Genomic DNA, 114,535 nt, shown 5'->3' with positions numbered 1-114,535 from the left:
ATATTCCATCGTAGCTCTATGTTGATATTCTGGCCTTTCTGATTTGTCACTGCAGTAGTCTTTGTAGTCTTTGCTCTCTTACAACAGAAAGTCCATAGATACTGCTTGCTTGTTAGGATGGAACACATACTGAACAAATCTTCCATTAAGTTGACAGCATTGCAAAGCCAAGTTGAGCAGTGACAGTGTCCTTTGACTCCCATGTAGAGCAAGCTGGTTGGCTGTGAGAGAATTTTCGGCTATTAGTCTTTCCAGCATGCTTCAGAAGGTTCGAACATAAAATAAACTTGATCCTAACACGTATTGAAGTAGTATACTTTTCTGGAGAAACTTCATTGAATAGAATAGAAACTGTTACATGAGGCAAATTAGTGGGGCCCACGTGCCACGTTTATTTCACAACCTCCAAATGCGTCACGTTGCTGGCCATTTGCAGTTTACAAATACAAAGCGAACCTTTTGTGTTTTAGCCCGCATATAGTTTCCGGCCCTACTCAGGTACATTAAGGACTGGGACCAGCAATTATTGCTGATTCAGCGGAAACGAAGCTCCGCCCACGATTTTTACTATCAATTGTGCAGTAAAAATGGAGTTTTGCTGCTCTAATCTTTAGCTCAAATTCCGGAGCGTAAAACCTTAGTTAAAGTGTTTACTTTTTAGTGCAGTAGTTAGTTCAAAGCTATATGCAGGCACTACCGTTAGCGCCTAACAGTGGGATCATGGGATCAATGAAAAGTAAGTTATTAGCCTTTACATGCAAAATATTAAGCTGAAAAAGTACTTTATTTAGAAAATCTCACCTTTAGCTGATCCCACTGTTAAGCGCTAACGGTAGTGCCTGTATATAACTTTGAACTAACTACTGCACTAAAAAGTAAACACTTTAACTAAGGTTTTACGCTCCGGAATTTGAGCTAAAGATTAGAGCAGCAAAACTCCATTTTTACTGCACAATTGATAGTAAAAATCGTGGGCAGAGCTTCGTTTCCGCTGAATCAGCAATAATTGCTGGTCCCAGTCCTTAATGTAGAGTAATCAATCGAATATCGGGCGGCACCTATTTCCGGACACGGCCACGCCTAACTAGAGAACAGCTGTGATCATTTATTGCCAGCAGTACATAGCAGGGGCCCCTACTAACCTGGACACAAAATTTCGAGTCGTATCATTAGTCGTAGTAGAAGCAAGAGCTCTTGAAACGCAAAATACGGACATACGCATGATCATCCAATCTGTTGTATTCTCGTTTAGCCACTGCAGAGACCTCTTGTAAAGAGCAAACAGAACGATAAGTATACCTAAAGAAAGATAGACTACTGTGCTATACAAACAGCATCTAAACAAAACTCTTGGTGCTATACAAATTACACAGTTCAAGTAATCGTTGTAGTGAAGGTTAAAGTGCGGACATCTTCTCTTTCATTGCTGCCTCCCTGATCACACTACCTCAGCAGATCAATTTCAAACACGTGGATGGATTAAAGTTAGCTGATGAACGTGTGCATGTGAAGGGCTCTGTACTGGACCTTTAGCTTGCTTTGAAATTTGTGAGTTACACTTACTTGGTTGTAATGTTTTTGTACACAGTGTGTAGACTCTACCAATCATACCAAACATCACATGACTAATGAAAAACACATGACTAATGAAAAATTATAAAACTAATGAACAGTTATATAACACAATACTGCAAAATGATTCACAAAAAAATAGATCTAACAGCATTCAAAACGGATTTCTTTGGCATTTTCTATAACAATTCCCACACATTCACAGTGATACCATTGCCCACAATTGTCACACTTCACCCAATCACCACTATCAGCATTAGTGCACCTACGGCTGATGCACAGACCTACACAAGAAACATTAACTTTAATGACAATGGGTGCATACAAGTGTGAAGGGAATACCTTGACTGCTCACAACACCAGTTTTAGTAACCTTCTGCGAGACTGAAATATGGAGCAATATCAAGTTTCTAATATATACGTTACTTTCTCACAACTTACTAGTCTTCCTTGGACGCCCAACATTGTGCTTGTTGATAGCCACAGACTCTGAGAGAAAATGATTTGTATAACTGTAGAGCTCAATGTCATGAGTGTGTGTGTGTGTAATACCTCGAGTGTTCATAGGACAAAGTGGAGAAACCCTCCGCAGCACTAATTTTAAGAAAACAAATATAAAGGTGTATACATGTAAAACTTATAAGTAAGTGTGTACTACTATTCTAAATTAACTGTAGCTTACCAGTTCTCGTTGCATGACCAGCAGTACTACAGTGTGTAACTGACACAGGCTCTGCAAAGATCATAAATTTACATTATGTACAATAACCAGACAGTAAGCACATGACGTGAGGCTAGGTGCAGACAGTGTGGTGCATATTTACCTCCATTATTGAGACAAAAATGGAACAGTGTATACAACTTACTGGTTTACCTTCAACTTCCTGTGATCTTGACCCACTATTCTCAGCTCCTAAATAATTATTAATTAGACGTTAATTTTCAAAGCCACAATGTCTGCATGTATTTTTTAAACACCTTGACTATTCCCGGTTACTGTAACGGGTGGAGTAACCTTCCGGGAGACTAAAGAGAAGCAAAATGAAAAGTTATAAGTTTGTCCCCTCACAGCATATTTATACAACATACCCGTTTTCTTCGGGCGGCCAACAGGGCCTTTCTTGCTGTCTGGACCTTGACTGATGAGCCTGCCATTTTTCTTCGCAGTAGCTGACACAGGCTCTGTGACAATTAACGCATTTATAATTAACTACTACATGTCTGTAGGTTGGATCATGCTACACCAAGTAGCGATCATGAACCATTTAGTGCCTAATGATGGTATAATATACCTTCAACTTCCTGTGATCCAGTATTCTCAGCTCCTAAATAAATAAACGAGACACCTTAATAATTATTTCCAAAGCCACAATGTCTGCATGTATTTTTAAACACCTTGACTGTTCACAGTTGCTGTAACAGGTAGAGTAACCTTCCGGGAGACTAAAAAGAAGCAAAATGAAAGTTTATAAGTTTGTCCCACATGCTTACAGCATAATTATACAACATACCAGTTTTCCTTGGGCACCTAACAGGACGTTTCTTGCTGTCTTGACTGATGAGACTGCCATTTTTCTTCGCAGCAGCTCAATTATAAAACATGAAGGTCACCTACATGTATGCATTTAATTGGATCGCACAGTGTAATAATAACGTTAACTATTGGATCGTAATAATAACGCAACCATTAGATCGTAATAATAACGCAACCATTGGATTGTAATAATAACGTATAAACTATTGTATCATAATAAAGTTATTAATATGCAAATAGTTATTATTATGATCCAGTAAAGGTTACTATTATGATCCAATAGTTAACATTATTATTACACTATACGATCCATATACACGTACATGTAGCTAGTACATGTGATCATGCTATACAAGTACATGTAGCGATTATGTACCATTAAATTTTAGTGCCTAATGGTTACATGTAAGTACAAATCAAATGTACATATACCCTCAACTCTTGACCCACTATTCTCAGCTCGTAAATAAATTAATTAGACGTTAATTTTCAAAGCCACAACGTCTGCATGTATTTTTTAAACACCTTGACTATTTACAGTTATTTTAATGGGTGGAGTAACCTTCTGGGAGACTACGCAAAAATGAAATTTATAAGTTTGTCCCCTCACAGTAAAATTATACAAAACATACTGTACCAGTTTTCCGTGGGCGCCCAAGAGGGGGAAGCTTCTTGTTGGACACAGACTCTGTACTGTTCACAGGACCAGGTGGTGAAACTTTCTGCGAGACTAAAATGGCGCAAAATGAACTTTCCAAAAACTACCCAATAATTTACCAGTTTATATTTACAGCTCTTTACTGATAACGGATCTGTGTGAATCATGTTGGCTTATCATGTATGCAACTGTACCTGTATATGGTACATGTATGCACACTCATTCACATATTCATGTGTGAGATATACCTTGACTGTTCCCAGGAACAGGTGGAGTAACTTCCTGTGAGCCTGAAATAAAAAAGTTTCTAATAAACATACTGTATAAATTAATTATGTAACTTTGTACAATTATAGTACAGCAAACATTTACATTGTAGCTCACCAGCTCTCGGCAGACAACTGCCAGTAGTATCAGGCACAGACTCTGTTTCACGATCTGAACAAAGCAGCATGTTATTATAGGGTACACAACTGTATTACAGAGTGAAAATCAAACACGCTGTATCATGAGTACATATTATATTCTTTACCTGGTCCAATAGATTCATCTCCTGAATAGCACCAACTATCAAAAAGGGCATCCACAATAGGATCACAATAATCATCTACAGTAATAAAAAAAACCAGTCATTATTGTGTTCGCAAATATCCAATACAGCACATATAATATGTACATGTACCTGGTCCGAACGATCTTCTACCTTCTGAATCATCAGCATCTTCAAAAGCAGGAAACAAATATTACGTAAAGTGTATAATGAAGTGTATTGTACATGTAAGTACCTGGTTGAGGAGACACTTCTAAATCCGACTCACGCTCGTCAGTTTGTTTGTTACAGGTACCACCAGCTACATGTATGAAACAAAAATGTGTGTACACGTACTGTACACTCTAGAGAACGAATGTAACGTTCCACATGTAACACACAAAACCCACCTTGTGGATGATACATTTCAAGCCATAGTTTATACCTTCCCTTTGGTGCAAGATCATAGCCTTCAAGCAGCCTCGTTTCAAAACGGTCCCACTCGTTGTCGGTGAAGACAACATCACTCTCAGGAACAGCTGCATAAATAATTATAAGCTATAATTATACGACCAAACATAACAGTACTTTGACTCACAGTTAGTCGATTCTTTGGGCAACCTTGCGGGTGTGAGAGTTTGCTTCTGTTTCTGTTTCTTTGCTTCTTGCTTCTGAAGTCTCTTCTGCTGAGCTTGTTTCTTCTTAAGTTCCTTCTCAAGCTTCATTTGTTCCTTTTGGTTAATAATCTTCAGATTTTCAGAACTTGTTAGCACCCGTCCACTGCCAACTGGCTTAGCTTGTTGGGTGTGCAACTCAGGCACCGTCACTGCAGAAAGACATTTCGTAACAGCAGTCTGTCGTAGAACACAGCTGTTTTTAGCAGGACTCTTAGCAGGGGAGTCACCATCAGAAGAGTCTGTTTCTTCAACACTTGCATCATTTAGATGTATAGATCTTGATGGACTGCAGTTGTAGAGTGGTATGAAATTAAGGCCTGTTTCCTGTGCCAAGCTTGAAACCCGATCCTTAAAATCAGCAACAGGTAGCCTAATTGCCTCTCGATTAAAAGGGACTATGCCTGTGCATCGAAATCCACTTATGGCATTAGCTGGGGGGGTCATTGATGCAAACCATGCTTTGTTGAACAGCCGAGAAAACTCGTATCGGGTCACCATTTTTCCACCACTTTGTGCCATATAACTATGACATTCCTTCCTCCAGTCCTTCCTCCAGGCACGCTTCAGTGGCCCAAAACAGCCCTTATCAAGGGGTTGTGTTAAATGCGTTGTATTCGGCGGGAGACAGAAGAGTATTACCTGCTCCGAAGCTGCAAGTCTCACAGTACTCGGCTGGTAATGGGTAGAATGGCCATCCATTATTAACAACACAGGACGCACTGGAGATGCATTAGGCAAAAATTGGCACTTAAACCAGTCTTCAAACAACACACTATCAATCCATCCATTTTTTGATGTTCCATACCTAGTTCCTGGTACTTCTCCATAAGTCCAAGCTGTTTTAATGTTCATTCTGTCAAATATAATCATAGGAGGAATGATTTGACCTGTTGCACTGACAGCTGAAACACATGTAAGCTGTGCTTTATTTCCGGTTGAGATTTTTATTGGGTGTTTTACACCTCTGACAGTGATGATTTTTGGAGGTGCAGGGTCGAGGGGCATGCCTGTTTCGTCCATGTTGTAGATTTGGGATGGGCAATCGAGTAAATCATTCTCTGTCAGCGTCTGCTCCAACAAGTCATAATAGCAAGAAAGTACTTGGGGAGAACTTGCTACAGCCCTTGAGTATGATAATGGCTCTGCAGCACGTACAGCTAGTTCACCATGCCTCTTCTTAAACGAGGTCCACCACCCATCAGTGACTACGGCAGTTCGAAGTCCTTTTGTTTGAACAATGTTACGAACCAGTGCCAAAACTTCCTGTTTGGATTTTGCATAGCCCATTGATGCACAACCAACCACAGAGAAAACTAACAAGTTCATTCTCTTCCTCATCAGTGAGGAGCTTTGGTGGGCCACTTCTCGCCCCAAACTGAGAGCCCATCTTCAATATGTGCTAAGTATACTTTATAGAGGGTACTTTCAGTCCATGACTTGTAAGAGGTTGACTATCGCGGTGGCGAGAGAGTAAAAGTTCTTCGTGCGACAAACACACGGTCATTCAAGCTGAGCTGAGCCATCAAACAACTGCAAACAACAAAAATATGCATATTAAAAACCAAAGGAATACTTTGTATCCTGTGCCTTATACCCACAACAGCAGGTTCTTGCAATTAGCCTACCACAGGTAAAGTGGCTGGGCATGAGACTGTGTACGTTTAAATGTATGTGCAGAATAGCTAGCACTATATTTCTATTCAAGGGGCATACTTTTACACACGTGCCTGGCCTTAGGTGTGCTGGCATGCCAATCACATGCCCCTTTACAGGCTAAACTACACATATGGCCTATTACAAAGCTCTAGGCTTGAATTTGAAATTATATTCTCCGTTCCAATGCCTAAGAGCTCTGGTAGCTCAGTAGTAAGAGCATCTGACTATTATTCAGAAAGTCTCAGGTTCATGTAACAGTTTAATCATACACACTGTGTACAAAAACATTACAACCAAGTAAGTGTAACTCACAAATTTCAAAGCAAGCTAAAGGTCCAGTACAGAGCCCTTCACATGCACACGTTCATCAGCTAACTTTAATCCATCCACGTGTTTGAAATCGATCTGCTGAGGTAGTGTGATCAGGGAGGCAGCAATGGAAGAGAAGATGTCCGCACTTTAACCTTCACTACAACGATTACTTGAACTGTGTAATTTGTATAGCACCAAGAGTTTTGTTTAGATGCTGTTTGTATAGCACAGTAGTCTATCTTTCTTTAGGTATACTTATCGTTCTGTTTGCTCTTTACAAGAGGTCTCTGCAGTGGCTAAACGAGAATACAACAGATTGGATGATCATGCGTATGTCCGTATTTTGCGTTTCAAGAGCTCTTGCTTCTACTACGACTAATGATACGACTCGAAATTTTGTGTCCAGGTTAGTAGGGGCCCCTGCTATGTACTGCTGGCAATAAATGATCACAGCTGTTCTCTAGTTAGGCGTGGCCGTGTCCGGAAATAGGTGCCGCCCGATATTCGATTGATTACTCTACCTGAGTAAAACCATTAAACATTAACTTGGTATGGCCTAATATCAAAATCAAGTAGAGCTAGGATTAGGTCTAGAGACTGTAATGTGATTTTTAACCCAATGAAATGCAAGTATTGCCTCTGTGGAATTTGTTAAGTCAAATGACTTAATTTAAATTTAGGCAGGAAATCTACCGTCTCGGGGCTACGAAGAAACTCCAAAGAAGAAGATGGCTGGACTCTTCAGCGCCATAGGGGTAAACACAACTTAGCTAGTGTTCTATCACTAGATATGCTCGTACTGTACTGGTAAATAAAACGAGTGGGCATGGAGCAGTGTGTTGCTTCGCTCACAAAGTGTTAGGTGCCTAATTAAGAACCTCGTGCTTATAATAACCACCACTCATTATTTCCTTCATAGAATTATCCAGGAATTCGATTTCGAGTGCCATCATACCAATTCTCCCTTCGGCCAGCACTTTATCAAAGTCGCCATTTAGTACGTCATTTAGTACGTCAGCATTAAAACATTTGATTGACAGAAATGTCCAACCCCCCCCTACACTCTACTGTTTGGATGCCTTGGATGACGGCTTGAAGGTATCTGTGAATCTTACAAGCGAAACTAGAGCTGGTGATTACATATCAAAAGCTTTGAAAGTCAAAGTTCTAGTGGGCAAAGCTTTGAAACTATTGCCAGACATCAACGCAATGCCGGTTAAAACCCGAAGATTTCCGGACGTAACAATTAAAGATGAAACTGGAGCAACATTTTTTATATGCGAGGTCGAATCATACAAGGACACTACTCTAAAGCTAGCCATTCACTTAGCACAAATGCTGTCATCACTGAGAAACCGGTGTATCCAAGAAAAATCCCTTCAAGGGTTTTACTTTCCGTATGGGAGTATTCAATGCGTTCTCTTGGTCACGGTGACATGGAATTATCATCATATGAAATTCATCGAGGATCATGTCCCTTGTGACCTTCATGCCTCTCTCAAACGCGTCTATTTAAAGAATAAAACTCTTTGGGACAAGAGATGGGATGAATCAAAACGTTTCCTCTTTGCTTACCCAGTATGCCCAAACAACATCACTGGGACATTTGGGGCTGGAGCAAAACAAATCATGTCTGGCCAGAGTGTCGTCATCGTGAATTCAACTCAGCAGCTGGTCAGGCGGAGGTATCGAGATTGTTCGTTCTGTTAAATGAAGGGTGGAGATCCAAGTCAATCGGGTTTCCCATTTCCTGTGGAACTAACCCGTTTACCTACTTCAGGTACCAAATGTACTTACCACCGCTCGTGCCTAACGAAATAAAAAAAAAAGTGTATTGGTACTTAGAAGTTTTAGTGCAAATCATCGAAGAGCTTCATCAACTAAACATGTTTGTGTGGCAGTGGATTGGACCACTTTGGTTCTAATAGACTTAGACAGAAGCATTCGTGCGGACACAGGTGCACTGATCATATCAAGCGAGTTCTGTAGTGACACCTCGAACGAACCTGAAAATGAAATGTACCGCTTGCCTAGATTTGTATCAAATCAGTGGACTGCTAAAAATTTAGATTGGAAGCAGGTTGGGCTCCTCTTTCATCGGTTATTTAAAGATGACACTGACCACAGGGACTACAAGATTTGTATGCCCTTTTTTGAAAAGCACTGGTAAGAAATGATTATACACTTATACAAATGATAATTTTATTACTCATTCCCATTCTTAGGTGAGTTCGATGAACTGGTACTTCAAGATATTATATCAAAGAGAGATTGATAAACCGGTACTTCAAAGACAGTTTAATTAGCAAGAAATTATCTTGTTGTATAATGTCTTTTGCACCTTTGTCTGTATAATGTCTTTTGTCTTTTTCTTTTTATTATTGCAAAATTCCACACTGTGCGCTCTATAAAAAAATTATACTTGTATACTTTGCATTCGGTATAATTATAGACATCCCTTAATTAATTGGCATGGTTTGAGTGAGGTCCATGCATGCACAGCACTACTTCTCCTTCAGTTTTTGCAACTTTCAAGTCTATAAATAACCAGCACCAACACGAACACTCCATTGGTGTATGAGCCGCTCAGCTCTACTTCCTCCTATTTTTTCACACAATGTTTTTTGCACTTGTTTGTACACTTTTTGTGGTACACTAGCTTAATCGAATATCTGCAGTAAAAACAGCAACTTGCTACATGAATTTATTTACACTGATTGCATTTTTTTTGGTATCAGTCTGTTATAACAATCATGCAGTTCTTGTACTAGTATTAGTATAGCAATAATTATTATACAGCTCAGAATAAAAATTTCAGAATAAAATTTCAATATACATACTCGGTGTATGTAAAAAGTACTAGGACTGCTATATAGATTTCTCCAAAAATTACAGACTAAGACTACTATTTACGTTCTAATTAGGTAATTACACTGTTTAGTCTCAGTAGGAAGTTCTTCAGCATTCTAATAAAGGAATAGGACAATGTGACAAAATATAGAGCTAGACTATTATAGCATACTTTTGAGCATGTTATTAATATAGGCATGTTGAACTAACCGATGAATGATGAGTGGTCCGCCTAAAGTGGCCTTGATATTTCCAGCACTACAACATAAACAATATCATTCAATAACAAGCTAGGTGAGAATTTACAAATGCACTGATTTTCACAGATAAGGTACGATAGGGTCACCTGAAAAATTAAAGCGCTGATACCTCGATGGAGGTGCCAAAGCTACATAACATAAAGCTAGCTTTTATACATTATGATGAACATTTTTAATTTTGCAGCACAAAGAGTGGGTAATGATCACGATTAGATGCCAAAAGTTCAAGCCTAATATTATGGCTGCAAGTCAGCAGGCATAACTCGAGAACAAAGCTTTACTTTGCAAATCCACAAATACGAATCCAAGAAAACATGACTAGAAGCCTATAGAAACTCTTACTTGCACTTCATTGATCCTTGAGCAGCTGTAACAGTCTACACACACAGACACAGCAGCTGTAACAGTCTACACACACACACACACACACAAACACACTACCGTATACCTCTGCGCACCGAGGCATAACTAGCTCAACCTACGCTTGTATTGCTTGTGGCTAAGCAATGTGGTTAACTTACAAGCTGTGAGTATTAGTATCTGTTGACATGAGTGCATGCATGACTGTACAAGTCCAGGACACACTAAGCTTGTACAACAAGTGGGAATTGCTGATAATAATTATTATGTGTAAAACGAACACAGGGAATTTGCATGTAATCTAATTAGTGTACGTAGTATTAGCCATCATTCAGTCTAAATTTCACTTACCACAATGACCATCAGAACAGACAAAACCAAAACAGACAAAACAAAGAGCGTTGACAACGTTATCACTGGTATAGGTCTGTCATTGTTGGGTCTGCACCAAGAGATCGAGCTGCACAAAAACATTATTAGGCTTGTCCCCATTTGAGTGATTGTGACTCACTTGATATGATATAAATGTCGTTCGTGTTTCTCGGTGCAGACACCTGACCACACCTAGAAACAACCCTCACTTCTGCTGTAAGGTGGTCATTACCTGACAGGGTGAGGTTCATATCAACGTAATTTTCAGTTACGTTGAACCTCACCACTGTCATTTGGTTAATTGTCACACTACCAAGGACACCACCTAGGTACCAATTTTGGACTAATATGGAAAACAGCCCCACCAGTGTATGTCATGGTGGCATTAACCACAGGGGGTGGGTGTTGCTGCAAACATAAAGAAACAAATAGTATAGTTTGGGGGGAATACATGTAGGAATAATGTGTAGGAATAATGACACTACAACTTGCATGTAGTTTTACTAAGCCACACTGGTACTCACATGATCGTGTCAGTTGTATAGATTTGGATACCAGTGTTGAGCATGTGATATTGACAGTGTCAATGCCTCTCAATACCAACTCTGATGCCAGAGGGTTATTGCTGATGAGGGATATGGAAATATCCCCATCAGCAAATGTGTTGGTGGCTGGCGGTGAGTCCTGCAAACACAGGTTGGTTAAGTCCGTTTCATAAATATGGGTGCATTGCAATCCATTCATTGTTGTTGTGTAATGGTTTCATTGTGTACCTTTATATATTTGGCATTCATATTATATACGTAAAATGGATCAGGATGATAACATCATTGCCATGATTACCACCTTGTTGCGTATGTTAACTTGTTAAACAATCACTTTCATGGTACAATCTTAGTATTAAAAGAAATACAGTACAGATATTTAGGGCTGCTATCACGTATTTTGTATACAGTAGGCATACAAATTATAAATTTTCACGTTTTCTGAGCATTTTTTTCAACAAAGTTGATGTAATCAGAGCTAAAATGAGTTTATACCAAATATCCACCTTGTTTCTAGTAGATCTCACTAAGAGCTTTCTTTTGATACCAATATGGCTTCGGTATTGGAGGCAGCATATTCAAAACTATTGGTTAAGGTAAGTCGTATTTGGTCACAGTTAACGCACAAGATAGTAACCATGGTAATAATGTTATCGGTATTCATGTTTACAATACATTTTGGAAAAAATAATGTGTAATTGACGAGATTTTTTATAGTACACTTTTTCTTCAATTTCAAGAAAAAACGGCCTTAACCTACCTGAGTCTGATACCCTACAGCGGCATCTAAAAACGGTGAGGCCTGCCAAAAGATTGCAGGCCCACTAACCCGGCATGTCGTAGCATCACCGTCACAATAGCTGGTTGGTGACGGTGACACCAGGTCCACGATTTGCCCTGTACAGAAACAGATACACTGACCAATCAGAGCACCATTAATTAACCCAAGGTGCGTAGGATCTCCTGGAAGCTAAATCACTGCTATTTACAACACAACAACAACACAATAAGTTGAATAAGTTGAATACAAGAGAGCATAAACTAACTTGTACACTGGCTCTTACGTAGATCATTATTTCAACACTAATCATGCGATGCAGCCAGGGGCAGATCCAGTAATTTTATAGCGGGGGAATCACAAAATAAAAAAGATCAACTGTTTTCCAATGCTCTAGTTTTGGATCTATTTTGTGTTTCTTACCTTTCACACAACTTGCCGTCAGTAAGATGGCTGCGATCTGCACCACAAAACGAAAATGAACAATGTGTTGTGAGAAACATTTTAATGAATTCAACGTATACATGTACATGTAGTAAAGTAAATAAATATTATGTGACGCAGTTAGACACTGTTTTGGAGGTATCTATGGGATTTAGAAGCCCTTTAGTATCCCGAGGGAACTACAAAGTGCCTGAGGGCTTCTAAATCACATGGACACTGACAAAATGGTGTCTTACCCATCTAGATATTAGTGCGCATGCAAAAAACCTTGCCTTTGAGGATATAACTTTTCAGGTTGGTTGACAGAAGTTAAAAGTTGAAGTGCAGTCAGCCATGACAACTAATTGCATTAGTAGGACACTGCGTGGTCATGGGTTGAGTGCACTTCAACTTTTAACTTCTGCCAACCAACCTGAAATCCCTCTTTACTAGAAATTCTAAGTAAGTTGTAGGTTAGCCTTGATTCCAGGCCAACGGCCTGGTATACACTGTCTGTACATGCGTCATTTGCCCCAAGATTCTTGATCGAGATATCTTAGTAAACTTCTCGAGTTGAACGAATTTTTTACCCCACGAAACTTACCCGCTATACGGTACTCAGGGTTGGTACCATAAATAATGAAGTGCCTTTAAGGGCCTTATTCCTTAGTCTCGCAAGCAGACGTGGGAGGGAGGGAACGTCTGGTCACTATTGCAGCAGCACTGAGGAATGTAGTCACGTGCAAGATATTTGTTAATTAACCAAATTCACATGTAGACAAATATTTTCCTTCGCAGCTAGCTAGCTCTTGCTTGGTCTGAGGTCCTTGTAACCGAGTTCCTTCGCAGCCAGGTATGGTTCAACACTAAAATTAGCCTTTGCTAGAGTCAATAATCCTTCTTTTCACGTTCATTTTATGCGGAAAATATACGGGGTGTTACCGCCCCACTATGACGTGGACAAACCTGATTGGCACTGCCAACATTCTGGCAGGGGTCCACGGAATTGCTGCAATAGTGACCAGACGTTCCCTCCCTCCCATCCCTCCCATGTCTGCACCTTATTCTGGATCTAATGCGCATGCGCGCTAATCACCACGTGTCCATTTAAACCCCACCCAGCACCTAGCAGAATCAATCTTCTTTGTTGCTTCCTAGATTCTTGAGGTCCTGGTAAGCCACAAAACACAACAATGATACTATATACAATAGATAACGTGTGTCTACATAAGTCAGTTTTAGATAGAAGCGCTTTTTAACAAGGAATCCATTAGTACAGGGTTTTGCAGAATCTTTGAAATAGAGCGTTCCTTATATGGATATCTAATGTTTACACATTGTGGTGTCATTACATAATTTATTGTGGTGAAATGCCTGATTGGGAAACAAAATTCAAAAAGATCAAGGCATTATTTGGGATACAAGATGGAGAATAGTGACATGCTGACTAAGATCTACAACTTTCTGGTTGATAACAGGTAACCATATAAGATAACCATATAAGGAACGCTTCAATGCACAACGCTTTTTTGTAGATATTGCAAAGATTCTGCAAAACCCTGTATATGAAACATTCAATTTCAGTGAAGTATGAAAACTTTATGAAGGTCGAACTCAACACAAATAGTTCCTATTTAGTCTCATATGAATCAGCCGCTCCCTAGAGGTGCACTTTAGTCTTAGTCCAGAGGTCATTGCACAATGGATGCCATTACATCAGTGTCAAAACCAAAAGAATTCGATTATTTCCAACGCATGTAAAAGGTCAACCGCAAACGCTTGACTTAGCAGCTATGAATTTTTGTTTAGCTTGCTCCAAGAACGTTGCTAAAAACAAGAAAAGGTTGCACTACGGTGGCCCTGAGTGCTACTCCTAGTTGGGAGTTGGCAATTGGCAGTTGGCAATTGGTAGTTCGTGACCTTTAAACTTCGCAACAAACTAATGCCAGGAATTAATCTGTTTCTCTAAGCCTTCATTGATGGGGACAAGCCCTACTTAATGTACATTGTATAGTGGACACACGTTAGTAAAGACTACATCTTCTACGCCAGTTAGCAAATGTTGTATATATTATCAAGAGTTCATTAGGAAGAGTACGCAACTCCAATAGACTGTGCATAAAAAGCATTCCTCACTTCCTACGTCACAGATACTGGCTGTTGTAACCGCAACAAGTAGGAAAGGCAATGAATAAAATTAGTAACTCATTGCCTTTCCTACTGGCAGTTGTAAATGACATCATCAACAAAAAGCACAGCATTCCATTTTGGTTGAATATTATCAGCGTCAGTAGTGATAATTATCACATACATAAATATGTTATTCATTGCATATTTGATTTTACAGTTTATACAACAGCATGTGGTTATAGGCCGGTTGTGACGAGGGTTGAAGAAACGCCTATTATGGTTTTAAGTGGAGTTGCGTACTCTTCCTAATGAACTCTTGATATTATAGATCTTTGCACAGCCTCTAATCTTTTAACCATAACCTCAACCTCAATAGAATCTAAGATTTATAAAAAGTGCCATGCAAAACCTGTTTCTATATTCCCCCCCCTCCCTCCCTACTGTACATATATGATTAATATTGCCGTTTTAGACCAGCTAGATATCTATTGGTGTCAGTATCAATTTTAACTTACATAAAAGCAGGCTAATTATTGTTGCAAAGTTTAAAGGTTATACAAACTGCCAACTCCCAACTCCCAACTGCCAACTACGCGTTTAAACTATCAAGTAGCAACTACCAACTATGCATTTGAACTATCAACTAGGAGTAGCACTCAGGGCTGTCTATTGCACAGCACTAGTGCAGTCAACTCAACTTACTATAGCTCCTTGACTGGCTAACAGTAGCCCAGCGCTAGCTATAAATGTGTCCTACTGTATAAAACGCATATAGTATACGCTTTTTATCATTCCTTTAATTTATGTCAATCTTTGATCTGATTGGTCCGACCTGGCCAAAAAATTTAGACTAAAGTGCAGACAGTCTCTCTAGGGAGCGGCTGATTCATGAGACTAATTCCTATTCATGTCCTTTGTTCTTGTTTTAACTCCTCCAAAACATCACCACTGTTTTCAAATGATTTTCCTTGTACATGCAGGAACACCCTTTGTATCTACTAAGATCGAGTTGCGGTGGTGCTCTGCATCCGTTTTGTTTGTGGGGTATAGATTACAAGAAAACATGAGTGTGTAACCCGGCAAAAAAAGGTACGACAAGAGCACGCTGACTCTTTGTATACGGCATGAACAATGACGAACAATCACTCTCCACGGCCTCCTGTGTTTGTGTAATTTTACCTACATTTGAGCAGCAATATACCTGAATGTTTTTGCAGTAAAATTTATGTATTTTATGATCTTCATAATCCTTCATAATTGTAATTGTTTTCATATTTGACTTGTTATCCAGTCTACTTATGTACAGACAACCTCTGCTGTGTTGAGAGCAAGAGTTTATGATAGAGAGAGAGTATCGAGTAGGCATACTGCATGTGTATCAGATGTATGCGGAGAGTAACGTGACTTCCTGTATCTGTCACAAGCTTGGAATTTGCACACTGACCAATCCAAGCGTGGGTGATGTAATCTATCAACCCATCCAAGTGTGGGTGATGTAATCTACTTTCTTGATAATGACATCACCCACACTTGGATTGGTCAGTGTGCAAATTCCAGGGTTGTGACAGATACAGGAAGTCACGTTACTCTCCGCATACAATTATGCCTACGTTCGATACTCTCTCCTCTATCATATACTCTTGGTGCTAGTGATAGCTTTGTGGACGTAACATAAATATAATTATGTGACAGGCTCTGGGAAAAGGGACATATTGGAGCAGGCTCTGATAGAACAAAGAAATACTTACGCATTAATGTTTAGTCATAGATAGTAGAGGACCATAATACTGAGTCATGCGGTCAAATTCTAGTGACTTCGTTTTAAAGTCAGCAAAGTCAAGCAGGCTCATCACATCTAAATGTTTGTTTCTTGTACAACAGCCAAGTGCCCAACAGCCAAGTGCCTAAGTTTATTACTATTACTAAGTTAACCCAGAGATAAAGGCCAAGCACCTCCGTTGGATGAGGCTAGTTGAGTAAAAAGGAGCGTGTAATGAGCAAAAAGGGGTGTCCCCTCTACTATCTTGGTTTAGATAAAACAGCACAGTTGAGAAACGCCCACTCAAAATTGCTAAATTGGTGGATATGGATGCATGCTTAGACAAAGCGCTTCGGTACAGTAGAAAGAGTGGATTCAAAGCTCCAGATTTTACAGAGAGGTAGTAGGACTGTAGAAAACTATAAGCTAGGAAGGAGGACAGGAACCAAGCCTATGTACCTGAGATTGCAGTATTTTTCAAGTGGATTGATCACACCCACTTAATTTTACCACGTGTAAATTTTGCACACGAGCAACTTTGCACAGGAGCAACACCCACTTTAATACGGCTAGAATGAATAATATCAAGAGTTTATGATAGAGAGAGTATCGAACGTAGGCATACTGTGAGTAACGTGACTTCCTGTATCTGTCACAAGCTTGGAATTTGACCTGACCAATCCAAGCGTGGGTGATGTAATCTATCAACCGTGATGTAATCTACTTTCTTGATAGATGACATCACCCACACTTGGATTGGTCAGTGTGCAAATTCCAAGCTTGTGACAGATACAGGAAGTCACGTTACTCTCCGCATACATCTGATGTACAGTATGCCTACGTTCGATACTCTCTCTCTATCATAAACTCTTGATAATATTCATGATGCTATTGCGTAACAGGCCAGAACAAAACTGTGGACAGGCTTGATTCCCGACCTCCCTTACAGAGGGAGGCGACGCCCGACTACATAATAGGCTGAATTTGGGGCAGTGCTCAAAAGCATAATAGGGGGCAGAATTATTTCTACCTACTCAGATATACTCGAGGTTTTGCAGTTTGGAAATCTAGGCACCGCGGGAGAATAATAATACGGACAATAATTATTTTTTGTATAGGATTTGATTTCCTAAAGAGCAACATGTACATGTAGGTGGACATGTACCTACATGTACAATGTAGCTGTCAAGGAGGGCCCCGGGCTGGCCAATATCGTCTCGAGTGATCCCTGTGGCTAGCCGTCAGTCGTCACCAGGAGCTGGGGGGGAGGAGGATATAGCTCTGATAGCAGTGATAAACTGTACCCCCCCCCCACACACACACAGGCACAGGCTCATAGCTAAGGCCACTCCAAATGAGACTGTAGTTTCCCGTCCAACTCGCGCTTCTTGCTTTAGCAACCTCATTGATAGTCATTATGATACATCCGCTTATAATTTACTAGAGTCTCTGACGGGAAACTACAGTCTCATTTGGAGTGGCCTAATGTACTGTACACAACTTCCCCCCCTACAAGTGGATAGGCCTGGAAGGGGACAGAAGCTTCAATAACCATGCAGCCTTGGCCAGCCCAAAAGTACCAAATTATTTTCAGGCTCTAAATCTGAAACGCTCTGCTCAAGGCCCTCCTGCAATTAATTATAATACGTGAGTAAGCTTAATGGATAGATATACAGCTCTCTTCAAATTGCAAGTAATTTTTTTCCACCTGTACAGTGGAAGACAAACAAAAGGACTTTATATATCAGCTAGAGCAGTTACAGCACATGCATAATTATAATAAATTTATTTGTCTAGTTCACATATAATCATCTCACTTAATAAGCCATAATTATAGCTAGCTAGCTTACTGCTTGTGTCTTGGTACCATGGTGTCAGTAGTTTGAATTAATTTCTATTTAAAGCACTAGCGCTGCGGCTTTAAATCAACTGACCGCGGCCACTATAAAGGAACAATTCGCCGCTAGCTGCACAATTTAGATGGCCACCTTTACCTGCATTTTTGTAAAGATCGTCAGTAAGAAGAAGAGTTAGGAGTTCAGGAACAACGCATTTGTGCTCTCCTTGGTGAGTAGATTCAGATTCACTGTTTTTTTTTTATGTTTGAAAGAAATGCCATGCCTTATGGATGGCTAGTCTTGGACGATATTATTATGCAGCTACAGTAAGATGTTACTGAAACTGAAAGTGCCCTGATGGAGTTTACAATGGCTCTGAGCCGTGAGAGAGATGCTTTCTAAAATATATCAAGCCTACATGATGTTATTAAGCAGCAGCAAGCATGAGCCTACTGCGGGAAACTCGCAAAAAGAATTTCAGTCCATTCAAGAGAGTAACGGTAGATATGCTGAAACCTGAGATATGAGCCTACTGTGGGAAACTCGCAAAAAGAATTTCAGTCCATTCAAGAGAGTAACGGTAAGTACTTAAGTATGAATGGAACGTTTTGTGCACTGTGCCGGCCGTGTAAATTGTGTGTGTTTCATTAATAGCTTTTTATTTTCTAGACTTGGTTTGTGGGAGAAGTAGGGAAAGATACGTGTGGTGTATACGTGTGGTGTGACCAGTTTCATATTCAGGATGAACACTACAAACGTATTGGTATTCTCGTTGGGATGTCCTTGGTTCAAGGTGGTTCAGGTTACCCTCATTACTGGAAAAGAAGAAATTGAGGTGAAGAATGCTGTGGAAAAGGTATTAACTATAGGTAATGTGTATGACATAGCTCACTGAGTGTCATGACAAACTGGTGGACGTGACGAAACCACTCTCGGTTGAAGATGTTCCGAATTTGGTCAAAAGCATTGCTCTCCATGTCAAAGCACTGGATCGATCCAGTTTATGGCTGGAATCTGGCACGGAGTACCCAATATTTTTCAAGTATTTCTTTGTGAAGTCGGAAACTACTTTCTTGGATGCAGGTAAGCTAAGGAGTTTTTTCACAAGCCACTTTGGTGCTTCAAATTTTCTTTTGGCATCCTTAGTACTAACTGAACGACATTGCAGTGATAGTAAAACTTCACCCAGTTAAAGGAAAACTAATTACTGTGTCATGCAGACATTCCATAGCTTATTGTGAAAAGGCCTATTAGTACACGTGTTGTAATTCGTTAGCCCATTAGCCCATAATCAAAGTAAGATTCAATACTCAATCTGCTTGAGTCGAAGTCATTTTCATCGGTTGGTAGCAGTGCCAATACAGAATACCTACATCTTTTGTAGGTCAAAGTTTATCGTTACATAATTATGTTAAAATGTTGTATTCAGACGTTACACTTCAAGATGTACTAGCGTTCTTCACAAGCTATACCATTTCTGAGCTTCTCAGAAATGGCATGTTTCACCGTATCCTACAGCATCTACTTGCAGTCTTTCCATTACCTTACCTACGAAGTACTCTGCCTTCCGTGAACACTTTTTGTATGCCTTTTTGTATGCTATGAAGCATCACGGTGGCTTTGGACTTTATTGATGTGTTTCACCACTTTAGAAACAATTGTATTGACTTTGTATTGACTGAGTATTGGTTTCAGTCATTAATTTTATCATGCGTGTTTCATCTGGAGCCATGCTGTCATCGAACTCGATGCTAGCAGATGAGCATATTTTCGAGGTTGACTTTAATTTCGAAGTGCATGCTTCAATTCCACATCAATTCCACATCCATGCTGTCTTTCAGCGTTAAACCACCATTCGCGTTAAATGTCCATCAAAAAACGACAAGGACTGTTGCACTGCTTAAGGGCTCGGCAATATCTTCAAAGTTTCTTCGATTGTAATTTTAGACTTGCCGATCTCCTATGCCCTGCCTTCCCCACGGGTGACGACGTGGCAAACTGCAAGGCTTAATTTTAAACTAGCCGATCTCCTATGCCCTGCCTTCCCCACGGGTCACGACCCAGCAGTGGCAAACTAGCAGGGGGTGTAACACCATGAAGTGTTGCCATGTCAGGTGTTGCCATGTCAGGTGTTCTCTGTAGGGATTTCAACGTTAATGATAATATTATTCATCACCAATGATGTCATAAGTACATATAAACCACCCGCTTCACATGTTATTTCCGGGCTATTAGGTACTAGTTGTTACCTGTTGTAATCAAGTATTACAGCTGGACTGGAAAACACAAAATATTGAAATACCCACGTGTACGTGTGGATTTGTGTAGCAACCATGGCAATTCCAAAGGCAAAGGTAGAGTTTTCAGAGGAGGAGAGATAGTTAAAGCATATGATGGTGGCATGGAGACTTCAAAAGATGTTTGGAAAAGAAGAAAGTGCAATTAAGGTTGGTATGTAACTACCGTACCTATGCAGATTGAACATTGAACATAACCTTAACCAGACTGAACACAATTTTAGAACTAAAAAAGCACCAACTGGTTGCTGTAATTAATTTGTTACGGTGCTTTTAATATACCAAGCACTTTACCTTTTACTAGAACATTATTACATGTATGTGGATGCATTATAACTGTCTAGATGCATACAGATACCAAAAATCAAACGTAGATCCACCTGCGTACTAAAAGCCTGCACTATAGACACTAATTTGAGGGGTTCTATAAACAGTGTACAACATTAATTACGGTATCTCACTGGAGAAAGATATACCCCACGTTGCTGTGCATTGATATAGAGTGGAGGTAACCGTGTGATGTTGCCCCCCCCCCATTCCTCTACCCTTAGTTCCTACATGTACTCGAAATAATTATATTTTGAACAATGCATGCATATGGCCCCATTATGGCCCCATTATAGAATTGGATAGGAAATAAGAGGAAGAGGTGCCAGAGCAATGACACAGAAAAACCCATGCCGAAAAAACCTCCACAGAAGCTGAGGTCTCCCAATTGTTACAATTATAATTGTAGGTACGTGTTACCTTTATAAATTTTTTCATGAAGATTCCGCTGGCCCCTCCATGGCTCATACATGTCTTAAACTGGTGTTACAAATATTTATACAGCAGGGGGCTCCAGGGGCTGGAGCCCCTCTTGCAGTGCTTGTCCCAATAAGTGAGACCCCCCCTAAAACATATTCCTACGCTATGCCTGCACGTTGTTAAAATTACAAGGGTGTAATAAAAGTCATACAGTCCCTTTCGTGTTATATTTTTATTACACGGTCGCATCGCCTCGCCTCAAGGCATGATTTGGTAAGGAGTCGTCATGATAATAATTATAACTACATCAGCCGAGGACGAGGGCGCGAGGCGGCCAATGATGGCATAAATTCGATAGTGGACAATACGTGGACAATACGTGTCATAATTATACCCATAATTATACCCACTGGAATAAACTATTGAAAACAAACAGCAAGCTTGTCCGTACAGCTTGTAGTTTGCCCCACCCTTCCTCCAGCCTTCCTGATGCCCGAAGGCCCACCCATCTATCCTACTCTTGCCAACAAGGGTCTAGCTTCTTTTTAGCTGTGTAGATGTAGTATAAAATCAGTGAGCATTCACCCACGCATTCGCTATTATGATACAGAATCTCATAAGGTCAACCCTATATATAGCTATTATAACATTTCACATGTCTTTTCCTTGCCGTTATAGTTTAGATACATCTTAAAGTTTACGTCCATGGCGAATTAATTGCTGTTGAAATTCCAACATGTGTATACTTCGGGTATTACACATAATTATATTTATACATGGATACATGGATAACCGTCTGGCTCAATTTTCCTCCAGTTAGATATATGCTACCAAGGGCGTATCTTGATGCTACTTATACACTGGGCTTTAAGTAGCTATAGTTAGCCAATGATTAATTATTATTGCTATCGTGCTTTGTGGTTTAGTACGGTGATATCATCACACTCACTTAATTGCAGGCACTCTCTGACCTGGGGTAGAAGAACCGCTTGGCTGCTGAAAAGTGGAAGCAGATGACTGGTGAAGAGAAAGGGAAGTGGGAAGTACAAACAAATGGCCGATGGTGGAGAATCCACACACTTTGGCACGAAACTCAAAGAATTTTGAGCAACCTGCAAGAATGTACATGTAAGATTGATCACTGTAACAATGGCTTACTTTTGCCTATGTACTGTGAGCGCATACATGTATATCCACAATTGATACGCGTATACATACGGTTGATACGTTATATATGGTTTCTGTTACATATTTATTTCAGAGACTACTACAAGTCCATTGTATATACTTGTTTTTGTTTTTGTTTTTGTGTGACTGTGACTGGGCTGATGTGACTGGGCTGAGAAGTTTGGAGTACACGTGACGTTCAATGACAGGTACTCAGAGTGGTTGTAAATTCTTGGAGACCAATCCCACATCCTCAACTAAACCAGGTGTGTTCCTGTTATTATATCAGTGCTAACCCCAGCCTTCAAGCATGAAAGAGTTGCGTTCAGTCGTGCCAAATATTGTGAGTTTTATGAGTTGTTTCCAAGCAGGTATATAATTATACTCATGATCATAATTATTTTTAATGCTGTTGGTGAATCTCAAACAAGAGTGCCATATAAGCTTCTCAAACCTGAACATGTGATTGGTCTCCCTCCTGGCATTACCCTGAGGCCAACATGTGTCACGATGGTTTCATTACAATGACTTTTAGTTCTGAGCATGCGCAATAAATTTTTAATTTTTGACTGGTATTTCCTGGGGGTAGCCCTAATTGAGTACGTGCAAATCATTCAGTATTGCTGATATCAGCACAAAAACATTGAACAACAACAAGACGAGAGGAGCTCTCTTCTTTGGTCCAAGTTTGACGCTCACCCTGTGAGCGGTTGAAAAGTTACGCTTTGGTAGGGTGGCAGTTTTCAAAAGACTGCACTGCGAGTTCAACAATTTTCTGGAGCAGAGAGGATGTTGTAAAGAGAAGAAGAAAGGCAGCTGCTGCGTTGAGTTTTATACATCATAGAATTTTGCTACCAGTGTGTGTGAGTGCCCAGTATACTATACCATGTACCAGTTGAAAGCTAGGGAACTTATAGTAGCTAGCTAGCTAAAGACTCAGCACAGTAAGACACTTTTCTGTTGAGAGGGTAGAGCTAGCACCTCAACTGTAATAATTATATAATAGCCGGCCGGCCATAGCCAAACATTTATGCCAGCACCCGCAATCCAACTCAAAGGCTCGAGAGAGTGATGAAAGAACATTATCTGAAGAACTGCCCTGAAAATTTCAGGGCTAGGATACCTACAATCAAGAGAAGGACAGATGTTGGCGTAGACTAGACTTGGGTGTGGATGGATTCTGCCCCTTGCTCTGAGTGGAAGCCTACTCCCACACCCCATCTCCTGATCCATGGCACTATGTTGTCCTCCAGCATATGAAGCTTGGGAGTGACTCTCTTATTAGCCATTCGGTAAGCCTTCATAAAGTCTTTAATGCTGTTCTCTTTAATGCTGTTCTCTGCAAAATGTCCCATAGTTGTTTCACGTATAATGTAAATGTGCATACCTAACTGTGACACTTCGCTCTCTTCTAATACAGTTGTGGCAATTTGCAAACAAATCTTTCTGCTATCACCTCAGAGTCGTCTGCTAATAGCGGACAGTGGATCATAGTTGTCTCGATGATGGATGATGTAATGAGGCCGATGTTGGGTTGCTATAATTATTATCACAACGTAAGTTACATATACCTTTAGACAAGTATGGACAACAAATGTCCCGGAATAATAGGCCTGTCGTTCGACACCTATGGTTTTAAGCACCTTCTCAATACCCCGATTGCATGGACTGTCTTGCTTGTCAAAGGGCACTTTGGTTTTTTGGCCATAAGTATAATTATAATTACTCATTACAAAGAAAATATAATATAGCTTACTAAATCTGCAGCTCTCCTTCTACAATCTCTTGCTTGCTCTCGCAGGGACTCAAGTTGATCACTGCTTCATGATCGAGAGTTGTCCAGATCGCAAGATCGTCGAAGAAGTCTGCTTCATCTTCCAGTTCGTCGGCCTCATGATACAGCGTATCCATTTCTCGGAGGTTGTCCATGCGGAGGTTGTCAATGTGCAGGTTGTCGATGTGCTTCTGGAAACCTATGCCTCCGGCATGACCATGTGAGCGTTGCTGAAGAGCTATCAGCACGTCCAAGTGATGGACATCCTCCTCAAACAAGGTGAAAAGCTTAAGAAAAACACCTAAACTGATGTGTAGGCTTGGTAGACACACCCTAATAAAGAATTTTCCATTGATAATCTCTATTTTGACAATTTAAGGTTTTGTTTACTTACCTGATCTAAATTACATTGTTGTACTCTTTCGCTTTCTTCAGGTTCCCACCACCCTTCTGAATAAACTTTGTGTGATCGATGTCTAGTGTACGAGGGGAGGGGAGCTCTGATTCCGCTTCGTTGGACTGGATGGTGATAGCTGCATCTCAGTGGATGTGACATGGCACCACAAGCAACAATGTCGACATGTAAGATCGAACTGAACACTTAAAGAACATTTGTGCTTAACTGACCAGCTGCCCCTGAAAGTCCGTATATTCTGCACTGGAACTCGTAGTCCCCAAACAAAAAAACACTGTCCCTGAAAAATCAATTGTACTTTGTTGGTTATCACCTTCATTGTGGTACTTACTGCCATGTCAATGCCATGAGGGCCTCGACTTGGGACTTGGTCTCTGTACCCATCGAGACTATCGTGAAGATTCGTGACAGAATCGTTAGCCTCAAAGCAGGCAAACACAAATGTGTTGTTGATTGAGTTAGGGTGAGCTACGTTTGCAAGCTGCAGGGACATCTTAAATGTCCCACCACCTTTGTCTCCTCCAACCTTAACCCAAACTTCATTCATCATCTGGGATCAATCCGTTGTGCCACGTCAGTCGAGTGCAACTAATTGTGAAATGTCAAGCTTGAAACGAGTACTAATTACCTCTGGTTGGAATCCAACAACCAAATCACTAACTTGCTGATGTCAGGGACTTGGGCATAAGCAGCACCACGAATCTCAAACCCTCCCCCTGTTCTGTTGAAAGTAAACATGGCCTCCTCAGCTAGGATGTCAACAGGTATGATATTCTTAATGAGTTTTCGCTGCTTGGCCTCACTTGATAGCCTTTTCCCCCAATGGCATATCCACCTTCATGTACGTACATACGTATAATTATTGTATTGTCTATTTGATTGGATTGTCTATTTGACTTACCGTTTAAGATGTCTTAGCTTATTCCATGGTATACTGAGAGATCAGCTTTCATAGCTAAAACCTCTTCAGGTGACACGGTGGTCTCAGTGATCTTGGCATTTCTGAGGATTTGCTGTCTAGCCTCTGGGGAAGTTCTACGAAATTCATCCTCCAGCTGTCTCTTAGCTGAAGAATCACCCATGACTCTGACTCTTTCCTAGAGTTCTGGTGCAGGTAGACAAGGAGTCTTTCCGAGGTTTACGAATCCGACTCAAGCAAATGGGCTAGGTACGTAAATTTTGGTGTGAAAATATAAGATACATTTCCCTTACCTGTCCCCCTGTTGGTAACTCGCTCTTGTGCAACAATCTTCGCGACGCAACTGCTTTTGTTGGGGTTCTGTCAAGTGGTGACTCGAGAATGGACTGGAGCGAGACCGGGTGAGAGGGGTTTCTGGACGGCCACCACTGGGTGTGACACTGGGTGTGGACTGGTTACTAGGACCGGGGGTGGACTGTGGAGACGGAGTTTGAATCATTAACACCTGTCTTGCCAGGGTTGGAGAGCATCTGGTCACATGGTCACGGAGACTAGTCAAAGGTACGACAGCCTTGCACTTGGGATGGTCACAGTGTAACCTAAAATTCTTGAAAGTGCCTCGGGAAAGGGTCGGGAAAGGGTCTGACATCCGATAGATTTAGAAATTTTCAGAGCACACTGGGCGTTTACATATACTGTGTCTACACTTTGTTTCCACAGGCTCGTCCAAAATGTTGTCACAAGATTGGCAGAGCTGGATTGGGGGTGGTGTGTCACTGAACCTCGACTGGGACGTTGAAAGTTGGGGCATTAATTTCATGGAGTGAATCGACTGGAGCATATGCCCATTAGTAATGCTGTCATGTTTCCCCCCCCTTCCGAACCTTAGGCTTTCTCCCCGCTCGGCAACTCTGTACAAATCTAGCACATGTCTCACATTGTTCGTTACTATGTTGTTTCCAAAATGTTACTCGTAAAGATGATTTTGTGCCATCTTGCTCAATTGCACTTGTAGCACCTGTTGCAAAACCGGGGAGCTGTTGTGTTCCAATTCCGGATCAATCTTTAAATTCTGCAATAGATTTCTTTCTTCGGTTATATTCTTAGAGCACACTCTACAAAGTTTTGCTAGACACTTGACATGCTCCTCCATTGCTAGTACTTATACTTCTTGACTGTGCAGCAGTGCAGCTGGAGCTAGCTAGCTAGCTTTGTGGTAATTGGGTAATTGGTCAAGTGGTGATACTTTGCAAATATGTTTTTCTCAAGAACCATTCAACGCAGCAAGAATATGAAGATTTATATCTATAGCTAAGACACTGTGCCTGATCTTGGAAAATTGCACTATCCACAGCATTTATGTGGTTCATTTACCTGAGCTGGCTGGGGCCTGGTGGTGCAAGGATCAGAACAAAGAACTATTCAGCTATTCAGGCTGTGATAATCTAAGGCTGAGGTGGCATGTAGCAGGTTTAAAGCCCACAACAGTGCCACTCTGTCGCTAGCATCTTGCCGCACCAAGAAATTGGGGTTGTGACGTCACGTAGCCGTGCAACGCAATAACTAAAATTCCAAGTGAAACTACCGTGGTGTAGGGAGGATCTGAAAGCTGTGTATGAACATCAAGTTCATTGGTAAGCTGCTTCTTCAATGAATATGTAGATATTATGTAGATATTACGTGTACATTGTATACCGTTCAATCAATCTACATGCATATAAGAGACGAGACATTCACTGAGACCTACTACATGCATCTACCATAATTATGCTTCGGTGCGGATGCGCAAGCGAGGTATACGGTAGTATGTTTGTGTCTGTGTAGACTGCTACAGCTGCTCAAGGATGAATCAAGTGCAAGTGCAAGTAAGAGTTTTCTTTTTCTTGGATTTTAATTCGTGTATTTGCAAAATAATGCTTCGTTCTCAAGTTATGCCTAGTTTTGCTTGCCATTCTTGTTTACCGAGTGTTAATACTACTCTACTTAGTAGTTAGCTCTGCACTAGAACGCTAGCTATTGGCAGCTGCAAGAGTGAGAAGAGAGTTGCAAGGCTCTGCTGATGGCAGCCGACTTGAACTTTTGGCATCGATCATTTTTAACAACAATCATGGCCGATCATTACCCACTCTTTGAGTTTGCGCAGTAAGCTATTAGTAGCTTTATGTTATGTAGCTTTGGCATCTCCACCGAGGCATCAGCACCTGCGGTGCTTTCATTTCGAATGCGAGGTTAACCCTTTCCCCGTTGAAGCCGTCATATGTGACAGGGCCTAGGAAAACAACCCTTATGGAGCAAACTAATTAATTGTATTTTATTGCTTAATTAAATAAAGCAGTGTTTAAGCTTCAAATTGATTACAATATCACTCACTTTGCACCTTCCTACCCCAAAATATTTTCGGGTGAAAGGGGGACAGTATTGACCTACCGTTTTGAGAAACTAATGTTCGAAGTTCTATCCGCATACAAGAACAGCATGAAAAAATTCAATGGCTGCCTTGTAACGGCTATACAAAAAAATGTTCGGATAAAAAATTTTTTTTTTAGTTAGAGGAGATATTGAAGTTCCTTCTTATGAAAGAAAACCAAAATCCTAAAATAGCTCTAAATATTTTACTTTGTAGTGTACTGAACATTATTAGTTTGCTCCATAAGGGTTGTTTTCCTAGGCCCTGTCACATATGACGGCCACTTTAGTGGTCATTTTCAAAAATTCGTTGTGCCCACTGTGTTGGAGCTATGCACACGCTCGCATTGAGCTGCTCTTTCACATGGTATCTTTAATATGCTGCCTCGAGGTACGAGTAATGTCGTACGAGTAATGTCGAAAGAAAAGTGACCGTTTGATAATGTTTCAAGATCTTCGTAGTACAAGTTCTAAAGTAGCTAGACAATGAGAATATCGATGCTTATAGAATATCGATGCTTATGGCCTTGTTGAGTGAGAGGGCTAGATAAAAAGCTACCTCAAACTAGAAAATATAGGCCTGATATATATCCTCTTGCGATGGAACAACTTCTTCTTGGATCTGGTAAGTCTACAGTAGCATCTGTAGTCTTGATAGCTTGGCTAGTTAGTACAGCAGTGGACATCATGAGCCACCATTGAACTTGTAAACCTGTGTGTAGGTGAAGAAAACATTTCCCGGGAAAAGGGCGTCTGCTGATACGACCTCGCAAAAAACTTTCTGCAGATCCTGATTCAACCATGTCACCATGAGAACACCACTTATTTAGTGTCTTTAGCCACTCTGTGCTTTCCACTTTGTGCTTTCATACAATATTATTTGTGTACATAGTTTGTAAACAATTGCTAATTAGTGGGGTCAGTTGCTAGGTAACGAAGATGGTGTCAAGATACCTTTGGGGTCTGCGCTACCTGTAGGAAATAGTTACAAGTCATTTCAATGTATGGTTCATGACATACACATTTTTAAAGAAAATTGTTATTTATTCTGTATTTTCTTAAAACGGGGAAAGGGTTTGCAGATGACACATTGATTGTGAATCACATCCACAATGGCATGGGCACAAACTATCACACTTAGTCCATTAATTATGTCTCAACTATATATGTGACGTGTTTTAGGGATATTTTGATAAATTGAGTTTCTAACACTTTTAAACACCTCATTACTTATAGAATATTGTGTATAGGAATATGGTGTAAAATAATTTAAACTTATATATGGATCGTTTATTGAGATACAAGCCCAAATATAACATCCTGTTTACATCCTGTACGACAGGAAGTTGTATAAAACATGGGAAAAACAGCTAAAAACAATACTGTTTCACATCAGTCACTTATTTGGGCAAGTCTTTATTTGGGCAAGTCTTTTTAGTGTGCCCTGGGTCTTTGCATACAGTACAAGTTCGTTTTCTCTTTCCGAGATTAGTACGATTACGAAAGAATTTTTCGGCAGTATCTTTTGATTTCCATGAGTCCGAGTCGTCAAGCCAACTTCAACAAAATGCTTATAATTATGCAAGTGTTCAAATCTCGTATGACTAACACAATGAAGGAACACAATGAAGGAACATAAACGTCAGACGCGCACTCCATGCACAAAGTACTTATAGCCATTGATTTTTCACTGACTTTCGAATTAGGCTGAGTATCCGTAGAGCAAGAATAACAAGATCCAATTCATGATCTATACTCTCATTCCTGAACTTCACAATGGTGTTTTTAGTTAAAAGTTTTGAGCACGGAGAGTTCTTAGGACCCATTTTACATCCACACGAGTTAGCGATGAATGTTTCTGTACTCTCAGCTTCTCAGCTTGACTAATGTCTTCAAGACTCCTATCTAGATCAACAGTAGTAGCACCTTCCTGTAGAGGAGTTGCAGGCTGAGCAGAGGAGCTACTTTGGCATTGGACTGCTTGTTACCGACATTGAAAAGCACACTTCTTTAAACTTAGTATTCAGATCATCATTAAGTGTAAATATCTATTTAAAGCCTATTTCTTGCTCTTTCATATGATGTAATTTCTATTCTCATGTGATGTACAGGAAAAAAAGGAAGTTTAGTTAAACTTTAAACCCATTTTACTGGAAACAAAGATATCTCCCCAATACACCCTTTTCCCGTGGACAGTCACATATTCTAAATTAACATACTAATACTTTGTCACGTGGAAGTTCAATCATGCTCACTTTTTGCGTGTCTTTCAATAGCTTTTAATAGCGATTTATGTAAACATTCGTAATAACGTCGCATTCGAAACCCAATATGTGTACATGTGCACCCCTACATGTACACCCCTACAATAATTATGTATCAAGCACACGTGCAACTAAAATTTGTCATCTAAATTGTATGTAAGACACATGCACACGCACGCACGTGCGCGCGCACATACACACAGTGTATTCAGTAAATTATTCAGTATTGGTAATTGCAATAATAATTGCAATAATAATATAATTATTGCAGGTGTAGGTGTACCCCCAAAGCACTAGTACTGCACTTGAGCATTCCTACTCAATGGAATCACGCAGGAGATACAGATCAATGGTCTGAAAGAGGTTGAGCTAGAGGAGTTTGGAGTTTGCATTTGAAGATCCAGCTAAGAAACTTTCTTGACTGAAATGGACTTGAAATATAATAATGTCAAACACAGAAGTGTCTCAAAAGCAAGTCTTCTCCTGCGAGTTACACCCGCATACCTCTTCGACAAAGGCTGTCCATTCAATGTGAAAGGAGCTATTCTTCCCCCTCTTTCTCACACCCTTCAACTTTGAGCTAACAGGTAATGACTCAAGGCCTTCTCTAGCCCTGGGAATCTGAAGAAGAGCTTCCTGGAAGGTCCTTTTTCAGAGAATCAGCAGAGAACAGATGCACAGAGTGTTTAGATGAGAATGCATGGCACTATGTACACTATGTTGGAAGCCATGAAAAACTAAGAACTTAGTCAAATTCTTTGGTTTTACAAGCTACCACATGGATCTGATACGATCTGCATGCGCATTGTTTGTATTTTTTCGGTTACTACTATACTAGTCCACGCATTGAAATTAAATACTGCGTGTGCAAGTGGTTAAATTATGTCAATACATAAAACCTTACATAAAACCTTTTCAAAAATGTGGCTACCATGCTGGCTTTGAAGTGTCTGTCTGGGCGCTCCCCCAAGGATACCCATAATTATTTATACCCTTCAGTTGATTTTTTGTAACATGTGCATAATCTTATACTGTGCACGTTTGCATGGCTTACGCAGAAAGGAACTCCGATGATACAGAGCCAGGAACAGCCAGCAGCTGTTCATTGTCGTTTGGAAACTCATGTCAGCTGTGTTTGGCTGTATGGCTGCTCAAAACCACTGCTACCAATCCCAAATCTGTAGAACAACACCACTGGATGTTGCCATCAAAAACGTTCCTAAACATTTCCCCACAGTCAAATTGCAGTCAAATTGGATCGTTAATGAGAGATCGTTAATGAGAGCAAGGCATCGGATGTGCTCACCACTGTAAAGTGATAAAACTGATTCAAATATGGGTGTCATACGTGTCATACAGGGGATACCCCCCCTGGCTCTGTCACTGACTCCTTGCTTTGCCCACGTTTTAGGAAAGTACTGATACGTTCTAGAGTTCTATATGCACTTGCCAACTTGACAGCCGTGCGCTTATGAAACTTTTTTCAACTTCTGTTCCCTTATACTTGAAGAGGAGATTTGTATGTTCCCATTTTTTTTGTCGTGCTTGTATGCTAACAGAATTGTGGGTAAAACATTTTCAGTTTTCCTATTTGTTGCTCGTAGACTAATACGTTTAGCCTGACTGAATAAACGCTCTTGGCCTTCAGCATTCACAGATGATAGTGACATCACTTCATACTGCAATGGCATGAACAACAATGGCATGTAGATAAACGGCATGTAGATATATTCCAAAAAAGGTTTGTATTTTTACAGTGGGAAAGAGATTCTTGCATAGCTCGTGGTGAAGCCATGTGCAATTGTATAGCATTTTGGGGCTGCGTCTTGATTCATTGATATTCTTACAATCGTATCCAAAAGAGAAAGAGTTACTACTGATGTATCTGCTGTAGAATTGAGCCGCGGTCATGATTTCATACGTAGTATACCGCCCACCGCGGAACCAAAATCTAATTAATTTTAAATTACTTTCATTTACTCTTGAGTGCCCAGTGAAATAGTCCAGGGCAACTGTCCTCATCACGTCATCATTAATTTTAGTGCTGCTGCTGCACGCTGTGCTCTGCACTTGCAGAATTTCTTTTCAACACTAGTAATTTTTTATTGTTGCGCATGGGGCTTCCCCGGAGAGGGTATTTCGTAAGTAGTAATCTGGCTATTAGTAATCTGGCTACCGAAAGATGCACGTTAGTTATCTCGCTCGCTTGAACTGTCCTAGACAGCTCTAAGAAAGGTGGAACTTCGCATCTGTGAAAAAAAACAGGTTTGCTGCACTGGTACTTTTTTGTCAATTTAATATTTACCGCGTGAAGGTCTGTTTTTATTGGCCCTCCTGTTCATCTTCCCCTACACAATATTCATAATTATTATTAAGTGCTACTAAATTTGTGTTTTGTACATCACTTTTGCATCACTTTAATTTTGTTGACATGTTTTAATTCCCTTCTTACCAGTTACAGCCATATCTGTAACTCAGCACTTCCTCTTTCGAATAGAACCTTCCACACACAACTCAAGGTGGAGCTCACAAGTCTACTGTGGTACTTTCATTGTGGTGATTGTGGTGATGATAGTGGTGATGATAGTGCAACCACAAAATGGATGCGCAAAACACAGCTGATCATGAATGTGCTGCACACACAAATGGTATCATTAACCCTTTCCCCGACGCATGGCTACTCATTGTGCACGCTGTTGAGCTGCTCTTCCACGTGGTATTTTTAATATTATGCTTTGAGGTACAGTTCGATCAGAATCGTCGAAAGAAAAGTGACAATTACTACAAGATCTTCGTAGTACAACCTCAGGGAGATTCTAGGGACCTTCTAGGGACCTTGTAGAGAGGGCTAGGTAGGAAGCTTAGGTCAAGCTAAAAAGAAATAGCCTGCACTATAGAGTAGCATTTGTAGTTATGACATTTGTAGCTTCACTATAACTATAAGTTGTTTTACGACATGAGCCACCATTGAACTTGTAAACCTGTGTGTTTGTAAACCAGACTCGCTTCGATGTTAGCATCTAAATGGGACCAATCATAATCATATAGCAGTACACTATGCTGGCTCCGTTGCCGACTTACCTTTTCCCTCCTTCGCTCATCGATCCGAGGGTCCAGATCGTCAAGTGGACACCCTGGGGCCATCGACCTGGTGATCTCGATCCTTTGTATGTCCTCTTTATTTTCTGTACCCTCCACCTTTCATTGTGTCTACATAGAAGCTGCTATTATTTGGAAAAAAAAAAAAAAAAAAAGATGAGTTGATGTGGATGGACGCGGTTTCGAAAGTAGTGTCAGTTGTGGTGGTGGGCAACAGAGCAACAGGTCATCTGAAAGTTTTATACAGAACAATTAATGATTACTTGGTGGATCACAATTATGTCTATAGTCTATAAAATGCATAATTTTGAATGTGTCAACCTCTGCTAATCATACGAAGTGGATATAATACCATGGATATAATACCACAATTACCACCATAATCACAATCCGATCCATTATACCGTCTATCTGCAACATAGACTTCTAATATAATGAAAGCATTAAAAGATGAAAGAATTGCTGGGTGAGAGTGGACAAACTGCTTTGGACTAATTAGACTTCACAGCCAACTGATTCTAACTGGGTTGCCTGTACAATGAAAAGTTTGTGTGTGTGTTACAATTACAGAAGGGTAACAGTTTTCGCTGTAGACAGCATGTGTGCGTGGATGTTGCGTGTGTGTGGATGTACTATAATAATGTATAATTATGTATGTACTATGTTGTGCAACTCTTGCATGGTGCGCCTCCTTTGTGTGAGTTCAGTTTCCTCATCAGAAGTGTCACTGGTAGACAAGGTTTCACCCATCAGCTTGGATTCCCTTTCACGTCTGAAAGAATAGATAAAATTAACATTTTCAGTTCAAATTCCAAGTTACCTCTGGCACAAGTTTACTAAAATCATAATAACTAATACTTGTTTTTACCTTCTTGTTGATGAAACTCTTTTATATGTAGATACACACACGCACAGACAGGGGGCACACACACTCACACGCACACACAGAAACATCACACACAAGGGCCACACGCGCACACACACACACACACAACACACACACACACACACGCACGCACACTCATGATCAGGGGGGACACACTCACACGCACACCACACTCACACGCACACAACAGAGGGGCACTCACACACACGCACAGACAGGGGGCACACACACACACGTGAACGCACGCACACACAGAAACATCACACACACGCACACACAGAAACATCACACACACAGCACACAGCACACACACACTCACAGGCACACAACACAGGGGCACTCACACACACGCACAGACAGGGGCACACACACGCGCACGCAATCACTCACACGCACAGAAACATTACACACAAGGGCCACACGTCACGCACACACACACCCACACAGCACTCACACGCACACAACACAGGGTCACATGCACGCACACACACACCACCACAGGGCCAGATAGGGTAGTGTACAAGTTGTGGACTATGATGTACACTAAAGTTTACATCATAATGTTGTACACTCTTAGTGTTTAGTCTTGTACACTATTGTAGATGAACAAACGCTGTAATCTTCAAGTATCAGTTATGTAAACTCCATTGTAGACTCACAAAAATGTGGAAACTCCCGTGTAAACTACATTGTAGATTCACAACTTTTGTGTAAACTCGCTTGTAAACTCATTGATAAATTAATTTTTTTAATGACATCATCCAATACTTTTTCACAACCATGCATGTGCACAATAATTATGTTCACAATGTTCATGTCACTAGACAGCTTGATCGCGAGCTTGAGCATTATCTGCAGTTGAATAATAAAGTTTGCATAATAAAAATTTGTAAGAGTGTTTGACTTACCATCTGGCGAGACGTTCTCTTTGTTGCGTGATGTACCTAGTTAAATAAATAGAATTACAACGTCATTTGTGCACTATACTCACTCTGAATAACATCGCTGTTGACAGCCCATTTAGGAGCATCATCCGGTGGTGTAGTATTGGAAGGTTCACCCAGCTTCCGTACTTTTTTAGCCACTAACCCTGGAGATGTAGGTTGCTTCTTGGCAATGCGTGAGTCTAGGGTGCTCATGAAAGTGGAAAGTCCTTTAAAACAATAAGCAGGGTGATGTGACGTATTGCCAACAAAAAAAACTTACTCTCAGAACGCCAGTCAAGTTTGTGTTTAATGATACCATTGGGGTTGTCTGGATCGTCACTCTCTTCCGTGACATAAGCCAGACTGAGCAATTTCCAATACTTATCCATCTCGTTCTTTGTTACCACAGATGACCGCCTTTGAAATTTCTATAATTAAATAGCAAATAAAATACTACTAGTTTATCATAAAAATTAATCTTTCACGCCGAGAACGATACTTTCTGCGTTTGGACTGTTGCTCAACGAGCTCTTCTTTTCCCGATTGTTGTTCAAGGAATGTCCGCCTTAGGTTTTCATAACATCTCCTTAAATACTAAAGACGGAAAAGTATGCAATACCTACGTCTTATATCTTTGTCACTAAATTTGCATTCAGGTTGATCTTGTATCTCTTGCACAATTGTTTCTTGAACACCTTTGTTGTGACTGGAAGAGAATCTATTGTTTACAAAGAAGAGTCTTTTAGGCATGGCAGTTAAAATGTAAACGTACACTTCAGATGTATCAAACAGAACATCCAGTTGCTTATGAACTGCATATACTTTGCACTGAGGGAGGGGAGAAATACAAAACGTGTTAGCTGTGTAGTCAATGGGCGGATAATGTGCGAGTGACCACACGTTTTCGTTTCCCATCAGAGCTGCTTGAGGGTGAGGAGTTCCTGTAAACTAGCCAGTTTGGTATCCATTACACTTTGACGTAATTCCATTGCTTGTTGTCCATCAAGTACTTTTTGAAGTTGAGCTTGCTGCTGTTGCATCATAGTCATAAGCTGATCAGCATGGGAAGGAGGGGCATCAGAGAGTGTATAAACTCGCTGATCAACGGTATGGAGGCGGGTCTACTACGTCTGGGTCATCCAAATCACCAAAGCGAAAGTCTTCATTGTCATTCATTGTCAGACATTTCCTCTCTGTCATTCATAACATCATCAACTAAGTCTTCCAAAGCCATTCTAGGCATGTAAGCTAGATCTGTCATGAGGTACAGGTAGTTGTGTCCTTTGGCTTTGGGAAACAGTAGATTTGGATCTTGATGGAGTTGTGGTAGAATAAAAACTGTGGTTGGTAGGTAGGCCATCGCACCGCTATAAGCAGAGGTACGTATAATAGACTTCTATAACAATGGCTGAACCACGTGTTCAATGACTTATAGTTCACGTGCTGATCAGTTATTAGGCCACACCCATCAATACATTTTGGGAAGAGGGCGAGGCTTGCTATACTGGTCTGAGATCCTCCCACATGATGTCACTGCAGCCCCGACCACATGGCTGAGGTACTACAACCACACACAAATACATATACAGTACAGTGTATACAATGGAAAAGCGAAGCGATTCCACTGAACATTGCAATGAAAAAATAAGCAAGACACTCTATAATTTATACTACCAGCACAAACAGCTGTATTATTCATCTGCTGCTAACAGTTGGACGTGTGATTTAACACCAGGACACGACATACATAGGGCTGAGCAAGAATTTAGCTTCTCGGACGATGAGATGGAGGAGACTTCATGTGAAGGAAATGAATCAACAGTTGACACCGCTTTGAATATTTAGATAAAAAAACATGCCATTTTTAGATTAATCACTGTTTTACAGAAACTGTCTATGAACAAGACAATATCATGAGTTCGAGTACAAGTGGTGAGGAGGACACTGACGATGATTTTGAAGTGGATGCTGACGTGAGTATTTCCTGGTGTATATAAAACACTTAATACCATGATTGTGCATACCCACCAAGAGCTTTGCGTACCGGCAAGAGTTTATGATAGAGAGAGAGTATCGAACGTAGGCATACTGTGTATCAGATGTATGCGGAGAGTAACGTGACTTCTTGTATCTGTCACAAGCTTGGAATTTGCACACTGACCAATCCAAGCGTGGGTGATGTAATCTATCAACCCATCCAAGTGTAGGTGATGTAATCTACTTTCTTGATAGATGACATCACCCACACTTGGATTGGTCAGTGTGCAAATTCCAAGCTTGTGACAGATACAAGAAGTCACGTTACTCTCCGCATACATCTGATGTACAGTATGCCTACGTTCGATACTCTCTCTGTATCATAAACTCTTGATACCGGTGTTTATCCCAGTATTCGTTAGTTCTGCCCTCGAAAAAAGCGCCCACAAAAATTTCCCCATTATACGGTATACATTTACATGTGGAGCTAGTTGTCTGTATATAATAATTCTTATTTTGTTTAGGATGATGACACGCAGTTAACAGAACTTTGGTTTGATGATGAAAATACTACTGTAAAAGGTTCTCAAGTAGAGTCAGCAGTCCTACGGATGGCAAGATTATACGCTGTATTCATTCTAATGTGGCAGACACTGTTCAAGGTGTCTAATTCAGGAATCAACATAATTTTCAGTTTTTTTGCAAAGCTGCTTTCTCTACTTGTTGTTTGAGTGCTTCTCTTAGAGAATTAGCACAGATAATTGAATTAGCACAGATAATCCCCAAAAACCTAGGGCAAGCAAAAACATTGATTGGACAAGAAAAGGATTCATTTTCCAAGTACGTCTCTTGTCCTAAATGTCATACCACATATGCTTTAAATGTATGCACTGTCACTCTACCTAATAAGACGAAAGAATCGAAACGTTGATCATATGTCAAGTATCCTCACCATCCCCACACTCGACAGAGAAATCCTTGCAATGAACAATTGATGAAAAAGATTCGAACATCAGCCGGAACTATTTCTTGGTACCCTCGTCAGACATACTGTTATCAAAGTGTTGTTGCTTCTTTAAAAACGTTCCTGCTTCGACCACACGTTTCGACCACACTTTCATCACTCATGTGAATTGTGGAGAAATATTGAAACTGATCCAGGCACTCTTCGCGACATATATGACGGGAAAGTTTGGAAAGATTTTTTGACCCCATCAGGTGCGCCATTTCTGTCTGTGCCTTACAATTATGCATTGACGATAAATATTGATTGGTTTCAACCCTTCAAGCATAGTCCCTATTCTGCTGGAGCAATTTATATCAATTTATATCGCCATTCAAAATCTTCCACGGCGTGTAAGATACTTAACTGAAAATGTTCTGCTTGTTGGCGTTATTCCCGGTCCTCATGAGCCAAAAGGAGATATTAATACCTATTTAAAACCTTTAGTTAATGAGTTAAAGGAACTGTGGACTGGAGTTGTCATGCCAACTGCTTCTGGTACACAAGTGTTGGTACGGGCCGCCCTAATTTGTGTATCCTGTGATATACCTGCAAGTAGGAAAGTGTCGGGATTTGTGGGGCACAACGCATACCGTGCCTGTTCGAGATGTTTAAAACCCTTCCCTACCAAAGTATTTGGACAGAAGGCTGATTTTACAGGCACTGACCGTAGTAATTGGACGTAGTAATTGGACTAAACGCTCCACAATCTCACATCGTGATCAGGCACAAGCTCATAAAGAAGCAATAACAAAAGCACAACAGAAGCTAATAGAAACAGAGCATGGATGTAGATACTCCGTTCTACTTGAATTACCATACTTTGACGTTGTTACGTTGTTAGGTTCTCAGTTATAGATCCGATGCACAATTTGTTGTTAGGCACAGCAAAGCATGTTCTATCTGTCTGGACGTCACTTGGTATACTAGACAAGACACATTATTTGAGTATACAAGAGAAGGTTGATAGATTTGTTACACCCCCTGAAATTGGCCGTATTCCTTCAAAGATTGCTTCGGGTTTTTAAAGTTTCACAGCCGATCAATGGCGAAATTGGACTCTTATCTATTCACTGTGCTCTTTGAAAGGAGTAATTCCTCACAAAGACTATGACTGTTGGTTGCTGTTTGTTAAAGCTGTTGACATAGTATGTCAACGCCAAATTACTCTACGTAACTTAGAGAAGGGTGATTCTTTGTTGATGGATTTTTGTAAACTATTTGAACAACTTTATGGACAAAGAAACTACACGATCAACATGCACCTCCACGCCCATCTGATGGAGTGTGTTTTAGACTTTGGCCCTGTTTATTCTTTTTGGCTATTCAGCTTTGAGCGTCTTAATGGGGTGCTAGGCTCATACCACACAAACTGTAAGAACATATCACTTCAGCTCATGCGACGTTTTATGTCAGGCCAATACTATGGTGCCGAAAATTGGCCAATTGAGTTCAGGGAAGAATTCTATCCACTACTAGTTCATCACACCTACGATAAAGGCTCCCTGCAAGCTTGTTCTTTGGAGCAAGCACAGGCTCAAACACAACATTCTCGATTCGATCGGTCACCATTAAACCGTTATTCCCTATTATCGAAAATGCATGGGAATCATATCAGAAAGATATGTTAGATCGTATTATAATGTCGGTAGCTGTAGGTCACAACAATTGCGCTCTTTTGTCCTTATATGAAAGCACAGCGAGTCTCACAATAGATGGATTCGTGCTTGGCTCTGCAAACAGTCGCTATGTCACAAAGTCTCATGTGATGGCTTGTCACCCTAGCTATCCAGATCAGCTTCATCTAGCAAGAATTGAACGTTTTTGCAAGATCAACATAAAAGCATATTCCGGTGCATCTCAATGTACAAGTTTCCAAGTTTTGTCTGAATGGATTGCTTACGTCACTTTTTACGATGAGCATAATTGCAAAGTCTGGTTTGGAGGTCCTACTCAAGTTTGGGCTAGATCATTGTCTACATCTGAATATGTTCGATTATCTAGTATAAAGAAAAGAGTGGCTTTTTGTGAAACAGACATTGACTTTGGTAGAGTAATAGGAACACAAAGGGTACTGGTAGTGTCACTATTGTCCAACTGAATTTTATTTTCACATGTATATATATATACGCACGGCACGTACATGCAATGGTGTAATTTTCTTTGCATCGTCCCATAATGAATTCATGGCATGGATCACTTGCAATTTTATTAATGAGTCATGTGCAAAAGGGTAAATATTAATCACAAAATTAATTATTAATCTAAGCTAAATATAACTTAAATCTTACAAATAACATCAATTCCATTTTGCGCAGTAGGCCTGAACAAATATCTTGGAGAACGACATTTGACTGAGAAGTCATCTATGGCTTTCCTTACATGTACATCACCTCTGAGCATTTTACTCTCTAGCATTCTGATGAGAATACCACCAACAGCATACATGTCACTCATTTTGGACTGTTTTGTTAGTCCTTCGACAACTTCAGGTGCAATATGGGAATAGCGACGGATATATTCGGCCTTTTCACTTTCAGAGAGGTGGTATCGTTTTCCTCGTTCTACTGTTGTTGCTTTCCCAAAGTCTATCACTACTAGCTGCATATACCTCCGACTTGATGAATCAGTTACCGGTGCCTCAGTAAGGCTCTCGCCAATCAAAATGTTGTTGCACTTGAGATCATTATGTAGGACGTGAACTTCATCATGCAAATACCGCACTGCTTCCATAAGTTGGGCACAAAGTGTTAAAACTGTTTCTTTAAGCTGTTCAATCATGGTAGAGAAAGCATCAGTCAGTGTCATCTACAATCCTGAGTGGCTTCGTAAGTAGTCCCAAACAAGAAAGGTAGATAAGGGTGAAAAAAGCGAGCTAAGATATTTGCTTCTTTGTTAAGATCGTCTAGTAATGAGTGGGGGAGCAGTTCTTTCACAGCCACTTTTACATTACGAAACAGCTGCATCTTAACAATACCAAATGATCCCCGACCAATATACATTTCAGTACTTTCTGTCACATCTGGTGGATCATGCAGCAAATCTTGATCGATTTCGTGTACATGTACATTTACCTCTCTCGTGACGCTTGAGCGTGTCCGATGCAATGCCCTCTCACGTGCCATACTCTCCTTTCTCTGTTGAAGCTCCCACTGCCACCTCTCCCAATATGATCTAGACATATTTCTATATAGCACCACATTCTTCTCCGCTTTATTCCTTAAAGCCAGGGCTTAAATGGGCCTCAACAGCTTTTATTCCTATTCTTGATTTCCTTCGCTTTTTTCTCTCGCTTCTCTTCTCTTCGAGGGTGTTAGATCGGCTATATCTGTTCATAGTAGCACTAGAATTTGGCAAAGGAGACTCAAGCTCTGCACTTGGACTTATTGCGACCGTAGCCATTTTTAATTCTAGCAAAATGAACTTTGAACCTAAAATAATATTCAAAAATCAACTTTGAACCTTCTGACCTTTAACACGAGGTACATATCATAACTAGCTGACCTTTATCTGTACTGCACTGTACTGTATTGTGGTGCTAGTGCAGAGGAGATACTTAGCTATTTAAACTATCTCTTTGCGAGGACAAAACTCTAGGAATGTGAATTGGCAGGCTAAACCAACCTACATGTACCCCATGGCCGACCCAACGATTGCTGATCCGGACAGGATCCACTGTGAAAATTGTGAGTGATTAATAATTATTACTACTATACTATTATACTATACAACAGTTGTTAAGGAAGGGCTGCAGTTAAGGAAGGGCTGCATTGAGGGGATGGAGAAGAGAGTAATTCACCCCCGCCCCCCTACGATCAGGCAGATTCATTAATAGGCACCTAAATTGCACCAGAATCGATCTAAGGCCCTCAAATTAAGCCCCCAGACCCTTCTAGTTTGGCTTTCACTGTGAAACGTACAGTTCGCGGATATCTTAGTTCGCCCCCCTTTCATTTGCCCCCCCCTGTCCTAAAATCCTCAAATGAAAGTCTTGGATGCAGCCCTGTATGCCAAACATTACAGCAGTCCGTTTTCTTTTTGTGTGTGTATGTCCTATCTTTTGGCAGTGCATATTGTCAAAATGTCTCATCTTTTGGCAATCTGTTAACGTTTGTGTGTGTGTGTGTGTGTGTGTGTTTAGTGTTTAATGTACTGCAAAGATGTCCCATCTTTTGGCAGTACATATTGTCAAGATGTCTCATCTTTTGGCAATCTGTTAACGTTTATGTGTGTGTGTTTTTAATGTACTGCAAAGATGTCCCATCTTTTGGCAGTACATATTGTCAAGATGCTTTTGGCAATCTGTTAACGTTTGTGTGTGTGTGTGTTTAATGTACTGCAAAGATGTCCCATCTTCTGGCAGTGCATATTGTCAAGATGTCTCATCTTTTGGCAATCTGTTAACGTTTGTGTGTGTGTGTGGGTGTGTTTAATGTACTGCAAAGATGTCCCATCTTTTGGCAGTACATATTGTCAAGATGTCTCATCTTTTGGCAATCTGTTAACGTTTGTGTGTGTGTGTGTGTGTGTTTTTAATGTACTGCAAAGATGTCCCATCTTCTGGCAGTGCATATTGTCAAGATGTCTCATCTTTTGGCAGTTTGTGTGTGTGTGTTTTGATATATACGATTCTTTTGTGAATGAATTACCAGCATGCAATTTTCGCCACACCCAGATTGGACTAAAAGATTGTGAATGCTACCTGCCACAAGCAACAAAAGTAGCTCTCATTATCTCAGTTAATTTTTATAATGTTAATCCATGTAGATCATTGATCATCTTTATCACAGGAAAAATATCTAAATTTCCTATACTTTCAGGATAGTACAACATTTCCTGTAGACTTTCCTATATGAATCGTACACATGTCCTGAACTTCTTCAGGAAAGGAAACGTTGCACTATCCTTTGTAAGTAGGTTGCAGGACACTTGCAGGACACCTGCCATTTTTCAGGAAATGCGCAGATCTTAAGGGCTGCACTGTAGCAGCACTGTAGCAGGAAATTTCAATATTTTCCCTGTGTATATACTTTTTGTCGTAAACAATTCATCAAGCGCAGACGCATACGTAACTATACACATAATTATAGATAAATGTAAAACACCCAGTGAAAGTCACCAATTCATTTGCATTGTAAACTTGCTGAAAACTTGCTGTAAACTAGATGTGCCCAGTTTACAATCATGTACATCAAATAACAAGTTTACTGTTTGGGAATCTACCTTGTAGTCTTCGTGCCACAGTTTACTTGCATGTAAACTAACCCTATTTGTATATCTCTGTAAACTATGATGTACATATCAAGTCTACAAAAATGTATATTGCTGTACACTACCCCACACACACACTTACACGGGGCACACAACACAGGGGGCACACACACGCACACACAGAAACATCACACACAAGGGCCGGGCCACACACACACCCACACAGCACACACACTCACACGCACACACGCACACCACACACACGCACACCACACACACACTTACACGGGTTACACGGGGCACAAACACAGGCACACAGAAACATCACACACAAGGGCCACACACACACCCACACAGCACACGCACACCACACACGCACTTACACGGGGCACACAACACAGGGTTTCACACACAAGGGCCACAGCCACACACACACACACACACACACACACGCACACTCGGGGGGGACACACTCACACGCACACAACACAGGGTCACATACACGCGCAAGCGCATGCACACACACACACGGGGCACACACAGAAACATCACACACACGCACACTCAGGGGGGACACACTCACACGCACACCACACACACACTTACACAGGGCACAAACACAGGCACACAGAAACATAGAAACATCACACACAAGGGCCACACACACACTCACACGCACACCACACACACTTACACGGGGCACAAACACAGGCACACCACAAACACAGGCACACAGAAACATCACACACAAGGGCCACACACACACCCACACAGCACACACACACACACGCACACTCAGGGGGGACACACGCACACCACACACGCACTTACACGGGGCACACAACACAGGGTTTCACACACAAGGGCCACACACACACACACACACACACACGCACACACACGCACACTCAGGGGGGACACACTCACACAACACAGGGTCACATACACGCGCAAGCGCATGCACACACACACACACACGGGGCACACAACACAGGGGGCACACACACCACACACACACACACGGGGCACACAACACAGGGGGCACACACACCACACACACACAGGGACACACACACACGCACGGCACACACACACACTCACACTCACACACACACCACACACGCACGGCACACACACACACTCACACTCACACGCACACACACGCACACACACAGGGACACACACACACACACACACACAGGGGCACACACACACACACCCGGCACACCTCACACTCACACACACACACCACGCACACACACACACACACAGGGGCACACACACACACACACACACACACCACACACACACACACACACACACACACACTCACACGCACACACACACAGGGACACGCACACGCACACACACACAGAGACACACACACACACACACAGAGGCACACACACGCACGGCACACACACACACACTTACACTCACACACTCACACGCACGTACACACACACACACACCACACACTCACACGCGCGCGCACGTACACACACACACACACCACACACTCACACGCGCGCGCACGCACACACACACACACACACACGCACGGCACATACACACACACATACACACACACACACATACACACACTCTCACACACACGCACTCACACTCACTCACACTCACACACACACCCACACTCACATGCGCGCGCACGCACACACACACACACGCACACACACACACACACAGACAGACACACACACACACACATGCACGGCACACACACAGGGGACACACACATACACACACTCACACACACGCACTCACACACGGCACACAACACAGGGGCACACACAACGCACACACTCACACACATGCAGACGGACAAACAGGGGGCACACGCACACTACACACAATTACCATAACACTTATGTTTGCTAGTAACTTTTCAACACCTAACATAACCCCCTACATATACCACAGCTTTTATAACGGTTAGGCAGGCCTGGTACTAGTTGTCTGCGCATGCGTCAACCAATTAGCCCAATTCTAGCTAGTAGTATATTCTCGTTTGTGTATGAACCGTTAGTATCCCGTTTATCATTATTGCTGAAGCTTATTCTGAAGACAGAAGAACAAGTGAAGAGCTTATTCAAGGTTAGATATTTTTGTGTGGTTCTATCAAGTCTATCAAGTCATTTCTTTATGTGGTGGATCAAGTGAAGAATGTGAGCTATCATCAGCTCGAACAGGATCATGACACTACAACCTGTTTAATACGATAAATTTAATATGTACACGTTAGAATGTCTACTTCTCTGCACAGGAGCAATGGTCCTTGTAACATTACACATTACCTGTAGTATTATTATTATTGTATCTTATCATGGATCAGGCACATGGCTTATCTTATGATTTGTGTTCCACTAAGAGATACAATACTTTACATGGTGTCAGAGATGGATCGTTCCAGAAATCTACAAGGCGACAACTGGCGCAAGTGGAAGCAACGGTTTGAACTATACATGGGCAAAAACAAAAAAACAGATGAAGTACAAACTGCTACTCTCCTACATCCATATGCCCTAGAGGTTTTCAACACGTTCAGTTTTGCAACCCCAGGCGACGACAAGAAGTTGGACGAAGTGCTGGAAAAAATCATTGCATACCAACATACCAACGTCACTTGGGATAGGCAACCAACAATCTGATGTGACCGACCTCAGAAAGACGTGCGAATTTGGAGTGCTCGCAGCCAGCCTAGCTGAGACGCACTCAGATCTGGTGACTACCCCTTTAACTACCATCACAGTATCATGTGGGTGTGGTTTGGTGTGGTTTAAAGTGGGTTTATGGTGACGTTTCAATCACGTTTCAATCAGACCCGTGAAGGAGCGTGGCTTATAAACCTCTTTCTGGTCGGCTTGTATTAAACGGCCATTACCCACTCCAATACCCACTCCAATAACGTAGCGCGGTTTGCTGACTACCACGTTTCAACTAACACAGGCCAGCTCATATTAATTTTGCAATGACTGTGTGTAGCTGTAGCTGAGTACAGTGTATTGTACAGATGGTGGGCATCTATTGTGGACAAGTTTGTGGAGAAGGAGAAGGAGAAGGTAATCTAACAGAGGTGAGAACCACATACACCTGCATGTAGAAAATGATGATTACAACACATCTGGGAACAAACAGCACGCAGAAATCTCCTGGAACTTGGACTCGTGTCCATGGCTACTGTTAGATCTGCTTGTCGTTCAAAGGTGTGTACTGTGGTAAATTGTTGCGTCTGCACTGTTTGGTTTTAACCAAGGGCATAGGACGAGCAAAAACTGCATTCAATCTATTCATAGCTCAGTTCATTTAGTCTAGAGAGTAGATTACCACAAATGTGTGAGTAGTTGTAAATATCTTTTAGTTGTAAATATCTTTTGATTGGAGCATTTCTAAGAAATGGTGGTGTTGATACCCGTGTGTAGATGAATGACAGAACTACAACATATCTAAAATTTTTTACATGGAAACATAATTAAGGTGGTGGTGATTAACCCTTTAACCGTCGGATTCTTAATTAACAGTGAAGTGAAATGTCTCTATCGGGTTTCCAGAGCAATAAAATGCCCAGCAACCATATACCAATAGAATGCCCATACAACAACGAATAAAATGGTAACAACCACGGTTATTACGCTCACCCGTTTTTATCATTTTAAATGCTCGGCCAGCGGTAAGATAAAATCCAAAAATTTTTTTTTGTGGATCAGCCTATCATATGGTATAAAGGCTTGATAAAGGCTTGACAAAGCTTGATTTTCACATCATATGAATGTAACAATACAGTGCTAAGATATATAATCAATTTGAAGTACAATACGTACTATATCGGTGAACGATCTATGAAATTTACAAGCTCACATAAAGACTGTTCATTACTGCTAATTCTATTTTAGCTATACTATACTTACACTACTGATATTCTAGCTATACTATACTACTTGCCAGAGTCACACAGTGAGCCCTCTCCTGGTCTTTCACCGTCCTGGTCCATAGTCTAGGTCCATGTCATGCATGTCCTCAGTCCCAGACAGTTCATCAGCGTCTGGCATAAAGCTGAGCCTTTGGGAGGTATCCTACTATGCCCTCTCCTTCATAGGCACTGTCATCACCAGAGGAGACATCGCCCATTGCTGTCCTCAAGCTGTTCAAGCACATCAGCACAAGTAAACAATCTAGCCATAGCTATAAACTTCGTGCGGTAAGATGCTAATGAAATTTAACATAGCAACGTGGCTTGGAAAATTCTAGACTAAATTGCACGTGATTCTACAGCTCTTCCCCTATACAGGGATGTGCGTAGTTCGAGCCTCTTCCTAAGTATCGCAGAATTAGAATTTCGCAAAAAAAGTCACTATTGCGGGCAACGATCGTGGCCCGTGACGGTTAAAGAATGACGGTTAAAGAACAACAGCAAATTGTCAAATTGTTATAGTGGGTAATCGGTTAGAGTAATAAAACACTAACCTTAAACAGCTAAGTTTTATCACACAATTCCTGGCCATCCCTTTATGGGTCTTACAAATGTTCACAATTCATGATTTACCGGTTTTTAGGTACACTTTTGGTTAGTATCTTCTTTCTGAAAATTTTATAGCTTAGCTTTAAAAGTAAGTTTAAAAATAAATGGGCTACATTTAAACTTCCGTTGTTGGAAAAATACATATTTTACTATTTTCTACCGTTTTGATGACATCACAAGCTGCTAACCACAAATCGATGACACTGTAAGTAACCACGTAAATGGGCGTAAAAATTGTACTACTGCTCTGACGTTGATGGAATGAATGTGTTCAATTGGTGATTTTGAAGTGTCGCACTACTGTTCGGGGACACGCAGTGAAAAGTCTGGCAGCCTTATATGTGCGTCTCTCACTGCGTCTCTCACTGTCATTGTGAAGTTGATTCTGTAAGTTTAATAACTACTGCGCAGTGAAAAGTCTGGCAGGTCAAGGAGCCTTATATGTGCGTCTCTTGAAGATCGTTGATTCTGTAAGTTTAATAACTTGTTGGCCATTACCTCTTGTATTCTAGGACAATCTATTCTAGGACAATCTGCTCACACTGGAAACACCCCGACTCCAGCTAGCTCTACCACATACTTACCACTCCAGTGCACTCTACTCTTCAACTATCCACATCTAGCATGAACCAGCATGAACCAGCAACAATGGAATGCACTGGATTTACGTTTCATTAGTGGGTGTATGTGTTGTGTGGATGTATGTGTTGTCTGGAGAAGACTAGTCCCACTCTTTCGGCATGTTGAAATGGTAAACGATCCGATCGCTTTGATGATTTACCACGGCAGAGAGTTATAGAGTGTAGTAGTCATATCTGACACATCTGCAAGTGAGTCTTGAGGACAGCCGGCGTGACGCGTCAAATTTACACTACAGTATTCCATGATTTCGCAAGCAACCAGATTACCACCTTTGCCCTGTGTGTTCAGTTGAAGCTCGAGGTTGCACACAGCTTGTTTCTGGTTGTATGTTTCTGGTTGTATGGAGGTTGTATGGAGGCTGACGCAAGTTTGTGTTGAAACAGGTCTGACAGATACTTTATCCTTTATCTTTGTATTTATCAAGTGCAAAGACTAGCGAGGAAATGGCAATTGTCACCCAGATGGACGTCACTCTGCAAGTGCTCAACGTTGTAGGATTTGGGATTTCGCAGCTGGTGACGGTATATTTGTGGTCTAAATTTTTCTAGCTGCTAAATATTGTTTTGTCAATACGCACCGATCAAAAACCAACATGTCATTAACTCTGGTGATTCGTCATTGTTTCTGATTGGTTTCTGATTGTCTCCAGCACCCCGTGTACGTGAGTTACAGCATGTACAATTCCTGACCAATGATCTCGTTTATTATGATCTCTTTAATAATTCCTTCATTTAATACTGATACTTTATTATACTCGGTCAGAAGCCGCGTCTACTAAATATTCTACTATAAATGTTCGCCCCAAGAGCACTCACGCTTCAAGAAAGAGATCCAAGGACACTAGTGGGGTTGGAGTATCTCCACACACACAACAAGTCAGACCAACAGCAAAGCGGCAGACTGTTGGAGCGTCTGGTAGGAGGCTCTGTTTCCGTGTCCAGGACGAGAGTAAGATAATATATTTGTTATCAGTACAGTGAAACATAGTGATTTCGATCATCATAGTGACTGATCGGAGTGGTGCAGTGGTGCGTCTTTGAGAGACATGAGCAACGTTCCTCCAGCTACTCGTGTTGAGAGTTCTCGCCAGACTGCCAATACTCAGCAACCCAATGGTATATCTGCAGAGTGTTTAGTGTTATAATTTTTAGTATACTCGGTAATCCCTTTGGGTCATGTAAATTAAGGCTGGGATTCAAGGGTGGGACTCATATTCACTTATACGTAGAGTTAAAAAATGTCCTGTATCACAATGAGAATTTTTTGTTTATAGCTGGAATGCAGTGCACTCCCCAGAGTACCAATACCACTGCTACTGACATGAAGTCAGTCAAGGTACACGCACGTACATGTAGTAAGTATAGCTAAAATAATTATATAAATGTGTGCTATTACAGATATCGGTGTACTCACCAAGCAAGAGGGCGATATGTACAGTATCCATTCGTCCAGAGCTTGAGAAGATTGCAAAGGCACTGACAGGGGGGAACCTGCAGTCAATTTGTAGGGCTGTTTTCTCATACCCTCAGCTCAGGGACGAAGCTGTATCTCGAGAATAGTAGATGATGAGTGTGCCTCGTTGTGCAGCAAAAGTTCACAACCTGTGTCACTGTTCCGGTCCATGACCATTGAGCAAGCAGAAAGCTTTTCCTGGAGACAAACAGTCACTGAGCTTGAGACCAAAGCACCAACTCTCCACCACATTATTGATTGTGCTATCATGATTGTGATATCACCCACTCGTCCAAGAGGAACAAGCTGAAGAAGGGAGAGCGACAGTTCCCAGGACTAAGCACAGCGGTGGCTATCCTCTTGAAGGAACGCAACAAAACGATGTGTGGGGTTCAATCCTATCTGTCGAGTGCCCTCTTTTCTACTCACATCCAGAAGAAGGTCTGTGTGTGATTGTGTGTGATTGTGTGTGATTTGTGATTGTGATTGTGTGTGATTTATAATAGGGAGGTCCGAGGGGGGCATGCTCCCCTGTAAAAATTAGGCCTTTGGTCAATTCTGGTGCACAAGTCATTAGAACTATACATTGTAGCAGTACAAATGCCTATACTAATGTATCCTAGGGGGCCCGGGGGGGTGAGAAAAATACCCCCCTCAATGCAGCCTGATAAAAAAATATTATTATTATTGTTAATTTCTAGGCTTGAACTAGGCTCAACCACATCAACGTGACCCTCAGTTACAACGCAATACTGAAGCGTGTGAATATGATCAGTAAAGGTCACACTAAAGTGCTTGATAAGTGGTTAAAGGACGGGGCATTTGTGAAGTTCGTGGGGGACAATGTCGACAAGCAAGTCAATGTACGAGACATTGCAAGTGACCATCATGGGAAGCTCATGCATATGTTTAGTATATTTGCTGTCAAGGCCCGTGTCTCACCTCCTCCTGCTCCTATCGCTGATTTGTCTCGTTCTATGCTTCCTGCCATCCAAAGAAGACATCATTGTTGGTCAGTCGAATACTGTGCGATTACATTAAGGGCCTTGAGAAGAAGAGGTTGGTCACTAAGCACATCCCACATCAATACAGTGAAGAGATGGCAGTAAGGTCAGAGGTGGTTGTATTGGATGTACTGCACAACAATGAGAATGTGAGTAGTGAAATGATAGTAGTGAAATGATAGAAATAATGAGAACAATGGTGTCGTACCTGGGATCAGACCACAAGCACACGGCCCTGTCTGGGGGTGATCACCTCACATGTGAGCGAGAGCAGGGTGCCAAACGTCATGTGCAGTGCTCCAATACTCCTGGAGGGAGGATTGAACAACTTGAGCCATGCATTGATGGCTGGCATTGTGTGATGAACTTTATGATTGTAAGTTTAAAGTACATGTGATAAATTATTATTAAAAGCCCACCATAATACATATAATTACAGTAACTTAATTGACTTCGTGTGTACAGTATTATATGCCAGTGTATATACTAACAGGAGTGTATTCATGCACTCCAGATATGTACAATGTACATGAAGCACGCAAGCATATTATATATGTTACCTTTTTACATGTAGCTCATCTGGCAGAAGCTGCACAAGGACAGCCAAGAAGATTACGGCACTCTCAGCAGTCTTTTTGCTCGCATTGGATGCTCCAAGGCGAAGAAACCGAAGAATGACATGCACACATGTCAAGCTGCCTTCCTCAAAGTCTTCAAGGGGCACATAGTGACAGCAGGCTGTAAGGAATTTGACATTGAAGGTAACATAATTATTGCTTACACAGCATACCGATAAAATAACACTTACATTAACATACACCATAGGACACAAAGAGGTAAACCAATCTCTGCTGAGTAGTGTGGCCCAGACAGTGGTGAAGGAGTTCACAGTGATCCCTGAGGCGCTGCTTGGAGAGTCTGTGATAGACAGTGGAGATAAAGTGCACGGGTATGCTCGAGTGCTATGTCATTTCGCCTCCTTAGTACTGCTGTTTGTGGATGCCTGGAAAGAAGGAGACGGTGAGCGTGTTATTAGGCTGTGGAAGATTTTAATGCTCCACTTTCATGCTGAGAAAAAGACAAAATATGCACTAGAGGCACTTAGGCTTCAATTTCAACTTGCCACTCTCCAGCCATACCTCTCTCATCAGCTGACCTGGGGCCGCTTCATCAACACTCATGGCGGCCTAGGACGGAACATCCCATGTGATCTCCACAATGAGCACATAAACAAGCTTTACAAGAACATCATCTCGAACATGGGTGCCAACTTTACGAAGACTGCCAGCACTTGGGCAGCACGATCCGTATCGTCTCTTCATCGAATCTCCATGGCCTTTGACTCTCCATGGCCTTTGACAAGCAGACTAACATCCACCGTGAAGCAACAGCTCACAGCACGAGGTCAGATGAGAAGGACGTCAAGACAGTTGTAGCTGTGCTTCAGAAGGCTGAGGTCCTCAGCGTTATTGTGAACCGGTCTCACAGAATGTTCCCTAAATTCTCCCCAGACCCCCTGCAACAATTAAACAGAGAAAAAAATGAGCACATGGATCAAGAGGAAGGCTAAAGAATACACAAGGAGCGAAACCGCTATGAGAATTGACTCAGACACCGAGGATGAGGACGTGTATGGTGCCACGTACGGACTTGATGATATACCAGCCTCAGATATTTTTGACTCAGACACCGAGGATGCGGACGTGTATACGTGTATAGTGCCACGTACGGACTTGATGATATACAAGCCTCAGATATTTTTGAATATGATGGTATTGAGGCCTGATTCTGACTACTACATGTAGCTAATTCTAATACCCTGTACATTCTAATACCCTGTACATTACTTACCCCCATCATTTTCATCACTTAGCAACGGATCGACAATTGTCGCAGCACCACCTCTTGTCACGAGACTCCATGTTCCAGGCAACAGCTGAATCAAAATACTTCAGCAGCACGAATCTCCTACACTTCGTGTTCTCAAGATACTCTCTCACAGCTTGTAACTCCAAATTCCTTGAGATAGTCAGATCGGTATATACAGGAGCTTCAACTGGCCTCCAGTACACTCGAGCCAACGACTGCTGATTATCTCTACCAGCTCAGCCGCTCTCTTGAAAGTAGTCTTCCAATGACCTAGGGGCACCATAGTGGATGATGAAGTCCAAGTTCTCGAAGTCCACCCCCATACCAATAGCCATCGTCGCAAACAGAACTCTGACAACACCATCAGGCTTCCCAAGACTCCCCATGATAACTGCTTTGTTGTGTTCGTCAGTACAGGAGTGAAACATCCCGAACATTCTGTTGTCACTGATCTGTTCAGCTCCTGGAGGGTAGTAGCCAGCATCCTTGAGAGTGTACTTGAAGTGCTCGTACAAACTCGCACACATGTTTAACGACTGGCAGTAGACAACTATGCGTCGAGCCTTGATGTTCTTCTCTCACAAGTCTGCCACAACGAATGCAAAGTCCTCCTCGATAGATGTCTTACGTACAACCTCATAACAGATGTTGGGCTTGTTGGGAGACTCAGATACCATATAGCAGCCTGCCATGCCAAGCTTCTGAACAATATTGTCCCTCATCCTCTTGGTCACAGTGGCAGTCGCAGCCAGAAATGGTGTATCGGGAGGCACAAATGCTCGCAGGTCACGGATACGATCAAAGGCAGGACGAAAGTCTTTACTCCTGTAAGTTGTGCAAATCATTGTACACAACTGAGAGGAACATGTATGGTACCCGTTAAACGTAAATTGTACATGTATGTATATGCATGGTATATACAATACATGTAATTATGTGTATGTACATGTACATTATTCTGACGTGTGCGTGTATTAAAACTTAAAGGCTACTGACAGTAACACTGTATATGTACATGTGTATTTAAATGACTTTTACCACTTGTACACACAGTGTGCTTCGTCAACAGCGACTGCTACTACAGTGTTACAAAGAGGACGTTGGACTAAGAGCTGCTTCCATGCTTCTTTGTCTAGGATGGCCTCGGGAGCACTATAGAGGAGAGAGAACCGACCCGAGGAAACGTCACTCTCACTAGCCAAGAGATCCTTCTCGACATCTATGAACAACACAGGCAATTACATAATCAGTCTAATGGCCAAGGTGCCTTTTTAATTAAAATCATGGTTGAACTTCCGGTCTTCCTGAGCTCTGCGGTTTTTGACTTCCAGTTTCTACTTCAACTTTGAGTGGTCCTGACGTCCTCTACAGCTATGCTAACAATTTCTAACAAGCACAGAGCTCTTTAGTAGCCTTTCTACATTCTAATGATACCCACCAATTAACAGCTTAAGCCTGTTTCTTGTGTGTGTCCTGATTCTTCCACAGCATACATTTTCAGACACAAAATTAGTGCACGTGTTCATGCTGTGCAAAAATCCAGTTCCCAGCATTATTTTGCTTAAATTTTTTGAAGATCTGTGGACCAATGCCCATCATTTATTTAACAAAAAAAATCTGGCTGTTCCCACATATATTCATAAATTTACAGCTGATTTTTACAAGGCCATGTGGTCATCCTGAGGTCCACTGAATCAACTTTGCTGAGAATAATTATTATTATTTACAAGGTGAATTGAAACAAATTATGCAAAATTATGGCATGTCAAATGCATTAAAATAGGTCATTAATGAGTCAGCATAGAGCCACAAGAGGGAGCGGAGCTGATGTGCGACCCGCTATTTCAAGTGTTCACCAAGGGCAGCCTTGTCAACCATGCATCCTCTGCAAACGAGGTAATATGTCGAAGTATTTCCATCCAAAGTCATGGAAGGATGGCTCACTTCTCAAGAAGCTTCAAGAATTTGAACCAGCTCTTGGCATCAATCCAGATAGCTGCATTTGCAGAAATTGCCGGCAAGATGTGAGTTCCATTGGCGAGAGTAGTTTTGTACCTAGATGGAGAAAAATAAATGATGAGAATGAAAAAGAGCAACAGTGTTATGTTTCAGAATGCAATGAATGTGAATGCAAAAGTACCACATTAGCTGATAGAGCAACAATATGCTCATTGTTTGATATGAATATAGAACGCATTGAAACACCAAGAGGTACTGATGGCATACCTCTTTGTACATACCACTACGGCGTCCTATATCGAAAATTGAACCCGTCCCACCTCAAATGCAAAACGTGTAGTAAACACATATCAGACTTTACAAAAAGCCGAGTTGTCTCAGAGCCTGACATAATAGAGGCGTTCCTCTCAGAGAACACTGTCACTAGTAGTAATGAGAGCATATCATCTAGTGACCGAGTGTGTTTTACGTGCTACAAATCCCATCTCTATTTACTGAAGCGACTAAAGGGGTCAGTCAAAAGCACAGACTCTGACCTTCAATTGCTACTTGATAAGATTGAATCCGATATACCCATATTATCTAATGTCAGAACATCGGATGAGGTCCTATCATACGTATCTAGTCTGTCAGCCATACATGTTGGCAAAGCGATTTTGAAACAAACAGCTCTGTTATTGCCTGAAGTGTATGAGACATTTAAGATTAAACTATCAAAAATGGCTTCAGAGATGAACATCACTGTTGACTTTCCAAACTCAATTTGGCTAAGAAGTGAGCTCTCAAATATGCTAGAACATCATATGGCTTACAAATGCTCAGTGATGAGGATAGGTACGATTCTGTACCGCCATGGAGGAGACATTTTCTATGCCCTCAGTGTTGCTCTAGGTCACTGCAGACGTCACGAAACAAAAGACAAATTGTCTGAGGTATGCCTCACTCTAAATGAAAAATGTCACAAGTCAATTAATGAATTGATTGAACAAGATTCTGGACAGCCACATAATATAGAGAGCATTGACATTAACAAGTTCATTAATAAACTTGATCCAGACATTTGGAGAGCTATTTCATTGCTAACCAAACCTCTCTCAAAGAAAGCCATAAAGAACACGTCACAAGTACGAACTATTCGGAGGTTCTTTTGTGTGTGTGTACTGTTTTTCACTATCAACAACCAGTGTTCCTTCCCAATACATACCCTATTGACAGAAGCAATTGAAACATGTGGAGGCTCTATACGCTTGGTTAGGATGTTCAATCGCTTAGGCATTTGTGCAAGCTCTGAAACTGCTTTGAGGTATGTTCAATACCGTATTGAGAAACGAGCGAGTGAGGGAATAATGAAAAGCTACCCAAGTAACTGTTTTATGATCGCATCAGCCGATAATATTGACTATATACACCATTATGCCAGAGTATATTGTGGAAAACAGCAGTTAAGTTGGCATGGCACAACAGTACAAATCGCCCAACCCAAGCCACTAACACTAACTACCAATACAGACTTAATTGGGAACCGCATGCTCACAAAGAGAGTATATTCAACAAGATCACCAATTAAGTCCCCTCAACCGAAAAAACTTAGAAGGAGCAGAACAGGAGCGATCAGAGCCCTATCGGCAAGCGAGGAAAGTTCCAATACAATCTACACCCATGTACAGAGTACTGAAACAACACCGCTAAGCATGAATGACTTTGGGCTGAAACTTAACGAAGAGAGTGCCCTAAAAAAATTTCAAAATATTGCTGGTAACTATATTCTGCTGAAAGTTGCTTGTACAGCACATGCCACACCATTGATCGACTTCCAGGCCTATTTCAGTCTATCTAGCAATATATGCAGTGTAGAAAGGTCCAACATAATCTATTACAACGTTCTAGATCAAAAATGTGACGATAACGAGACTGTGCTTAGTATTATAAACGACCTGTACAACAAATTCATTGCTACAAAGAAACAAGCACTAATTTTCCTAGAAGGGGATCAAGTAACATATGCCCGCATACAATCTCTTAAGGCAGAGTATGGGAGTGATTTAGCATGGCTCATTCCATTCCCAGGAGATTGGCATATTCTCAAGAATTACCAAGAGGTACTGGTCAAAATCTACTTTGATGCAGGCCTAGTGGATATTGGGAAGTGTAGTGGGTACAACACCCCCAATTCCATCACCTCTAACTTTAAGAGGACTCACCATTTTCTAATGGAAGCGTGGGAATCCATGTATCGGCTCCTGTTCTCCATTTTCTTGGAGAAGGGGAATGTCCCAACAGATTTTCTTCACACCGCATCAGAAATGGTCCAAAATCTTCCTCCTTCTGAAACCCAAGAAAGTGCCCTGAGGAACATCAACCAGTTGCTGGAAGACCTGCAAGAGAAATGCAATGTACTTCAACTATTTGACGAGTACATCCAGAAGAGAGAGTCGGAAAACAAAACAGTGAAGTTTTGGATTGAATTCATATTCAGAACCTGTGTGGGATACATAGCACTCTACTGTGCTGTGAGAACTGGTCAATGGGACTTAAGAATGGCTGCTATTAAATTAATGGTGCCAATTTTCACTGCATTTGATCGACCCAGGTACCAGCAATTGATTCCTCAACACATAAGAGATATGTATAACTTACCAGGTGATGTTCGTGCAAATCTCGAAAAAGGTGGTTTCACTGTGAGTCTTCTTGGTAGGCCAGGCCACTCAATAGGAATCGATGAGGCACATGAGATGTGCATTAATCGTGAATGCAAGGAGTTCGTTAGCAGACCGTCTGCTGAAACTATCACCAGAATCTCACTCTTCTTACCTATCAGAGCAGAAGCAATGAAAAACATTGAGCAACAGCTTTTTAAGAAGCAAAAGATTGATATAACACCAATCAAATCACTGTATGCTACTAGCAATGACAACGAGAGCAGAAAGTTGGAAGGAAACATTAAGAAACAAGTGAACAAGTTAGAGTCATGTAGCCTTGTCACAAGCACCTGTAACGATGCTCTATGTCACCTTTTCAATAAAAAACAACTAACTCCCCAACAAGAACATGACCTCATCAATTTTAGATCCATAGGGGAAACAGAGTATAGGAACCGTGTGCAGTACTACATCTTGAAAACTCCTAGTGTCAAACCACCAAAACACCGAAAGAGACTTTTAACATTTACAGAAAAACTCGGACGACGAAAAAAGGGCTCAGAAATCGAAAGAGAGAGAAAGATTCAGATAGAATTATGGAAAAGGAGAGTTGCACATGCTACAATCACAGGAACAAACCTAAGCAAAAGTTATGAGCAGTGCTTGGAACTACCCAGAGCGATTGCAAACATTGATGGCACACCAACTAAAGGAGCCAAGTCAAACACTACCAATGTGCTACAAAAACGGTATGAGAAGGCAAATGCTGCTATTATTGCATCGTCATTAAAACCTGGATGGATACCAGATGCTGTCATAATCGAGGGAATGTTTTTGATAAATATTACACCATGGAGTGCACATAAAAACATAGGTGATTATGCCGACTTTTTAATCCGACAGCATATCTATCCATACTTTAGAAGTAGATCACAGGAAGTACACTTACTTTTCGACGATCCTGAGTGTGTCCAGCTAAGTCCCAAATATTTTGAACGACTGCATCGCGACAAGACAGCACACTTGAATGACGATCACCAGTGCACAACTTTTGCAGCAGACATGGTGATCCCTCCTATGTGGAGAAAAAATATTTTGAGTTGTAGATTATGCAAGAGAAACCTTGTTACTTTTCTCTCAACTTACTTCTTGAAGAAAGTGCAGCGCAAGCTAGCTCTACAACAAAAATTTGTTACAGCTGGAGGGTTCAGCAGTAATCTGCAAAACAAATGCCTGTTTGTAACTGGATCCACACCACAACCACAAGTTGACGATTCTCTATATTGTAATGCAGAAGAGTCAGACACGAGAATTTGGTTACATGTAATCAATTCTGTAGGCACTAGGAAGCTTGTACTCAGTCCTGATACAGATGTGTATCACGTAGGCTTACCACTGGTTGCTGGAACACAGCTTGAATGTAATGTTCGACTGAGCCTGTTCAACTCAACAGAGCATCGATTCCTAGACATACAGGCACTCCTCACAGCGTTCGAGAATGATCCTAGTCTCGCTGCAATTGAACAACTACCAGCAGTTATGCAGATGCTATACATAAGTACAGGATGTGATTTCGTTTCATTTTTTAACGGAATAGGAAAGGCAACATTTATGGCTACACTGTTTGAATATTCACAATTTATCTGCGATAGTACTGCTCAAACTCCAGGAATGCTATCTCAACCAGACGCTGATGGATTCCTCTCCTTCATTAGGCTGGTTGGATGTGCTTACTTCAGAAAGCACAAATCAGTATTTCTACCTTCATTCCCAACACCAATGTCACTATTTAACTCACTTCTTGATAGCAAACAGCATGCCCAAGTACACCACAGTGCATGGCTTTCTCTGATGAGGGAGAAAATCTGGCTCCGTATAAAGTATGAAGAAGAAATGATCCCCTCCTATGACGCACTTGACAGACATTGGAAACGGTCCTGTTGGGTACAATGTGTGTGGAGTCAAGCAACTTCCAACAATATCACTTACCCAGTACTAGACGGAAACGGATGGAAACGGATGGAAACAGGTTGACACAAGTACATTGGCCATCGACTGGGACAGTGAGAGCAATGTTTCGGTGATCAGAGACAGAGTCACCTTGCTTCAAAAGGGATGTGGTTGCAAAACAGGCTGCCAAACAAATCGTTGCAAGTGCAGAAGAGACAAGCATGATTGTGGTCCTGGATGCAAATGTCAAGGGTGCACAAATGTACCTCAAACTTCTCAGACCAGTCACGAACTTAACCTCGACCAAGAGAGCTCTTCAGAATCTGAAGATGAATTTGGCGATTCTGAGGTAGACGATATAATGCGAGATGTTTTTGGAGACAACAGAGACACCGATAACGAATCTGCAGAAGAGACAGAGGATATGGACTTAGACTAATACGAATCGTGGAACTCTGTACATACAAAATGAGCAATTACACACCTACTTTTTATGAAGGTATAACTTTTTATGCGTATTAGATCACAAATTATAAAATGTATTCCTATGCTGTCTAAGCCTGACAAACATGACCTGCTAAAATTACTGGGAACTGGGTTTTTGCACAGCTACAAAAACACTAGTACAAAACCACAAAGTACAGTATACAATACTCAAGAAAGAATATCTTTTCCCCTACTTACCTTCAAGAGCTAGGAGTTGTACCATTACAATCATGAAGAGTTAGATGTTTTTACTACCTCTCTTTCTCTTTGAAATGATCGCACCGCTCCCAAAAAAAGTGAGCTAAAGAAACTAGAACTTTCTAACAAATTTCTTCCTGTTCAATATTATGATGTAATGCGAAATGCATATTTAACTAAAACACGTACAAGTAGGTACGGTGGCTATCCAACTGTAATTATACAGACTGGACATGTACATGCTATATTAAACGGTGTTCACATCAGTTTCTAGCTATCTTTCTAGATCATAGAGCCATTACCTTCTATATGTACTCTGTCAATCAAAAGAAGTCTGAGTATTATGGCTGTTCTAGCTGCTTACCTTTGTTGCCAGAGAGTATAGCAGCAGAGACACCCCTCTTCTGCAGGCCTGACACCTGGTCTACCATCAAAGAAACTAGTGGTGACAGCACCAGCACAACACTTCTCTCAACTCTTGACAGCCTGTCCGCTTTAGTTTGAAGTCAAACATGAAGGGCAGAAGTTGGAAACAGAGAGACTTGCCATAGCCTGTAGGGAACCAAGCAAACACATCCCGACCATCGTAGAGGTGGATGAGAGCCTCTTCTTGCTTCGACTTCAGTGTGAGGCCTTCTTGACCAACACAATTTAGGGCATAAGCCACAGCTTGACAAAACTCGGTTGACGCCATTGCATAGAGCTAGAGATCTAGTACAATATCACGGAATAGATTTCCCAGTAAAAACTAGTTTACGGTATAAGTTTACGATAGTTTACTAAGGTAAACGAATCCCCATATTCTGGGAGACTCAGTTTGCGCATGTGCACTATCACCCATGCAATAGGTACCAGGCCCTCTTCTCAAGAGGCCTGGTCTCGAGGCTAATTCCGAGCTGACTCCAAACAACTCCAAAGGCATCATCGACCACGCTTGATTCACTACATCCAAAAACATCACATCTTCTTTGTACTCCAATAGGGTGCAAATTCCAAGCCAGTGCGAAGCCATGCAATGGAAAACCGACTAGTACGAACAGGTCTTGGTCATTGCATGGGCTTGGTCATTGCATGGGTCAATATGCTGTAACATTTCTGTTATCCTTCTTCGCTGTTATCCTTCTTCGTTGAACATGTATTCCTAAAGATCCACTCATTATCATTATTGGCAACCCAGTACTGTCAAACCAAATATCTTCTAATTCTTGGTCACTTATATCAGAGTAACTCTTAATCTCCATTCTGCTTTAATCGGCGCCAGAGAAGTGCACCACTAATTTCTTTCCATGTGAACTTTATGAGTTCCACTGGTATAGGTGGTCGACCACGCCCTTTGTCCAAGCCTTTCCCATTGGGAATTTGGGAATTGGTGAGAAACCTGCATGTACCTGCATGTAGAATGTACCTGCATGTAGAAAAGAATGCAAGCAGGACCCTTACTTGTCCACAATAGCTTGACCAACCTGCCCATCTTTACAATGAAAACATACACTGTACTCAAACATACACTGTACTCAGTTACAGCTACATAAATTATTTTGATAGAAAATTAATATGTAATATGATGCTGGCCTGTACTTTTTTGTGGTAGTCATTAGCGCTACCGTCCAGGTTATTGGAGTGTCATTTAATACAAGCTGACAGTATGAGTATGTAATATCAGTTGTGTATCGTAAGTTGCAAGCCACGCTCCTTCACTCGAAGAACGGTCTATACCCACTCATATCCTTAAACCACACCCACATGATGTGATGGACTAACATGCTGATAGGCTGAGTACAGTAAATTATACTGGGATAGCTAGCACACTGCCACAGACCCTGCCACAGCACAGACCCTGCCACAGCACAGACCCTGCCACAGACCCTTAACTCGAAGCGTAGCTTGCGAGACAGCTGGCGTACTGTAAGCGTCTGGCGTAATGTAAGTATCACAGTTACTATCTATTTATCTATTACATGAGCTTCCTGCTCGCCTTCTGCCATTCGCCTTCTGCCATTACGTAGGACTGTGGTGGACAGACAATGTTCTGGGAGGTCTTGAGTTACAGTACCAGTACAGTGAGCTAGGCAACAGTAATACTTTATGCGCATGCGCAGTAAAGTAATTAATAATTATGGTGACCTCACATCAATGGAGCAGGGACATCAAATAATAGGGACATCAAATAATAATCGGTGGAAAACATCCATGTAATTATAACACCATGTATTATATTGTCAATACTCAGAATGAAAAGACAATATAATATGTGACAGGCTCTGGGAAAACAGACCAATTGGAGCAATAGCCAGACTACAGTGTATAATCTCATAATAATTTTTCTTGGCTTATAGTTATCTACAGTCTACAGTCTTCCCTCTCTATAGCTCCTCTGAATCCAACGCATTCCATCGAAGCGCTTTGTCTAAGCAGCCTTACTTTTCCCAATTTAGCAATCTTTAAGTGGGTGTTTCTCAATACTGCTGTTTTACAACCTCGAGTTTCCAACGTGCATAACTCAGGCATAGAACGAGGTATGTGCACACTAAGCACATCAATGCGTAGGCAATTCTTTGCTCTATCATCTGGTATATAGATCGCACAAATTATAGCTTGCGCCAATTGGTCTGTTTTCATTATGATGACGATAAACTGAAGATAAACAATCATTGACAAACACGATGATAATTATTGGCAATAATTCCATTGACAAACATAACGATAGTTACTGACAATGAATCGGATAATCATTGACAATAGGCAACCCAATTATTGACGATCACATACACATATTTTTCACCATTGACAACATTTTTCACTATTGAATAATAGTGAAACAAGTGTCTAAATCAAAGAGAAGTAAGGATTGCCGAAATTAGCACAACCAAGGAAAAGCCAGACAGTCTAAGGCTAAAGCAGATGACAATGTATTTACAGCAGTACATCAGCAGAGGCTCTTACCCACGAAAACTCTTACCCACGAAAATTATCCCCATCACCACCACTCACAAACAATGATAATTTTGACAGAGAAAGTGATTTGTCAACATTTGTGACAACATTTGTGATTCTACATAATGTGATTCTACATAATGTGAATCGTAATTAGCATTTAAATCAGGGGCTCCAACACTAAATGGACTGTTTGTTTATAAAAACGTCTCCATTAATACCTTCTTCATAATTATAGACATCTAGTATAGTCTTATACTACTTTCTTAGATGTACCTTTATTGTTTCATCAACTCTTTGCACTATTTGCTTCACTTTGTTGAAGAAAAACCGAGTCTTTTGAGTGTCATGCAAAGTAGTGGACAGTAGCTCGTGGACAGTAGCTAAATACCAGGATTTTGGATGACCATTCCAGTTGATCCTTTGCACCGTTTTTGAACAGACACTAAGATTGAGTAGGGTTGTGGCAGAAGTCAGCTGTAGATTTTCCACCCACAATTCAATTAGGTACTATTTTGTCATTTCATACCTTCCTTCATCCATACCGTTTCCGATCGTAGCGATGTGGGTGTCTTCATCATCACTAAGCTGCTGATATTCAGGTGATTACCTGTAATGTCATCAACTCCGTCAAAAGTGAAGGAAGGGATTGTTCAGATCCCCAAAAATCAAGTGCACCTTGGCTCTCTTCGCGTTTAATTGTTTACTATCCTTAAACCTTCGGCGTACTATCCTTAAACCTTCGGCGTACTCCTTATTTTGATATCATGTGGAATCACTAGTGTCACCTCATCACTAGTGTCACCTCTTTGGCTATCTTAGCAACAGGCCCCATTCGTTTATAATGCATACAGCACATACACCTCAGGGGCATTAAGGACTGTCCAAATTAAAATTACAAGGAATTTTGTTATAATGATATTCATACACAAGTGTCATCGCATTGGAATGTTTATCACATGCGTGGGTTTAAAACATCTGCAATTACTAGTGGGGGTGGAGCTTCGGTCACATGACACTGTACTTAGCTTTCTGAAGTTGACCGTAGCTAGTTGATCGTGTAAAACCCTGAAAAACTATTTGTTGTAAGCTACCTAGTAGTTATTAAAGGCCTTAACTAAGACTATTAGATAGTAGAGAACTTGTTTCCTGCTGCGCAAGACAGAGTGCAACCAAACAAGAATGTTAGGAGGAGATCTCGGGGACAATTCAGGTAAATCTTAGCATGTTGTTTGTGTAGACCGTGATTACCTGTAGACCGTGATTAGGCCACTCCAAGTGACACTCTGGTTTCTGGTCCTGAAGTTTTTCTAATTGCATGCGGGCGGGCGGCTTTTCTCATTTCTCATTATGTCATTATCAATTTCACCTTATGAATTTCATTATTTTGCAAATGAATATCATTATCACACTATTTTGTACCACATGGACCATTATGCGCATGCGTAGTAGAAATAATGGGATAGAAATCCAATAATGAGATAGAAATCCAAGAATAAAATCTGATGCGGGCGGTGGACCAGAAACCAGAGTATCACTTGGAGTGGCCTTACCTATGAATCTGCTTTTGCACAGCAGGATTTCATCAGTATATGATATGTACATCAGGATTCCAAGAAAAGATAGGATCTAACTAAGCTGGAACAAATGGTTTTTTTATAATTTAGTTTTACAAGGAAATTTCATGTTAATTGGTCACATGATAGTCACATGATCTTTTTTTCATTAAGGAAACTTAAATTATTATGACAAAACAAAATGTGCAATTACTATGTTTAATATTGAATACTTTTTGATATATGTGACGTTGGCTGTTCTTGATTCTGGACATGCCTTAATACACCTGAGACGGTGTACCTACTCATTTCCATCATTTCCATTAGGCTGAAGGGTGCACCCATCAGGGCCAAGGGTCAGTAAAGTATACGAGTGGAGTGAACCAACTTAATCTGAGACAACTTGAACACGGCTATCTTCTTCTTTGGCACTTATATAAAGTGGCACATATCTCTGTTTAGGGAGGTACAACGCAGTGCCACCTGCAATCTGGAATACATTGCTAATAAGATACTGTACAGCTTCGTTGGCGTAGTTTTAATTTTATACGAAATTGTTGGTTGTTGTAGCGGCCAGAAGTATATAGGATAACGGCGCAAGCTATAATTTTTGCGATCTATATACCAGATGATAGAGCAAAGGATTGCCTATGCAGCTTTGCTTAGTTTGCACGGAGTTATGCGCGTTGGAAACTCGAAGTTGTAAAACAGCAGTATTGAGAAACGCCCACTCAGGCTGCTTAGCATCAGATTTTGCGGAGGGGTAGTAGAAAGACTGTAAATAACTATAAGCCATAAGCCAGAAAAAAGTTATGACTATAAATCTGGCTATTGCTCAATACCAATATCCGCTCCAATTGGTCTGTTTTCCCAGAGCCTGTCACATAAACTGTCACATAAGGCATTTTTATAATGCATGTGCATTATATACTCTATACTCTCGGCACTAAAGCTACTCTCGGCACTAAATAATAATTATAATAATATGGGAGGTTTAATACTCTCCTATAGAACTCAGGTAGGTTAAGGACTGGGACCAGCATTTATTGCTGAATCAGCTAAAACGCAGCCACGCCCACGATACTTATCTTTTTTAGTTCTAATTTCGGAGGTCTAAACCTTCCTTTCAGCTCAAAATTTTTAGTGTAGTAGGTAGTTCAAAGCTTTGTGCAGACTATTCAATCGGGAGGGAGCTGTCGATTTTGCAAAAAACCTAGTTTTCTAGCTGTTAATGTAAAAGCTAATAACTTACTTTGCATAGAGTACCATGCTTCCTCCCGATTGATTAGTCTGCACAAACCTTTGAACTACCTACTACACTAAAAATTTAGAGCAAGACCTCCGGAATTAGAACTAAAAAAGATAAGTAGCTACACACAAAAACATATTAAAAATCGTGGGCGTGGCTGCGTTTTAGCTGATACAGCAAGCAATAATTGCTGGTCCCAGTCCTTAACGTACCTGAGAATGCTTTCCTATGATAATTATGATTCTCCTAATAATAATTATGGACAATGCCTAATCTGGGGGTCTCTCCTATAATAATCTCTCCTATAATAATATGGGGTATGCTTAATATTATCTGAGGGCCTCTATAGGAGAGAATTTAGGAGAGAATTTATCCTATTTGCACTAAAAGCAATCATTAATTATGCTTCAAATTTGTATGGTGAAAAAGGGACAATTTAACTAAACATCAATGTCAAAAACTAAGCATAGTTCAAGAGGAGTCCTCTCCAGCTGAATGTGTGTCCTAGGATCTTCCCCTAGGATCTTCCCCTAATTATAACAATGACACACAGATTGCAAACACACAGATTGCAAAACATTATATGGTCCAGGCATTTTCCATAGAGCGACAGCTTTTAAAAGGTTGAGATCGAATGTTGATGACAGTGCCGAAAAATTGTGAAAGAACATACAGATTTTTGTTGGGCGGCTCCTGCTGTCTGCCATGTGCTTGTCAGTGAGTAAGCCTCCTTTCAGTAGTATCGACCAAACAGTAGTATCGACCAAATCCAATACGACTATCCGAGATCAGAATTTTATATAAAAATAACTCAGTCTGAATGTATTCTACATCTTAATTGTTTGCACATCCTCCTTAATTCCTTAATTATGTATAATTATAAATCATGTCTACTATAGCTGATTTTCTGCTGTCTGTGTCTGCACGTTATGTGACCTTCTGGGTCTGTGTGCAGTCTTTTTCACGAGCTCGGTTTTGCTGGTCTGTCCGTGCAGCACTCCTGGAATGTGCACTTTCTGAAGGGCTGATGTGATGTGATGACGAACGAGATCATACTAGCCGAACGAGAACATACTAGAAGGTGATGCGTCTCCATTCCTTTCACAGATATTATGTACAACGATTACAAGCATTCATTCTCAACATCTCTCCATCTTCCATCTTCCCACCATCCTTCCATCCTAGCTATTTTCTGTGTCTGCAAAAGGTTTCATCAACCACGGGTCTCCAAGAATTACTAGTGGTACGTCCAATGATGAATTAACAAACACACGAGCATCATGCACTTTTCCAAGGCCAACCATCTAAAAATAATCCACTAGTCTGATGCACTTTCTTTAGGTTTAATTATAGGTATAATGTGATCCTCCAGGGAATCCCCAGTAATCCTTGCACTACATCCTTCATACTATCTCCACACATCATACTATCTCCACACACTTTGGTAATAACTTAGCAATAGCAGAACGACTGATACCTGATACCGAATAACTGTGATAAAATTCTGTATTGCTAATCTCCATAAGGTAGTACTGTAAGGGCATCCAAACAGTGTCAAATGTTTGTTTTGAGATTCTCCTTCCACCACTCGTCTCCTGCCTTCACGGAATACCACCAGTGTGTACTTACTCCACACAGTTCTGGTTCAAGGGGACCGGACCATGCCAATAGTGTTTGTGAATCAGCTTCACATAATACTAGTGCTGTTAATTTCCAAGTTCTTGCCCACTGCACGAAATGATTTTGCGCATGCTCATTGACCTGGCACATGTTGCGATCATACAAAGTGGATCAAGGTGCACAAAATGAGCATGAGTAATCAAGAGTGATCGTCACAGCAGCCTTCTACTTTGGCACCATCATTTGGCACCATCAGTGTAGATTTATTTTTTGACACAACCTATGTCGTACCTCCTCTGACTGGTAGGTTGAGAATTTTGTAAATTTATAGTAGAGTTTATGCTAGTTAATAGTTAAGGTCTGATTTTTGAGGAGCATGTACTACAATGGAGCATGTACTACAATATAGTATACTTTTCACAGCTAGACCAGTCGCCCAAAATGGTTGGTTTTTGTTGCGTAGCAATCCACATTATGACTGACATCACCTGACATCACATGAGTACCAAATAACGACAAGATAATTTGTGATGTAACCTACGTCAACCTACGTCAGAAAAAAGCATCAAAACGGACACCACTTTTGACAAAGAGACAAGTTAGTACAGATGAAAAGCAGATGAAAAGTATACTATTGTAGTTAGTACATGCTCCGCAAAAATCAGACCTTAACTAGCATAACTCAAAAAATAAATGCCTAACAATCATTATTTTGCTACTATAAATTTACAAAATTCTTTTAACCTTGCACAACAATCTTAACTCAAACATTTAACTCAAACATATAAGATAGTTTCATGCCTAACATATTTTCAATGTACACATATTCTAACAGCATGATGATGTCACAGGTGGTGGTCCAATGGAAGCACCAATAGTTGAACATTCACAAAAACGTCATCCTATAACATATTCATCGTTAAAATCAATTTGTTGAAGTTGGAGCTTTCCGTGGGTCATTTGGGTTCCTCGATCTTCGTAGCCGGAAATCTATAGTTATTTTACAGTACAACTACGGTGCACAATAGCATTAACACCCAGCTTAACCCTTTCCCGGCTTTGGACGACATATGTCGTCCAGCTGACCGAGATTTTTCAAAAATTTGCTGTGCTGGCTGTGTTGGAGCTATGCGCACACTGTAGGTACCAGCACATGCGCATTGAGCTGCTCTTTCACATGGTATTTTCAACATCTTGCTTTGAGGTACACTTTGTGCAGTACGGTCGAAAGAAAAGTGACCGTTTGATGATGACTTCAAGATCTTTGTAGTACAACCTCAGTGGGGTTCTAGAGCTGCTAGACAGTGAGAATATCAATCCTCATGGCCTTGTAGAGTGAGAGGACAGTGACTGGGATCATAGCTAGGTAGGAAGCTACCTCAAGCTAAAAAATAAAGAGCCTGAGGAGCCTGAAGGAGCTGGACCAAGTTTCTGGATCTGGTAAGTCTAGAGTAGCATTTGTAAAACATACTGTATACTGATAGCTTCAGGATAGCTTCAGTATATGTTTGCTTAGGCTAGTTAGTACAGCAGTGGATATCATGAGCCACCATTGAACTTGTAAACGTGTGTGTAGGTGAAGAACGTTTCCCGGGAAAAGGGCGTCTGCTGATACGACCTCGCAGAGAAGTTTCGGCAGATCCTGATCGAACTATGTCACCGTGAGAACATTGAGAACACTTACTTAGTGTCTATAGCACTTTGTGCCTTCGTATAATATTGTTTGTGTACATAATTGTGAATGTTTGTAAACAATCGCTAATTAGTTGGGGGTGGGCAGTTGCTAGGTAACGATGATGATGTCATGGTACCCCCGGGGTCTGGGCTACCTGTAGGAAATAGTTACGAGTGATTTCAATGTATGGTTCATAAGATATGGATTTTTAAAGAAAAACATGTATTAATTCTGTATTATTTTGTTTTAATTAAAGCCGGGAAAGGGTTAAGCTTACTATAAGCAAGAAAAATGTTTACAAAAACTGTTGTAACATTGCTAAGAAAAAAGTCTAGGACCCAATTTTTTTTGTTCGAGTTCTGGAACTCAATGGAGACATATTTGTATTTGCGCAATATGGTAATTTGTATCCATATATAACTTTTGGGTTAAAACATTGGACACGCCCTTCAAATTTGTAAAAACTGCACTACCGTGAGTACCTCTAAGGGTATGATGTCCAAATTTGGTACACACAATGCTCTGTGTATGGCCAACATTCCTATAGAGTAAAACTTAGCTATAGACACATGTGGTTGGTGAGAAGTACAAACTAATGATATTCATCACACATACTTTGAATATTACAATGACAGAAGCATGAAAATTCACACCTACACAATGTTAAGTAAGAGTACTATAGATCTATAGAAAAAAATTCTTTGATATATATTTCTCGTCAGAAAAACTTTCAGTCCGTTTCTGGCACTCACCGATGCGACTTGAATTCTTTTGAGTATTTTTTAATCAGTTTTTCCAGTTCAATTCCAGCTTTGCCCTAGTAAGTATCCATACATATAGTTTCTAGCTCTTCTAAAGTAATTTGTAATGTTTTCATTGGACACACTATCAAGACCAGTCGGTGTATTTTTTCGCAGTCTGGTAATGTTGTAATTGTATCGCTTCGCCAACGTTCTATCGGGTTCAGACCACGAGTATGAAAAAAGAGTATTGTAACCGATTTTTCCAGAATGGCTTGCCAACATGTCTGCTAATTTCATTTTGGGAGTGTACCGCCCCCTTTGTTCCAGAATATCTCTTAAACCTCTGGGTATTCTGACCAAACAACCATCTTTACGGACCTCTTTGGTGACGTACATCGTCTTTCCTTTGTAAGTGGTATCATGCATGCAAGGTACAGAACCACCAGGTCCAGCGTTCATGCGATTCACGTTTAGAGAATCCTCGTCAAAGGCCATATGGCAACCACTTTGATCAAATACCCAGAAGAGCCGATAATCCTCTGCAATTCTAACCGCACTTTCCATTTGTTTCATAAATTTGTTTCCAGTCCAATATCCGTCACGTGATTCGCCATATTCCAGAAGTGAGTGTTCTCGTTCTCGCTCCCATTGTAATGTTTGCATCATACTCTGCCTGCGTTAAACACAAATATCCGTCGTGTTCAAGTACAAAATCGGACACCATTATGCCCGATCCCCTGCGAATAACTTGACTTTCAGGCATTGTAGCAGTTCATTAGCATTGAAAGTTGGGATATTTTTTGCAGTTGGAATGCCTCTTTAGCTTCAACGTTTGGTGCCAACTCGTGTGTGAGGAATCCTCCAACAATAAGCTGGCAGAGGAACTTTGTTCGATGCTGTATAACATCATCTCTAGCCGTCGATGGTCTAAGACCAGTTCGTGCAGCCATAAACGAGCTGTTTGCACACTTATCTAGCCAGGAGTAAGGGTACTTTTGGGTAACAGATGCTCATTCACCCAACGACAAAATATTGCGGCAGTTAAATTTGGCTTCCCTTTAACAACAGCATTGTCTTGAACAAATTTACTTGCAGATTTGTCCTTGACGTTGATACTTGCCTTGCTGGGAATCAGGAAAAGAACCTTCATGCTGGAAAAAAGAATACTTCCATTCTCTCACAGTTCTTTCGTTCCTTAAAATGAGGTTCGCAATTTGATTAGCGGCATCTGTCTGCTTGACACCATTTAATACAACCAGCGCGTAGTGAAGTGTCATTGCCAAAGACTTCAAATTATCTCGAGACAAAGAACTGGTCCATTTTTCTACATAATCTTTCATTTTTTCATCATCAAGGAGAGGCTGAGTTTCAGTTGAGTTGGAAGAAGCTGGTGGTGCTGGTGGTACGGGTATGGTTGGCTCCTCTGGCGGTTCATCTGGGATAGTGGCTTCTTTTTGGGACAACTTGAGTTTCTTAGCTTCCCTTGCTTGCTATGGATCTTTCTCTTAGTTTTAGGCATCTTGTAATAGCTACAGAGACTTCTCTAACAAAATTCTGTGTGCTTGATTTAGAAAAAAAAGCTTAGCATTTTATAGCAACCACTAAAATTCTAATTTTTCACGGTTATTTAGAACAATTTGAATATTGTAAAAGTTACGGTTTGCGAGTTATAACAGGTCAAAGGTGAGTACCCTAAAAATTTTTTTGGAGATTTATGCTCTTGTGCACCGTACATTAAATGGACAAATCTTCTTGTTGCGTCGCTTGTATGTGATGATCTGAAAGGGGGGAATGTGCAGTAATACACAGTGAACTGCATGCCATACTTACTGGATAGTAGAGACAGTCACATCTTCCTTAGCGACCCTTAGCGACCCATGAAGACTGTTCCAATGACCTAGAAATAGTACGTCGATGATGAATTATCCTCTCAACAAGGAAAACCGAGAGGAGGTTGGACACGCATCATCATGACGTCTTCAGTCATGTGATAATTAAACATTTATAGAATTCCTTTGAGGTCAAAGGTGAGCACACACTGCACACCCCCTCCTCACACACACACACACGGCGTGCACACCCCCCCCACACACACACAAACAACACAAACACATAACATATATACCACATATACCACACACACACGGCGTGCACACCCCCCCCCCCGAACACACACATAAACACGGCGTGCACACAAACATGGCGTACCCACACACACACACACACACACATGGCGTGCACACAAACATGGCGTGCCCACACACACACACACACGGCGTGCACACCCCCCACACACACACATAACCACACACACAACCACACACACACCACGCATCGCATCGCATCGCATCACACCACACACCACACACACACACACACCCCCTATACACACACGGCTTGCACACACTACACACACCCCCTCCCCACACACACACACACACACACACAAATTAAACACAGCGTGAACACCCCACACACACAAACAAACACGGCGTGCACACCCCCCACACACACAGACATACGGCATGCACACCCCCACCACACAAACACACACATGGCGTACACCCCCCCACACACACACAACACACACCCCTCCACACATACACAAAGTAAAAATTAAACACGGCACACACACCACACACACAGCTTGCACACCCTCCAACACACCCTCCAACACACACACAAACACGGCATGCACACCCCAACACACACATGGCGTGCACCCCCGCCCCCCCCCCAACACACACACCCCCCCAACACACACACACTCTACACACACAAAAACCACACACACACAAACACGGCGTGCCCACACACACACACACACACACACGGACCTGGTGAGTAATATTATAGCTCATGTAGACTTCTGTGGTAGATTCTATCCTGTGGCTGATCTCTCTAGTCACTGTTACTCTCTAGTCACTGTTACATGAGCAAGCTTACTTGTACCGGCCTGTAACAGAGATCTACCACAGTAAATAGAACAGTACAGTGAGTTCTCAGTCATATTCTTCTCAGTCCTGTTCTAGTTACAACACTTTTACTAAATTAAATTTAACCTTCTTTCTTGGCTCTTTGTTGTCCGCTTCTTTCGTGTTTTCTTCTTTTGTGCTCTAAATCCTAGCAACGTGTAGTCTGGGTTGATACTGGGACGTTTGGCTGAGCCTCACTAAATAGTTCTGGGCCTTTTTCTGAGACCCCATCGGAAAGTAATGTGTTCCAGTATTATCTGCTGTTGTAAAATAAAATTGTTTTCCCTCAGCTCCCATCTTTACTATCGACCCAATAGGAAAGGAGTTTCTGATCTCTCGTAAGTCGGAGTCGATGTAGTACGGGTACGGGTGGCAATTTCCCATGACTCAATTCTTTCTCTGTTCTTTTTTTGTATAGTGATTCACATGTATAGTGATTCACATGAGATAAAATCTTTATGGTCACTAATTATTAATCTTCCAGCAGACCTGTTCATGCAGATCGACCTGTTATGGACTCGTCAAAGAGGCAATGACCTGAGAAAGGATACCTCCATAATGTAAGACTTATCTAGGAGCGATTTTTCTGACTACGACTTGCTTGAGATGGTAACATTTGCCGTCCTCTAACTCTCCAATGTCGTCGTTCCACAGCACTATTTTGTTCACATTCTGTAATGATTGACCACCTGATACAGTAGCCTTGCTTTCTAGTCGTAGAACTTTGATAACAGAAGATACTCCACTAGATCACAAAGCTGAACATCACTGTTGGGGGAAAATTTATTGCGATCAATAAATAATTTTTGAGGTGATGTTGTAAATGCTGTGTTTGTTGCCAGTTGTACATTAAAGTCTTCTGCGAATTTGCTCTTTTTGATTTTACAGGCTGATATGTCCACTGTTTCGCCATTTTCTTCGAATTCTTTGAGAAGGTCTCTTTGACGTTTTCGGAAGCCAAAAATCCTCGTTTGTTCAATCCCATCATGTAAAGTAGCATGAAAATAGTCGGTTCCTTTCTTCGATGGGGACATGTCGCTAACGTTGACAACAACACCAGTCACTTTTGCGGAGTCACTTTTGCGGAGTCACACCCAGTGTAACTGGCAATGTTTTGAAACTCCGTTTCGGTGCTATCAGCTGAGTTGGAAGCCATCTACGTTTGGATTGAAGAAGATTATCACGATCGAAGCCAACTGTAAATGGCCACGAGGAGTACTGCCTTGTGAACATTGAAGGTATAGTAAAGAGCCACGTGAAGGTATAGTAAAGAGCCACGTGGTAAGATTGTCCAAGAAAGGAACACTGAGACAGAGTCATACCTAGATGGACGATAGACCAAGTGCTCCTTCTTTAGTGAGACTGCCAGATACAAAGTATCATGACGCGTTGACTGGGGATGGGGTTCAAACCTGGAAAAGAAAGAGGCAGCTCTCAGACAGAAAGAAGTAGATTTGCGTGAAAAGGAATTGATGTTAATTGATCAAGAAAGAAGAATCAAGGACAGTAAAAGCAAGCAGGATAAAATGGAAAGACAAGTGATGCAGATGGATCGAAAGTTGAAAAAGCTAGAAAAAGATGAACGAATGAAGAAGAGAGAAAGGGAAGTGGATGATCGAAGGGAGGAAGAAATGAGAAAAAGAGCAAAGATATAAAGTTGAATTGAAGTTTAAGTCACGTGGACGAGGACGATATCAAGGACATCGTAAATAAGGGAAACCGTATAAAGGAAACCGTATACAATCATAGCCCATCCCATGCATGATATTCATCAACATTCAGTAGCTAGAAACACAATGAACAATCACAATGAAGACACATCAAATTTGTTGTAGTAATAATCAAAAATGAATATCAAAAGTGATTGTGGACATTGAAAATGCATGAAGTCAAGACTCCTCAGATGCATACGCAGTTATCACGTATAAAATCATCATAGGAGTCTGATGACGGGAGGTACAGATTCACAATGGCCAAGGGTTTTCCATGTGATAACCTGTATAATTATATTAAAAGGGTTGGCATGAGTTATCAGGTCAGTCATGTTATAGTTGTACTTAGGCTAGCGGACTATGGTGGTACAGAAGCAGGGTACAGAAGCAGAGTGAGTTGCTCTGTACAGCTGAAGCATTCCTTCAACTTACTTGAAAATCGCTTTCACCATGAACTGTTTTCACCTAGGATTTACATTTAGCTGTTAATCTTGGGGTAAACCTCCCCCTTGCAGTTTCACCCAAGCTCTTCACAAGGCGAATTCGCCTTGCAATTACCTAGGACTTTGAGAGGTAAACCTCCCCCTTGGCAATTACCTAGGACTTTTGATCACGGATTTTTGTTTTGATGTTATTATGCGTGATTACTACATGTGTACATACAAATTAATGATTACAATAATTTTATTATGATGTGTAAATGGATCACTTAGCTTTTTATAGAGTGCTCTCGCCTGCAACTCCCTCTCAAGCTAGCCTGGGCTGTCACCATCCACAAGTCCCAAGGACTTACTCTTGACAAAGTAGTAGTGGATGTTGGCAAAAAAGAATTTTGTTGTGGACTCACATTTGTCGCCTGCTCCAGAGTTTGTCACATAACAGACCTTCTGTTTTCTCCACCATTCACTTTCCAGCGCTTGACCTCTCTCTCCAACAGCCAGCGTCTTCATGCTGGAAGACCAACGGCTTTTCACAATTCAACAAACAAGCTCAATCTCTCCACCCACACACACAAACATGCCATCTTCAGCATTACCGTGATCCATGATCTCATCACTATGAATGACCATGAGGACGTCTGAGGGGTGTTATAGGCACAGTGCCATAATACAGTGCCATAATGGAGTGTTGGTCCTGTGTAGTGGTCAAGCTTGACCATCACTGCTAGAGGTAGGTCAGGTGGGCCTCCATTTCTGTATCCATTTCTGTAGCAAATAGCTTCAATTGTACCCATTGCCCCATTGCTCCATTCACAAGGCCGGTTTCTACCCAGAGGTTGCTGACACGAGCTGACTTGGCGAGGCATATAACAGCTTCCAGGCCATCAGGTGATGCCAGTGTGAATGGCTTTGATAGTGGCAATAGGCTGATTAGAGTCCTTAAGCTTGGTGATGTTGTATTCAACCACTGCCTCAACTGTAGGATAGAGATGAAGAGCATTGGCAAAAGGTGTGAGATCTTGCACGTTGGTTGGTGTGTGCTTCATCAGTTCCTCCCAATCTTGGGCTGCATTTCTCAACTTGAGAAGGATGTCTCTGAACTGCACTTGACTTGGGTCATTACCAGCTTGACGCATCACTTGTGTAAGTATGAAAGCTCTGTCAAACTGGGTGTAGGCTGATCTTCCCTGATCAAGGAGTTCCGTACGGGTGTCAGTTGTGTTGATACGTATTGGGTGGAAAGTTTCAACCACCAGCTAGCTTCTCTGCTACATCTCAAAGAGGATCCACTTCTCTACCAGGGTTTTCTCTATGAGAATGAACTTGGCTGTGTTGGCTGTGTTGGACTGACAATTTGATATTAATAATTATATGCACAATTATTCGGACGTGGGACGAGAGCACACAAGCGAGCGCAAGTTGAAAGACCTTCAGCGACCTGACCGCAGAACTGCTCTCGTCAAGTATGTACTGTGGACCACCACGTTACAAAGAACATGACAAGCTTGGAGTTATATCTTATTGTTATTGTTGTTGTAGTTTTCTTGATGGCGATGATTCTGATATTTTAGAAGATGGGGAGATTGTACCTGATCCTGGCTGTGTGGGACCAGACGTCTAATTGTGTGAGTATAGTGAGTATATTGGTATAATGTACTTTTGTTTCGCTAACCCCCTAACCCTCTTTTCTTTACGTCATCCTATGTTTATCTCATACAATTAATAATGAGTCACTAAAATTAATCTTCTATATTATCGTCAAATTCATGTAGGATAGCCATGAATTTCTTACTTCAATTACACAGCGTGGCATGATGATGTCTCTCCTGGCAGTGCGCAGCTCCTTCGCTCTCAAGTACTCCTCGTCCTGCCACACCCCAAGCGTGTTCAGACACCTCCAAAACAACTTGCAGAGCCTCTGCATTAGCTGGATGTGGGCCCTTCAAAAACTTTGGAGGCTGTCGTTGGAGGCTGTTGAATGACTCATGGGGACACAGAAACAGTGTGGACAGTGGTTGAGCCCTCTGTGGACGGGCTGTAGTGTCTTGTAACCACGAGGAAGATCGCGCACACACATCTGCTGAAAGAAAGCGATAATAATTGGCTAAGTTGTACACGTATTGTGATATGATCACTTACCTTGCCTTTCTTCCTGATCAATTTCATTCTCTGGTCTCTCCCAAACGATCTCTGCCCTAAACCTCTTGTTGGCTGGTGATCACGAATGAATTTATTCAATTTCTGAGATGAAACTTGAGGAGGAATATCGTCGTATTCAACTGTGTATAGGTTTGTATTGGTCTTACTTTTATGGCCATAGTAAGCGCTGTGGATAGTATAGCTCTGTGGATAGTATAGCGAATGTCCATGCACTGCGAATGTCCATGCACTGCTTGTGATCTTGTCTGTCCCTGCACGACGTTCACTCTTCGTTCACTCTTGCGGTGTGCAAGTCTTGCGGCACAATTTGGCTTGAGGCTAAAAGTTGCTTGAAAGAACCAGTTACGACGGTCATGCATTGAAAGAAATACACCTACTTGAAATTAGTCATAACGATGTGAGACTAGCTAATTTGTTTTAGAGAGCCTCTGCTTAATCGATTTCGACCGTAATTCCTCAAATATTGGAAATGCTGGAAATGCAGCACAATTATATTTCTCGGGCGCTAGTTGCATGTATAACCTGTATAACCTTAAGGAACCTGAATACACGCCAACACAACTGAACACTGAACACTGACTATATGCAACTTGGTTGGTTAATGAAGTTGGTTAATGAAGCTCTTTGTTGACAAACAAAACGTCTGGAAAACGGAACCAAGTGAAATATCAATGTTCTATTAGTGAAGTTTTAGGTCGTCGTCCACTCTGAACTTATGAAATCACCTTTTATTTCTGCTTCACATGTTATTTCCAGCTGGTCACAGCAATTAGCAATTATTATAAAACAATAATGGGCTCCCCCGTTCACTTCATGTTTTGAGGAATGCTTATCTGAGGCTCGGATGCTCGGAATAATTTTAGCATAATAGGTGTAGTTTTGCATAACGACGTTTTCTAAATTATCATGGCAATTTGCATTAGCAAATTGGAAAAATAAACCTCCCTGCAAAATAACGTTTTAAACTTACGGACACTAAAAACTAGTCTGCAAGAGAAGTTTGCCAATTAATTAGTGACCTTAATTACCTCTGTGTATAATTTATAGCAGTGCAGGTAAAAATCGAAGGTAAATGTGCTGAGTAGAGTAACATCAGCAACACCTATATATAAGGAGACAAGAATGGCCTATATCTCATCTCACCTTCATTCTGGAGTTTTTCCATATTCTTGCAAGTTTCCAACGTCCAACTCCGGTTTATTTCGTAATTGACGTTGACGTACGTACAGCTCCTGTAAGTCGATGAGTACTAGATTTCTATTGTCGTCGCTTACACAAATGTTATTTCTTCTTCTTTTCATGAACATACCTAAGGAGCTTGATTATAACCCTAGTTTATGATTATATAGTAAACCACAAATAGTAAACCACAGCTAGCTGTACTTGAGTTGACACTCTCGTTTGCATACACTGTATAGGTTTGAACAGCGTAGTTTTACATGTGTTCAATGAGGTCATGTCCTTTGTTCACTTATTCAAAGTTCTTTGAACTTCACCACTGTGTAGTTTCACATGTGTTCCATGAGGTTTGACTCAGCAGTGTTTGACTCTGTCTATAGCCTATTCCTCTGAGGTTACGATTATTCTACTCTGCTTAACAAACACCCCTTCCTTTTCCCCCAGCCCCTAATTATGCATGGCTATAGTTATACCATGAACTGAGGATAAGCAACACCATATAATTCCGAATCCACCGTGGTTAACGTGGTTAAGCAAAGCAAACATGAAATTTTGTTCTTATGATCGTGAAAATTGCTACGCAATGTCAGTTCCAGTGCACATGTTTGACCAGTGCACATGTTGAAGATCTTGCTAGGCTATGTCAGTTCCATTAATCGCACTGCATGGGCCTGTGCAGAAACTTAGCGCCTTTCCTAGAGAGACGTTCTCATTATTACCACCGATATGTAGTGCAGATAGCAGATATGATTGTAGCGATTAAAAATAATATTCATGCATACAGGAATAATTATAATGATACTTTGCTAGAAATCAAAGGCAGAGATACTTACTTTCAATGTTGTTGAGCAACATCAAATCATCATGAAGGTCACCCTCACTTGTTCAGAAAACATGTCAATCACCTGGAAAGATGATGAGCCATTTGCTTTCATTCCCTCTGATTGAGTGTAATCTCTCGTAGGTAGCGTGTGTTTTCTGTATAAATTCTGTGTAGATATCATTAATGATGCTGAGTAGAGTTGTAACTTTAAATTATTGAGGTTTTCTCGGGAGAAGGTACATTCTGTGACAACTACTGGATACCAACTTGTGAATCTGGATTGTATTGCTCGCAGATTTCACCCCAAAGTTTTATGGTTTGCATATCAGTTACTTGAGTTACTTGTACTTGTATCTGTGCGGCTGTAGTGACTGTACCCTGTCTAAAGTTTAGAGTTTGGGTTTTATGTTTATGAGGAGAACGTGTTGAGTATGCCAGGGTACATGTAGGCTGTTTGTGTTCTTGGGAATTTCGTGCCAGCCAATACTTAGGTTGCCACGAGCAAATTTTTGCTGGTAGTCTAAATTATACAATGATAAGACACGTATTGGCCGCGTTTTGGCGAGGCAATAGGCGAGCCAAAAACCGAGCCGGCGGGACAAAATCTCTTAAAATCCAATAAGCGGGCCACATGGCGGGCCGAGAAAGAAAATTGTTTCAGAGTGGATATACGAAGTGCTACCGATGAACGTGCTGATTGGAACGTGCTGAAGCCTTACTGCCGAGTTTATTGACAACGCTTTGATCACAAATGTGAGCTCTACCATCGCAGTGATAATGGAGCTTTTGACACGTGAGTTCCTTCACGAGGTGTTTCAAGTTGGCCACTTAGTAATGTTGGCCACTTAGTAATGTTTCATGAAATATTAGAAAAAATAGGCTTGAATTATAAGAACGTTTTTTGTGATGTAATCATGTAATCATGTAATCGTTCTTTAATACGTCACTGCTGTGACTGCGCACACAAATTAACAACAATATGGTTTTGCGCAGGCCAAACATACCTCGTGGTTTTGTTATCAAACAATCATGCAATGAGTGGTTACTTTGTAGGAAGCACGTAATGCGCTAACTTTTTGCAGTGAGATATGCAACATCAAATATTGATTAAAATGTACAATGACATTACAATTCACAGGAATGATAGAAGCGCACAAAGCAGCCTTAGAGAGACTGTGTAGAGTGTGTGGGACAATGTGGGAAAAGCCTCTAAAGCTAAAGGGAAAAGGACTACCAAATATCAGTGTTCAGAAAATGCCAGCGAACTATCGGACACATTTGGTCTTCTGATAATCCCTCCATCCATCCTCAATGCTATTGTCATCCCTGTAGAAATATAACGTATTTCACCAAGCGTGCAAAAGCAAACAAAACAGACTACAAACCCAGTGGGTTGATCAGTGGGTTGCACGGCTATTTCAAAAGCAGGCAGACCACCCAACATCTCTCCACAGGCTATTATTAAACACATGGACCTGAATGAATTAAAATGTGACTTGTGCTCCTCGTGCTGAATGCTGCTGGCTGCCAGAGCTTACTAAAAGCCGAATCCCTTTGTTGTCCCTGATCATGTGTGTCCCTGATCATGTGGCTGATTTTTGCACTGTCAGGCAACCTCCCCTGGCCTTCATTCGAAGTCTGACCACAACATGTGATCTTGTAACACGGAGTCTGTCATGCGATCCTGAACAATCTCAAACACTACAATTAACAATTACAGACAGGAGGACAGGTATAATGAATACAATATGCACTGCACAAAACAGTAAAGAGTACCTTCTGGGCAGGCAAGTTCTCGGACTGTGCGGCGTCGTTCCTCTGAACTTAGACATCAGAGGAAAAGACATCAGATGGGGATGAGTGTACTCAGCTGGCAAATGAGGTGACTGCTAAGCTCCGAGAGAAAGGGAGTATCAAGATATCGATTCCTGCCAGGGCAATGAAGGTGGACCTGCACCTGGCAGAGAACAAGACGAGGAGGCAAGTTTAAACTACAAGTACCTTCATATTCACCTTATTGGAATCAGGTGGTTGAAGCAGTGGGGAGTCGAGATAGCCTCAGAAAAGAAGATGCGGGCAGAATCGGAGCAGTACGTAGGGGAGTTAGTACCGAGTTAACGTCCATGATGGTCACAATACCATTGAGATTACGAATGTTCCTATGGCGTACGTCAAGGATCTGTGGCAGAAGATAGAGGACATGTTGTCAATGAACGACAACGACATCACAGGGTAACGAATACCACATGCATGTACACAAGTAAATAAAAGTGCACATCATACTATAAACAGGGTACACCGTCTCACCTGGCATGAAGGTCGTATCCCTAGTGATGAATTGTGGGTCAAGTTTGGGGAAGGAGGAAGCTTCAAGATGTCCTTCCAGATCGTCAACGTGGTGTTCTGCATGTTTGAAGCGTCTGACAACCCCGTCAACCTCAGAATTGCCCAGATTGAAGACCTGGAGTCTAAAACCTGGAGGTGATACACACAACACCACAATAATAATTATTGTGCTATAACATCATTACGACACATTGCCATTGCAGAGGGAAGAAGATCAAAACATTTTTGAGTGGCGACTACGAATTTTTGTGCCATATGTATGGCCACATCAGGTACTATGATACATGTACAGGTTTCAACAAAGAAACATCTTACTTCTGAAAACAGGAAAGTACTGCTGCATTTGGTGCCTGGTTACTTCTGATCAGCTCTGAGACCCACCCCAGAGTGTTAGGACTTTGAACGCAGCTGGAGCAGAGGCAAAACAGTACAATAATGTTGTACGACAACCCTTCTTTCCTGGGATACAACTTACCAATGTAAATTACAGGTTACAATATATATACGTGTACTATGTATACACATACATGTAGGTATGCCCACCTGGCCTTCATATTTCCCTCGGCATTTTCCTTGAGAATGAATGCCATGAGCTGGAGATGATGGTGGCTAGTGAAGACTGTTGAAGACTGTGCAGAGAAAGGTTATGGTCACTATGCACAAGCGTGATATGAGTAGGTATATATATAAAGTGACAACTATAAAACTAAATGAAAACATAGTCAGATGAACTCACCTGATAACACTTCTCTTCTCTTCACTCTTTTCGAGGAAGATGAGGATCCACAAATTGTCAAAAAAGCAGAAAAACTAGTACGTAAACGTAAACATCACTACTTCAGACAAAAGAGTACCACCTAGCTGAAGCAGAGATTGCAAAAGAAGTATGTAATCCAATAGGTATGTAATCCAATAGGATCGTATGCACGAAAGCATAAGTTGGGTTGCTTACATACGGCCCAAGTACCGCTCTTCACTAAAAGCAAAGCAATATTTCTTGTGGGTGTTTGGAAATATCAGGATATTGCCAAATATTTTCTTAGACCATTAATTTTATCGAAGACCTAAAACTAAATATTACGATGCACTCGTTTCGGGTAGCATGTCATTTGCTTACAGGATTTGTAGATCTTGTATGGTGACAACAGAAGAAGCTCAAACATGCTTTAATGAAAATGACTGTAAACTACGCACACCGGAGGAACACACCGGAGCTTCTTACTGGTCAGTCAAACGACCGAAACTCAATAGAGTATGGTATCAACCGGTTGTGCATGGCTTTTCAGTAATGTACAAATTTCAGTACATCAATTATTCCGGGAATTATTCCGGGCTTATCTTACCTGGGCTTATCTTACTCAAAATATTTTTTGATAACGATACAGTGGGAAAGGAGTTCATATGGTACAATTGAGGGAGTTGTACAATTGAGGGAGTTGTACAACTCAAGTGCTTGCTTTCCCACTGTATCGTTATCAAAAAATATTTTGAGTAAGATAGCTCAGGTAAGATAAGCCCGGAATAATTGATGTGAAATTTGTACGTGAAACTGGTACCAAACTTAGGCGAAGTATTATAACCTTGGTTAGGAACTTTACATTACACATTGGTGACAAGATTCCACGAGATGATAAGAACTGGCTGAAAATATTATGGCTTAATGTACTGTCTTCAGCATACTCCAAGGAAACTGAAATTGTGGCAGATAAAAGAATTGTACCCTGATCTACGGATGTTTGATAAAGGCTACAGTACATGAGTCTCTGTCATTTGATAAGCACCAGGCCTGCATGCCTCACTCGTGTACTGCATGTAGGCCTAGTACTTATCAAATGGCTATATAAATTGTGCCTCCTATACAATTAATAATCAGGGTGTGTGTCATGTGTAGCAATTAACCTTATACCGTACGTTGAATGCGACCCTTCACCATCATCCTCAATGACTTTCATAGTTAGTTTTGCGGCCTGGTTGCATTTGCATTTGATTGCATTCCATTTGATTGCATTTGATTACCAGGGTGAACACATACACAATAAAGTATACATCTACTTTATAAATACAACCTAAGTACATCGTACTACTTTATATAATTATGAAGTACAGACTACTTTTATAAAAGTACAATCTACTACTACTTTATAAAGTTACATGAGATAGCATGTGATCAGCATGTGAAGAAGAGCTAGTGTGATCCTGACTCCACAAGACATGGCCACAGGCGGTACAAGTGATAACTCCTCCATAGCACAGGCTCTAGCTTGGAGCACTGCTTAATAACCAATCTCAAATGTGTCCTTATCCATCCTTCCTGGGCCTTCCAATTCAGTGATAAATGATGATTGTACCTGAGCGTGATTGTACCTGAGCGTGTGTAAGTAGACTAGCTACTAGAAACTTTGCTGTAATAATAGTCACAATTTCCTTCTTTAGTCGGCCAATATTCTGCCATCTTTTCTAAGCCATCTTTTCTAAGCCAAAAGAAGTGTACCGAAAAAGGCGAAGGTAGTGCGCGAAGGTAGTGCAATCATGGGACAAAGACATAGTATGCCTTCCCCAGAGTAGACGCAGTTCTTCCTGTTCTACATCTGGTGGCTTTACATACCCACGAGGTCAATACCGAGCAGATCTAGGACGGATGGGACTCATTGGAAAAATTCATCTAAGTTCTGACATGGATGAAGAGGCCGTGAAATATGAGATTTCCCATTTGCACATTTGCATTGCTGCTGGTGAAGGTAGTAAGTGTTTGATGAGACCATCTCAAAGCGACAACGGACAGGACAGCAAGTATCGCGTCTCGCTGGACAAAAAGGAACGATGTACCTACTTGCTCGGGCAGATGTGCCTTCTGTGAAGGTCAGTATGTGAAGGTCAGTATGTGTATTGTGTGGCGTTTTTTCTAGAACAATATATTATTTTATGCCTAATTATCTCTAGGACCCTAATTATCTCTAGGATGTACTTGATGAGGATGTACTTGATCCCCTTCAACGAGTAGTCAACAACCTCAGGTTGACCAAGAAGCAATCGATACCCAGCGAACGAGGCATGAAGATTCATACAGGTTAGATAATCTTATTGTGAGCTACGTATGTGGGGCTTGACGAAGATGGATTCAGAGAGTGACAGTGACCTCAGTGACCTCAGTGACTTGCCAGACATCGATCTGTCGATCTGTCAAAAAATGAGAGGTGTAAAAAGTATGCGTCTAGAGGACACTATCCGCTCTGAATTTTTACCATTCATCACGGGTCATCCACCACCAAACGACTCTATGAGAAAATTGCTGGCACTACCCGCAAGGCTAGGTGGATTAGGAATACCAGACGCCTCCTCCCGCTCAGAGGACGAATTCAATGCTTCCATCAAGATCACCACCCCTCTGATAAACCTAAGGGGTAGTGAACCCACCTGGCTTTGCGGACCAGATAACTGCCAAACGCGAGATCCAGCGTGACCGAAGGGAGCACATGACGCAAGCTGCATCCACCCTACAAGAGGAAGTAACCCCTGAGCTCTCTAAAGCTATGGACCTCGCAAGCCAATCAGGTGCCTCGAGCTGGCTGACTTCTCTGCCAATCAAGAAACATGGCTTCTGTCTCCACAAGGGTGCCGTTGATGCCATGGCCCATGGCCCTACGCTACGGCTGGACACCCATCAAGACCCCCACACACTGTGCCTGTGGCGCTGCGTTTGTTGTGGATCATATACTTTCTTGCCCACGCGGTGGGTTTCCTTCCCTGCGTCACAATGAAATAAGAGATTTAACAGCGAGACTCTTAACTGAAGTATGCAATGATGTGCAAATTGAACCAGAGCTTCAGGAGATCACCACAGAGACCATGTCCGGGAGAAGCGCAAATACCACCATAGGTGCTAGGCTTGATGTTGCTGCCAGTGGTCTCTGGGGAGGCAGACGCGAGAGAACCCTGATGGACGTCAGAGTCTTCAACCCTTTTGCTCCCTCAAATCGCAACACAACCCTAGACCAATGCTTCAGAAAGCACGAGAGGGAAAAGATCCGTGCATACGGACAAAGGGTGAGAGAAGTGGAGCATGCTACTTTCGTCCCCATTGTGATGTCTGCGACTGGCAGCCTTTCAAAACAAGCTACAAACTTCTACAAACGACTGGCCTCCCTGCTAGCAGAGAAATGGGACCAACCCTACAGCACCACCCTGTACTGGCTGAGATGCTCCCTCTCTTTCAGCCTGCTCAGGTCCGCCATTCAATGCATACGTGGCGCTCGTTCATCAAGAGGCCACGCTATGAAGATGTCACCTGTGGACCTGGTTATAGCAGAGGCCAGCTTGCAGCAAAACTAACAAACTAACTGTTCACCTCATGTACACACTATTTTACATACACTGTTCTTTGTTTTATTATTTTTTATTATACTATTATTTACTTGCTTCCACCATAAAGGTGTTGTTTACTCCCAAAAAAAAAAAAAAGTATGCGTCACATGCTCAATTTTCTTACTTACAGCTCCTCGTAGCATTTGAGGTAAAACATATCTTGCTACAGCACCAGAAACGAGTTCTGTATGATGTTGATGAGGAAGGATATCAAAGGATAAACATACGACATTCATGTCTCTAAGCACTTCATGTCTCTAAGCATTCTTTCTGTGTCAAAAAGCTCATTCGAGTTAGTGTTGATGAATGTACAAGCACTGGCAGACAACAAATTCTACCTTGTTGGAAAAAGGCTGTTGCCGACTTCATTGTGTTTGGCAGAGTCTACGTTGTCTCAAACAGGCAAGTACTGGGACGCTATGTTTTAATTTCAGGTTTGCTCAGCTACAGCAAGTTTTCAGAACCAATGATTATTTACTAGCGGTTATGCAAAACCAACCTGTCAAGTAACCCTCAAAGACAAAGACCAACTGCTGTTTGGCTACATAACGATTTATTCCATACTCAAGAAGGGTATTGTCGACACTTTGGAAATGAATGGTTTGATTACAATGTACCGCGACAGCATTTGGGGTCTACATGCTTCATCGAGTAGTTTTGATGTGACGCCTGACTATCTAGTGTACTCTGACAATGGCCGCACAAAGAAGTGTATACTCATGGTCCGTGTATACTCATGGTCCGACTGAATGCAAAGGTTAGCACCAGATATAATTATAGTGGTGGCATGCCATGTGTATGTATAGAAAAATAGGAAATAGGAAAATAACACAATGTCATGTAGCCATCATGCCAAACTTGATATTATAATTATTGTCCTACAGATCGAAATGATGTCACCCTCCCTCACATTCTGCAATTCTTAACTGGGTCGTCTAAGATTCCAGTAGCCAATGATTCGATTTACTAATGATTTACTAATACCAAGACAGACTGCCATTCGTGTCAACATGTGACATCGCTATTACTTTTCCAAGATGTATGGGGTTCTGTATTCTTGCGAAGCTTTGGTACATGTTAACTCTTTTTCTTGAACCTTAAACCAATCTTCTATATAATTATGTAACACAAACCAGTAGTCATTTTATGCTTCCAAAAATACTCTTACCAGGAGTTAAAATGGCTGACAGACGTCTTGTGATGACAGACGTCTTGTGAGCTTTCAGTAGCCCTTTTTTTTAACATCTCTACCCTGCATATAGTTCAGCTACAGTAGACTGCAACTGCATTTCAGCTGGACTTCTAGCTCATTCTAGCTGGATCTATAATTAATGAGCAAACGGTTTACCGTAACCTTAACATTAACATCAGACTTTTTGTGATCTGAAATAGTAATCTGAAATAGTAATATAAATTGCAATCACCTCCTGTTGCATTACGAAGCTACATTACGAAGCTAATGTTAATGTTGCTGTTTCTAAAGATTTCTAAAGAAGAGGCAATAGAAATAGAAAACACAACGAAAGAACAAGCTGGAAACGATAGATGGCGAAAAGAAAGAAAGAAGCGGCTAACAGCATCAAAGGTGATACTGAAAATGAGCAAACAAAGTAAATCTATAATACGTTTCGTGGGAATAACGCTACCAGATATGGAATGGAGATGGAGCACGGACACTGCTCACCAGTAAAGAACTAAGTGCACACAAATAGACTGTGGTCTTTCCGTTTCTCTTGACAACCCATGGTTAGCGGCAACGGTATAGTCCAAGATCCCAGTGACCAAACAAAAGGGATACTTGAAATAAAAAACCCTTTCACTAAGAGAAGTATGACGTTGTCTGAGGCCTGTCACAGTGGTTCACCTGAAAAAGAACAAACATATCAGCAACACGACTACTATTATCAAATCCAGTGCCAGCTATATTGTACGAACAACGAGTAGTGCGATTTTGTTGTCAGGACAGATGGAATTTACCAACAGACTGAACGCTTTTTATCAAGATGCTCTACTGCCTGAGCTTGCTTGTCCTAGTCCTAGATTAGGAATAGGTGCCATCTCTACCTACATCCCACTCTGGACAGTAACAAATACTAGATCATCAAGGACATAAATATAATTATGGTACAGTAGAACCTCGATTATCCGGACACCTTGGTTCCAGAAGCAGACCGGATCCAGAAGCAGGCCGGATAAGTGAATATGCCGGATAATTGAATAGATAAACCACGCCTTGATCCACCCACTTTATTGATAAATAGCAGTGCCACATGGTTGTCTGCGACGATAAGCAGGCATGTCTCCATGGTAACAGCTGCAATAACAGCTGCAATGCGCATGCGCATTTGAGGGACCAGTGATAACAAGAAAACTGCCAAGCCGGATAATCGAGGTTCTACTGTACTTGCTTACCTGTACGTCACTCAATGATTTTCATCCTCTATATATAGACTGTGGTAACTGTGGTAGCTCTCACACCTAGCTATGGAAGCAAAAAAGAACTCTGTCTGTATATACTGTGTAGGCCACGTGTACCCCAGTTTGCTGTAGTGCTACAAGGTGCGAGGAATACACAATTGTTGTAGTATTCATGAGTGACTCTAAACTGCGTGGGCAAAACACTAGACCGTAACCTTAATTTGTCACAGCCTCGATCGACGTGAGCCTGGTATTTACTGCTTAATTTATTATTTACCGTAGAAAAACGAGGCTACCTCTCTGTAGACAGAGACAGCTAATCCAGGATCAGGATCGGGATACACACACTCCAGGCAACAAGTCAATCTCACAAGAAATTAGTTAAACCTGTGGGTAAAAAATAAATGTGGATAGTACAGTACTCAGGCGACCAGGCGACAAGTTCCTCGGAGATACCACGTACTTACTCTGTGACCAATACTCCTTCCAGATCAAACAGCTACACCAACACTTTGAAAAGTGCACTAGAAAGGGAGAGCTGCGGTACCCACATAAACACAGGCACTCCAGCTGCTTGTGTTTTCCAACGAGAGCCATTACAACTTGGACTGTTTATGAAATCATTATAGATATCAATGTTTTACAACTACTGATAAATATACTACAATTTACGGTAATTCTGGCGCATGCGTTTACCAGGCCATGTAGTGAAATTTGGAGTGTCAACCACACGGATGGATGAATTCATCATGCTATTGTCATTGACATCCCGACATCAAAATTGGTGACCAATTTTTGTGAGTTGAGACCAATCAGTGTTAAACTCTATATTCGTCATCATGTATGTGTATCATGTATGTATATCACTGTATGTCTTATCATGTCTTATCATGAGAATGTCCGCCTCTTAGATTTCATTGCTCAAGTTACCTGTGATCCTCAAGCTAAGATTGCCTGAGCAGTCAATTATATTGAGGACAGTTCGATAGGACAGTTCGATATCACCAATGGCAAAGTAATGACCGAGTCGAAAAAGTTGAAGTCTTGGGGACAGTGGAGGACGCCTACGTTAAACGCAGACAAGTAGCATCGCTGAAATCAAAATGCGATGGTTAGTAGTAGCCTCGATCCCAGGCCGCACTTCCCACTTCACTTAGGGAAGTGGGCCTGGTATCGACTGCCTGCGCATGCGCCCCGGTATCTGGGGGCTTTGGATAACATCGTATATTATATTCTTAGTAAAACTATGACATAACAATGAAGGGAAGTGGATTGAAGGAAGTAGATAGAAAGTTCGATTGAAGGTTTCTAGCCCATTCCTACTAGCCTGCTATGTTAAAAAGAGTCTGAAAGGAGGTGCCATGTGAAAGTCTACTATACTACTGCTACTGATTCTATCAGAAGAAAATAGCAGCTACACAGCTCTGTCTCTAGCTAGCTACTCTGTATTCAGTATTATAGTACGGTAAAATATCCAATAATTTGGCGCATGCGCAAGTAGTCGATAGGCAAAGAGCAGCCCACTGGCTGCATATGCATGGATCGGCGATTTGGTTCAGACAACCCTCAACATCTTTAGTGATGGACTCATCTGCATGAACTAAAGATCAAGTGAAATTTTTTCGGTACATCTCATGGAAAGGGGGCACAGCAGTATGGCGAAGCGAACAAGCGAATGTCACAAACGCTAAAGATATTGCCAAACTACAATGTTCAGATTGTACTGTCGCCATTCCTGTCGCCGCTCAGAAATGCGAGAACACATCAGACTCATTGCGTACAAACCAGTGGCAGAGACAAACTAATGTTTGCTTTCGCATTGTACGAACGAAGAATGTACGAACGAAGAAAGTTTCTTCAGAATAACAAGAACCCCCGAACCGACAATGACGTAGACAACTGACGATAAAAGTTCTACACTATGGGAGCACTATGATTCATAGGAGTGGCAATGGGCCAACAAACGTATTCATCCACCGAAAGCAGCTGGCAATAGATGATATTGTGTTAGTATAGTGGTTAGTATAGTGGTCTCACAATTATAAATAGTTTATAATTGAATTACGACAATGCACAGCACACAGCACTAACTCAAAGTATGCCATACACAAGTGGTGCCAAATAATTATGAATCATGCAACCTTAGACATAATTATGTATAGGCTCCCACGGCTCCCACAAGCAAAGCAATGGCACTCAGGCACATAATTATAGAGTTCATAAAAAGATTTAACTTTGGGCACAGAATACACACACAAGCCAACTAAGGACAAAATAATTGTGACCTAATCCTATGTTGGGAAGAAAATGTCCTTACACAAGTTCCCCTGTTACACAAGTTCCCCTGAAAAGGTCAGAATATTATTATACTCTGTACAGTGAGCATAATTCAATTGTAACCGTATAACTTTTGGCAGAGCACTGATAACATTTATTTTACACTTTACATTGCGTATAATTTTAAACGCTGCCAGTACACTTTACAAGCTACGTAGGTAAGCGTATTTTCAGCTAAGAACACCCTAAAAACAGATCCATCGCACTGGCCTTGGCTGGTTGACTTTTCCGTTGGAAACCACTGACACAGTAACGACTACTTTGCTACGAAGTTGAATAAAGAAAACTGTCACTTTTTCCAAGTTATGCATCTTTCTTTGCGAGGCGAATGCGAAAATATCAAACTACACAGGCTATAGGTAGGTGGGAAATCAGCAAGGGTACTTGGGGCTTTGGCTGGTTGACTGGCAGTAGTAAGTTGCCTGCAGAAAACTGCTACTGCTTTGGCTGATAATGAAAGTAATATGAAACCCTTTCCCTTAAAACAAGAATAAAATCTTTAAAAATTCATATATCATGAACCATACATTGAAATGACTTGTAACCTAGTAACTGACCACCCCCACCAATTAGCTACGCACAAATAATATGTATGAGGGCACAGAGACAGGGCACAGAGACACTAAGTAAACTTAGTGTCCTCATTGTTCTCACGGTGACATGGTTCAATCAGGATCTGCAGAAGTTCTCGTATCCCTTTTCCCGGGAAATGTTTTCTTCACCTACACACAGGTTTACAATCCTTTCCAGCTTGTGAAGTAGATAATTAATTAATCAGGTAGTTGATATTCTATTTTTTGTGTATATGTATTGTCCATGTGTTTTTTTGTCAGTGTCTGTTGTCCAGTGCTGAGTAGCTGAAGAAACGAAGTTTCAAATGAAGCTAGCCAAGAGCTAGCTTTGGTCAGTGGTAGATGGATCAGAAACGCTCGCTGAAGGCGTTTTAACCTTTGCTCTGAGCGCTCTGAGCGGCCATTTTGAACGAAATACGATACGTTGGCAAACAAAATATTTTCTTGGAAAATATTCCAGCCTTGAGAAGCACCAGCATTGAGCACCAGCATTGAGAAGCATCTGAAGAGACCAATTGGCGGCACTAGGTGGTCACTTCGCTTGACAACTTCGACTTGGACAGAAAAAATCTGTCAAAGCGAACAGTGAACTAGCGACCGGTATGAACTTACCTAAATCGTCATTCTGCGAACGGTGTATTGCTGGAAAAATGAAAAGATACCCGTTTAAACCAGTGGGAGAAGAGAAATCAGATCGAAAAAACTTGAGATTGTAGGCCGATGACGGAAATATAGGTGGAAATAAATACATTGTTACGTTTATCGACGACTAGGTGCCTGAAGTTTATGACAAGCTCGTGTAGTTAATGACTGTGGCGTCATATGACGGCCACTCTAGTGGTCATTTTCAAAAATGTGTGCACGCTGTGTTGGAGCGCTGTAGGTACCAGCACATGCACATTGAGCTGCTCTTTCAACGTGGTATCTAGGTACGCTTCGTGACCATTTGATAATGTTTCAAGATCTTCGTAGTACAACCTCTAGACAGTGAGAATATCGATGCTTATGGCCTTGTTGAGTGAGAGGACAGTGACTGGGATCATAGCTAGCTACCTCAAGCTAGAAAATATAGAGCCTGAAGCCTGAAGGCCGATGGAACAACTTCATGGATTTTTGATAGATCCACAGATCAATCAAATCGCCAGAAAGAATCACACACACACACTTGCAAGAAAGGATCCTGGCATTACACGCTACAACCAAATTACGGCGTTACTGGCCATGAAATATAGACCCTCGGCTGGTGATTATTATTATAAAGAAACCAGAAATATAATGCAGTGCATATGGTGATGTTGTTATCACAGACTGGAAACATTTGAGAACACTGTGGGTCACAGCCTGAAGTCTCAGAGCTCCAGGTATCAAGCTATAATTCAAGCTTTCTACTTTAATGACCGTGTCCTGATATATTATATCTACAGATTTCTGCTTTCTACTTCAGTGACCCTGTTCCATCGTTCTTGGTTCAGTTATATGTGCAAGTTCTGCTTTTATTAGACAACGAAGCACAACGAAGCTTTAGTAGCGGACCTAGTCACAAGTCGACCGGCCAAGGCCACTCGCAACAGAGGACACCTTACAGCACTAAACTTATCTTGCAGGTCCAGTTGAGCACAAGATTTGTACAACCAAATTATAAAAATAATGTACATTTGTATTCTGTACACACATTGTGCGTACTGATCCACAAATACACACACACACTGACCAAGGCCAGTGTAACTGACAACTGGCATACACAACACACCCCACCCCAGTGACGAAGTGTAACTGACAACAGAGGATACGCTACAGACATGCAGACACACATTACACACATTACACACATTAAACTTATCTCATATCCATATAGGCGCTAGGCAACATGAGCTCATGAGCTTTACCACGAGTGGTGGGCGTTTAATTATGGTGATATTTAAATAGAAACATCTTTTGTTGAAGCGTTTTTATCTGTTTTATCTATGGTTGGTTGAAGCCAGGCGCTGTACAGTACACACTACACACAGACTAGAACCATAATGATAAAAAAAGAAGCTCAGTGTCAAGCAACGACTAAGACAAAAGTGGAAAAGAAGGGGGCCTCTCCGTCAAAACATGGAAGGTCAATCACAAGGCTCAAGGTACAGCGCTCAAGGTACAGATATGAATCACGTACAGATATGAATCACCGCTTAGGAGCTGTTAGGTTCAGCTCCTGGTTCAACACCTGATGCTCAGAGTCTATTAACCACCGTTAGTAATGATGTCCGGTGTCCAGCATCATTGGAATCTCACCAATTAACTTCATTGAAGAAAAAACTACAAAAGGTTATACAAGCCAAACCGAGCACTATCTCAGAACGAACATTGCCCAACTCAGAGACAGAATTTATCATTCTAAAGGAGGCCATGCATGTGCAAGTGTTGAACAATAATTAAAGATGACCTAGAGTGTGTCCTATTAATAACACCACTCTCCCAACTCCTGGCACACCCGGTAGCGATCGCATAGGTAAGGTACGTCCCCTCGTCAACATGATCACCGAGCGCTGTTCTGCAGGTTGACGAGCTCACTGAAGCAGTACCAAACCTGTGAAGAGAGGAATCAAGGTGTGGGTACTAGCAGACAGTCAAAACGGGTATTTTTACAACATGCAAGGGTATACTGCATGCAAGTATATACTGGGTACTGGGAGGGAACGCACACCTGAGAAACAAGGGATAACGAGATCTGACAAATTCTTTGAAGAATCTACACCATCATGTCTACTTTGATCACATCATCCTTGAAGATCTGGACATATACGCATGTGGGACCGCTCGCCTCTGAGTATTGGGTTTCCTGAGGCACTCAGGTAAAAATTACAATAGACCGTGAGTATTGCAAATGCAAATTTTAATGTAAATTCATTATACCCTTACCCTACTATTATAATTCTACGAGAGCACAGCGCAGCTTGCACAGAATACGAGATACTCCAGAAGGACAAAGTCACCGTGACAGCTCCATTTTCCTCAAAACAATTTGCTATCAAATGTGCATGAACTTCAGTTGCAACTGCATTCTGTACTGCCATGTGCTTATCTATTTATGCAAGGATGCACGAGTGATGCACTCAGGAGAGGAGCTACAGCCCACAGAAAACAAGCAGTAAATCCAACCTTCAGTGAACAAAGCTACAGTATGCAGTAAGCTAAGGTATAGGCTGCTTACTGCTTGTTTTCTGTGGGCTGTAGCTCCTGCGCTTGCTCGTGCATCATTCAATAGCTAAACTTCAATTTTGCATGCAGTCTTGCATAAATAGATCAAGCACATGGCAGTACAGTTGCAACTAAAATGATCATTTTCATGCACAGTTTATAGTAAAGTGGGCGTGCACTTCCGTCCCCCAGACTGCTGGAAAAGCTAATTAACTTCCTTCTACCGTTGTGTACCGTGTCCGTGTATTTTCAGGCACTAAGAATGTAGAATAAGAAAGTAGCAATTGGGACCAAAAAGGCAGACGTGGTTATCTGACAAACGTAAAAATATTCGTCGATAGGTAAAAGGACGAAAGTTCTAATGTCGTCAGCAGAAAGAACATTCTGAATATTGTTAAACATTATCAGGTGAGTGTGTATGATAACAAGTTGTCCGTACTCTGTACGAACGAGCACTCAGGAGCACTCAGATTGTAACAAAGCATCACCCTGTAGAGGATCCTCTTGCAATTGACAAGAATGCCGAATCATATTGTCAAGTGAGGTTTTTTTCTAATTATTCCTATGATGTTGTCTTTCCAGAAGTCTTTCAATCACCAGCTGCTCACATACATCTCAAAACGCTTCGGGGTTCAACATGAGAATGAACCTTGCTATTATGGACTGGGTACGTTATGCTGGCTAATAATGTATGTGTGACTGTACATTCATTTGTTTACTTCAGAACGAGAATGTACGTAGAGAGTGTACAAGTGAACGACTGGTTCAGGACATGAGAAGACCGCGGATCGTAGGAGAGTGCTGGGAGAAGCAGCAACATAATTATAATTATATTTTATTGAGTTTGTAGCAACCAGTTGCTTTATGAAGACATATAAAGTAAGTACGTATCCGTGCACATTTTGACTAGCCAATCATTTACATTTTACATAATTAAACAATAAAAGAAGTAGAAGACTGGAAGTCTGTGTCCATCTGGATTCGGAAATCGCTCCTGGAAAAGCACTGTAAAGTGGGCAAAACTTACTCAGTCAGGCATCCCCTTGTCATGTGCACTGGTTTTGGTCACTTTATAATCCGTCCAATACTTGCGGTATAGTTTGAAGCGCTTCACCATATTCCTTGTGACAGGGACCCTCTCCGTTCAAGACCGGAGGATCATACCCTCCGGGACCTAAGGAAAGTACCACTCATTTTATTCATATGTACAGGTTAGTGACATTTACCTTTCTTAGGCCTCGAAGGACCCCAACCGTCCTTGCTCCTGTGCAAAAAATAAGTGATCGTCATCCATATCACGTGATAATTATTGAACTAGAATACTTTCCAGTGTTACCTTCGGATGGCAAGAGTGAGGTCAGGGAACAGCGCAAGCAACTTCTGGAACTCCTCCAGAAAGTGCACTGGAAGATGCTGGCTGTACCGTACCTATAGATGTACATTTTATGTAATGGCCTTCTGTGGTATGCTTGTTCAGCCATTATGTGCTATGTGTTTTGTTTGCTTGTGTAAAAACTTGTGTAAAAAAAACATAAAAAGCCGTTCATATCGTTTGAACGGGCTATGAAGCGGGAAAAGAAACGAGAGTTGTTTACTGATATTTGAATGTTGGAGCTGGGGTCAAAGGTCTGCCCAGGGCATGGGCCTTTTGTACCGCAACAGGCGGAAGTCATTAACCGCGCCTTATAAAGCCAACATGCTCGTTTAAGAAAGAAGATCGTGTTGTGTATATTCTAGCAAGTTTGCCAGAGAGTTACAATGTTAGTAACGAAGAAGAAAAATTCTTGATCGAGTGAGGAAGGTTTGATTGCCCACACCTACAAGAAAAAACCAGATGCCAAAAACCAGGTCATTTTAAAGGAGAGTGTGACGAGTTTGCAAAGCATGCCTCATGGCAGGAAGAAAACAATGGGGGCGGCTGAAAACGAACTGAAGACGAAGGGGGGCTGGTGGTGCAACACGCATTGTCTGTGGAATGGATCCTAGATTCGCCTTGTCAAAGCAGCTCGAACTCTCGAAGGCCAATGACTACTGCACACTTGCTCAGTGTGACAGCAGCTTTCTGACGACTCCACACGGAAGCGGTCGGAAGCAGAAATGGAAGTGATAGCGATAGACCCTGCTGAGAGATAAGATGGTAAATGGCGTTACCGTTTCAACAGATTGTTGCCAATAAACAGTGGCACGCAATGGCTGAATATTCGAAAAGCAGCCAACCATGGCTGACGTCCTGAAGCGAAACTCACCGTCTGTGAACACCCGTTTGCAATCATATCAAGCATACCGTAGAAACTGGATTACTTGACTATAAGCGTATCAGCACATGCTCAACTGCAGGTTTATCTATGAGCTAGTTAGCTACAGTGCTAGTGCAGTTCCTGGTCAATATGAATGTTTTTATAATAATTATGAATTTCAATGATGTAAATGAACTGTAACATAATAGTATGATATAGTAGGGCTTGCTAGCCAGCTTGCGAGTCAGCACGGGTGGGGCTCTAAATGACTGCTTTATAGGCGCATTCTCGAATATAAGCTCTGCTATTGACCCCAAAGCGCATGCGCTAATAATCCAGCGGGCCAGCGGGGGAAGTCAAGCTGACTGGACAGGGGATGTTGGAGATCGGAAATCCACCTCAGGATATGGATTCATGAGGATACAGCGGGAGAAAAGAACTTGAAGATAATCAGTCAGCCATTAATTTTGTTTAGCCAAAAATCATGGACGTCAAACTTACTGTGTTTACTGTCCTTTGGTCAGTTTGAAAAAATTTCGAGACTGAGAAGGAGTGTTGGAAAAGTACTCTCAGTCATTCATCTTTTTGAAGGTTATGTTATCACATGTCTTTACTTTTTGTCCGATTCTGATTGATAAACTTGAATTCTATCAAACTGAAGGTGTGTGTGTGCACAACCATTGATCCCGCTGCCCAGCCAAGTTTTCGTGCGATCAAATCAAGCTAAGTTCTGGCTGACCACACTAAAGTGATGACCGAACGACCTCAGCTTGAGCAGTGATGACTGTTTTGGCAGGGCAGGCTTGACAAGGGGGAGCTAAAATCAAAAAAAAGATCATCTGTTTCCTGCATGGATCATCATATAAACTGGGTGTGGCATGTAACTGTATCAGTGATTAAGGCCGGGGGGTGCTCATGGATCTGCCACTGGTTTGTGTCATTGTACAGTCATTACGATTGTACAGTCATTACGGTGTACAGTCATTACCTAGCATTGATGTACACTCTACGGTCGCGATTCATAGTTCTTTATTCATAACACTGAATTCATAGCTCGACGAGCCTTTTCCTCTGCTTGATGTTCACACTCTTATGCCTGACCAGAGGAGGTACGGATTATGAACTTGTGCATAAATATCAAGACTGTGTAGGTTGATAATTTGGTATCAAATACACTTCCTAAAATCAGGCTAGCTATACCAATTTCAACCATAATTATTATTGTTTTTAGTTTTAGAGTGCATGCATTTAGGTGCCAACTTAGTTTTATGCTTGTCTCTTTATGGCTGTCGTCATTGGAATGCATTTTTAACGACTAGGAAATAGTACCTTAAACGAGACCTTAAACGAGTCCTCTCATAGCAATATTATGTGTTCATAGTTCTATTGTGCTTTTCCTCTGCTGTACTGTACCCGTACCCTAATGATATTCAAAGCACTCTTGTGAATTAGTGAACTGCTGTACTGTACTGTATCCCCCCAATAATGATATCGATAGTAATATCATGTGTTAATATCATGTGTTTAGTAATATCATGTGTTCTCATGTGGTTAATTAGGCTGTATACTGATATTCATAGCACCATACTGCTTTGATATGCTGTACACCCCCAGCACATAAAGATATTCATAGCAGTGGTCATTCATAGCAGTGGTTGTAGCCCTCGGTATCGCTACTGCCCTCTGGTGATTTGCAACAACGCATTTTTTGTGTTACCGCATGCATAATCAACTGGTTAGTGTGTCACCCAAGTGTTGGGGGCCACAAATTCAAACTAAAGTGATGACCACAGTGATGGGTCTATGTCAGTAGCCTCGATCCCAGGCCGCACTTCCCACTAGGGAAGTGGGCCTGGTATCAACTGCTTGCGCATGCGCTCCTGGTACATCTATGACATCACAACGAAAGGAAGTGGATTGAAGGAAGTAGATTGAAGGAAGTAGATAGAAAGTTCGATTGAAGGTTGCATTCTTTGATAGCTACCCTTAGCCTGCTATGTTAACAAAAGATTAACAAAAGACTCACAGCCTGCAACAGTGTGGATGACGATCGTCTGAAAGGAGTGACGGCTGATAAGACACCCTACCTTTGGCTCCTATACTACTGCTATCAGAAGAAAATATAGCAGCAGCACAACAAACCTACACAGCTCTGTCTCTAGCTAGCTAGCTCGACTTTTAGGATCTGATGTATCCACGGGAAAAAAATCCAATAATTTGGCGCGCGCAAGCAGTCGATCTTCAGTAGGGTAATGACAGTAGCCTCCTTCACCGGCCTTTGAAAGAAGACTAGGTGGCTGTAAGGTTCGTGTGGTTGATTGCTCTGCATCTGTACTGTACCCCCCCCCCAGTTCATCCTCCCACAGTGTGGGAGCGGCTTTTGTTCCCGACTTAATGCTCGCGCTCCCATAATGATATTCATATGTCTACGGCAACGTCCTTAGATATTGCTTTTGATGCTGTGGCAATAGCAAACAGCCCAAAATCGCTGGCCCCCTTCTGTTGTTGAATATGCATAATATAATTTTCTTTCCTTTAATTTATAGAACATAAGGTCAGCAGAGTTCAATCCAATGGTTGACTTTTTGATAAGTTAAGGACTCTTGATGGACCTCAATGGTACGTGTACACTGTAGTGTTGGTGCAGTGACATCAGAATGAGCACCAATCTGAGCAGCTGTGCCACGTCGTCCCCACCCAGCGCCATCATCTACATTGTTGCAAGTAAGATCGATAAGTAGAGGATTTCCATCGGACATTGTTCGCACAACGGGTGGCAACTCAATGAAGTTTTGTAGCACAGCACAAACAATAAGTGAGTGAGTTGGCATGAGTTGGCAATACCAGTGAGGTTGCAGTATCATGATGGAGGATTGTTGAGTTTTCAGTAGCAGAAGTGGGTGAGTTGGCAATAGCAGTATCGTGAGGGAGGATGGGAGTTGGCAATAGCAGGAGGGGGTGAGTTGTCAATTGCAGGAAAGAGTGGGTGTGTAATTTACCGTAGAGTTTGCATCGGAGGGGGTGGTTGAGTTTTCAGTAGCAGAATTGGCAATAGCAGGAGGAGGTGAGTTTGTAATTGCAAAGTCAACAAAAAAAACCTCAGAAACATGGACACTTGTTGTGTTTAATTCATTGCTCAGAGCGTATCTAAGGCAGGCAGGCTAAATGTAATAATTATGTTGAAAACATTATTTTTACATATCAACTTTGTACTATTGTCTTTTTGTTACTATTGTCTTTTTGTAGGAGATTGTACATCAAACTACTGAGAACATCAAACTATCAAGAACATTTACAAGTTAACATGCCATGACAATTGTGCTAATTATTGTTGTGAACAAATCAATTAGGTAGGCAGTAATCAGTATCTCTATCAGTATCTCACCTATCCTAAACTAACTGGATATAAAATAGTTGGGCGGAGCCCGACCGTCCCTGACGGGAGGTAGGGTTTCAAGCCTATGTCAGGATTTGTCTTATATAGTTGCTATATAGTTTTGCAGCCCAATCAGATTGCAATCAGATTGCAGCATGTCTGTGTCACGTCCGGTTGCGCAACCTCAAGCAAGATAAAATTGGTTAACACCCACTTCAGAACAATAATATTCATAGAATAAAATGATTATTCATAGCTGCTTATCAGCGTGTTACATAATTCAGCAAGACAAATCCTGATATAGGGTTGAAACCCGACCTTTGGGGTCCATGGGGTCCATTGACCTTAGTTACAATTATACTTAGCTAGAGTATCTACTACTCAACTAGCCGAGGCTAGTCACTAGGCTAGTGTAGGCTAGATATAGCAAAGGTGTGCACGCATGCAGTGTTCTACTGTAGAACACTGCAAAAGAGCTACTCGTAGCAATCATACTCGTAGCAATCACAGGTCAGCAGCAAAGCTAAGTTAAAAATAAATTGTAGTATTTAATTTCATTGCGTGCGCTAGTATAGTAGTAACCACAAGTAAACAACATTGTGGTTTTGTGAGAATGTCTTCCTGCAAAAGAAAATCAGGTAGCTACACAAACTAATAAATCAATAGAGCCTGAGAGTATTTTACGTAAATCTAAGGATAAGCAAATCGAGTAAAGCAAGATCTGTTGAGTCAGAGGCTGTGATCAAGATATTGTTGACCGTAGAACGCGTACTAAACCAATTGATGTTGTTATTGACGAGTTTATGGCAAAGTGTACTAGCTGCCACAGGATGTTATACAGGCATTCCTTCCAAGTATATGTTTGTAAAACCTCCATTAGTGTAAAACCTCCATTAGTAGAGGTGTACTACCTGTTCAAGCGAAAGCTAATGGTATAGAACTAGGACAATGAGCCTGACGAGTTAAAATGTTTGAATGCACTAGAGCGTGTCCCGTTTATGAAGATGGTAGCATTGCCAACTGGAAAGCAAAACTGTATTCATGGACCAGCTGTTAACCAAATAGCTGTTAACTAGGGTGCTCACAATGAAAAATCAACCTCACACAAACCAAAAATTTACTCTACCTACATTCAAAGACCACATACCTGACTAAGACTGTGCAGCAGTTTTTGTTTTGGGCGTCTAGTTTTCGAGAAAATAATTATTGAAACTTTCCAAAATAGCTTTCTTTTAATTAGAAATATGGTAATAATTATGTAATTAAATTTTTAATTTGGGAATTGAGCGCTGTTTTCAGCACTGGAGGCCCTACAGACAAGCAGGAAGGACCAGATTGTGCAGTAAGCTTCACTGCTCCAAGTGAGTGTATGATTTGTCTGCTGAAGTGGAACTTGGTAGTCTATCAAACTATCAACTCTGTCTAGAAGATTAGACCACTAGCCCAGATGAAAAGCAAACTTGTTAAGCCTTGATATTTGGGTGAAGTAGTAAGTGTATCCCTACCTTACATTTGGGTATGTGAGGATCATCTAACTGTCTTATATGTGGAAGATACAACTTCTTGTATAATGCACCCACACGTAAATTATGCTACATCAGCAATTTCACCAAGTGAGATAGAATGCCCTAAAGTTGGTTGCATTTGCATAAGTTAATTAAAATCGTTGAGTCCATGAGCTGTGCAACTTTGTTTTCTAGTCTGTATTATATTATTGATATCTACAGGTATGTCGACGATGAGACTTGCACACAGCATCCATATGTCGTCTCTTCATATTACTAGAGGATTTGAATACTGTGATGAATTTAACATACTTGGGATAGTTGGCGACAGTGTCTTGTGGTTGTTGCCTGACCCTGTTAGTTCTGCAGAATCAAGAAAAACTCAAATCGTTTCACAGCATGGTCACCCAGCTATTGTTCGTTTGAGCCTGCAAGGCTCACCAGATCCAGGTGTACTGTTTGGAGACCTGTGTGGTGCTTTATGATACTCAAACCGCATGTTTACAGAGATCTTACCTTGAACACAGTGATAGGTACCGTTCTTCTAGTAAGGACGGAACTGTAAGGTTATACGATTTGTCTCTACCTCATAGTCTAGTCATTCTGTCGTAACCATGCACGAATGTTTGTGGCAATCCTTTTAACCTGAATCAAATTCAAATTGCTTTTGGAACAAGTATTTTGTATACGACACTTGACACTCCACATTTGGAAGTAAAAGATATTTGGAAGTAAAAGGTCATTCAAGAACAGTGATAATTATTTGTTAGCGAGACTGAAGTTTTGTCGATGTAACTTGATAGTACAGCCAAGTTGTGGGATGTAAATCAAACAGTATGCATAGAGAGTTATGTTGGTCACGTTCATCACACCTACTTTGTTGGTGTTGATAGCATTGAAGATTATAATCTGATCGGTGGTGAAGACAGCTCTGTGTGGGTGTATGCAAACCATCAACGTAACCATATTGCATGTGAAAGGCTTTCGCCACAACAGTGCTTTGTGTGTGGATGAGCTTGGATAAGTGCTCAGTCTTCATCTACTGAAAAGTGTTTCCTTGTCTTGGATAACCACAGCCACCTTTTCAGCATTTTTCTTGTGTATAGTATCAATTAAGTATCAATTAAGTCTACATGACTGTAAATGCGACTATTTATTTTGAGTTATATATGAACTTTGAACATGTACCACCTTCTCTGCTTCTCTGCGCACTTAAGGCCCGGGTCCAGATTTCAATACCAAAATTTACACTATGTTCATACTGCTGTATTATTTGCAATATACAGTGTATGCTGCATCATAATGATCCAAAATGAAGCTCATTGTTTTCTTTTTCCAAAAAACTGATTAGCTTAATTCAATTATGCTAATTAGTCCCGTAAATGGTGATGACGTCATGCCACTTTCAGAAAGAGAAGTGCAAATACGGCGTTGAAGATGCCAAGATCAAGCTTCAAAAACAAGGCTAGATGAACATCTCATAGCTAGGTACTAGTATCCTTGATGGGAAGAGTAGGAGTTATTGTATTCTTGAGATACACAAAATAGCCTACCTCTAGGGTGGCTATCAGAGCTAAAGAAGCTAGCATAGCTAAGAAAGTTTTGGACATTTTTACTTCCCATCAAGGAAACATAATCATAACAACATACTCTATCTTTTGAGGGCCTAAACAGCTACTCTTACCTTGTTTAAGTCCGCCGTATTTGTTGCCAAAGATAATCTATAATAGTTCTAGCAGCTAGCTAAGCAAATACATTGACCGTGTGACGTCACATGCAATGAATAACATTAATAAACATTATGAATCTCATTAACACTACACGATCTACATGATCTACATAAAATGTTGGCAACGAATAAAATTAATCTTATCAGTGCCTGACCCAGGCCTTAACTGCGCAGAGTTATTACAGCTGTTGAAGTGTCCAATAATTTTAATGTTGCAATAATTAGTGAGTCAGACAAAAAAGTATGCATGCATGCATGGCTTAATCATTAAATTTTAAATCCCCAGCTACCAGGTCATCTATTAAGTTAAAATTAAAGTGTTCTTTTCAACATAAGCGATCTCGTGTAGTTTTATAGTAGCTAAGAATAAATCCTTCATACCATTGTTCTGAGCCACTACTACTGGTAGACTCATCAACAAATCTATGAAGCACGTCTCTTCCTACTAGTGAAAATGGATCCATATGTATAGGTGTCATTTTCATTGTGACAATCAGTAGTAGGGTTAGCAGCAATAATTTCTTTGACCTCTTTAATTAACCTCTTTAATTAGTTCAGACAACGGCTGTAATAAGAACAGCTAGTTTTTTATTACTCTTACTAGCAGCACTGCCTTCAGAGTTGTCAATATCAACAAATAATTGCTCCAATTCTTCCACAGTTACATTTTAGACAATGCCTCCCTCTTCTCTGCTGCTTTCTTTTTCGAGTAACTCTCTACCTTTTTGCTGGAATCATTAGCTCCTGTCGTTTGTTTTCCAGTTTACTTTGCTCTTCTTTATACGCCATAGGCATCGCAAACAGAGTGAGATTGTCCTGCTCAGCCTCTGGTAAGATTTGTAGCCACTTCATTGTCTTGTTTTTTTTCACAGTAACCATAGTGCTTCTCGTGAGTTGTTTCATGTTTGGAGTTAGATAGTCATTGAGTCCAAGGATCGATTCGCATAGATCATTAGTTGGCTTAATGTTTGACAGTACACTTTTAACGTCTGGATCAGGGTCCCCACCAGGGAGTTGACTACTGGCATACAAAACTAACTTCTCCTTCATGGCAGTAGCACCCGATGAAGAACGATGTCATCAAAGCCATCTTTCTCAAACAGGGTTGGTTGGCGGTCTGGTACTTGCAGTCAATTCATGATATAAACGTTGTTCTGAAGGGAAAACACGATGGTTTTTATCTTGTGTCACTTCTGGGTATTTCTCAACTTCTTCAAGGTACATTTTTAGTTCAAGGTAGTGTTGACCCATTTCGTATGCAGATTTGTTTAATTCTTGTGGTAGCATAAACGAACAACGCATCAGCTTTCAACAAAGCTAGTATGGTTGGGTCTTGCAATTGTACAAACAACTCTTTTTCCAATTTGGTTTTGCTGATGCCAATGAATTGGAGAAACTCAATAGCTGCCTTGCTGGCATTAGCGGGCTTCCGACTTGTCTTTGTAAGCATATTTTTTTGCATTCCTTATATAGTACTGGTCTTCAGAATCTTTACAACGGATGTCGAGATAATCTGGAAACTTAACACCTCCAGCACCATAATATTCTGGTGTGCCATGAGCTCCGAATTCTTTGGCAAATGCGTGTACAAAGCTATCCACTGCAGCATATTGATGCGAACTTTCTGTATCTAATGGTGAAACAGTTTTTATGAAGGCTTTCCTTTCCTTAGATTTACACCAAGGTGCATCGCACAAAAATTCTTAATTATTTCAATTCCACTGTTTTCAAATGGTCCGTACTTTTCTTCATCGATTTCTCTGCGATCATTTGGGAGTCCATTAATTTTTTTTGCGTTGAAGCACTATCAGAACTTGAAGAAGCAAATAGAGTCCAATTAATGGAATCTGCGTTAGATAAATTTAATTGATGAGCTGTTTCCCGTGGCAAGTTCTTTCCCAATGTCTTCAAGTATGGTTTCAGCACTTCCATCAGAAACTTCATTGATTGAGAGAACAAGTCCGTTAATAGCTAAACCATTGCAATTTGTACCATCAGAATTCAAATGGAATGGCTGCTTTGCACGTTTGATTTGTTGACACAATACGTGTGCTTTGGTAACTTGACGCTTGAGATATCACAGTCCAGGAAAAAACACTCTCAAACTGTTGATACAATATCTCTGATTCTTGCGGCAGGGCAGCAGGGACTTGATTTGCTAGCAGAGTATAATATAGTTTTCTTATTGATCCACTTTTAGTCTCAACAAAAATACTATCTTTTTCTGTTTGCAGTTCCTTCTTTACAGCTACAATCGCTGACTTCAGACTTTCATTTTCGGTTTGTAATTTTTCTTCTAAAGCAACAAAATCTAACAATACAGAATCTAATACTTTTTGTAATTTCTGTACCTGACGTTAGTTGAGTTTTTTGAGTAGATTTCTCCAACTTTATTGCTGTGGTGCCTACTGCTTCTTGCAATTTATGTACGGTGATATCTTTTTTTTTAACTAGTCTTGATTGTAGGTTGAATATTGCTCTTCAGGATGATGGTGTATTACAGGATGGATACATTAGGCACAGATTTACATACCAAGCGATCGACAAACCGATCGACAAACCTATAGGCATTGTCAGGTCGAAATTTTCTTTCACTGATCTATCTTTGAGTATATTCAACTTTTACTGAACATCGGCGAGTATATTTATGAAGTTGGGAATAAAATGTACTTGTTGAGCATGTACTTGGTATTTGCCATAATATTTCTTGACTTCCGATTAATTCAATCAAAAGTTCTTCAGTTAGACCACACTACTTTAGAGTTTGAGGAAATAATGGTGGGTAAAAAAATATATATGCATAATACTGCCGTATAATTTTATACTAATGTTATAATCAGTTTACCGTTTCGGATCCGGGGCTTCCATATTCTCAATCTGTACTCTTCAATAAAGTTACAAGACACTTTCTCTGATTTACAGGGTGCTGCAATTCAGGGTGCTGCAATTCTATTAACGGTGTGATAGAATCGGTCAGCTCTGGATACGGGATATTGTTCATGAAATGCCTTTTGCAAGGAAGCGGCATCTTTCCAAAAGATCTATGAGTTCACCATACGTAGGGTAGCACTCGGTAGCTATGCCAACAGAGACAATATTACAACAGAGACAATATTATTAAAGTCCTGCTATAATATGTACACATTATAATATAAAAAAAATATCTAACACCATAATTATAGCATAATTATATACATGCGATATACGCCTCCATCACAGTTGTACTAGTTTCATGCATGGGCACTCATGTCACACCACAGTGCAAACTTACCCATAAAATCGGCTGTTCTTCAGAATTAACTGAGGCGGGCTGGGCTGTCAATAATTATTATCTATACAAAAAAAAATAGATGGCAAATGGTGTAGATGATCCTCACATACCCAAATGTAAGGTAGGGATACACTTACTACTTCACCCAAATATCAATTCACCCAAATATCAAGGCTTAACGAGTTTGCTTTTGATCTGGGCAGAGTTGATAATTTGATAGACTACCAAGTTCCACTTCAGCAGACAAATCATACACTCACTTGCTGGATTAGGCAACTCAATTAGGCAACTCAATGGAGCAGTAAGCTTCACTGCACAATCTGGTCCTTCCTGCTTGTCTGTAGGGCCTCCAGTGCTGAAAACACTCCAGTGCTGAAAACAGCCCAAATTCAAAATTTAATGACATAATAATTATTACGTAATTCCCATATTTCTAATTAAAAGAAAGCTATTTTGGAAAGTTACAATAATTATTTTCTCGAAAACTAGACACCCAAAACAAAAACTTTTTGCACAGTGTTAGTCAGGTATGTGGTCATGTGGTGTAGGTAGAGTCAATTTTTGGTTTGTGTGAGGTTGATTTTTCATTGTGAGCACCCATAAGCTGTTAGACGCATATTTGCGTCAACCGCACATTACTCTACTCCAGCTTCCTGAGCTTCACATCTTTGCAAGGCTTCTCTCGAGAAGCCATACCGAATCCGATCACCATAGGTTAGCAAATTATTTTGCTTAAAGTGAAATTTGTATTTATATAAATTCAATATTAATAGGACTTCTCAGACCCATAAGATGGTGGTGGTACCATGGCAGTGATGATTGTTTCACAGACCTGCATGAGGAAGAAAGAGTATTGAGGAAGAAAGAGTACCAAGCAGATCACCTCTAGAATCAATGGTTCTTACACACAAGTAGCACAGAACCTGACAAACACCAGCCAACAAGCCAGCCATAAAGAATTGAATTTTAAAGTGGTGCCTAAAAGATCAAAAGATTATCATGCAATCAATCAATACACACACTAAATTGAATAATAACATTCAGCTACATAATTATAATTGAATTGTAAGTAACACAGCACTAACTCACAAGCCAACAAACCTAAAGAAGTATACTGAGAACAGTCATACAGTACATCTCATACAAGGGTGACAAAAAAGAACCATGCAACCTTAGACATAATTATGTGTATAGGCTCCTTTTTTTGCCACACTGAAACAAAATTAATAAATTGAATATCAAACACCGTACACTACACTCGCTCTACACAAGTATACTTTACACACAAGTGCATAAGCATATTAAATCAGCTCAGAGGCTTATGAAGGCTTATACTAGCTACATAATGCTACGCACACAAAGCTTACCTCTGAAGTGATCCCTTGCTCTGGCCCTTGGCTGGTTGACTTGGAAACCAGGAGATCCTGACACAGTAACTACTGTAGACTACTTTGCTAAGAATGTTGAATGCTTGAATATCAAACGTTGTAGACTACACTCTAAAAACAGGCTCTAAACTCACGAAGCTAGTATATTTCACTCAGAGGCTATCTAGGTAGGTGGACAAGCATATTAAAATAATCAGCTCAAAAGGCTTGATCGCTATGAAATGATCCTTCGCTGGGGCCTCCGTTCGAAACTTAGAGATCCTGGCAGAGTAGCTATTCTAGACTAGTTTGCAACAAAGTTGCCTGCAGAAAACTGCTACTGCTTCTTAGCTACGCATCTTTCTTTGCTAGGAGCTGATAATTAGATTTTGGTTCCGCGGTGGGCGGTACTATGTATGAAATCATAACCGCGGCTTTCGGTGTCTGAAGAAATACTGCCCTCTCAACTGCCCTCTGAGTGTGAGCTAGTACCATTGAAGTTGAAGCGCAACTATCCAGAAAGATTAAGTAATGCTCTGAGATGTTAAAAGCAAACAATCCATTGTATGCAAATATCAAGATTATTGATGATTGGGTAGAGAATGCAATAGCAAATGATGAAGAACTAGTAATGACCATGTTAAAGCAAGACGAGCCTATGGCACCGCTGTTTCAAACATGCCACTTAGTGTTAAATTGGAACACATGGAACACACTAAACTGCAATAAAATAATGGGTGTGTTTTACAAACATCATTTGCTGTTTGCATGCCATACTTCTAACCATGGTTACCTAACACACTGCTAGCATGCGTTGAGTATAAACTGTAATTTCTTTCTAACTCACATCTGGTTCACACTTACAGCTATGCGTTGAGTATAAACTGTAATCTCTTTCTAACTCACATCTGGTTCACACTTACAGCTACATCTAATTAATTATCTGCGTAATGGTACAGCATGTTCATGAACAGCTGGGTTTTGCGCATCCATTTTGTGGTTGCACTATCATCACCACAATGATAGAGTAGCTTTCTTGTGAGCTCCACCTTGATTGCATGAAAGGTTCTTTGGTGTTTGGAAGGTTCCATTTGAAAGAGGAAGTGTTACTCTACAGATATAGCTGCAACTGGTGAGTAGACACAAGTTAATTGCTAGTAGCTATAAAACATACACTTAATAGTACGAACATTGTAGGTGAAGGTGACCATTGTGAACAGCATATTTTAGCTCTGTCAAAGCTGTGTCGAGTGTGTGGAGGGCCACTTGGAAAGCTGAAGAAAACTGGAAGGCTGCAGCAATACTCATCGAAGAAGAGCCAGACAGACCTGCAGGAGATATTTGGGATTGAAACCCATCCACATACTGCTATCCCTGTCGTAAGAAAGCCCCAAAAAACGGCACAGAATACAGCTCCAATCGACGTGCAACAGTCTTGTGTGTGGTTGCTTGTGTCAGTGGCTGAGGTGTGTTTCCTGCCCATGCTGCTTCTCCTCACATCACTACAGCACGATTACCCCTGGTACTGTTATCACATTGAGAGCTTTGGGCAGTATGGAAGTGACATGCAATCTCTGTATGCAACGGGTCACCTCAAGAACCACAGAGAGCACATAAAGAATAATTGCAAATGTGCTAATTATAAACAAGTATGCTACCGATTTGCTCAGCCGATCGGGAAAGCTACAGGCAAAGCTGATAGCTCGCAGCTTGCAGAGCTACATATTCCAACAGGGGGACAGGTGAGCATAATAATTATTTACACGCAAAATAATTGTTTATAATTATAGCCACATAGCTCCCCACGAGTCCCCAGTGGAAAAGCTAGCTCATCAACTCTGCGACGGCGAAGTAGCGAGCTCCAGTCCGTCAGAAAGATAGTGAGCGCTGGTGATGAGGTGCTTCAGATGTGCAACGATCTTCAGACATCAGGTCAACAGAGGATAGCTGACCATGACCAACTCCAGAAGACATTATTAGCGTAGGCTCTCTCAAGGCTGACGTCCAGATACCGTGGAACAGGTTGCGGAAGGTGGTTGTTAGTCACAGTCATGTTAGTATCACAGTCATGTTAGTATACAATGCAGTATGTTGAGGTCAAAGGTCAAGATAGCGTCAGAGAAAACAATGAGGGTTGCAGCAAAAGCCAATGTGGGAGTTAGAATGTAAACTAAACCATATACAGCAGTCCCTCCCAAGACTGATAAAAGTGTCAACAGCTGATTCATTGCTTGGTACCTTTAAAGACCCAAGAAACATACTTATGCTGCTACTCCAGCAGTATCAAGGTGAAGTCCGTATTTATTAGAAAAACAACAGCAGTTTGGTAGTTTGGCTTTTTCAAGAAGGTGAACATCAGACAGCCTAAACAAGCAGCCTTATTCTTCTTTTATCAAACACACTACCACAGACGTGGTGAGTGTAGGAGATTTGTGTGTGTTTGAAACGGAAGAAGGTCCATTGGAAGAGTGATATGTGTATCAATTTGTCTCTTGCTAAAGGGATGGGTGTTCTCTGCTCGTGGTTTCTTAACCCTTTAACCACCACGGCCACGATCGTGGCCCGCAATAGTGACCCGCAATAGTGACTTTTTTGCGAAATTCTAATTCTGCGATACTTAGGAAGTAGCAGGAAGAGCTGTAGAATCACGTGCAATTTAGTTCCAAGCCACGTTGCTATATGTTAAAATTTCATTAGCATCTAGCTATGGCTAGGTTGTTTACTTGTGCCGATGTGCTTGAACAGCTTGAGGACAGCAATGGCGATGTCTCCTATGGTGATGACAGTGGATAGTAGGATACCTACCAAAGGCTACCAGCTTTATGCCAGACGCTGATGAACTGTCTGGGACTGAGGACATGCATGACATGGACCTAGACGCTAGACCAGGACGGTGAAAGACCAGGAGAGGGCTCACTGTGTGACTCTGGCAAGTAGTATAGTATAGCTAGAATATAAAATAGAATTAGCAGTAATGAACAGTCTTTATGTGAGCTTGTAAATTTCATAGATCGTTCACCGATATAGTAATACATGTACGTATTGTACTTCAAATTGATAATATCTACATTCATATGATTGTGAAAATCAAGCGCTGGCTGAGCATTTAAAATGATAAAAACAGGTGACCGTGGTTGTTATGGCAACACATGTTGCACCATTTTATTCCTTGTTGTATGGGCATTCTATTGGTATATGGTTGCTAGGCATTTTATTGCAGAATTCCATTTCACTTCACTGTTAATTAAGAATCCGACGGTTAAAGGGTTAAACTGTTTCATAATGTTATTCATAATGTTTCATAATCCACACACCCTTTCAAAGGCATATTAAACAGTCCGTAGCTGATCCTACCTTACTTTGGAATGTAGTAAGCCATACTATCGGGGAGAGTAACTCACATGAACGCATTTTAAAGCTGAGAGTGAATCATTCATCATTCATCAGCAGTAACCAGATAACGATATCCAGCAGCTGGTACAAGCATTTGGAAAAAAATTGAGCAATTTCATCTGTACAAGGATGTACTCCTAAGCAGTAAAAAGTGGCACCACTTGAACTGTGCACAAAAACTAATTCATAGCAAATTCCCTCAATATGGAGAGCTACGAAGTACACTAACACCTCTACCTCCAGATTCTCTCCAAGTTGTACACATTAATAGAAATCATTGGGCCACTCATTGGGACAACTGCAAGACACGGACGTCTTCCTATGACTTATTGTACTCTCATACAGAGATTAGTTTGACCACCAAGATTCTACTTGCAAAGTTGCTGAAATCAAGTGAACATTTCATTAGACTGTGTGTTCCACAAATGCCAAAGCAGTGGGGGGGATCAGATTGTGGGTTAGCCTATGCCACACTCATACAACCTTTACAACCTACAACCTTCTATGAGAAACCATTTTCATTGCATTGAAGATGAACCATTTCCAGTGGGACCTGAGAGGAGGAAGAGAGGGGCTTCAAAGATGCTGTCCAGATGATGGAACCAAAATGATAGCTTGTGATGGGACAAGTTGCCCACTTGGGGGGTTAGTTTCACAGAAAATGCCTTGAAGTGAACACGAGTTGCAAACGATGCATCGTGCACTGAAGAAGTATGTACGAAGTATGTATAATATTATAGATGTTTTTTATGAAAATAATGTTATAGTGATTATATGCTTGACTGTATGTTGTGCTTGACTGTATGTTGTCTATTATACTTGCTATGTAAACCTTGTATAGACTATACTACAAGTTAGCTATATTTACAGCACTAAATCTTGAGTAAATCTCTGCAAATCCAAATCTTGCTAAATCTGGGTAAATCCCGCTATCTTTGATAAATTTTCAGATCCAAAGTGTCGGACCCCTCGCTTGTTCGCTGGTGTTTGTCAGGTTCTGTGCTACTTGTGTCCTACTTGTGTCGGTCTGGTAATACTCTTCAAAGAACCACCACCATCTGCTATCCAGGATACCTCATTCACTGTCATTGTTGTACCTATACCATAGAATTAATTGTTTATTATAATGTATGTTCACTTTTGAGATTGATATTTGTTTTCACACAAAATTTTTGACCTATGGTGATCGGACTCGGTATGGCTTCTGTTGACTGCAAATATGTGGAGATTACCACAAATTAAGTACGAGTACAGTAATTGCATAGGCTGACTACTCGTGAAGAGTGTGATATTGACTTGACTGTGACTGGGACTGGTGTGACTTGTGACTGCTGAGGATCTGTTATAATTTGTTTTTTTACTTTTTATTTTTTTTACTTTTTACTTTTTATGTAGACTTACCGAGTGTGGCTGAGACTACTTGTGACTGTTTGTGACTGAAGACTTTTGACTTTTATTTCATTAGTATTATTATTTTATTTACTTTTGTCCACTAAAGACTTGAGAGAAAGACTTGAGAGATGCCCTGTTGGCTCGTGTAGAGGGTGCGTCTGTGTAAAGACCCTGTGCTAACTGTCTGCCAAGCAAGCTTGGTAACTGTTCGAACCCAAGTGCTTCTTCTCTATCGTCCCAGAATCAACTACACCTCCGAGTCAAGAGTCAACCTGAAAACCCAACGGCAAACCAACCTAATCAGCCACCAGCATAGTGAACAAGTCGCCGATTAGCCAAGCCCCTCCCCAACTCCCGTGTTTTCATGGGGCGTTCATAGTGCAACAGATTTCTGTGTCATTCTAGAGGCCGGGAAAGAATTCGTTGATGAGCTGTCTAATCTCTACGCTGCTCTAGAATCAGTGGCCCTGAAGGCAGCCACCGTGCCTGACAAGAAGATTGAGGGAAGGAAACCTAAACGACCTATTGCAACCTATTGCTTGAAGGGAGAACGATCCAAAGAAGGTTGCGTGCACCGGTAGTATCTAAGTACGCACGTCGTTCGTCGGAAAATGTGGAAAATGTGGAGCAGCACTCGCTGACAATAGACCGTGTGGACCCAAACAATGTATTTTCTGTCTGCTTCATCAGCGTCATCAAACTTTTTTGAGATGGAAGGGAGATGGAAGGAAAAAGGAAAAAGGATCTGGGAGAACACCAAATATTAACAAGAGTGACCAAACTCTTTGAAGTCCTGTTGGAAGAAACCATTTATAAATTGCAGATTAGAATATGTGGTTGTACTTACCCTAAACAAAACAGACAGTTTAAAACACATGACGACAAAATAACATCTCACTTGTGTATATCTAACTTCAGAACCAGTGTGAAAACTGAGAGCAACTTGGTGAACCTCCCAACAATTTGTAAAAAAATTATAGGTATTCTACGACTACATAATTAATGAATGCTGTATAAAAAATCCCGAGAGCAAATATGCAAACAACCACAAATTCTCACCACTTCCATAAAAACCCGCTTTTAGAGCACCTTTATTCTTTTCCCGTACTTGGGTAGGACATCTCTGTCCCAGCTTGAGAAGCTGAGATTGCCTGTCCATCCATTTCTTGGTCTGTAAATCTTGGTCTGTAAAAAATAGAGTTAACACAAGCAAAAAAAGGAAAATCAAACTCACCCTCAAATGAGTCTATAACATCTGAGAAACCTTTTTGTTGCAGCCATCTACCTACTTCCAAAACGTCTTTAATCTCAAATGCTTCACGCGTCACTGTACCTAACACTTCAGAACAGAGTGTCACCAGATCTGCAATATTTTACCCATAGACCACCCCAATACTTTTGAAAGTGCCTCAAATAATGCTCACCAGATCTACACAGAGCTCCAGAGACCAATTTACGCCTAAAATAATGCTTACCAGATCTCTGGCTGAGAGCTGCCACCAGTAATAAACTATCTACACGATCGCAAACACAAAAGACAGGACTGCTTACACGTGGCATTGCAACGTGATGTGATTTGCTGTTCTCTATTTAGAAAACAAATAATAGCCCATTATGATGATAGATCTATAATTGAATAATGGCTATGCCGCTACTGTAGGTTTATAGCTCAGTACTCCTTTAATTGTCATTCTAATGAAACTTCAAGTTTACAAAGTACCGTATAGCGGGTAATTTTCGGGGGACAAAATATTCGTGGTGTGGTTCAGCAATATTGAGACATTTCGTGGGTAATATTTTCGTAGTTGTTGGTTGGAGCTTGCACTTAAAGGTAGCACTTTTAAGGTAGGCAGGCAATCATTCGTGGGTAAAATATTCGTGGACCTCCAACCACGAAAACT

The 114,535-nt window shown here is 41.1% G+C and overlaps 6 protein-coding genes, 5 long non-coding RNA genes and 2 pseudogenes across 22 annotated transcripts; 5 read left to right on the top strand and 8 right to left on the bottom strand.

Moving 5' to 3' along the window:
- Positions 1 to 1,590: 1,590 nt before the first annotated feature.
- Positions 1,591 to 2,592, bottom strand: LOC135333610 (transcription factor 19-like). The gene is made up of 7 exons (XM_064528593.1): positions 2,551 to 2,592; positions 2,447 to 2,485; positions 2,255 to 2,305; positions 2,125 to 2,166; positions 2,014 to 2,061; positions 1,915 to 1,956; positions 1,591 to 1,856 (listed from the first exon to the last, which is right to left on the bottom strand). Exons 4-7 carry the CDS (start codon positions 2,135 to 2,137, stop codon positions 1,717 to 1,719), a joined length of 243 nt encoding a protein of 80 aa, XP_064384663.1. The 5' UTR covers positions 2,138 to 2,166; positions 2,255 to 2,305; positions 2,447 to 2,485; positions 2,551 to 2,592; the 3' UTR covers positions 1,591 to 1,716.
- A 284-nt stretch (positions 2,593 to 2,876) lies between these two features.
- Positions 2,877 to 7,083, bottom strand: LOC135333609 (uncharacterized; annotated as a pseudogene).
- Positions 7,084 to 9,743: 2,660 nt separating this feature from the next.
- Positions 9,744 to 19,887, bottom strand: LOC135333617 (uncharacterized). Of its 4 annotated transcripts, none has more exons than XR_010394002.1 (8): positions 17,585 to 19,887; positions 12,527 to 12,563; positions 12,086 to 12,222; positions 11,305 to 11,464; positions 10,920 to 11,188; positions 10,760 to 10,868; positions 9,999 to 10,046; positions 9,744 to 9,904 (listed from the first exon to the last, which is right to left on the bottom strand). XR_010394002.1 is itself a non-coding variant. In XM_064528599.1 (8 exons), exons 1-4 carry the CDS (start codon positions 12,633 to 12,635, stop codon positions 11,166 to 11,168), a joined length of 429 nt encoding a protein of 142 aa, XP_064384669.1. In that variant the 5' UTR covers positions 12,636 to 13,574; the 3' UTR covers positions 9,744 to 9,904; positions 9,999 to 10,046; positions 10,760 to 10,868; positions 10,920 to 11,012; positions 11,065 to 11,165. The 4 variants fall into 4 exon arrangements, 3 of the variants coding, with proteins under 3 accessions (XP_064384669.1, XP_064384668.1, XP_064384667.1); XM_064528599.1 differs by lacking the exon at positions 17,585 to 19,887 and having other exon boundaries at positions 10,920 to 11,012; positions 11,065 to 11,188; positions 12,527 to 13,574; XM_064528598.1 differs by lacking the exon at positions 17,585 to 19,887 and having other exon boundaries at positions 10,391 to 10,868; positions 12,527 to 13,574.
- Positions 19,888 to 21,938: 2,051 nt separating this feature from the next.
- Positions 21,939 to 26,611, top strand: LOC135333616 (uncharacterized). 2 transcript variants are annotated; one of them, XR_010393999.1, is made up of 6 exons: positions 21,939 to 23,756; positions 23,885 to 24,020; positions 24,266 to 24,517; positions 24,674 to 25,417; positions 25,624 to 26,133; positions 26,293 to 26,611. It is a non-coding gene; the product is annotated as an uncharacterized LOC135333616 (long non-coding RNA). The 2 variants fall into 2 exon arrangements; XR_010394000.1 differs by having other exon boundaries at positions 24,232 to 24,517.
- An 8,319-nt stretch (positions 26,612 to 34,930) lies between these two features.
- Positions 34,931 to 37,086, bottom strand: LOC135333607 (uncharacterized). 2 transcript variants are annotated; one of them, XM_064528592.1, is made up of 7 exons: positions 36,031 to 37,086; positions 35,926 to 35,981; positions 35,631 to 35,871; positions 35,434 to 35,581; positions 35,219 to 35,380; positions 35,136 to 35,171; positions 34,931 to 35,079 (listed from the first exon to the last, which is right to left on the bottom strand). In XM_064528592.1, exons 4-7 carry the CDS (start codon positions 35,540 to 35,542, stop codon positions 35,048 to 35,050), a joined length of 339 nt encoding a protein of 112 aa, XP_064384662.1. In that variant the 5' UTR covers positions 35,543 to 35,581; positions 35,631 to 35,871; positions 35,926 to 35,981; positions 36,031 to 37,086; the 3' UTR covers positions 34,931 to 35,047. The 2 variants fall into 2 exon arrangements, with proteins under 2 accessions (XP_064384662.1, XP_064384661.1); XM_064528591.1 differs by having other exon boundaries at positions 34,932 to 35,079; positions 35,434 to 35,871; positions 36,031 to 37,085.
- Positions 37,087 to 51,131: 14,045 nt separating this feature from the next.
- Positions 51,132 to 52,415, top strand: LOC135333612 (uncharacterized). The gene is made up of 3 exons (XM_064528595.1): positions 51,132 to 51,355; positions 51,554 to 51,740; positions 51,805 to 52,415. The coding sequence occupies exons 1-3, from the start codon at positions 51,155 to 51,157 to the stop codon at positions 52,413 to 52,415; spliced, it is 999 nt and encodes a 332-aa protein (XP_064384665.1). The 5' UTR covers positions 51,132 to 51,154.
- A 1,011-nt stretch (positions 52,416 to 53,426) lies between these two features.
- Positions 53,427 to 61,912, bottom strand: LOC135333614 (ATP-dependent DNA helicase RecQ-like). Its single transcript, XM_064528596.1, has 3 exons — positions 60,445 to 61,912; positions 53,887 to 54,067; positions 53,427 to 53,673 (listed from the first exon to the last, which is right to left on the bottom strand). The coding sequence occupies exons 1-3, from the start codon at positions 60,509 to 60,511 to the stop codon at positions 53,427 to 53,429; spliced, it is 495 nt and encodes a 164-aa protein (XP_064384666.1). The 5' UTR covers positions 60,512 to 61,912.
- LOC135333611 (uncharacterized) lies at positions 54,103 to 60,360 on the top strand. The gene has a single exon (XM_064528594.1). The coding sequence runs from the start codon at positions 54,639 to 54,641 to the stop codon at positions 59,478 to 59,480; it is 4,842 nt and encodes a 1,613-aa protein (XP_064384664.1). The 5' UTR covers positions 54,103 to 54,638; the 3' UTR covers positions 59,481 to 60,360.
- A 4,043-nt stretch (positions 61,913 to 65,955) lies between the features above and the next one.
- On the top strand, positions 65,956 to 69,194 carry LOC135333615 (uncharacterized). Its single transcript, XR_010393998.1, has 2 exons — positions 65,956 to 68,879; positions 69,016 to 69,194. It is a non-coding gene; the product is annotated as an uncharacterized LOC135333615 (long non-coding RNA).
- An 11,039-nt stretch (positions 69,195 to 80,233) lies between these two features.
- On the bottom strand, positions 80,234 to 82,871 carry LOC135332870 (uncharacterized). 5 transcript variants are annotated; one of them, XR_010393664.1, is made up of 8 exons: positions 82,229 to 82,871; positions 82,036 to 82,121; positions 81,808 to 81,900; positions 81,454 to 81,621; positions 80,923 to 81,325; positions 80,685 to 80,847; positions 80,532 to 80,621; positions 80,234 to 80,472 (listed from the first exon to the last, which is right to left on the bottom strand). It is a non-coding gene; the product is annotated as an uncharacterized LOC135332870 (long non-coding RNA). The 5 variants fall into 5 exon arrangements; XR_010393661.1 differs by having other exon boundaries at positions 80,532 to 80,847; XR_010393662.1 differs by having other exon boundaries at positions 80,234 to 80,621.
- A 647-nt stretch (positions 82,872 to 83,518) lies between these two features.
- On the top strand, positions 83,519 to 85,898 carry LOC135332869 (uncharacterized; annotated as a pseudogene).
- A 7,456-nt stretch (positions 85,899 to 93,354) lies between these two features.
- Positions 93,355 to 96,837, bottom strand: LOC135333541 (uncharacterized). Its single transcript, XR_010393966.1, has 3 exons — positions 95,591 to 96,837; positions 95,392 to 95,538; positions 93,355 to 93,753 (listed from the first exon to the last, which is right to left on the bottom strand). It is a non-coding gene; the product is annotated as an uncharacterized LOC135333541 (long non-coding RNA).
- Positions 96,838 to 103,254: 6,417 nt separating this feature from the next.
- LOC135333540 (uncharacterized) lies at positions 103,255 to 111,174 on the bottom strand. 3 transcript variants are annotated; one of them, XR_010393964.1, is made up of 4 exons: positions 107,850 to 111,174; positions 106,743 to 107,314; positions 106,483 to 106,543; positions 103,255 to 106,288 (listed from the first exon to the last, which is right to left on the bottom strand). It is a non-coding gene; the product is annotated as an uncharacterized LOC135333540 (long non-coding RNA). The 3 variants fall into 3 exon arrangements; XR_010393965.1 differs by having other exon boundaries at positions 103,255 to 105,966; positions 106,057 to 106,288; positions 106,743 to 111,138; XR_010393963.1 differs by having other exon boundaries at positions 106,743 to 111,153.
- Between the last annotated feature and the right edge of the window lie 3,361 nt (positions 111,175 to 114,535).

Source organism: Halichondria panicea, chromosome 3, assembly GCF_963675165.1.
Source record: "Halichondria panicea chromosome 3, odHalPani1.1, whole genome shotgun sequence".
NCBI classification, from domain to species: domain Eukaryota; kingdom Metazoa; phylum Porifera; class Demospongiae; order Suberitida; family Halichondriidae; genus Halichondria; species Halichondria panicea.
The sequence above is the reverse complement of the archived record's forward strand: the minus strand, read 5'-3'. Positions and strand labels throughout refer to the sequence as shown.

Excerpts from the sequence above, each read along its gene's own strand:
- LOC135333612 (XM_064528595.1), top strand. The coding sequence starts at position 51,155 with ATGATAGAAATAATGAGAACAATGGTGTCGTACCTGGGATCAGACCAC. Across the intron at positions 51,356-51,553 it reads GTGTGATGAACTTTATGATT|CTCATCTGGCAGAAGCTGCA; the intron begins GTAAGTTTAAAG and ends TTTTACATGTAG. Across the intron at positions 51,741-51,804 it reads TAAGGAATTTGACATTGAAG|GACACAAAGAGGTAAACCAA; the intron begins GTAACATAATTA and ends CATACACCATAG.
- LOC135333611 (XM_064528594.1), top strand. The coding sequence starts at position 54,639 with ATGAGTCAGCATAGAGCCACAAGAGGGAGCGGAGCTGATGTGCGACCC.
- LOC135333614 (XM_064528596.1), bottom strand. The coding sequence starts at position 60,511 with ATGGTAGACCAGGTGTCAGGCCTGCAGAAGAGGGGTGTCTCTGCTGCT. Across the intron at positions 54,068-60,444 it reads TATACTCTCTGGCAACAAAG|ATGTCGAGAAGGATCTCTTG; the intron begins GTAAGCAGCTAG and ends TGTTGTTCATAG. Across the intron at positions 53,674-53,886 it reads GCACACTGTGTGTACAAGTG|GAGTAAAGACTTTCGTCCTG; the intron begins GTAAAAGTCATT and ends CACAACTTACAG.
- LOC135333607 (XM_064528592.1), bottom strand. The coding sequence starts at position 35,542 with ATGGATAAGTATTGGAAATTGCTCAGTCTGGCTTATGTCACGGAAGAG. Across the intron at positions 35,172-35,218 it reads CAACAGCGATGTTATTCAGA|GTACATCACGCAACAAAGAG; the intron begins GTGAGTATAGTG and ends TTATTTAACTAG. Across the intron at positions 35,080-35,135 it reads AGAGAACGTCTCGCCAGATG|ATAATGCTCAAGCTCGCGAT; the intron begins GTAAGTCAAACA and ends ATTCAACTGCAG.
- LOC135333617 (XM_064528598.1), bottom strand. The coding sequence starts at position 12,635 with ATGTACATGTATACGTTGAATTCATTAAAATGTTTCTCACAACACATT. Across the intron at positions 11,465-12,085 it reads CTGTAGGGTATCAGACTCAG|GACTCACCGCCAGCCACCAA; the intron begins GTAGGTTAAGGC and ends CTGTGTTTGCAG. Across the intron at positions 11,189-11,304 it reads TATACAACTGACACGATCAT|CAACACCCACCCCCTGTGGT; the intron begins GTGAGTACCAGT and ends TTATGTTTGCAG.
- LOC135333610 (XM_064528593.1), bottom strand. Across the intron at positions 1,957-2,013 it reads TGGGCGTCCAAGGAAGACTA|TCTCGCAGAAGGTTACTAAA; the intron begins GTAAGTTGTGAG and ends TCCATATTTCAG. Across the intron at positions 1,857-1,914 it reads TGGTGTTGTGAGCAGTCAAG|GTCTGTGCATCAGCCGTAGG; the intron begins GTATTCCCTTCA and ends TTTCTTGTGTAG.